Below are 132,866 nucleotides of genomic sequence, written 5' to 3'. Positions count from 1 at the left end.
TTAGGAGAACCACACAAATGCCAGGCAGCCATCCTCCATTTCAGGCAATGGCCGCCTGGCGCTGGGACGACAGAATCGGTTCAGTTTGTGGGCACAGTGCCGTCACATGCGCTACCAAGAAAGCCCCTCGGAGGAGGTCCGCCCTGTTTGTGTTGAGCCCACTGGGGCCTCCTCTGGTTGGCTGCTGCGTCTCTTCACATTGAGGGCCGGGTAAGGATGTGGCTGGCAGCCTGCAGAGGTTGCCGCCGCCAGCAGCACCACTCGAGCAGGGCATCACCTGCTCCAAACAAAGCTCAAAGGATGAGTCTCCAGCGCGGGCACCACCCCAATGCCCCCGTCTCCTGTTCTTTGTATTGGTGTTTCTTGTATTCGCCAGTATGGTGAATTCTGATTACCTGTGCCCTCTTTTTGCCCTGCAGGTGGGAGATGCCATGAGGCAGATGCAGGAAAGGAAGAATGTCGGCAAAGTCCTTTTGGTGCCCGAGGTCAAGAAGGAAGAGAATTAAAGCCAACTGAGTGGTGGTGTGTGGCTGTGGTAATGAAGGTTTCACTGTCGTCCGCTAATCTTTTGGGACCCCCCCCATTTGTTGCCATGTGCTTTACTTGTCCAGGTGCCAATTGTGACTTTTGTGGCAGAGGCACAGCAGGACACCCCACCCCCCCCCCGGGGTCCCTGAAGCTTAGCAGCAAGCTGACTAATCAGATGTGTGCCCGTCTCGTGTTGTGCTGCATGTGGGTACTCCTGTCTTGGCATACCCACCAGTGGAAGCATTTGTCTTGTGGTGGGCAGCTGTTTTCTGTGCACGATGCCCTACCGTGTGTTTACTTGCACTCTGCTTGCCAACTGCAGAACCTTTTGCACTTAATGTTGTGTTGCTGTGGTTGAAGGTCCAAATAGTGTGCCAAATCGGGTGGTGCTTGTGCCCAGCCCATGGAGCCCCTGGTGCATGCCACCATTCCCTCTGCGTCCAAGCTGAACAGGAAGTGCCTTGTTGTAGGGGTAATTCTTGTGCCTTCTGCCACTGTGGCAGTTAAACCACTAAAGCCTTGCCATCTTTGCCAGTCGCAAGCCCTCCTACAGGATGGTTGTGTGGCATGGATTAGGAAGCGCTGGGTGAGGAGTCCGTACCACTTGGGGTGTGAGTGTGTGAGTGAATGTGTGTGCACTAACTGCTGAGGAGGAATGGCAGAAGGGTGGTGCCACCCCAGATCAGACGGGAGATTCCACTTGGCACAGCCAAACCCGAGGGAGCGGGGACTATGCCCTTCACTGCACTGGCAGGACCTTGTGCCCTGGGTGTCAATGGGGCAAATTACAGCCGCTCTTAGTGTTGCAGATTTGTGCTTGTGCCAGTGTTGTGCCAATGCCGTGTATCACGTTTACTTCAACTTGTGCCGCTTTCCTGCCTGATGTTACCATGAGCCTTATGCGTTTTCCAGAATGGATACATAAATAAAAAAATCAATGCAGAATGCGAGTGCTGGTGTCTCCTTACTCACTCGGTGCGGACCACCGGGCCGCAGTGAAGACCAGTGGGACACAACGGTATTAGCAAAAAAGGGATGTTTATTTTAGACTTGGTACAGGTGGGCAGCGCCCGGGGGCTTCTGGTACTTGCACTGGATCCAGACGCGGTACATCTTGAGCTGCTTTCCACGGTTCACCTGGAGTCGCCGGTCCACCACGTTCTGGACCCTCGTCAGACCAGCTTGTGTCAAGAGCCCGTCGAGTTCATCTGAGGAGAGAGCCCGCAATGAGGGCTGGCACTTCCGACGCGTCCGTCTGCGATTCGAGATGAACTCACCTTGAGTGAAAAAGTAGACCCTCGTGCCATCGCCGCGGGCATAGAAGTTCTCAGCCAGACAGCGTCCTGAAATGGGAAGGGGACATGTGCGGGTCAGGGTGGCATGGACGCTTGGCACCAGAATGCTGCTGCTCGCGTCTACTCACCTTTCTTAAAGCGCAGCTGTGCCATGTCGTAGCGGCCGTAGTCCCGCAGCAAAATCAACCCACCGGGCCGCAGCAGCCTGGCCAGTCTGGAGAGAGCAGCAGCCATCCTGCGTTTTGAAGTTTCAAAAATCGGTGAGAAGGCCTGTGCCAGGCACAGTGTGCCAGGCTGTAGGACTTGTACTCACTTGTCAGGGCGCAGTGCGGAGAGGACAAAGATGAGGATGATGACGTCCACGCTCTGCTTTGGCACAGGAAAACTGGAGGCCTCCTCGCACAGGTCGTGGACAAAAGCATGGCAGCGGCTGGCATCGTAGTCCGGATGAGCCTGGAGAAACTGGTATTCTGAGACCAGGGGACAAGTCCCCTGCCCAAGCGGACCCTCGCTTATTGACCCCTCCCTACCTTAAGCAGCTCCACTGCGGTGCTGGAGAAGTCGCAGGCGTAGACGAAGAGTCCGGGGTCACTGCAAGGCAAACGGAGCGGAGATCAGTGCCAGGGTCTGGGCGAGACCACCAAGCGAGGGCCGTGGACTCTGACTGGCTCAAATGTCTCACGGAAGTTCATATGATTTAAATGGCACTTTGGTTAAGAACCTGCTGTGCCACACTGCCAGTCCCACCAGCCCCCCTTGGGAATTGGCAGCTTTGGGAAGAGCCCTTAAATGAAGGAATGCAAGGAGGTGGGTGGGATTGATGGTGCCTTTCACCGCAACTGAAGTTAGCAGGTACCCCCAAAGGGGAAACTTCACAGGTGGCACTTAGACGGCCCAAGGGGTCTCCATGTTCTGGTCCAGAAGCGCCCGACACTGGTGGGCTCATCAACAATCAAACTGAAGTCAAAGACTAAGCAGGTGGCACCGTCCCTTACCAGGACTTTGGGGTCTCCTGTGGGTATCTAAGCCCCCACTTGGGATTTAACAGAAAAGCAGAAACTGCAGCCCCTTCTGGGCTAGAGGGCGCCGTTCACCCACGTGGTCTCCCACCCTCGCTGCGGTGGGCAACTCACTTGTTGGTCTGTAAAATGGGAAGGACGGTGTTTCCAACACCACAGCCGACCTGCGGGAGAAGCGAGCGACACGTTAGAAGAGCCAAGTGGGCCGCGCAGCCCGAACGAGGGACCCTTACTCACTTCGAGGACGCGGTACGTGGCCGAGCAGCCTGGGAATTCGGCGTCTGCTGTCCCGTCCTGAATGGCAGCCCCACCGCGGGGGGGATTCAGCTCTGGGAACTCTGTGAACAGCCAATGGCGGTCCTTGAAAAACCGATTCTCGTGGATCTTATAGAAGTCATCCCAGTAGTCTCTGGCCTTGCTCTCGTACTCCTCTGAAACAAGTCGGACAACCTGTCAGTGGGTGGGGGGGCCTGAGGGGGGGCACGTGGCTCTGTGGGGGGGCTCACCTTGCTTGTCGGCGGTCAGGGGCAGGCTGTTCTCCTGGACCTTCCTCAGGGCGGCTGCTTCCTGTTCTTCTGTCCACTCCACGCTGTCCCTAGGAGAGAAGACAATGGACCATCAGAAATGTGGAACTCGAGTCGCCCCAATGGAGGAATAAAAGGAAAGAAACTGGTGGCTGTGGAGAAACATGGAAAAGTGCAGGGGCAGTGTGGCACCATGAAGGGTTGGCGCTGGTGGGCTGGCACTGTCCCCGCTTCACTTTGGTCTTCATGTTCTGCTCCTCTGCCATCTCCAGCAGGGTCACAGAATTGAGTTTGCCTCTGCTTGTTGAGCAGCGGTAGGGCATACAATGGGCAGCACTGCCTATCAGTGATGTGGACCCCCAAGTACCTGCAGCAGAGTGCCACCTCTATGTCCACTCCCTGAATGGTGGCCCAGGGCCGAGGCTCATTGAGGGGCCGAGTCCCAAAGCTCTGCGCCTGCTTTTAGGGAGGGGCAGCCAAGCTTTCAATACCACGAACCCCCAGAGGCAGTTGGGACCCAACGCACACCTCTGAGTGGATGTAACCCCAGTTGTCACCCTCAACACAGAAGCCCCTTTAGGTTGTGTTCCCTTAACACTTATGATGGTGGGGCCTCACGCGGCTCAAGGTGAAGTTCATGGGAGGCTCATCTCTAACAATGACAAGATGGACAGCCTGGCATCGTGGTACCAGGCACATCAGCAAAGCTGAGATGGCTAACAGCAGTGCAGCAGAGGGCATCATCAGCTCTGCTCTTTCTCCCTGTGGGTCATTCGCACCAAGCAATGAGGAGGCATCAAGATGATCCTCCAGCAAGCAGCTCTGCAGCCTTCTGGACGCCACAGCGAACAGAGGGGCCGTGATCCTTTAATGTGGGCAGTGCCAGCCGTCACATCTCCTACAAGCCTCTGATGGCCCGTGGGATGTGCTGACCCAGTAGCATCACTTCAGGAGAGGCCCACCAGCTAAGCTATGGGGGCCTTCTGGACCCCCGGAGGTAGTAATGGAGCGGAGAATGAGGTCAAAACCGTGTGGTGTGAGGAACAAAGACATGGAGGACCTTCAGCACTGGGGGGTCACAAACTGCAATACGCCTGTAGAGCCCCACTGTGACCCGGGCTGGAACTGCCAAGTCAGAAGGTTTCTTTCTTTTCATAATAAAGTCACATTTACTGATTGATCGATTGAGCCTCCATAATAAGGCAGACTTGCCTCAAATTCCACCTAAATACTGAAGCCCAGCTGGATTTCTAGATCTTCATGTCTGCAGTGTTCCTACTTGGATGTTACTCATCATACGATAATCGCCGAGTTCCGCCTTGCATCTTGGAGATCAGCGACATTTAAAAGTTAAGCTGCTTCTACTGTGAATGATCCGAGACGCCATCGCGGTGACATTTCTCTGCCTACTGGCCACACAGACGGCTGCCAGTCCTGCTTGCTCAACACAAGGGGGTCTCTGCAGGTGACTCCTGGTCCGAGGTGTTCGACAGGGCGGTCTCTGCGCAAGCGCACACACCACCGGCGCGCTGGTTGATGCCAGCTTTGGGGGGCCTTCACGCTGAAGGGGCTGCGATGGACTGGCGCCCTATGCCAGCTGGGACAGGCTCCAGCCCCACCAAGCCCCCACTGACTCTGGCCTGGATTAAGCGGGTTATAAAATGACACGACACCGCCAGCCCTCCACCCGAAGGGACCTCCCGATGGGCGGCCAGCCCGTAATCAGGACATGAAGTGACCGCCCGGCTTGTCTGTTTGATCAAAATGAAAGTTCACTCGTCCCCGTATTGCGCCTTTCAGGAGCTCCATCGGCCTCCTCATTAAACGGCTCCTGCCCTGCCCTGCCGCGGTGGGCGCCGACTTACCAGGCGTTGTGACGGAACACGTGGCTCGGGTCCACCAGAAGCCGATTTCCAAACTGCGGCCGCCGATTTCCTTCGTCTGCATCTCCGGCCGCGTGCGCCGCCATGACGATGGTCGCGTCTCGCGAGAGTTCGTGCGGGAGGAGAGCGGTGACCCGGAAGAGGAAGTGCTGCGGGGCTTCGTGTCGCCTGACTGCGCGTTTCTTTATAGTTTCTTTTTATTTCTTTTAATCACTCAGATATTCTTACACCTTTTGAATACACAGAATAACGAAACTGATAACGATATCCTCTGCTTTTGACAACTTTAGACCGATTTCTAACGTGCCTTTCTTAAGTAAAATCCTAGAAACGGCCGTCATTACGCAGCTCAGTGACCACCTGAACAAACCGGCAGTTCTTGACAAGTTTCAGTCGGGTTTTAAAACAAATCCCAGCACAGAAAGTGCACTCGGTAAAGCAGTCAGTGACTTGCAGGTAAATGCAGGCACGGGCCGGCTATCTGTCTGAGACCTGAGTGCCCATTCGATGCCATCGGTCCCAATATTCTTAGAAATCCCCTCAGTCAGTGGGTGCTGGTGATTATACTGCAAAGACCCCTGATATTCTATATGGTGGTCTCTCCAGGGTCCGCTGCTCTTTTAGATCTCCATGAGGTCCCAACGTGAGCCACCAGAGCTCCGCTGACGACACACAGCTGAGGACCCCGAGTCTCCTGATTCACTGACCCCCAATGTCTCATCTGAATGGATGAGGAGGAATCTTCTCAAACTAAATAAGGAGAAGACAGAAATGTTCGCGATTGGCAGTATAATGGATATAATGAGGGTATTAGAAATCAACTTGGAGCATTAGGATTAAAAGTCAAGACGGAGGTACAGAATTTGGGGGTAACTGTTGACTGGGACCTGAATTTAAAATCACGTTAATCAGATCACTAGGACAGAAATATAGCAAAAGTTAGACCTCATATAACACTGCAAGATGCTTTTGTTTTCAGTCGACTGGATTACTGCAACGCACTCCTCTCAGGACCACCCAAAAAACGATTACAACGAGTGCAGAATGGAGCTGCTAGAATCTGAACGCCAGTCTGAGCGTCACTACACTGGTGACCGGTGCCATTTAGAATTGACTTCAAAGTCCTGCTGATGGTTTAGAGGGTCTTCAGTCATCTGCTCCATCCTGCCTGTCACCTGACACCCCGAAGTCGTCACCTCAGATCTTCAACTGAGGGTCTGCTTAGAATTCCAAGAGATAAACTTAAAAGAAGTGGCGAGGAACATCTGCTGTGATGGACCTCAAATCTGGAATACGAGTTTACTTTAAAGTACTGCTAAAGACCCCGTTATGTTAACACGGCGCTCTCAGAGCTTCACGTTACTGTAACCCTGATGTTCTGTACATGCATTGAGTTCTCATTTCTGTCATAAAGGCTCCGCACTCCGTGTTAACCCCCACCACCTGATCAGGGAAGAAAGAAAGAAAGAAAGAAAGAAAGAAAGAAAGAAAGAAAGAAAGAAAGAAACCCCCTCTTGTGAGAAGGATGACAAGTTGTGGAAGGTCAGAGGTCATTGTGGCCCACCGTCTGATGTAATGGTGGCCTTAGTGGCTCTCTGCTTGAACAGGTGGATGCAATGTGCTTTAAAACACGAAGGACGTCATAGAAGTGGGACTGGTAACAAGTCTGGGGGTCCGACATCCTTCTGCGTCACTTGCCGTAGGACAGGAGCTCCTGCTTTAACTCCTAGTGACGTAGACGTCGTTCTTCAGTCTCTTTGTGATTCTTTATCTGACGTCTTCAGAGTTTTGTGTCCAGGTCTGAAAGTCTTCACTTGGGCCAATGCTAATGAAACCCCTAAATCACAATCCCCCCAATCCACTAACAGCTGTGTGTGTCTGGTGGGCTCACAGAGGAGGACAAACAAACTGGAATGGCCTTCACTCCACTATTGGCACGTAGGCTTGTGTCGCTCAGCTGGTCGAATGCCAGCCCTCCTGGGTCACCGATGTTCTCCACTGTTGTCACTTAAATCTCTTTAAACACCTGGCAGGACCTCCTGGTCAGTGACGCTTTGGGATCAGCATTTCAGTTGGGGAGCCTGCTGCTCTTCTTCTTCCTGCCTTTCTCTGTCCGTTGGCCTTGCCGTCCTGCTCTTTGATTTGAAGTCGACTTCGTCAGGTGGACTCACTTCTCTGAAGTTTGATTTGCTTTTAATAAATTCAATAAAATGTTTAAAAACAGAAAAGTCTCCGACAGATTTGTGGCTGATGTCATAAGAACTCGGATGCGGCTCCTTCTCCCAGCGGAGACCATCGAGGTGGTGAGGAAAACCCGTAGAGCTTACTGGAAAGAGAGACCTACAGCCACCGACGAGTTAAATCAGACAGACATTTTCAGAAAGATGAGTAACTTATGAGACTCGGGTACTGACCCTAACCCTAACCCGTGCCAGCCTCGGATCAACCAGATAAATACTAAAGCAACAATACACCCGAATATTTGAAAATAAAAAATAATAAATGATTTTGTGGCGGTGTTTGCACTTTATATTTTACATAAACAGAAATCAAAGTCTTGTATAATTCAACCCTCTGAGGTCCACTTTGTGTTCGTATCGCTGGCCGTCTTCTTACACAACTGCTGGACATCTCAGCTTCTCAAGATGATTACCAAACCACCCTCCGCGTGGCGTTGGCGTGTTCTCCCCGTGTCTCCTCCCACAGGTTAGGTGCATTGGTGGTCCTAAATTGTCCCTGGTGTGTGTGTGTGTGTGTGCCCTGCGGTGGGCTGGCACCCTGCCCGGGTTTGTTCCTGCCTTGTGCCCTGTGTTGGCTCCAGCAGACCCCCATGTGTTAGGACGATGGCTGGATGGACAATAGAAATAAATAAATAAGTAAAGACAGAAGCCCACGGCACAGTCCTCAGTACGACGTCCAGACTCGTATTCTTATTCTTTGCTAACAATGCCTCGTGGTGACAGTGCCGTCACTCTTTGTTACTCCTTACAGCCTGCAGTGTCACTCGTGTCACAGCTTTTGTGACAGAATCGGTGCGTCTGCCCACTTGTGTTTTTCTGCCCTCGCTGCTCTTTCTCATTGGTGGTATTCACTGGTTTGGTGCCATCTTCATGCCAACCCACTGATCTCACAGAATGTCACTTTGTTGTTCTCCAGTTTGTTGCCCACCCGACATGACAAAGTCCCCGTGCAGACGACTCGGGCTCAGGTGTGCCATGTAGACGGTAATGCACTCTGGACGACTCTTTGAGTGGCAGTGCCACCCGACACGTCTGCTTCAAGGAGTCTCGACAAGTCACTCAGGACGTAACTCGTTGTCTTCTGTTGGGGTTCCTGAAGTCACTCGCATGTCGATCAGTTGACGTCATCAAGTTAAAGCCACAGGCTAACCGAAGTAAGTCAGACTTGAGATGCTCGCGTGAACATCTGAGTGGACTTCTGCTCAATTCGCTGGACACACCGGTGCCTGTTGATGCAGCGCTTTAAGGGTCTCGATGCCGTGACTGCATCCCACCCACCCCTCATGTTTCATTACATGTTGTCAGCTTTACGCTAAAGATGCTCCCGCGTATATTCCCATGTGAGTTGTGATTAGAGGGCAGGAGAACATCTCAGCTGGTGGGCTTCAGCAGGGTCCTCTGCGTCAACTGAGCACGTCGGCGATCACGAAGGACCTGACATCGAGAATGTTTCCCTGTCAAGACGCCCCTCGTGTGTAAGAACTTCATGAATTATAACAGCATGAAGCAGCTTTCACGGGGGTCTCTCCGCCAAATGAACAAGCAAACGAGCAAACCCTCAGGGGGCCGTGTGCCCGTTTACAGAGAGCACCAGCATGGCGGCCATCAGGACTGATTAAGGGGTGACGAAGATCCCCAGGCTGAGTGACGGTCCCTTATTGGCCCAATACGCTCCCCCCATTTACAGATATGAAGATGAGCGTGGCGGTGGGCTGCTGTTAATTAAGGAGACAACGCCGTCTGCCAGCGTGCCCCGCGCCAATGTCATGTGGAGATTGTCCCCAAATGACGGAGGTCTTCTCACTAACCCCGACTGATTTAAGAGTAGGGGCCGGTGGCCCACTGCACGTCCTCGTCATACTCCCGCTGGCCTGCTGTGACGGTGACTGACGCTCTCCTGCATTTGCACGTCACAGTAAGTCCACAGCATGTCTGTAAAAGTGGGGGTCACAGGGGCGACACGGGCAGTGGGCAGTGAGCAGGAGCCCACCCAGTCAGCGAGGCACATGCCATGGGACTGAGTGAGGAAACCTGGGAGGGAAAAACGGCAAAGCAGAGTGGGATGTAAGGCACGCTGACAAGTCAGTAAGCCGAGACCCCAAGTGATCGGACCCTCACAGCCAGCATGCAGAAGAACAAACCCACCATGGAGGTGACGTCTGCCCGCTCACTAGAGCCCCAGACACAGCTGAGAGGGCCACTTTGGGCACAAGCAGCCCCTTTTTTTCTTCCACATTTGGACGTCCCTCTCCTGCTCCTCCGCTGTCCCCGGTGGGCCATCAGTCCTTCTTCTGTCCTGACCCCGGAGACCCCTGGCCTAAAGACGGCCACTGGGGTTCTTCTGGGACATGAAAGACAAGCCGCTGCTTACTCGGGGCCCCCCAGGGCACATTTAGTGGTCTTTGGGTGCCACATGGATGGGTTTGTCCTGCTCAGCCACACCAGGGGTCCAGCGTCACCCCGCTTTGGTTTTAAAGTGAAAAGGTGGGCAAAACCAGGGGATGCCAAGGGGGGAGCAGCATTGCAGTCAGTACCACTGGGGGTTAGCAGAGTTTCTTTTAATAAGGGCACGGGCACGGGTGCAGGGCAAGGGCGATGTCAGGTTTTGTCTGAGAAGTCCCTGACACGGGCACACGGTGGGCAGGTGACCTTTGAAAGAGTTCAGGACTGCAGGTTAGTGTGTGCCCAGTAGACGGAGCTCTAAGATGATTCAGGGGGCATTCCTGGTCCCAGCAGTGGGCACTGGTCAGTTCCCTGTCCATCCAGCCCATCAGTGCGCTGGCCAGTGGGCTGGAGTGTGGTACAGGTGGTACACATGATGGTGCGAACTCCCTGCCCATTTCCTGCTCCTTCGTTTTCTTTTCTCTCACTTTGGGCTGATTGCTTGTTCCTCTGAAGACCTCGAAGAGGACTTGAACCCGAGCGCTGAGGGCCTTCAGGATGATGGCGTAGTCGGCGGGATCCAAAGAGTGGAGAGATGAGTTTGGCTTGTTTATACATTCAGAACGCGTATACATCATGGCTGCCACCCGTTCATGGGACGCGTCCTCAGAAGTTACCGTGACACGTGTACGAGTTGGGATGTGACCTCAGAGTCTCTATTTACGATCAACGTGTGACAAGTTGAAGACCCTACAGGGTCGACGTGTGGCTTCGAGGTTCGATGAGGTGACACCAAACGCAGACACACAAATGCATTCCTGGTGCTTTTATATTCGAGTGTTGCGCATTCCCCAGCGTATGACGCGACACGTTTTAAAAGTCACACATAACGACACGACAACATCAGAACGTGCACCGGTGTATTTGAGCCACAAAGTAAAAAGTGAGGGACACGATGACAACGTTGTGATTAAATTTCAACTCATAACTTGACATTCAAGTAGACCGTCATAAACGTCACCTTAAAACCGAGCCTCTTGTTGATCGCCCAGAACACGTCAGTCACCAGATTTCTACTTGACGTCACTTTCATCATGAAACGCGTTAAAGAGTGTCCGTGACATTTTACAGACAATCGTCACCTTCATTTAAATAAGGAATACTGATTACACATGTGGGGGGTGGCACGGTGCCGGAGCGGTGGCACTGCTGTCTCGCAGGGTGTCACGTCGCTGGTGTTTTCCTGGTGGGTTTCCACAGTGTGCTCAGGTTTCCTTCCAAAGACATGAAGGTTTGTGGATTTGGTGACACTAAAATGACACCAGTGTGTGTCTTGTCATCCGTCCTTTTCAGAGACATCGTAGCTGGGTGTCCTCGGAGTTGAATGGACGTTTCAGGTAATTCACAGCACAGCCAAGCCGAATGGCGTGATGATCTCTGGCACTGCCACGTAGCAGGAGCGTCCGCTGGAGCAGGCGACACGTCGCGTCACGTCGTGTCACATGAAGTGTCCACTCGGCACAAGTCTTCATGTCACGCATTCCCAAGAGAAGGCGGTCAGCCAGCAGAAGCACACGGGTGCAGAACATCCTGGCATCGTGTGGCCAAACACCTCATGACGCCTATGCGAGTGCAGCAGCAGGGGGCACTGTGGGCGAGGACATTTGTCATGGATGTGACTCATCCCAGGGTGACACCATCCCCATCTGCCCCGGGTTTTCCCATCACTGCCCACACAGGGCTCTTCACTGATACTCCATGCACTGCATTCTAAATGAACCACAAGCTGGCACTAGCAGGACATTCCAACATGGCAGCCACCCACCTTCTAGTCACTCACAAGGACAATGCCACGTCTGATTTTTCTGTTTTATTGACACACTTAAGATGGCACTTGTAGACACTAGAAGAACAGTTGCAAGTGTGTAAGACTGGCACCCCACCCCAACATGGCACCTTGGGAATCCGCTGTGCAGGATGCCTTGTACTGGCAAGGGTCTCAGACTGGCACAGGATGTAGACCATGAGTTGGGCATCACTGGCAGTGTAATGTTCCCAAAGTGGCACCTTGAGGAACACCAAAGCAGAAAGTAAAACCTGGCAGGACACAAGCTCCAGTGTCACCAGGGAAAGCTGGCAGGGAAAATGCAGTCATAATGCCAGGCAGTAGTTGGCACACATGTGTTAGTATGAAAGGCGCTATATGGGAAGACCACTTGTGACCAAGCCACCTTGTTTTCCTATTCCTGAGTTGAGGCTGGCCAGGTAGACCCTCACATTGGACATGCAAGATGTTTCGGGGGCTCTGCTGGGGGCCCGTTGTGCCTTTCATAGTAAGCAACATTACAGTGAAATTAAAAAAAACGAAACAACAAGCAGTTCAGTGCACTGGTGGTCCCGACCACTGCTCTCTCCTAAAGTGGCCAGTCGAAAGACACAGGTGGTCCGTGCAGTCCCTTGGTCAGCAGCTGCTGAGTTCAAAGCAAGGGGGTCACATGGCTTCTGGTCCACAGTGCAACCGGTCACTCTGTTGGTCACCATTATTCATTCTGCAGAGGTGAGGGCACCATAAACCGAAACAGGAGGAGCAAAGAGAGGAGTCAGGCCGGGCAGGTCAGAGGTCATCGTATCGAGCAGAGCAGCATGGGACCACCTCGCCACACCCTGTGGTCAGCAAGTCTCGCCTGGGGTGCAGGGCGGTCACTTCCATCTGATGGGCCCGGTCACTGCGCATTGCCACGGTACGTCACATTCGTGAAGGTGGATGTTGCCCCCTTGTACAGCGGGTTGTTGGCCTGTGGGTAGAAGAGCAAGACTTGCAAACTGTCTGGTCAAGCACGGACAGCTATGGAGACACACGTGGAGGTGGACTCACTCACTCGCGCGCACACACACACACACGCACACAGCCACGCTCACAAGCCCTCTCGTTTATATGCTGCACTACCTTTACCGGCCACCAGACGGCAGCAATATCACAGCAGTCGAGCGCTGCGTTCACAGATGGGAATTCCGAGCCTCCTAGCGGGAAAATTCCAAGAAAACGGAGGCACCGAGCGAGTCGTGCCAGTCATGTCCGGGCAGCAGGACATCAGACAAGTCCAGCGGCTCCCTTGGACTTGTACTGCATAACCTGAGCGCCGCACGTTTACTTCTTGGCAGGGTGGGACTGGACGTGTGAGCTCCACGAGGGAGAATGAGCGCGCGTGCGCGTGTGGTGCGCGTGTGCGTGCGCGTGCCGGGTGGGTCACAATTCGTTCCTTCTGCCTTTCACCGTTTTGTTTCTTTTATTTTAAGTGACTATTCACAAAGGTGACAATGGAGAGGCTGCTGCTCTCCAGCATTCGCTGTCATTTGCACCCTGGTCTGCTCAGCTCGCCCGTCTCTGTCCGTATCGGAATGTGACCCCGAGAGCAAAGTCCGGAAAAAAGGAACGAAAAATCGGTTAACACGCATGCTTCTTACTTTATGTCGCACCGGGCAGGGGGGCGTAGCAGTCAAGGCGATCTGAGGCTGTCAAAGTGTCCCCCTGAGCGAGTCACCAGAATGGCACCGCAGGACCAAAGGACACGTCCCCCTGGGGCGGCCTCGCAGAATTAAACCTGAGCAGAGGGGACTGCGTGGGGACCTCACCGATAAAGACGAGCCAGGAAGGGCTTATGGAATCTGAACAAGCGACTTAAGAGGGACCTGGAGGAGCTGTGGGGACATCTTTACAAACGGGTGACAAATGATTAATAAAATAAAAGAATAAGGAGAGGACCAGACTGGGAAACAGATGGGCGATTTCGGGTTCGGCAGGGGGTCCCAGGACTGTTCGGCACGTGCTGTGCTAATGCTGTCCCTGCCTCTGACACTGCAGCAGCCCACCATAAGACCCCCGTCCACCTCCCTGTCCTCCGCCTCCTGTCCACGTGTGCTTAAACCTTATAAAGTAAAACACGTTGGACCTTCGGCCAGTGGAGTGCCGTCGGAGATCTGTGACGTCATCTTCATCGACTTCCACCTACTTCTTCACCGCTGTGCCCGCTGCTTAAATGGACAATCATTATCTGTCACTTGGCCCATGTGGTTTGTAATGATGGCTGAGAAGAAATTCTAGGAAGGACGTCGTTACGCTTCTGATCGAAATGGAGCCATCAGTGACCACTGCGGCACGACAGCAAAAAACGTAAAAACGTCGGGCAGCTCACGCTGCATAATCCACACGTCTAGTCATCCAGTCACAGGAATGAATAATAAAATAATTATAATATAAATATAAATAATAAAAGAGAGCAGCACCCAAACAGGAAGCGCCCTCGGCTGTTATTTTGAAGCCCCGCCTCTCCCCCTCATTCATTGGTCCCGAGTCCTGTCTGCCTTCATTTATCTGACACACACGACGAGACGCCTGGATGAGGCAGCACAGCAACCCGACATTTTTAGGTTTTTTGCTGTCGTCCAGCGCTGCGCTCTGTCACGATGTCCTTCCTCCGCAAAAACACAACTTCACACTTTAGCTCATAAAGAAGTCATGTTTGGGTGGAGTGTCCACCGGTCAGTCGTGACTCGTGCAGAGTCCTAAACGGGCCCTGTGTCCGGGCCACTGAGTTGGCCACCTGCACATGCTGTCCTTGCTGCGGTCCCCTCGCTTGTCACGCTGTCCCTGCTGCGGTCCCCTCGCTTGTCACGCTGTCCCTGCTGCGGTCCCCTCGCTTGTCACGCTGTCCCTGCTGCGGTCCCCTCACTTGTCACGCTTTGCTGTCTGCTATTCCTCAGACTTCTCATAGTCTGCCCCGCCATTTTCTCTTCTCCGCGTGTCTCGCGTTTCTCTTTCATTTGCTTTGCTGCACTGCTGAGGTCATGTCTCTCCGTCGCCGGCTGTCACCTGACAGCATGGCACACAGACTGAGCGGCCATCAGGAATTGTCCTGCTGCCCAGTCCATCCCCAGCGCGCCACGTACCTCTGAGCTCTCACCCCGTCCATGTGCCAGTCAGGGGCACACGTGTCGTTCTCTTTCCTCCTCACACTAACAAGCCAATCATGTTTTGCCAACTGGGCAGCAACTCAACATCAAAGTAACTCCCCAAACAGGGCGATCCTAAGGCCTGCCACCCAGCCCATCAGTGGGCACCTCCCTAGAGCTCACCGTGTCCCATTTGGCGCGTGCCCTCTCCTCCTCAAACTTGGCAAACTCTCTCCGGTCGTGGATTGTGATGAGCAACTTCCAGATGAGCAGAGCGGCTAAGCCAATGAGCAGAACGGCCGCCATCACAGAAAGTAGGACCACCAAGATGTCCGGACCCTGGGGACACTCTGCGTGACAACACAAGTGGACAGTCAGAGACGGCTAGCTGCCACAGCATGCCCCACCGATGGTGCCCAACGCAGGCGACTTACCAGCCTCTCGCACGAGGTAGAGGATGGACTTGCCGCTGGAGTCCTCGTAGTACTGGAACCTCTGGACACAGGCGTCCTCGTCCTTGTAGGTGCAGTTGACGGCGCTGCGGCTGTCCATACCTGTGCACACACAGAGCGGGTCACTCACCCACCACCCTGCTGTACACTCGGCCCCCCAGAGCCCCCCCACTTACTCAGCTCTTCCACCAGCTCGATGTCATCCCGGCAGATGCGCCCACAGGCCACGTCCTCCATCAGTTTGCCCCTCTTGAAGTTTTTGCATTCCACGCAGTCCCTGAAGGGCGAGTGACAGAGCCATGTGGTGACAGACTGGCACAGGTAACCCACCCCCCCCTTCCCCCCGGGTCCCCATTAGCAGTGACACTCACTTCTTGAAGGTGCAGGCGTCTGGGCAGGTGGGGCACTTCTCACAGGTGTCTCCGTACGCCCCGGGCTGCGTGCACTGACATCGGCCGCATTGGCACTGCCCACGCCCACTGCACAGGAGCCCGATGCCAGACATGCAGGTGTCGGTGCGAGTTGAGCAGTTGCAGTAGTCGCCCTTCCAGTCGGCATTGCATAGGCAGTCGCCACAGCTGCACTTGCCGTGACCTGGGGAGGTGCAAGTCAGAGGGGTGAGGGTGGGCACGGTGGGGGCGATGGGGCGGGGGGGTCAGTTGACTTACCTGAGCAGAGCTCGCCCTTGTAGCGCACACATGAGAAGTCATCACACTCGCAGAACTTGCCCCAGATCTTCCCGAAGTCGCTGCCATAGCAGACGCACTGCCCGCAGATGCACTCCCCTCGCCCATTACACATGGGGCTGCCAGCCCGCGGGCTGCATTGGTCCTGCTGGCTCGGGTTGTAGTCGCCCTCCGAGCACTCACAGTGGGGTCCCAGCCGTCCCGCCGGGCACTGGCAGATGCCACACTCGTACGTGCCATTATTGCAGACGGGGCTCTCGACTACGGCCTGGCTCTGGCACTGGCACTCGCACTCGAAATTGACAGTGATGTGCAGGGCATCCTTGAAGCCCACCGGCTTGATGGTGAAGCTTTTGCTTTTGTCCTTAGGGCAGCCCCTGGCCCGGGCCTCCACGCTGAAGGAAACCTGCGGGGCACCGAGACCTTGTGAGCACCCGTCCAGCCCGCCAGGGGGACTGGGAGATGGGGGTGGGGTTCCCGTCCAGGCTGCTCACCACTTACCGTGTCCCCTATGGTCAGGCCCGAGCAGGCCTTCTGGCCGTGGATGACCTCTCCGTTCAGGCAGGTGGCATTGAAGGACAGCGAGAGCTCGTCAGGCAGGTCCAGGATCTCCAGCTCTACCTTGGAGCGAATTTTCTGCAAAGACAAGATGGGCCCATCGCCTTGTGAGATTGTGTGGTCTGATGGGCTGGTGTGCCTAGGAGAGGCAGTCCATGCCCACTCACCGCGTAGGCATCGATGATGAGCTGGATGACATTGTCAGAGTTGCCCGACAGTGTGCCCACTGTTGTTCCTGGGATCAATTCGCTGTAATTCTGTGAGAAAAGGAAAGACGTGTGGATGAGCAGACTGACCGGTGGGTGGACAGCCTGGCATAGCCCCCTGACTGCGGGACCAGGCGCTTACTCACCCGATACAAGTCCACCACTAGGCTGGTCACGGCGAAGATCAGGTTGATGTTATTTTCGGACATCTTCTCCGTCAGTAGGGCCAGTGACGGGTAGTCCTGCCGGACATCAGATGGCTGAGTGAGCTGGGGGCTTGGGTGGCTAAAGCTCCCCCCCATCCCCCCGCACACCCAGCTGTAGATGCCACTCCTGTGCTCTGCCGCTGCAGCCCTCGTGTGCCGACTTGCACTGGCAGGCCTGACTCAGCGGCTCACCATCGCCTCAGGGGGGCTTGAGGTTGGTGGGCGTGTCTTCAGCGCCCCACCCCATCCCCCAGCGCGCAGAGGCTTCAGCTGCTCTGACTGGCGCTGCACACCTGAGCCGACTTTCACACCTGACCTGGTGCCAACTCACCCAAGGCACCCCCAAGTGTAAATCCATACCTGAAACCACCAGAGACCCTCCCAACTGAGCCGGTGCCAGCTCAGTCCACCTCACCCTCAGAGCAGGTCCAGTCCTCCACGCCAGCATGTCCTAGTGTACCCACACATACAAGTCCCCACCTAGGCTAGACCCCTGACACCCAGGCCACCCACCACCCCATCACCTAAAGCACTGCACCCTCAGACCAGTGCATCGCTCACAGCCCGGAGCTGGTCCAGCGTTGGCACACTAGCAGATGGTCACTGCCAGGCCTGATGGCCCATAATGATAGAGACTCATACCAGAGTGGTGGACGCCGAGTAGTTGTTATCTAAACCAATATGGCATTTGCCATCATTGGGCTGCACGATGCCTGCCAGCCTGCCGTCCAGGGCCACGTGAGTCTTGGCATCGGTGGTGAACACCAGGAGGTGGGATGCTTCAGGACGCCAGCCAATCTTTTCCTGAAATTCATTGGAATCCAAGAGTCAGCGAAGCCAGATCTTTGGGAGAACCCGTTTGAAAGGTGCGTTTGAGGACAGCTGGGACCTACGGGTGACACTTACCTTGCACACAGCCGCCTGGATGATGGCATCAAATCCCCCTTCGGGGGCGTCCCTGTTCCTGGAGACCGACTGCTTCTGCACCTCATCATGGAAGAGGTTCACTTGGTCCGTCAGGGTCAGCACGTGTTTGAACCCAAACTGAGGCAGGCAGGTCTCGCCAGTCATAAAGCTGCAGAGAAACACAAAGGCGTCAGGCCGGGCACCGTCGCGGGCAGCTGCCCTAGCCGGACGTACCTGTAGCAGGAGTTCTGGATGACCTGAGGGGGGGACATGAACATGTAGGGGGACATCGGCTTATCCACAAAGGCCCCGAATCCCATGCGCAAATTGGTGGTCAGCTTGCCCATGGAGGAGGCCAATTCATTGGCCAGACTGCGCAGCTTCACCAGGTCATCCTTCATGGAGTAGGAGAGGTCCATCAGGTAGTACAGGTCCACCGGGTAGTCCTCCACCTGCCGCACCTGCACCGTGAACACCTTGGCGTCATCTGTGGAGGAAAACGTTCTGAGATGAGGCCTGGCCCGACCGTGCTCTCCTGCATGGCCTTTCTGCCCGCGGTGGTCCGCTCCTACCTGGCCGCAGGTTGATCTCCAGCCTTTGAGGGTAGATTTGAGTGACCACTCCGCCTGCCCCTGACCCCTTGCTGCTAAGGGGCTTGTTCTCCTGCTGAGTGAAGGTGCTTGTGGGGAACTCAATGGAGTCTGGAGAGCAGCCCTTCTCGAGGAGGTTAGGCTTCAGGTCACAGCGAGAGGAGGTGGTGGTGCCGAAGTCCTGTAGATCAAAGAGGCACTCTCATCTGGGGGTCCCCCACACTCCATTATTATCTCATCTCCCACACACTCCTTGGTCCATGGTGGCCACACTCCCACCCTCGTTCATTTGTGTCTGCTCTGACGTTCTGCCCAGGGTGGTCCAGCGCACTGTGCTGTCACCATCTAGTGATGGACTGTGGAGAACACGAGCCTGGGGGAAGGCTGAGCCGAGGGCCACCTGTGAAGATCTCCTCATGGTAATCAGATGAGCAAAGATGGAAGGCTATAGGACGGGGTGGGGATGTCCACCCTGCGCTAACTTGCTGGCAGAGCCAGCTGGTGACCCTCACTGTGTCTCAGTGACGCCGCTGGAGCAGACGCACTTTTGCTGTTTATGGCCTCCCTGCAGCTCGTTTTTGTATCGAGACCCTCGACAGGTCAGCCTCTGTTTGTGCCACTGACCCACTTGTGGACAAGGCGCCCAATCACCAGCTGGCAGATGCTGCCCTCTGCTGGGACCCCAAACGTGCCTGAGAAACGAGGCGAGTCACGTAAATATTATTGTTGGCAGCTTCTCGATGGAGCTGCGCCTGACGTAAGACAGTTAGGGCGCCGCTGAGCTCCATGTTAGGAGTGCACAGAGAAACAACCCCCCACCCACTCGCCCCCCTCTTACCTGCTGAAAGCACCAGGCGCAGGTGGGGTGCACTGCCAGGCACTGCTTGCATGTGCTCACACCCCGGGACGTGCAGATGTTGCCACCTAAAAGTGAGCAGAGGACACACACTCAGACCACCACAGGACAGTTAAAAGAGAGCAGCTGTGCCAATGTGCAGTCTTCCTGTTGGCTCTTCTGATAAAAGACCACAAGTGACAAGGGTGACAACAGGAAGTGTGCTGTGTGTCCTTATCACGGTGCCACTCCGCTGCTGATTCACCCTGACACAAAACCACTTGTCCCGTTCCCATCTCAGCTACCTACCCGCACCACCCGACTCTCACATGGGCAGTGAGGCATCCATCAGCGGGTGACGTCCTCTGATTCACAGACCTGGCCTGGCATACAGGAAGTGAGCAAGACAAGGCTGGCGGCGCACAAAGTCCAGCTGCTGGACATCACACCGCCTTGGTGGCAGGAAACAAACACCTAGGCATGGTGTGTGTGTGTGGGGGGGGGGGGCAAAGGGACCCTGAAAGAAAACGGAGGCGCCGTCCACACGCCACCCCGAAGTGGCCCTGCGCTGAGGTGCCACTCTCTAGTGTCCACCACACTTCCCGTCTGGCCTTCACCTCTCCCGCCCCGGGCTGAGCTCAGTCTGCTAACTCGGCGCGTGTCCCGACAGGCTGAGTCTGAACGGGGCGCCGCCTCGGGATTAAAGGAGCAGCGAGCCGACGTCTGCCGGAGTCCACGGTCGGATGGACCCTCGACCACCGCTCACTTCGCTACTGGGGGACAAGCAGCGCCTTGCGCCGCGGGGACAGGACACCGCAGAAGGGGACCAAGTGAGGGGCGCGTCGGCAAGGGCAAAAAAAAAAAAAAAAACCGAACGGCGGACACTCACCCTCGGCCAAAGAAACGGCCAGCCAGAGGAGCGCCGCGGTCCAGTGCGACAGTCTCATCGTGTCCGGTCCGTCAGGCAGCTCGAACGAGTCAGGAGTGAGCGAGACGGGACGGGACGGGACGGGACAACTTTAGCGCCGAGGGAGGCTGGGTCAGGGGCGGGGCGAGACAGGGCGGCTCCTCCCGCCGCAAACGCCCCCGCGGTCCAGCAAGCGCATGCGCGCGCCAGCTGGAAGACGAGGAGGTGGCAGGCCAGGTGGCCAGGTGAGGTCAGCGGTCACGCGCACGCGCACAAAGCCAAAGAGACGCACAGATGTGACACGCGGGGCACACCGACACACACACACACGTGGTGTACTCGCACTGAACGAGGCCCTGAGCTGTAGAAACACAGATGTGACATGCATGGGTGACATGGGGGGGGGGGGGGGGCACACACTGATCTGGAGTTGGGGTCCCACCTAAAAAACATGCACACATACACACACACGTGACACACAAAGAAGCTCTGATCTGGGGACACCCACCATGGGACACACACCTACAAGAATGACACACCCACGGGACACACACACATATATATAAAATGACACAAAGCACACACATCCCTGATGACACATCAGTCATGAAGACACTAAGCTGGCCACACACACACACACACACACACGTGTGTGACATGCGCACAAGTGGAACACACATTGGTCTTGAACGTATTAACACACACACACACAGCCATGTCCCTGTGCTGTCACACCTGTCCACATGACACACTCCCATCAAATGTCACCATGTCTGTGACCCATACCCCCCCACCCATTCCTGCGTGGTCACTCCTGTCCCCATGAAGCACACCCACACACACCGTCCTGCTCAAAGTCGCTGACCGATGCCCGCAGGCGAGTCCTGCCTTGTCGGCCCGTTTGCGGTCACCGGTCACTCCGGCCCATCACTCCAGTGGCTCCTTCTCACTGCTTGGCATCGCATGCCATTGCTGGGCTGCTATTTTCTGCTTTGTGGTTGCTAAGTTACCGTCAGAGCCACTCTGGCATTGTGCTGCAGCCCCCCACCCTCCTGCGCCCCTCCGGCTCTAATTTTAAACTTGGCTTCTCCAGCGCACGCCTTCTTCAGCGAGGCGCCTTCACTCAGCTCTAACAAAGGAAGGCCGGGTCCGGAACGAGAGCCGGCGTGGGGGGCCTGGAGAGTCTGTCCAGGGGGTCCAGAGGCAGGGGGCTGGGCAGGACGGATGCCAAAACACACTTAAGCAAGGTGGAGACCCCTGTATGTGGTGCCAAGGAGATTGGCGGCCGGCACTCCTCATCCTAACCCTAACCAGCTAAAGTCCTCATTTTTGGGCCCAAAAGACACGCTGATATGCAGAGCTGGCATGTGGTGGCACTAACATCGGCCACCAGTGCTTTCTGTTGCTAAGAAACTCCTTCCCTGAGGGCGAGGCGGCGCTGACAGGACCCCTCGTTTGATGTCACTCAGATGTGTGGAATCTGAAGGAGAAGGTGGTGAGCGGGGTCGGTGATTTCAAGGGGTCTCATCTGCCATAGTGGGAGTCACTCGTGCCAGTCCTGAGCCCCAGCATCTCCTCAGCACTTGGCAGCTCTGGCCCTCCATACGTGTACCAGATGGGGGACCTTCACTGTGCAAGAGTCTGGGACCCTCCACATTCCCATCATGAACAGAAGCCCCGTATGACTTAACAAAGTGTCCCCAAGTCCCTTACTAAAGGCCCAGAAGGGTCAAGCCAATGTCCATTGTGCACCAAGTGTCCTGCCCAACAGGACTGTTGCCATCTCCAGACATCCTGCCCACCTCACCCTTGTCAGCGGTAAGACCCCCAAGTTAGACAAAGCCCTCACTGATTTTGTAGAAGAGCAGCTCGTGCCTGGTGCCAAGGGTCAAGGAGCAGCGGGCACAGCTGGACACATGGCTGTCGTGCTGACCGTCCCTCCGGACATGGAGGGCACATTTTGGAATCTCCTTCTGCAGCATTGGCTCACAATGCTGTGCCCTGTGTGGTTCAGTACCATCCTCGCCACTCCGTGCCCAGTTCAATGTCCAGCATACCCCCGCTCCACATGGCAGAGGGACCGTGGATTGGCTAAAGAGCCGTGCCTATCACAGATCCGGAGACCGCTCAGCCCACCGAGGTCCTTGGGTCGGCTGTTCTCGGGATGCCGTACGGAGGGTCCTGGACCCTCTCCGCCGGCTTCCCATGTGCCAAAACCGTGCCGACTAGGTGGACCACCGACGGCGTCCCTCCCGGGAAGGACCTTCTGCAGGACGGGCGGGCGCGCGGGGCCGAGCACCGGGGCGACCCTCGCTCTCGTGCCCTCGCCAGAGCCCCCGTGCCGCAGCTGAACCGTAGCCATCAGCCCCCTCATCCTCGGTTTGGATGGCTGCGCCCCGCCTTCCTTCCTCCCTTCCCTCCCCGCAGCTCCCACGCGCCTCTTCTTCGCAGTGTAGCAGCATCAGCGGCGGCGGCAGCTGCCAGGCGCAAATCTTCAGTCCAACGCCGGAGCGGCAGCGGCTCGCCTGCCTTCCTTCCTTCGTCCGAGGGGGCCCACAGCTCCGTGCCCGCCGCCCCTGCAGGAGACCGCCGAGCCCCGCGAGGAGAGCGCGTCCGCAGCGCCTCGCTGCGCCTCACTGCTCCCCCATCTCGCGACGCCCGAAGGTGCGGTGGGATATGCCAGTGCCCGCACCAGTGCCAGCCAGCAGCGCCGTCTTCCCAGACCCACGGCTCGCGGGCTCTCCTCGTCACCCGTCCGCGCCGCCCGAAAGTTTCTCCGCGCTGCGAGGATGAACGCAACTTTCTTCAACCAGTCGTGGCTGGCGCCGGGAGTGTTCGGCGACGGGAGCCGCGAGCTGGCCGGCTCTCTGGTGGACTGCTGCAACGGCACGTCGGCGGTGACCACGAGCGACGGCGTCCCCCCGGTCCTCGTCCCCGACGAGCGCAGCCTCTTCATCACGCGCGTGGTGCAGATCGCGGTGCTCTGCGTCCTGTCGCTCACCGTCCTGTTCGGCATCTTCTTCCTGGGCTGCAACCTGATGATCAAGTCGGAGAGCATGATCAACTTCTTGGTCCGCGAGCGGAGGCCGTCCAAGGACGTGGAGGCGGTCATCATCGGACTGTACTAGCGGTGGAAGTGACCTGCCGCGCTCCTCGGTATTGTCGCATGTTGCATGGCTTTGCGCCGGCGGACCTTGTCGTCTGATGCTTCTCTCAGCATGACCAGTGCCTGTCCACAAGTGACCTCCTCTCCCTCTCACTCGTCCTTTGCACTTTTTCTGAATGCTGCTGCCGCCGCCGCTCCTTCCGTTTTGTAAGAAGAAACTTGAAAGCGTTTTCAGGAGTCGCCCCCCCCCCACGACTTTTCACTCACTTGTGTGGTTTACACGTTTTTGGGAAACTGAAATAAAGCCTTTGGAGTGCCAGCCGTGTCTGTCTGTCTGTCTGTGCGTGGGTGGAGCCGTGGAAGACCACCTGGCAGGCGGCCATTCTTTGGGCATGGAGACTTGCTGGGCTTGTGGTCAAGAAGAGTGGAGAGACGGGGTGCCCATCCCAGATATGGCGCTGGATTATGATGCAAGTGGGGTGTTGAGGGGGGGCAGCGGGTAGCCACCAGATGGACACAGACAGATGTGCGGCCCTGGGGAACCTTCACAGGTTCACTAGGGTTTTCAAACCTGCTCAGTCCAGTTCTTGGGGTCACAGAGGCCTACCCAGACCTGTGCCAGCTGGGACAGTGCAGGCTCCAGCCAGTCGGCCCCTGATATTTTCTGCCTTGTTAATTGGCTCTGATTGGTCGATTTGTTCCTCTCCTCGTTTTGTCCTTTGCTTTGATTCTCCTTTTCTTGCCCCCCCCCCCCCCCCCATTACCTTACATTTTGCAGTGGCCATTTGTCACACAGCTGAGTCCCATTTCAGACCCAAAGGGGCGTAGCAGGCAAGTGACCCCCTGGACAAGGCCAGGCAGTCCATGAGGAGTCACCTTTCAATGTCCTTTGAACTCTTTGGGGGACATTTACAGGACGGGCCTGCGCTGGCGACTGGCATTTCCTTGCCCATGTGCCCTTTGCTCAACTCCATTTGTGCATTCTGGGGTCTGAACTGGCACAGCTCTCTTAATAAAGTGAATTCCAAATGCCAAAGCAGGAGGCCCACAATGAAGACGAGATGCCCCACTGGACACAAACCCTGTGAATGTAATAATATGAAAGGTGCTATATAAACCTACGTCGCGCTCATTCAGAAAGGTGTGCTTGTTTTTACGTTTGTACCAAGTGCCCGTGGGTGGACATTCTTTCGGGGGTCACACAAGATGGCCAGCAGCTCTTGGCAGGTTGGTCACTGTGCCACCACAAATGCCACTCCCTGCTCTTTCCTAACTGATGTCTGTTCATTTTTTACAAATCAAGAGCTTCTGCCACCGTTTGATCTTTGTGCTCTGGTACAGTGCCAGCCATGTAGTGGACGTGCCTTCTGGAGCCTTCAGGTCATGAGATCACTGATATGGGAGGGGGGCATTGGTTGGGGGTTATATAGCGCCCCTCTAGAGCTCAATCTCTCCGATCTGCAGGGGGCGCTATACTCACAAGGATGGGTGGCATATGGGCACACATTAAGGGAGGAGCATGGGCTTTTGAACCTGGCATTGGTGCTGGTGAAGATGGAAGTGCCCACCATAGTGCCATGAGATGGCCAAGGCACATTGTTGTGTCACTTGAGATGAGGTGATGATGAAGGGACACAAAGACCCTCAAATGACCCCTAAGGCCACCTGGGTCTTTAGAGTCAATGAAAAATAGTAAACCCTATAAAAGGCAAAACGGGGCAAGCAGCGAGCGCTGGAGAGGTCTGCCAGTGTCCAGTGAGGTGAGGTTGGCTGAACTGACTTCACTAATTGACTTCATCAGACCTTCATAAACATTCAAACAGCAAATAAAACACTCAGGCAGCGACGGGACGTGCGAGAGAAGACAACGCAGAGAAAAACAGAACCAGTGCAGTGGCAAGAGGGGCATCACGGGATGGTCACTTGGCTCAGCGTGGGCACACGATTTCTGTGCCAGCTTGTCTTCTCGTTTGTATCTGAAGGACGTCAGCAGACCCGCTAACGTTGGCAGATTGCCTGAGGTGGCTTTATGACCATGAAGTTGCTAAGACGGCCTGGCAACCTGTAGGACAAAATGGTGGATGTGACAATGATGGACAGGCAAGTCAAGCGGGACATGAGCCTGCCATGCCCGATGAGTGCCCATGTGAAGGCCAATCCTGGTGACAGGCAACAGGGTCTGCTTGGGGACGCTTCAAATCTGCGAACCCCGTCTGGTGTTCAGTGGGGCCCCGGGTCCAGGGTCTAGTCCAGTTCATATAGCGCCTCATAACTCCACGCCACGTGTGACAAGGTGGGTGGCACAGCCTCCCTAGGCACCTCGAGGCTGCCCTTTTTGTGCCGTCAGTGTGCAATAGTTTTCTGGTTGAGGTGACCCCCAAGTCTCAAGCCCACCTGGAATGATCGCCGGCAGTCAGTGGGTGTGAAGCGACAAGGACGTGAATTATGAATGCACTTGAAAGCGGATGGTGATGTCGCGGTCGCGCAACAAGAAAAGACGACAAAAGAGTCAACAGTGTGGTGCCAATGCGTCACGCGCGTTAGAAAGGGGACCGTGATGGGCAGCGGAAACCGACGACAGACCACCTTCATCCCGAAGCGGACCTTCCAGAGAACTTCGGGGACCTGCTGGAGCGCCGTATTTGTGACCTCCGTGGCTTTAGTGTCACCTAGGCCGCCCCCGCCCCGCGTTCCCAGTCAGATTCCTGCCGTTGACAAGTGACGATTACTCATCGCTGCGGGTGGCTTGTCACCGCGAGGTGCCACCGTCGAGTTGAAGACGAGAATCCTGCGGTCCCCGCTAATTGCTGCAGCAGATGGGCGCAGTTTGACGACCATATGCACCTTGGCTGTCGTGTGGGCGCTACATGGCGTGCGTCTGCTTCTAACGGACAACCGGAGCGCGTGCGCATTTGGGCCCGGAGAGTCGCGGCCAGGCAGGCTCTGCTGAATAGGCGTGGCCTTCAGCCTGCAACCCCGCCCCCCGCCACTCCATGTGGGTCCCATTAGCGCAAACACGCACACGCACACACACACTCACACACACACGCGCGACACCGCGCCCAGAGTCACTTCGGAGATTCCATGAACATGACGACAAACATGCGAAGCAAGAAACTCGAGCCAAACTCCATCTGGCGGTGGTCACTTAGGGGGTCCTGAGCCCCTGCTGTAAAAGTGCGTCTGTCACGAATTCCCATCTCGCAGACCCAACATGCCGTCTTCCCGAGGGGCTCGCTCAACTGAGAAAGGCAGGGGGCAGTTGAGGGGCATCAAACCCCGACGCCCGTGGAGGGCACAACACGAGAGGAAAACCGAAAAGTGGCGCGCCTTTGAGAAAGCGTCGCCTCGGGCTTCGGAAACAAATCAGGAACCCGGCGAAATGAAGCGCCATGCAATTTAATTGAAACAAAAGATGACACGCCAGGCACGAATGTCACATTTCAGGTGCCAGTCCCAGTTGACTGAGTGTGACCCGGAGTCCGATCAGCCCCCCAAGGTGTCTCTAGCAGCGCGACAATGCGGCTCTTGACGAAAATGCCAGACTTGTGGGTGCCGCCGCCATCCGCGCGCCTCAAGCGATTATCTGGCGGGGTTTCCATAGTAACTGGTGCCCCTAGAAGGCACTGAGAAGGAGCAGCTCGCCACCTGCATGCCAGAGAGCGCTGTGCCCTCCGCCCTCGGGCTCTTGCTTCTTCCTCAGGACCCCCGGGTCTGCTGCTCATCTGGGGGGTGGGCTCGGCCCCCGGTGGCTCCACCATCCTGCAGAAGAAGCGCAGCGCAGCCCCGCCAGAAGGTGGCCTGCCGTCCAACTGCCTGTCACCGAGGCTCATTAGCGAAGCGACAGGGAAAAGCGCCGTAATGAGAGCCGCCAGCGGCGCCCCCACCCTCGCCCAGCGCCAGGGGGCACTTTAATTGACGGCAGAGCTGAGCCGCTGAAGCGTGGTGACCGTGGCCGGAGCTCCCGCGGTGCTGACAGCATAGAGACGAGCGGCAGGCGAGTGCCACTCCGGCGCCACTTGAGCATCAACTGAGTAGCAACCAAGCGTTACCTGAACAACAAGTGAGCATCGCCCAGGTGCCCACCTAGCACCAGTTGAGTGCCGACCAGGCACCATCCAACCTCCAATTGAGCGCAGATCTTGTCGATAATGCACGTCCACTTGCCTCACCCTAGTGGCAACACTCCATACCAGTCCATATCAGAACAGGGTGCCACTGCTGACCAGTCAGCACTTAGGCTGGGTACCTTCTGCCGGGCACTCATCATCTGTTGAACACCATGCGGTGCTTGCGCCGGCTGTTCGTGCCCGCTGCATGCTGTCTGTTGTTCATTGCCCACTTTTCAGCACTTTCTGACGATGCCATGTAGCTCACTGCTTTCTGTGCCTGCTACCTGCTATTCAGTGCCCACTTTTCTTCATGAAGCGTTCTTAGCCTCCAGCTTGCTACTTCTCTGCTCAGGGCCACGCCATTTGTACCATTTCATCTCTGTGCTGATGTGGACGGCCACCTTCTCCTTCTCATTAAAGTGGCAGGGTGCCACGCGCTGCTCGCTCGTTTCAGTCTTTCACCAGCCTGCCGTTCGTTTTTCAGTCTTGTGCCAACATTCTCCTTCTCCATTCATCCCAATTCTAAATGTGAAAATCAAAAACTGCATGGCACCACGATTGCTGTTGGCCACACAGCGGAGACCACGTGATCAAGGACAAGTGGCCCGGTGCCAGCCAGATTGCCCGCTCAAGTCGGCCCTGGGGTCTGTCAAATCATCCACAGCTTAAGAGCGGCCGCCCTAATCCGTCCAGCCGCTCCGGCCCTGAGAGTGGACAGCTGCCCTCTGCTCGAGCGCTCCGAACCCTCAACGGACAAGGGGGACCAAGACCCCCGAGGCACGCGCAGAGCCAGTGAACAGGCGCCCCCGTGCGGAGAAGCGCAGCGCAGCCCAGCGATCAGTCCGGCCACTTCCGACTTGAGCGTCCATGGCAACCGCGACCGCGCAGCGACTGTGTTTATAGCAACGCGGCTCTCGGACTGGCAGCGGGCACCATGGCGTTCGGCGGACAGCAAGGCGAGTGGTGGCGGTCCGACGCGGAGGTGAGCGAGTGGTGGTGACTGTCACTGGTTCAAACAGTGGTGGGCTTCCGACTGCGGCCGAGAGGGGACAGTGGGTGGCAATCGGCGTGCTCAGTTCTGCTGTCATTGCAGGTTCCCCAGCAGCCAACGACCATCATACAGCAGTTTCCTCCTGCGATGCCCCCTGCAGTTTACCCTTTCAGACCAGGACAAGTGAAAGAAGGTAGGAGGTCGTGAGACCGGCGGGCAGTGCCACGTCACCCCTCCTTTGGAGGGATTACAGAGTTCATGGGCATAGGAGTGTGAGGTGCCACACAATGACAATGGCTGGAGATCAGTGGTGCCCATCAATGTTACTGCATGCTGCCAATGGGTGTCACTATCTTTACTCTGGGCATTCCTGCCATGCTCATCGGTGCCTGGCTTTAGAGCTCTCTCATTCTGCCAACTGCCTCTGCATATTTTTTGCCCACCTGGGCTGGTGCTGTCCTTTATGCCGTGTTTATTCACGCTTGCCCAGGTTACTCCTCACTGTCACTTTTCTCTTTTCTCTCCAGGCTTAGTTATGGTTTGCTTTGTTGGCACTGCCCATTGCGCTCTTTGTTTTCTGCCCTTCTTCCTGCAGTGGCTCTTTGCTCATTGATACCCACTCAGTGTTGTCCTGGTGTCACTTGCCATCTTCTGCTCTCTTACTCTTCACCCATTGTTTACTGAGTGCCATTGCTCTTTAACAGTGCCCAGCGGTCCTCAGTTTTAGTGCCCACTGTTGCTCATTGTGCACACGCTGTGCCAACTGCTGCTGGCTCTCGATGTCTCAGCGTCTGTTACTCTGTGGGGTTGGGCGCTCACTCACTTGTGCAGGTGACCAGTATCACATGACTGCCAGGGCTGGATGTGGCCGAGTGTCTCTGAACTGGCTACTGCCACTCCGTGCTGATGGCCTTGGTTCTTGCTGCAGGCACTTCTTGGGGGCTCTGCACAGTCCACAAGCCATCGTCTTCCTGGAGTGGCTCACTAGGGCTGCCCGCTCTCTCTAGTTTGCTCACCTACTTTGTGTCCGGTCCTCTGTGAATGATTCCATTGTTCACATCACTCTGCTACTCTTTTGTTTCTCTTTATGTTGCTTTTATGTCACTTTCATGGTCACTGCTGCTGTCACACTTCGTATCAATCTGTGTATTACTGTTAATGTCACTCTGTGTTATTTTTCGGCCACTCCTTATTGTATTATTCTTGGAGTCACTCCTCTTCCTCTCTCTTGGTGAGGCATTGCATGAGGCTGTGTGCCCGCTCATCCGCTGGCACTGCTGTGTCACTCTGGCCCTTTGTCTTGCAGATCTGCTCGAGCTCATGATGCTCCAGAACGCGCAGATGCACCAGCTCATCATGAACAACATGACCATGAGTGCCTTACACTCATTTGGCTACACTGCAGCGCCTCCTGTTGAGGTGGGTGCCAGGAATCGGATGTGGGTGGCATTGCCATGCGTGTAGAATTGGCCAAAGGTGCCATGTTGGGCTGGCACGGCCACTTCATACCCTTGTATGTCACTGACTGGTATGAAAGAAAGGAAGTAAAAGTTTATGAGGGCAGGATGTGCCAGAGGTGAAGTGGGCATGGGGCATAGGGGGCAGGAGGTCTTTGTGACTGGTAGTGTGTGATTCCAGCCCCCTAGGGTTCCTGTGATAATTGAGGAGGAGCCAGAGCCTGTGTACCACCACCACTACCAGCCTGTGCCCTTCCCTGCCTATCCAGCATGGCAGCAGCCCTGGCGACCTGCAAAAACACAACCAGAGGCTGCAGTGCGCCACATGAATCAGGACTCACCCGCTACCACAAACAGAGACAGGTGAGTGCCCGACACAGCAGGTGAAGACAAATTGCACACTTCAGTGCCTGGGTCGCAGCTGGCACAGATGGCTCTTGATCACTCATTGCTTTGTTTTAACTTTTTCCAGGAAGGCTGTGCCTCCTCCACCACCCCCCAGTGCAACAAGGACTGTAGGAGCAGACATCCCACCGGCATCAGGTATGCTGGGCACACATGGCCAACACTGGGCATTGTGTGTGTTCTGATCGGATTTGCTCTTTGATGAGCTATCTGCTCACTAGGAAAGGCACTATATTAGATAAAAGGAGATTTGTCAGGCAGGGGATCGATGAGCTTGGCACAAGTGCCATTGATGCCCCTGACTCCAGTGTTTTTGGGTTCTTACAGAGTATTACGATGTTACCGAGGGGCGACTGTAACTGGATGCCATCTCAGAGACTGCTCGTGAAGGCTTGAGGGACAACGGTGCCAAGTGACCCTGGAGGAACATGCCAGCCGTGACAGTCCTTTACTGGCAGAATCCAATTAGATAGCCTTTGATTTCTTATGGAGCTGGCATCATACCCAAAGGCCATAGTAGTGACATAGTAATAAGGACGCGGCGGTGACAATCCAGAGGCTCCTCGGTTGACTCGGCGACTGTGGCAGCTCGATGGAAGGGCATGGACACTCAGCAGGGTCAGCATGCAGTGCCACTGTGCCAAGGAATTAGTAAGAGGACATATTGGGATAGAGTGTGCCCAAGGACAGGCTTCTCTGCCAGTGACACACTGAAGGGCACAGAATCTCTACATGGCATCTGCTCTCCTTTAAAGCATCGACCGTCCTGCTCTTGCCGAGGTCCGCACTCAATCAGCAGACGTCCACTTCTTCTTCCTGGAATTCCCACCTGGCCATGGGCACAAGGAGATGCCTGTGGGGGTCTTCTTACCTTAATAAACACACAAACCGTACGGCTTTGTCCTGTGTCTATTCATTCCTAAGCCTGGGGGTTTGCCCAGAAGGTGGCACTCTGCTGTGGCGATGAGCTCAGAAATCTGACGTCTCCCAAGCCACAGCTTCGTAGTGCCTGCTGGAGCCAGGCAGACATGACACATGTACCAGCACACATGCAGAACGTCACAGTCCAATGTGCTCGGGGTCACTTTGTCCTCCCAGTGTCTGTGCTATGGAAACAAAATGAGAGCTCAGCGTCCCAAAGCAAACGCCGTAAAGGTCGAGCCCACTGGCACTGAGAGGCTCTCGTGGGCCGACCCCTCCAGTCCAGCAGGGCCACCGTGATGTTAGAATATGTGCCATCTACACTTGTCCAAAGGGAGGGTGCGGCTTGATCCCAAAGTGTGTGGACATCAGGCTTTGGGAGTCCCCAAGAAGGTGACCACGCTGAGCTGCTCCAAATGACACTTCACATCATATTCAGAATGGGGGCATCAGATGGAGCTGTCCAGCGCATCCCTCCTGGCCATTCTTGTGTTGACCTCAGGTTGAGGGGGTCACCTGGCCAGCAGAGGGCTTTAAAGGGCCAATGAGCCATGAAGAATGATGCTGGATGAACCTTGACTGTCCATGTAAAGTCACAATGGAATGACATACGTGGAAGGACATGTGGCTGGACATGTGGACATACAGACCAGGATCTGTTCATCCAAAGGGTGACGTGGACATGCATAGGGTCTCAGCTGAAAGGGGCCGTTAGGTGGCAATGATGGTGATGGCCGCTGATCCCCACCAGACTGTTGATGCAAAGTGCTAAGAGTTCCACATCGTTCACTTCACTTCGGGTGTCGGTCCTTCTCGACATTCTGTCCCCACCTTATATGCCCCCCGTCTTCCTCTGTGTGTCCTTCCTGCAGTCTGAAAGCTCATGAGGGTCTGTCTGGAGTGACTGGCATGTTCTTCAGGTCCACAGATGACTAACGTGAGACTTACCAGATGAGCAAGGTGGCTTTGTGAGAGGTGACTTTGGGCCACAGGCTGTGGTCCTGCTGGTCAGTAATCTGGGGGTCCCTGAGAGAATGCTTGACCAACAAACACACAGGGAGGCCACAAAGCTCAAGTGGACACATTGGCATTGTGGCCCCCAGGTGCTTTGGGTTTGACCCATCATAGCCTGTGGGGACTTTGCAGGTTCTTCATGTGCCCATCAGGCTGTCCTTTCCAAGACATGCAGGCCAGTTTGCTGCCCAATGTGAACAGATGTGCCATGTGATGGACTGGCACTCTAATCCTGGTTTGGGTTCCATTTTGAAACTGGCGTTACAGAGTCGTGCAGATATCTGATGCCACCTCAGGGTCAGCTACACGTTTTACCAAAGACCACAACAGCTTTTCACTTCCAATGAGTCTGCCTGCTTATAAGCAAACATGAACTGGAAATGCGTGTGACTGCATGTGACAGGCGTGTGACTGCGTGGGACAGGTGTGTGACTGCGTGGGACAGGTGTGTGACTGCGTGTGACAGGCGTGTGACTGCGTGTGACAGGTGGCCTGGTCATGGCTGGCCCTGAAGTGGACAGAGCTGGCTGACCGGCCGGCTGTATTCTGATTGGGTTTGACTCGGCCGTGGCTAGTGATCCGCCTGAAGTGTGCGCAGGGGCGTGGCCTCGGAAAGGGGGCGTGTTCTTATGTGGGAGACGGGGTGTGTCTCTGAGCCATTCCTAAATACAAATTTACATAACTGAAGCGAGGCATCTTCACTATGACAGATTGCCCACTCATGAGGGGCTGAGCTGCTGCCCCCAGCGCCAAACTGAACGACAGAGAAGCTCAATGTGCTGATGAGTGCGCCGGGGGATCCGAGGTCACCTGCAGTGGTCTCCATTTATGACAGCAGGAGGACAGCAAGGGGACGACTCGGTCAGATCAAGGAGTTCCTGAGCCCGCAAAGGTGTTGGAGGTAAGAAACACAAGTGTGAAGGTCCTCGCCATGCCAACACCTTGCCAGCAGCGTCTCTAGCGTGTGCCTGATTGGCATCCTCTGTTACACAACAAGCACTGCATGAACGTACGCAGATCTTAACAAGAGATAAGAGGGAGTGCGGACATATCTACAGCGGGGCCGCAGACCCTTCCCATCTGTCACGTCTGGCTGTGAGGCAGCCTTGTGCTAAATTTGTTTCTTCTTTTGTCAAGCATCACACCCCATCATGACGGAGCCAAGTCAGAATTTCAGGAATGTTTGCAAATTCATTAAAGATCCAAAACGTGAAATATGCCATTGACACCACTGAGATGTTTCTACACCTTGTCCAGGGGTCTACCTGTGGTCAACGCAATTGAGTGGCCTAATTAGTAAAGGTGGCACCCACCTGTCTGCCAAAGCTCCACCAGGAGGTCCAAGGTGGTCCGTGGATTATGTCAAGGTGCAGATCTGCAGAAGGCTCCTTCTGGGATGGTGTGGGTTGGCTCCCTGCTCCCTCACTTGACCTGACCCAGATGAGCCGGGTAATAATAATAATAATAATAATAATAATTCATTACATTTATATAGCGCTTTTCTCAGTACTCAAAGCGCTATCCACACAGGGAGGAACCAGTAAGCGAACCCACAACCTTCCACAGTCTCCTTACTGCAAAGCAGCAGCACTACCACTGCGCCACCCGGGTAGGTGAAATCATAAATAATCCAGAAAGTTAAAACCAAATTCAAATAAATATCCAATAAATTCAGCAGGAAACACTTGTTTAAAAACTCATGAGCCCAGGTGCAGCCCCCTAAACTCCACCGGCTCCCCCTGTTCGGATCTTGAAGGAAGCGTGGAGAGATGTCAAGCAGCAGGTGTCCTGACCCTGCTGCCAATCCCCCCTAACCCTAACTCACAATTACAGCAGCCCAGGTAAGCAGAGAGCTGAGGAGACTTCGTGCCAGCAGAGCAGCGGGTCCAGATGGAGTATCACCACGACTGCTGAAGGCCTGTGCGCTGGAGCTAGGGGGTCTTCTACTGCGCATCTTCAACCTGAGCCTGGAACAGGGGAGAGTCCCGAGGCTTTGGAGAACATCTTGTATCACCCCAGTCCCAAAGATATGGTGAGCTGAATGACTTCCGGCCTGTTGCTCTGACGTCACATGTGATGAAGACCATGGAGCGGCTGCTGCTTCACCACCTGAGGCTACAGGTCCGCCACGCCCTCGACCCTCTGCAGTTTGCATACAGGAGAAGGTGGGAGCGGAGGATGCCATCATCTACATGCTACACCGATCCCTCTCCCACTTGGACAAAGGCAGTGGTGCTGTAAAAATTATGTTTCTGGACTTCTCCAGCACCTTCAACACCATCCAACCTCTGCTCCTCAGGGACAAGCTGACAGAGATGGGAGTACACTCATACCTGGTGGTATGGATCGTGGACTATCTTACAGACAGACCTCAGTATGTGCATCTCGGGAACTGCACGTCTGACATTGTGGTCAGCAACACAGGAGCGCCACAGAGGACTGGACTTTCTCCGGTCCTGTTCAGCCATCGGACTTCCAATACAACTCGGTGTCCTGCCACGTGCAAGTTTGCTGACGACACTGCTATCGTGGGCTGCATCAGGAGTGGGCAGGAGGAGGAGTATAGGAACCTCATCAAGGACTTTGTTAGATGGTGCGACTCAAACCACCTACAACTGAACACCAGCAAAACCAAGGAGCTGGTGGTGGATTTTAGGAGGACCAGGCCCCTCATGGACTACATGATCATCATAGGTGACTGTGTGCAGAGGGTGCAGACCTATAAATACCTGGGAGTGCAGCTGGATGATAAACTGGACTGGACTGCCAATACTGATGATCTGTGCAAGAGAGGACAGAGCCGACTAGAAGGCTGGCGTCCTTCAACATCTGCAATAAGATGCTGCAGATGTTCTATCAGACGGTTGTGGTGAGCGCCCTCTTCTACGCGGTGGTGTGCTGGGGAGGCAGCATAAAGAAGAGGGATGCCTCACACCTGGACAAACTGGTGAGGAAGGCAGGCTCTATTGTAGGCACAGAGCTGGACAGTTTGACATCTGTGGCAAAGCGACGGGCGCTGAGCAGACTCCTGTCAATCATGGAGAATCCACTGCATCCACTGAAGAGGATCATCTCCAGACAGAGGAGCAGCTTCAGCAACAGACTGCTGTGACCATCCTGCTCCACTGACAGACTGAGAAGATCGTTCCTCCACCACACTATGCGACTCTTCAGTTCCACCAGGGGGGTAAACGTTAACATTATCAAAGTTATTGACTGTCTGTATACCTGTATTGTTATCAATCTTTAATTTAATATTGTGTATATCAGTATGCTGCTGCTGGAGTATGGGAATTAAAAAGGTATCTATCTATCTATCTATCTATCTATCTATCTATCTATCTATCTATCTATCTATCTATCTATCTATCTATCTATCTATCTATCTATCTATCTATCTATCTATCTATCTATCTATCTATCTATCTATCTTCTCCCATCTTTAATGTCTATCTCTGTTCCTCTTTCTGTCCTCTCTTCATCTTGTGAATCTACCTAACTGGGTGCAGGTGTGACACGCTGCCACCTCCGGGGCACAAATGAGGTACCATCCCTGGAGTGGCACACGTTCACACGCCCTCTCATGTTGGTGTATTCAGGATCCCCCATTTATCACACTTCCATAGTTCTTACATGGAAGAAGTTTGGAACGACCACAACTTTACTTAAAACCGGCCAAAGTCAGCAATTGGCGGAGAAGCGCCTTGGAAAGCAAGATGGTCACGCAGGCCGAGCTGCAAAGAACCCGTGTAGAGAAGGGAGGAACACATGGACGGCCATTTGGAGTTTGCAAAAAGTTACCTTAAGGACTGTCAGAGATCCTCTGGTCTGGTGAAACCAAACCAATGTTAGGGTCAGGTCTGGAGGACACCAGGCACCTCTCATAGCTGTGCCGTTCCAGTAGTGAAGCACTGTTGTCAGCAGCCACAGGGACTGGGAGACTGGAGAGGGCTGAGGGGAAGCTGAATGGGGATCTCCTTGATGAAAGCCTGCTCAGAGTGACCAACGGGTCACAAACCAAAGACAACTCAGGAGACAGCGTAGGGTCAGTTGCCCAGCCAATGCCAAGACTTGAACCCAAGTCTGGAGAGACCTGGCACTGCACCAATGGTGCCCATCCAACCTGGCAGAGGTGGAGAGGATCTGCAGAGAAGAAAATCCACAGATCCAGTTGAGCGAAGCTCGTGGTGTCCGACCCAACAAGACTCCAGGCTGGAATGGCTGACAAAGGGACTTCAACTAGATGTTGCGTGAAGGACCAGGACGCTTTTGTTAGTCGGATATTTCAGTTTTTGTATTTTTAATACATTTGAGCAAATTCCTAAAATCCTGTTTCCACTTTGTCAGTTTGGGAGGTTGTGTTGGTTGATGAGGGAAAGAATGAATTGAAACAATTTTAGCAGAAGGCTGCAACATCCTAAAATGTGTACTACGTGAGGGTCTGAGTCCTTTGTGAAGGCGCTATATACACACACACACACACACACACACACACAGTACTGTATATACAGTACTCAGTAAACCTTCTTTCACGATCAGCACCTCCAAGGCACCCGCCTCGCGTTTCGTCTTGCAGTCCGCGGGCCTTTCTTAGCGCCGAGATTGACGGACGGCTGCGCTAACAAATTAGCCTCCCGCTCGAGCTCCTGGCCACGCCTCCCCGCCCCGCCCCCTGCCGCTCTACCTCTTTCGGATGTCGCTGCCCGTCTTTGTTCCGGTGCGTGAGAAGGCGGCGTCATTGCGATTGGAAAGATGGCGGTGGACGGGCCTGAACAGGTAACGCTGTGCTTCTCGTCGTCCGGTGGTCTCTCGTTGTGACTTTCCTTCCGGTGTTTATCTTTTGGCAGCGGCAGATGAGGCCCTCGGTGCGAGTCGAGCTTGTCGCTGCGGCGCCACTTGTAACGGAAGAGCCTAAACCCTTATTGCCGAGTCACGCTGCCGCTTCGGATACGACCGCCGGCTCCTCGGCTCAGAACTCCTCCCGCCTTGTCAAACAAGGCCGGCACCGGCCCGTGTGTGCTGCTGACACGTCTAACGACTTGCCTTCTGTTGCAGATGGAGCTCGAGGAAGGGAAAGGAGGCTCGGGCCTGCGGCAGTACTACCTGTCCAAGATCGAGGAGCTCCAGGTAGGAAGGAGTATGTGAGCGACCGGTCGGGGGCACTGCGAAGATGGGACTTAGAGGAAGTCTGTTGATTTCTGAGTGTTCGTCCAGTTCGGCAGCTTCTTCAAATCTTTCTGAACTGTTTTTCCTGCCGCCTCAGTGTCTGCCATGCTCTCCGTTTAGTATCATCTGCGAATTTCAAAAGTTTACTAACTACAGCCGTAATCAAAGTCATTACTGGAAGTCGTAAAAAGTAACTGAGGTCCCCAAGACAGACCCTGAGGGACTCCACTGGTGACCTTAGTCCATTCTGCTCTTATCTGCAGAACCAACTTGAGGTCCAGCTTTGTAGGTGACATCTGAACCCTGCAGTTTGTAGTTTCAAAGTTAATTCTTGATAGGTGGTCATTTGTCATTCAGAGGATGGTGGCATGGAATTCAAATAGTCAGTTTTTTTTATACTAACAAAATAAATAATTTTATATTTGGTGTTGGTAGATTTAGGAACAAGTGCATTAGAGGGTCACCTCAGGCTGGACGGTTTGGAGACAGTCAGAGAGTCGAGATTTTATTTTTTTTGTTATTTTGCCTTATGCAATTTCATGTATTAGGAATTTGTTAGTTTTCACATTCCCCTTGGGGTCAGAGCGCAGGGTCAGCCATTGTATGGCGCCCCTGGAGCAATTACAGGTTAAGGGTCTTGCTCAAGGGCCCAGCAGAGTAGGATCTCTTTTGGCAGTGACAGGGATTCGAACCGGCAACCTTCTGGATGCCAGCCCAGATCCTTAGCCTCAGAGCTACCAATCCGCCCTAAATTTGATATTGAGATTTGAGATTGTGTTGGTCTGGATATGTGCAGAGGAGAGATGAGGGGTATACTAAGAGAAGGATGATAAGGATAGAGCTGGCAGGGAAGAGGAGATGAGGAAGGCTGTAGAGGAGGTTTATGGATGTGCTGAGGTGGTGGGCGTGACGGAACAAGATGACAAGGACAGGAAGATGATCTGCTGTGACAACCCCTGTGGCAGCTAAAAGAAGAAGAAAAAGATGGTTTGTTGGTTCAGTACAAGTTGTTCTATCACAGTGCTCTAATATTTGGCAGATGAATACCACAAAAATCAAAGTATGAAAGAAAACCATGAGCCGCAGTATTGTGCACAAGTAGAGGGTTTCTTTAATTCCTTCGATCCACCACATCCTCTGCAGCTCTTGATTCAGCTGCTCTGCCATTAAAGAGCCGTAATTACTGAGGTACAAATTACCCCGTGTCATCGTGTTTATTTTGCATTGCGGGGTTCTGTCACTCGTCAGCCCACAAGAAATGGATGCAAGTAGTGGAGGATGAGTGAAGTCGTTTAGGATTTCATGAAACTCTTTTAAAAGCAAATCTATAGAAGAGCTGTCGTGTGGGGCATTTGACCGTCCCTGGTGGTGGCTTTGGTCACAAGCGCTTCGCATGACGGATGGTAGAGGCATTTGTAGAATGCAGTAGCTGGCGCTGAACTTGCTCCGTTTATACTTCCAAGTCAGTCTCGGTTGAAACTCTTTATGCAGGGTCAGGGCACAATTGGCAAACCTCGGATTATCCTGAATTTAAATTCCCAGACATTGTTGGGTGGGACTCTCTGGACTGATTCTCGTGTCTTTTTTTTTTTTTTTTTCTCCCACCATCTCTGGTTATGTGCTGAAATGTAGAAAGCCTTTGGGGTTTGCGCCCCATCCTCCCTCCCCGCGGTGCTTGGCCCGACTGCGGCTTGCTGGATGTGCTGTTTTAACTTCTGAATATGGTGAATTAGTCCTGAGGGTACGGTAACAGGATATTGAAGATGTTCATTGTTTTTGATTGCATTTGGGCGCCTGAGTACTTGCTGACCTTTTCCAAAAGTCACTGGAGACTCCGAAGCCTACTGAAATTTGGAACAGCTTATGAGATGCCTGTGCTGGCCTTCTGCTCCCAAGTACGTTGGTTTCCCCCTTAATTTGTCCTGGCTGATGGCCTTTCTCGGGTTTACATGGTGATATAACTACATCAGCAGGAACCGAGAATCTTACCTGCTTTAGGTGAAGCTTTTGTTTGGTCTAAAATACAATTGTTATCAGCCCAGCGGTCTCCTTTAGTCAGGCCGTTTGCAAAGGGAGTCAATGTTGTTATCTTTTGGCCTCGTAGGCCACCTTGTGTCACTTGTCCTGTCCTAGTTTGTCAGTTTCTCAGTCGCTCCTTGTTGTTTTTTGTGACCTTCCCAAACACCGATGACACTTTTTTCCAGGCTTCACCTTAAGCTCCAGTTGTTTTCTCGGGGAGTCCCTGGACCCTGTGGACACCTGGGAATGCCTCAGTTAGGGGACAGTGATGTCACCAAGTGTATACTATTTTAAGTAGCCGATACCAAGTACCACTGTAGGCCAGCACTGAATAAAAGAAACAAATAAGAACAGAAAACAAGAAATTCGCATTAATCAAAAGGGTTAATAAAAGCATTGTATTGTGGTTAATTAGTAATTTTTGTAAACATTTGTAAATGTATGGTGACAGCGGTAAATCTGGGTCCGTCTGCTTAGGAGATTGGGTCCCATTGGACCCTCTCGTGGATAGAATGGCTGCTCAGAATGGAGTCCCATGGCTGAGGTGACTAAAGTCTCGCTGCTTTGAATTTGAATTAAAATTCTTCTGTTGTTGCCCTCCTGTTTTGTTTTCACATTTAAAGCCAGTTGGTTTTATGGTGTTGTGTGTGAGCACCAGACACGTGGAACAGGTCAAGAAAACAAGACCAGCAGATGCCCAGAGGGCAAGTAAAACTGGCCTGCCCACCACAGTAATAATAATAAAACTTTGGATGTGCGCTCGTGTCAGTAGGCTTTGTGCCCAGGGGACCAAGTTACCCGACCTCTTCTCTAACATTTCAGTCTTTATTTACTGCTCTGATGCTGATCTTCCTGAGCATAGAATCACTCGTTATGAGATGAGAAGAATTCATAATTAATTGCAGAATTAGGGTATTTGAGGGGCCCTTTACAGCTGGGGTTGCCAGCTCCAGTCCTGGAGGACCACCGTGGCTGCAGGTTTTCATTCTAACCCTCTTCTTCATTAGTGTCCCATTTTTGCTGCTAATTAACGTCTTTTGAACTTGCGTCTCGCTCTTGAAGACTCGGACCCTTTCATTGTTTCTTTCTCCTTAATTAGCAGCCAAACAATAATGAGATACAAAATGAGCCAAAACAACTGGTGACCATCACACAATATCTGAAAATAAAGAAAGACGAGGGTCTCAGGAATGTCGATCTGCTCAGGTCCGCAGTGCTCTTAGAAAATCAACAATTTCAGAAATGTCTGCTAATGCGCCACGAGAGCAGCAACAAGCCAAGGAATTAAAGAACGAGTTTAATTAATGACAGGAATTGGCGCCTCATTAAGCAACTGGTTGGAGTGAAAGTGGTTGAAGTTTGAGACCCTGACTTAGGTGGTCTTCTGTTGGTTCCCTCGCTTCATATTTCATTTCTGTTTGCCTTTTAAGGGAAGAAATGAAGAAATTCAGGGGAACAAATCTTAAAAAAGCAATTCTTCTAAAATGAATTCATAAGAAGTTAATTAGCAGCACAAATGGGACACTCGATTTAAAAAAAAAAAAAGGGTTAGACTGAAAACCTGCAGCCACGGTGGTCCTCCAGGACCGGACGTGGAGACCCCTGCTTTAAAGGGCCTCTTTCTATTGCGCAGTTTGGCTCAAAAACGAATCGTCATCTCATAACGGGCTTAAGTTTCCAGTTTGCTATTTTTCTGTCCAGCCGTTTTAGCTCAGACACACAGCCATCATCCAGATTTTGATGTTTCGGTGTCGGGGGACCCTAAAACTGCGTCAGTCGAAAACTGGAGATTGAAATTTTTGATGAATTTAAAGCTTTTGCTCCTCCCCCATAGACGATTACGGTGGGGGAGGGTGCAAAGCACAAACGGGCGAGTCTGGCGTTTTGATTTACGTGGAAGAGAGCTGACCAATCTGAGCCTGGCATTTTGTGGACGGGGCCTGTAAGATCAAAGGTCAGAGTCTGAACGCAAGTCAAAGAAGGCTGAAACCGAGGCTCCGGTGTTAGGGTGGCCGTTTGCTCGACTTGCACTGGTCTTGGCTTACCCTAGAGATGCTCCACCATCTTGCACTGTTTTTGTAGCTCTGTGGTCAGCGTGTCTCTGGGTTGTGGAAACAGACGGCCTTCTGCTTCTTAACACTTTACCTCTGCCCCTGGGTTTGCAGTAGGACTAAGACCCCATTTTTAAATGGGTGCCTGGGGCCCTGAAGGTATTGATGGGCTGCATCTCCCTTTGGGGTTCACTCTTGAACCCAAGATCTGTGCTGCAGATGTTCAGCACTTGGCACATCAAGCACATTTTGGATTCTTTCTCATTAACACGAGAATACCTGAAGCCTACAAAAAAAAAAATTCGTAAACCCCACCCACCTTATCATCTTTTATTTTGTAAATGTGGTGATCTGCACAAGCAGCCTGCTGTCCCATAATCCCTAGTGACGGAGCTCAAGTCTGTTTATCTGCATGGTGTGAGGTGCCTGGAGCTGTCGAGGCTCAGTAATATCTTGTTATTTGGAAGACAAGCCTGTCATGTGAGCTCTGTGTCTACAACGGTCTATAAATGTACAGTAGGGTGACCAGAAATGCGAGGCTGAAATGCCAAACACGTCACTAAAACATTTCCAGACTGTTGTAGACACGGAGCTCACATAACAGGCTTGTCTTCCAAATAACGAGATATCATTGAGCCTCGACAGCCACAGGCACCTCACACCACGTGGATAAACAGACTTGAGCTGAGCTCCATCACTGGGGATTATGGGACGGCAGGCTGCTTCTGCTGATTGCCACATTTACAAAACAAAAGATGACGATGGTGAGGAGGTGCGAAGAGATTTAAGGTGAGCCAGGATTACAAGTTTTCTCGTAGGCTTCAGGGATTCTAGTGTTAAAGTCGGTAGAGAATGGCCGCCCGCCTTGTGATTTTCCTTTTATTATTCTAGCGACTCATTTTGAGAGGCATCTCAGTTCTTTGCTGCCTTGAAGTGCATGGCCTAAAATGAGGTGTCATGAAAGCACACAATTCAGGGGCCTAGTGTTACATTTGGACTGCATGGAGGACTCGGCCCACTTCAGTCCCTTCTGTTACCACGTGACTGCCTGCTGCTGCCTGTGACACCCACACTCAGTGGTCCCACGGGTGCTGCAGGCCCAGCGTGCCATGGGGTGCTCTGATCAGGCTGTTGAAGTTACTTGATTGGCTAATCCGACTTTCTTTTTTTTCTTCTTCTTCTTTCTTTATCCCTTTATAAACTTAACGCTAATCTCCTGCATAACCAGAGAAGTTCAAGTTTTATGTCCAATATTAGAATTCTACTATAGGTCACATGTGTTAACAACATTTTATGAACAAAATGAAATTCTGTGACCATAAAATACTAAAATAAATAACAATTTCCTTAAAATACACACTTTAACTAATAATATGTCCCCACATATGTATCTGTAATACATGTGACATAAAAGGAAATAAAAAAGTGTGTCTTATAATTACAAGCTGACATTTTTTGTTCTTTCCTGTAATGTATGTGTCTGAAAGAAGGCTTAGTTAAAAAAGTCATCTTCATCATTAACTAACAAAAATAAATATCGATAGAAATATCAGTTCATATTCACACAGTCAGCGCATTGACGATGTTGGCAATTAAACATCAACACCCCACACTTCTTCATTTTAATCATTAATTGCATGACAGCATTTTGCTGTTAAGATGTCTTTATTACATTTATTAAGGTGTGCGTTTTTATTTTCATTTTATTTTTTTTTCTGTGTATCAGTTAGACATTCATAATTCTTGTGTTGGTGTTATGAACATCAGAACCCTCTGGATGAGAGCAGGCCACTCAGCACCTCAAAGCCCACCAGTCCTGTCCACTTCATTCTTCTAAAATGACATCAAGTCGCGTTCTGAAGGCCCCTCAAGTCCTCCTGACCACCACACTACCTGGTCGCTTAGTCCAAGTGTCCGTAGTTCTTTGTGCAAAGAAAAACTTCCTCATGTTTGTGTGACATTCACCCTTCCAGCTGTGTCCCCGTGTTCTTGGTGACCTCATTTTAAAGTCACCGTCTCGATCCACTGGACTAACTCCTCTTGGTCATTTTGCACACTTCACTCCGGTCTCCTCTTCATCACTGTAAAGGCTCAGCTCTTTTAATCTTCACTCCTAACTCATCCCCTGTAGCCCCCCATAATCAGCCTCGTCGCTCTTCTCTGGACCTTCTCTTGTGCTGCTGTGTCTTTATGGAGACCCTCGGTGCCCCCAGGACTCCAGATGAGGCCTCACCAGTGTGTGATAGAGCTGAGCAGACCCTCCTGTGACTTGTACTCCACACATCAAGGCGCTATATAACCTGACACTCTGTGAGCCTTCTTAATGTCTTCTGAACACTGACGGGAAGTCGATATCTTAGAGTCCACTGTGACTCCTAAATCCTTCTCATGAGGTGGTCTCTCGATTTTCAGACCCCCATTGTGTATTCACACCTCACATTTTTACTTCCTATGTGTAATTCTTTACATTTACTGACATTAAATTTCAAATCTGTCCAAGCCTGTCTGCTGTCCAAGTCCTTCTGTGATGATATAATGGATTCCAAATGGTCTGCCAATCCCCCTATCTTGGTATCATCTGCCAACTTCACCAGCTTGTTCCTTCTATTCTTATCGAAGTCATTAATTTATATTAAAAGTAGCAGCGGCCCCTCACTGCCCCCTGCTGGTCAGCACTGATAACACCACCCAATTCTGATGAGGTTCCTCACCCCATCACCGTCTGCTTCAGGTGTCTGAGCCAATTCTGCACCCATCTACACACATCACCCTGAACTGACCCTTCTTTTAGTTTGATGCCCACCCTCTCAGGTGGCACCTCATCAAATCCCTTCTGAAAGTCCACATCAGTAACATCATCTGCTCCACTCTGGTCTTCTCCTCATAAAATTCCAGCCTGTTAGTAACACACGACCCCCTCTGCTGAGCCCACCCTGACTGTCCTCTCCTTGCCAGGTGCTGCTCCATCTTCTCCTTAATAATTCCTTCCATTCATTTTCCTGTGATGTTTCATGTTAAGCTTACTGGCCTGTAGTTGCTCTGATCTGCCCTGTCACCCTTTTTATATAACGGGATGATATTTGACATTTTCCAGTCCTTTGAATGTCTCCAGTGTGCAGTGACTTCCTACAAATATCCATCAGTGGTTTCTATCTGAACTCGCTGGCCTCCTTAAGAACTTGAGGGTCAGTATCATCTGCTCCTGGTGATTTGTTTGATTTCATCTCCGCTGCTCTTCTCTCTCCACAATTTCCAAATCCCTCAGTAGCTCCTTAGTAGTCCCTGTTACTGCTCTGAGATCTCCACTCGCTCACTTGTGAGGACCTCAGAGAAGTAAAAGTTGAGCTCATCCGCTATTTCACTGTCCGTATCTTTTAATCCCCTTTACTATTCCTGATCCTCCTCCTTGACTGTTCTTACTATTTAAAGAATCTCTTGGGGTCGTCTGTGGAGTTTTCCTAAATTTCCTATTAATTCCTAGTGTAGGTCTGTCCCTGTCCTCCATTTCATTTCTAAACCTGTCCCTCTGCTCCTCGACTCTCTTATCCCAGTATCTGCTCATAATCTGCACTACCAAAGTTCAACTTAACAACTTTAGTCTTTACATCCGCACTCTTACAACACACTGAGAATTGTATGACATTGTGGTCACGTGACCCTAGCGGTCCAATCCCCTCGGCACCCTCAGTCCTACCTGATTCTTACTAAATACTCAGTCCTGACAGGCCTCACCCGCGCTGGCGTGATTACTGAAATGATTGTGGATTAGCGTTTGAATGATGTCATTCATATTGTGATTAATTTCTCCTTTCTTATCATAAAGACGATACAAACCTGAAAACGGCGATTGTTCACTGAGCCGCAGTTTCAAATTTGTCTTCTTTTTCTTTCTTTTTAGTTTGTTGATCCCTTTATTTAAGCAGGAAGTCCCATGGAGATCTTAGAAGAGAGATCTGGCCAGGGTGGTGGCCGCCCGGTTCATTCCCTGCTGAGCGACACTTCATCTCCATGTCTCCTTCACTGCGGTCTTTATGATTTCCTCCAATTTGTGGCTAATTGGTGGTCTTTCTGCAGTTGACTCCCATGTCTGTGGTGTGTAATAAGACGACGAAGTTTTCCTCAAATCGGTCAGAGCTGGGGTGGAGCGTAACTGGGACCTCCCAGAACTAAGACTGGGCTGGCCTTTGACCCGAATCGCTTTAGAGACACAAATATGCCAGTGGCCAGTGGTGCCCTAAGCTAAACTGAGCCGTCGTGGGCTTCACATCTGTAGATCAGCAGAAGTTCGTTCACATTCTACTGAGAGTCACGTGGTGTCCGTTTGAATGTGAGGGTCTTGTCTCCTTACGCAGGACCACTTGTCCAATTCCTTGTTCCAGTTTTACTCGGCCCCCGTAATTAGCGGACAGTGGCTCTTGTGGCCCCCAATCGAGTTTTTACGTTTGGGGCGATGACCTCCCAGAATGCACCACCGCACTTGGTGGGCTTTGCTTTAACGTCCCGATTGTTTTAGTGGCTGATCAAACCCGTCGGGTCCCTGTCCAGAATTTGTGAGAGTTGCTGCGGTGCCATCTGCTTACTGCCACCCCACAGACCCTGGTGACGCTGAGCATTGGACTGTCCCCAGTCTTCAGTCCTTTTGTGGCTTTGTCATTCCCTGATTGCCTCCCGGCCGTGTCACCCCTCAGTGGTCCCAGCATGGCCTTCTGATTCCGTGTCACCGTCAGCACGTGGGGGTCTTCGAAGCACACAGTCGGCCCACCCTGGATGTGCTGGGCTTTCATTTTAGTTTGAGATTTTGAACTCCTTTTTTCTTTTCTTTTCTTTTCCTGATTCATTTCTTGACGAGTTCTCATCAGCAGACACCTTCAGCAGACTTGGTGACACATTGGGTGGCAGCAGAGCTTGTTTGTTACCCAAGGTCCCCCTGTACATTTAAAGTGAATGTCACACTCATCACTGCACACCCGACTTGTGCCCCGGCCCAGCCAGATGGAGAGACGCCCACGTGTGCCGTGCCAGCAGTGATGAGAGCCGCGCCACGTTGGGCTGGTGAAGGCTTAGCAGGCTCACGTAACACTTGGTCAGCATGGCCGCGGGACAACCGATGTCATCAGACAAACATCTTGAGGCTTGTGGAGTGGCAGACTGTGGGATTAAAAGAAAAAAAACAAAACAATGCAGTGCCCACCTTTAGCCTAACGGGTGGCAACATGTTTGAAAGGATTTAACAGACTGGGAGTGACGAGAGCGCAGCGCCATCACAGTCACGGACCGTAATTACAAAATGACTAATAAAGCGCAGTCCGCACAGACCTGCACATGCGCAGAAGCGTGGTGCCCACCAGGCCTTCATAGCTGTCTTTGTCAGCCCCTCTGTGACCCCCAAGCTGTGCCCGTTGTGGGGCCATTGCTCCATGCCAGGCAGTTGGGCACCCAGAGCCCTTGTAGCTTTGAGAGAGTTTGCCTTTTGTCACATTTGATTGCTTTTGGTTTTCTCACCCAGCCAGTGCTTTGCCAGTCTGAACGCCATCGTCTTTAGAACTGCAAGTCACCCGTGACAGAGCCCCCCCACTGCCAGGCATCGAGTGTAGTGAAGAAGTGAAGACCCCCAGCCACGCGTCTGCTCAGAATGGCTTGGCACCGCTCAAGGGGGCCAGTGTTTAGTTTGTGGGCGTCACTCTCGGTCACACTCACTCACTCACTCATGTTTTATGTTGTTAATATTTCCCGATGCCAACCGTATCTTAAGTGGCGTTTTCTCCAGAAAATCCCAGTGGGCCCAGTTGACGAGTGCAGATGTTTGAAACTCTCCCTGCCATTTCGAATATCGAAGCCGTTTAGACGTTGGGGTGACACGGGGGGGGGGGGGGGGGGGGGGGTAGTGGGTTTGGTGGCTAGTTTGTTGAGTTTGTGTTTTGCTCAGAGGACCCGCGGTGGGCCCAAAGTCGGGTTTTGCCAGGGGGACCACCCTGCCCTGAAATGGTAAAAGCCATCTTTGTGACATGAGGATTGCGCCCTTTACTTTATGGTGACCCCTGTCGAGGTCCGCTGTCGGTGACGTCTCTGGGACCTTTGAAAAAGTACACCACCTGTATATGGAACGGTGGCATTAGGGGGGCACTGCAGTGACCTCGGCCCCTCATGTCACCCACTGTGCCCCTCATGCTGACCCTCTTGTGTTTCTTTTTAAGTTGACAGTCAATGAAAAAAGTCAGAATCTGCGGCGTCTTCAGGCCCAGCGCAACGAGCTCAACGCTAAAGGTGAGATGACGGTGTGGGCACCAGCCGCCCGCCCGCCTGCCCCTCCCATGATGCTTTGCTCTCACCGCCTCTCTCGTTTCTTGCAGTGCGACTCCTGCGTGAGGAACTCCAGCTGCTTCAAGAGCAGGGCTCCTACGTCGGCGAGGTGGTGAGGGCCATGGACAAGAAGAAGGTGCTGGTGAAGGTAGGCAGGCAGGGGGAGGGAGGGAGGGACCACCATAGCGGGCAGCCTTGTGGATCCCAGCCAATGCTGGCGGCTCGTCTGTCTGTGTTCAGTCATTTGGCGTGTGTGCGGCCCCCGGTGGGTCGGTGACAAGACAAACGCCTGCCATCAGCTGTGTGACTTGCTGGCACGCGTTTGTGGTGCGGGTGGCAGGTCCTCGTACTGGGTTTTGGCCACTTGGCATGTTTGCCATCTGGAGAGCATCTCGGTGCCCAGCCTTGGCACTAAACAGTGGCCCTGCCAAGTCATTCGTGTCACGGCTCGCCGCCACCGCAGGTTTAATTCCATTTAATCCGACTTGAGTCCCAAACAGCACGTTTACGACATCGGTGAGTAGGGACACGCCGGGCGCACAGTGTGCAGGAACGGAGCTGGCATTCAACATGGCGCCCACTGCCAGGTTTGTTGGTGTCTCACGGCTGACCCCCTCGCTTGTCTTTCCAGGTTCATCCCGAGGGGAAGTTTGTGGTGGACGTCGACAAAAACATTGACATCAATGACGTGAGTGCACCCCGAGTACAGCCTGAGCCCCCCCTACCCCCTTGGTGTTTGAGCCAGTGCCCCTCATTGTCTCTGCCCACAGGTAACTCCCAACTGCCGCGTGGCGCTGAGGAACGACAGTTACACACTTCACAAAATCCTCCCTAACAAGGTGGACCCCCTGGTGTCGCTGATGATGGTGGAGAAGGTCCCCGATTCGACCTACGAGATGATTGGCGGGTTGGACAAGCAAATCAAAGAAATCAAGGAGGTCATCGAGCTGCCAGTCAAACACCCAGAGCTGTTTGAGGCTCTGGGCATCGCACAGCCCAAGGTGGGTGCAGTGGGAGCTGGTGGTTGGGTGGCACTTTGTTGCCCGCTCAGATGACTCGAGGCATCCTTTCTTAGGGCGTGCTGCTGTACGGACCGCCTGGAACCGGGAAGACCCTGCTGGCCAGAGCGGTGGCACACCACACAGACTGCACCTTCATCCGCGTGTCGGGGTCCGAGCTGGTGCAGAAGTTCATTGGAGAAGGTGAGGAGTGCCAGCCTGTGCTGCCATCTGAACGCGTGAGGAGGAGGCCAGGGTGGTCTCGTCTCTCTTGACCGCCCGTCTGTTTTGTAGGGGCACGCATGGTGCGGGAGCTGTTTGTGATGGCGCGGGAGCACGCGCCCTCCATCATTTTCATGGATGAGATCGACTCCATCGGCTCGTCCCGCCTGGAGGGGGGCTCGGGTGGCGACAGCGAGGTGCAGAGGACCATGTTGGAGCTGCTCAACCAGCTTGACGGCTTTGAAGCCACCAAGAATATCAAGGTAGGTGGGGGGGGGGGGCATTGACGCTCGGGCTTGGCACGTGAGTCAGTCTCATGGCACCTTTGTCACCCTTTGTCTTTGCAGGTTATCATGGCCACCAACAGGATCGACATCTTGGACTCTGCGCTGCTCCGGCCCGGTCGCATCGACAGGAAGATCGAGTTCCCCCCGCCGAACGAGGAGGTGAGTGTCGGCCGTGGCGCTGCCAGTCGCTGTTTCCACCTCACGGGTGGGTGTCCAGCACTCCTCGCCTTGTGTTTGCTCCGCAGGCCCGCCTGGACATCCTGAAGATCCACTCGCGCAAGATGAACTTGACGAGAGGCATCAACCTGCGCAAGATCGCCGAGCTCATGCCGGGTGCATCGGGCGCCGAAGTGAAGGTGAGGAGGGTGGGCGGGCGGGCCGGAGGGAGGGCCAGGAGGGGGCGCCAGAGCACAAACAGTGCGAGCTGTCGCCTCCTCCTCTTGTCTTGCAGGGCGTGTGCACGGAGGCGGGCATGTATGCGCTGAGGGAGAGGAGGGTGCACGTGACGCAGGAAGACTTCGAGATGGCCGTGGCCAAGGTGAGTGCCCGCCAGCCTCCGAACGCCACTTGTGGCCCGCCTGGCCGCTTCCTCGGATGCCCACACGATTTGTCCTTTTTTTTTTTTGTGTGTGTGTGTGTGTGCAGGTCATGCAGAAGGACAGTGAGAAGAACATGTCCATCAAGAAGCTGTGGAAGTGAGGGGCGCCTGCCCGCACCCCCGGGTTTCCTCCATTCGTGTCTCGTTTCATTTGCTAATAAACGTCTGTGATGTCGGGTCACAACTGTGACGTGTCGTTGTTGTTGCCGCAGCTTCAGCAGTAAGTGAAGCCCACCGTGTGCCAGATGGGTACCTGGCATTGCTGTTGTTTTGAGAGGGCCAGGTCCACAAATGGAGTTGAACTGAACAGTCGGCGCTGGCCAGGAGGTGACAGTTGACGGATGTCCCCTCCGCTGCGGGGCCGTCGGCACTGCCACGTAATGCCAGCAGCAGCCTGTGGCCAGCGGTCCGATTGCGGGTGCATTGTGGGTACTTACATTGTGGGCAGTGATGTCCACTTTTGTCACCCGCTGCCCATCACGGCTTTGGGCTTTCACGTGTATTGTGACCCGAGGCTGGCTCTTTTAATTTGATCTTAACACACTGAAAATCGATGGGTGGTCTGAACTGCCCCCTTTGTGCCACCAGCATGTACATCTGCCATAAAGTGCAGCCTTGCGGACGCCAGAAATCACTCAACGCCCCCTTGTGGTGGGCACAGGAAGTGAACTGGCTCTTTGGGACTGTGCACAGGTGGCTGTTGGCCCAGAGGTCCACTGGTTACGGGTCCGTGTCACTGTGTCACTTGCGGACCAGGGCTGGTCACTGCAGCACCTCTTTGTCTGTGTCTCGGCCCACTAGTCAGCTTTTAGGGGGTCCCGGTGCAAGTCCTCTGAGGTGGGCAGCCATTGTGCCCATCTCTTCTTCAGCTCATGGGTTTGTGGCCAAACATCTGCCGTGGGGGGCACACTGCCCATAGTTTATTTCTGACATAAATAGGGCTGTGGCACAGCATTCCTCGAATGTTTGAATCAAACTGGAAGGGTCACGGAAGGCACGCCAAGGCAGATAGACATTTTATGATGCCACGTCATTTGATTTCTGCCCTGAGGTATTGGACGAGTTGCTCTTCATTCTGTGCCCCCTTCCGTGTGCTGGAGTGCCCGAACCAAGCCCAAGCTACCCACCAGACCCTAAGAGGACCTGAGCCAGTGGTGGTGGCCCGCCATGTCCCCCATGCCCCTGCCTTTACCCCTTTCACTTTATCTTCTGTGCTCAGGGTGCCCACCCAATGGTGATGCCAGCCCTCCCTCCTGCTCGCCAGTTAAATGTTTTTCTTTTCTTTCCATTTTATTACCCAACACCATTTTACAAAGCACGGCCCGGAGGCCACAATGGTAGCGCCATATTGCTAAAGATAGAAAAAGCTGTGCCCATGCCAGAGTGGCACATGGACTTCTAGGACATCAAAAGTAAAGCCCAAGTGCAAATGAGAGAATGGAGACCTCCATCATTGGCAGGATTTTAGGTGAGTCGGATCCCCAGCACCTGCTCCAGTTCTTGCCTGCGTTGCTGGACCTAAAGCAGTAGACATGCGTCAGTGGCGAGAGCCCACGGTGGGCACTGGGCCACCCCCCAAACCCCCCGCCCATCCTCCTTACCTTGGAGAAGATGTACCTTCCAACCGCCTCCTGCGCCCAGGCCGCCTCGTAGAACTCGGTCCTCCTCTCCTCCTCGGCGTTCCCCGTGATGTCCGTCATGAGCTACCACACAAGAGATACACTGGTCACAGAGGGCAGAGGCCCGCGAGTGGCACATGCAGAGATGCACCAAGTGCCAGTTACCTTGAGGTCGTGACACTGAGACTTGAGCCAGTCTTGGATGAACTCCTGGGGGCTGCTGCTGAAGCTCAACATGAAGTCCCTCTGAATCTTCAGCTGGTTGATGGACTCGATGGTCTCGTGGATCTGTGACAAGAGATGAGGTCACTCAGTGAGCGGCGCCACGGGGCTGGCATACGGTGCCCACCCCCAAGACGTACCTTCATTTCGAGGGCCGCGATCTCCTGATCCTTGGTGGTCGATGACAGGAAGCCGCTCATCTGCCCCTTCAGCGGGTCGTCCACCTCGACGTCGATGTCATAGCAGGCCGTCTTCTTTTGGTCATTGGGGTCTACACTGAAAGCAGAGCTCAAGTGAGGGCACCGGGGGGGGCGCAAAGAGAACATCACAAGCCCACCATTCCACAAGAAACAAAAGGCCGAGTGTGTGCGGACCACTCACCTGATCATGTGATTGATGATGATGGGGTCCGGGTGCTGCAGGAGGCTGGCCAGCTTCATGGGAATCTCCGAGAACTTCATCCGTGTGCAGCTAAAAATCTACAAGAGACACGAGAAGCGTGACGGAGCAGCCCACCCGGTGGCCCCACCAACTTGGGGGTCCCCCTCACCTGTCTGAAGTAGCGGTTGCAGTTGATGTACTCCTTCTCGTGGCCGTCCTGCAGCTTGTTGGTCTTGATGTAGAGCCACAGCGCCTGCATGATGCTCGCCCGGGTCTGTGTGTGGACCCCCAGCAGGCGGGCCAGGCGCGGGTCCAGTTTGTACTGAGGGGGCTGCAATGACAGAGCCGAGGGGAAGGTTAAGAGGGGTGGGGGCAACAAACGGCATGGCACTGGGGGCCCCATGATGGACAGTACTTGATTATATGGCGCCTTTCCTGGTCTGAAGGGCACACCCACCTGGTGGTCCAGCATCAGCAGCAGGGTGCACTTAACATTGACGTCCCCGGGTCTCTTCACCTGAAAGCCATCGGTCTCCTGTGTGGTGGGCATGCGATGCCACTAGTGAGCAAAACAAAAGGGAAAAGGGTGCTGAAACTGGCAGTGCCCTGCGCACCTTAAGAAATCACCTGACCAGACAGGGCACCATGTCATTGGGCGGAGGATAACAGGAAGTGACAAAGGGAAAAATAGGTGCCACGGTTGCCATGTGCCACACACACACTGGGCTCATGTGGACCTGCCGGGTAGTGTGTGTGCCACCTTCAGCAGCCAAGGCCTTGTGCCCAGCAGGCCTGGCTGCTCCTCTTCTCCATTTTGGTAGCGCAGCGTGTGCGCCCCCTGGTGACAGGACTGTCCATGGCACAAGTGACGTCGGCTCGTTTACCTCCACCAGGTGGTTGTCGGGCCCGTAGAGGTCCTTGTCCAGCTCGATCACCAGGCTCTTGAAGAAGGACGAGAACTTCCTCTTCTGCTTTCCTGGCTGAGGTAAGCAAACAAACAGAGCAGATTTGTACACGGACCTCCTGGCAGTGCCATGCTGCCCTCGTGCCAGTGTGCCTGGCTGAATGCCACCCTTCAACACTCACATCTTCCAGAAGTTTCCCTTCCACCCGGAGCTCCCAAGATGAGATGCCCTCTGCCTCCTCGCCCTCCGCTTTGCCCGGGGTGTACGTATTCGAGATGTAGATGCGCAGTTTGCGCTTTTGCTGCGGAGGGAAGAAGACCACTGAAGTAAAACTTGAGACCAAGAGCCGAGACCACCCGGGGGGTTACCACCTGCCTCATCTGTTCTTAACCACAAATGGCACCCAAGGATCACATGACTGCAGGAACACAACCAAACGCGGCCCACTCCAGCCCGGGCGGACCCCCGGTGTCTCGGGGCACAGCTGATGTGTCCCACAGATGATCCCCTGTGAACTGAGGACACTTTTCACTAACTTGTTGCCCGCCTGCTGTGTAAATTGTTGAAATGGCAGATGGCACAGCAGGTTCAATTGTAAGCCCAGTTGCCCCGTGTATGCAGCTGGCGAGTTCTTTGTATGCATGTGCTCAGTGTGCCCTGCAACAAAACGGCACGGCCTTGGGGGCCACCTCCTACTTTGTCACCTATCCAGGTGGCACTGGGCACAACCCTCCATAACTGTAGAAAATTCCAAAAAACAAACCCCGAGAAAGGGGTGACGTTTATGTGGGCACCCACGTTACAGAAATGCTGGCCTGGGCCCGTCACTTCAGTGCCCACCTGCTATGCATCCCTTGGCGCCACTACATTCACCCAAGCCGGACAAGCGGAGGGTCTCTGTGCCAGTGGTGGTCTGCGTCGACTTACCGTGATGGGCTTCTTGATGGCCTCCTGGATCTCCATGCGCTTGCGGGCGATGGTCTGGTCCAGTTTGCGCTCGAAGGCCAGCAGGTCCATGTAGGCCTGGGATTCAGGAACCAACTCTCGAATCTGTGGACACAAGGAGCAAATGTCTGGGGGTCTGCAAATGATCTGGCACCACTCGTGCCAATGTCCGGTGGCACTGCCCTTGTTTACCCGCTGGCAGGCCTGGCAAAGGTAGAATGGGAGAACACTGCCCCAATAATGACAAGAGCGGGAGGTGGGCACACAAAGCCTCTGCTGCTCACCTTTTTCCAGGCACTCCAGCTGAGCCTGCAGTGGAGGGGCACAATGGTGGAGATGCCAGCCGGTGCGGCTGCCAGACTCTCGAGTGGACGTGGCCTGTGTGTGTCAGGCTCGGGGGGCACCTTGAGGGGCTCTCATTATTAGTATCCACACGTTTTTCATCCTGATGGCACCCGTCACGTGTGCCGCTGCTCTAAGGTCTCGCCTGGCGATCACTTTATGCTTTGGGGAGCGTCACAGTGTCACAGCAGCCAGGACAGCTGTCACCTCTCACTCGCCCGACTGAGCGGTTTGTTAACGAGTGCTGAAACGACAGAAGCAAACTTCTCATGCCCCAGCTTGAGGGGCTGGCGCTCAGGAGACCACCAGTGCCTGCTGTCGCTTTAAAGCAAGAGGTGACGATGCAGCTGAAGGCTGCCAGGGAGGAACGCGATGACATGTCACAAGAAGCGCTGTGACGTTGTGACGCTGTGTGTGTCGTTACACTGAAGAAAACGAGGAGACAGTCGTCTGCCACTTGTGACGTTTTGGCCGTCGGTCCTCGGCGCTGCCTGATGTCTTTGCTGGTGACGGTGACACACACTTGGTGCGCAATGAAGCACTCGGGGCGAGTAAGTCAAGGGGGTGCTTAGGAGTGTGTGGCGGCCATCTTTGTGCGCAGCCCCTCATTACTGCATCAGGGGGCCCAAGTCATCCCAAGGGTGGGATCTGCATTCGGAAGCTGCGGCTGTGGGCTCTCAACATAGAGTGCCATCATCAGGGTGACAGCTGGGACAACGGGAGCGGGCACAGCAACATGTGGCACACCCTCAAGAAAGAGATGGGCACTGATGAGCTGGCATCACGTAAAGGCCCGGGAAACCACAGAAGACAAGTGCGCTGCACCCTGGTGAAGACCACCCTGGGACGGCGAGATGCCCGTGTCTACCCGACCAGCCCACTTGTGCGATGGGCGTCCGCGATCAACGCGTCCCAGAATGACAAGGGCACAGAGAAGGGAAGGAAAGGCCGCCCGGCAAAGATGGCATCATGGCACGGGCCAAAGCAGGTGGGCCACGACTGGCACCACACTCTCAGCACAGACGAAGGCTGCAAAACTGAGAGGACCAGCGGGCAATGACCCAAAAAGACAACAAGAGCCCAAGTGCCAGCAGTGGGGTCCCAAAAACGGAGTCACTGGCTTGATGTGACTGTCTGTGTACACCGAGTGACAGTTTGGAGGAAGTCCACGATGAAGTGTCAACCTGTGTGAGAGGAGTGGCACGATGGGGGGCGAGGACCAAGAGCAGAGCGGAGCAGAACCTCACATACACACACACACACAGAACGTTACCCGCTGAGGAAGTATTCGGTCTGCCATCTTGCGTCTCTTGAGACTGAAAAGAGAAGAGGAGATGCAGATTGGTGACATGCCATGCATACAAGATTCACACTGGCAGCAGAATCGCAGGGGCACAATGCCAGCCCCCTTACAGGCTCCACTGACAGGACCTGCACTCACCTGGACTGGCCCAATCCCAGCCCCTTTGCAGCAGCTCGCCACCCAAAGGGGCATGGTGGGTACCGGAGGGCCACTCCCACGGGTCACCACGGGACACCTACCCTTTCCGTTGGTTGGCCAGTCCCTGCTGCTGCTGCAGAAACCTCTTGCGGAAAGGATCCATTCCAGACTGCGGGATGCCAGCTCTCATGGGAGGCCCAGCTCCAAAGGAGGGCCCAGGGATTGTGCCCAAACCCATTGGCATGGCACGACTGGGGGACATCCCTGGGCGCTGAAAAGAGACAGACATCACTGGTGAGAAAGGCACACAATAAGAGACGGCCCCCCCCCGGTGCCCGATGGCACCTCCTCAACTTGAGGGCGGCCATCGTGGATGTGGCAGCACTTCGGCCCACCGCCCTGCTGGTGCCCTTCCTCACGTTAGCAGCTCGACTCTCACTCGTTTTATATTCCTGATGAAGGCTTCAGCACCACGGGGGACAACGAGCAGAGTGCAGGAGCGTAAAGTGCCACGCAGCCCTGGGCACCATGCCACCCCACATCTGTGGAGGTCTGCGCTCAAATGCCTCACCCCCAGGACAGCATGTCCCGCCTAGCTCCTCACGATTGAGCAGATGAAGAAAATTCACCCGTGGACATCTTGGCTTCACTGGCGCCTTCAACTGGCTCCTCCCTCCTGTTGTCCAATCACAGCGAGTCGCAGGTCACATGTTCAAGGGACTCGCAACGACGGACGTGAAAGGAAACAAAGCCACTGAAGGGCAGAGTCATTGTGGGCCGTGGAGGCTAAAGAAAACTGGCCAAGCGGACCCCCAGCAGCCCACCCAGAGCTGAATGACAGATGGTCCCTGATTCCTATCTGCTGTGGCTCTGAACTGGGACCCCTCAATTGCAACGGCCACTTAAGGTCACTGTGCTCCACTCGGCTGGTGGTCCGTCTTGACGTTACCTGGAATCTCTTCATTCATTCGTCTCATCTGAACTCAAACTGAGACCCCTGACGGAGGGCACCGGGGCTCTCAGAATGTCACGATCGACGTCCACCACCTGTACAGCCCATGTGCTCTGGCCGTCTCCATCCCACCCCACGTACCCCGTGGAGACCCTCTAACTAAAGTCACCAACACCGCTCGTGTCTGCATTAAGAGGACATCAAGGTCTCCTTTGACGGCTCTGATTGACATTTGGGGCTCCTATTGCCATCCCTCACGTCCTCCTGGCAGGTGCGTGAAGCCCACCTTCACACTCTCATCCCACGATGCCAGCATACATGGCGGCTCAGCCAGGCGTCTTCCAAGTTCCTCACCTCAGCCGGCCGTGTTTATGGCGTGTGAATGGGTACGTGTAGGCTGGCAGTGCCACTCACGCTTGAGGTGCTCCAAGTGCACGTGGGTGGGCTAAGATTTGGTGCCTGATGCCCCCCCTGACCTTGAACCCATTTCTACCCCACGCCACCGACTCCCAGCTGGCACATTCAGGGGGCCACACGCTGCCAGAGCTGTTGACCCCTATAAACCCCCTCAAGTCCCTTCTGGCCGGTCAGCAGCAAAAACACCACAAGACACCAAAGTTATCATGAAGTCCAATTTTATAGGAAAAGTCAATGGAAAAAAAACAAAGCAAAGCAAACCAGGGCAGGAAAGCAAAGGTGCCATGGCAGGAGCTCCGTGCCCAGAAACCCGTGACGGAGAGCGCGAGGCTGGCGGCCGCTCGAGTCCTCCTCTATGGTTTGATTCTCCGGCGTGTCGGCCCGCTCCGCATGGCGAGCTCACCAACTCGAGCCCAAAACGCGGAAGTCGACGGCGGCGGCCGCCACTTTCAGCCCCGTGCCCATCCAAAGCTGCTGCGCTGCCAGTCTGCCCTGCGGGAGGAAGCAGGAGGCCAAGTAGCCAGCCGGCCAGCCAACGAACCGACCAGCCGACGAAGGCGCTATAGAAAATGCCCACAACACACCAGTGCGCGCCCGCTCCCTAGCGGAGGGTAACCCCGAACGCGGAAGTGCGGAGCTTCGCCCGCCTTTACGACTCGAAGCCCCCCGTTTACCTGCTGAAAGGGGGAGGGCGAGGCGGGCCCCACGGCTCGGAATGCCGGACTTTGCTGCACGCTGGGGGGCACTCGGAGACCCCCGGGCACCGCGCTCATCGGGTACCCTCCCCTGGACGCCATCCGACTGCTGTTGCTGCTGCTGCTTCTGTGACGCCGAGCGAGCGAGCGAGCGCGTGCGCGCGCACGTAGTGCCGAAGCTGCCCAGGCTTTTCCTTCCCGCCCTCTGACGAGCGCGCGCACTTCTTGCGCAACAGGAGAGGGAAGAAAAAGAAAAAAAAAAAAGACGCCCGCGGAAGGGCTGCGCGCGCGCGCACGGTGGGCACGAGCGGACTGACCACCGGACCAGCACCGGCCTCTTCGTCTGTGCAGGGTGCACGTGGATGGTGGCGGGTTCGGTCAACAAACGAGACGGACCTGAAAAGTCGGACACGACGGCAGCCCAGCGTGCGCCGCCCCGACCTCATCATAGAAAAGTGTCCAAAGGAGGGACATGCAAGAGCGCCCCCTGCCGCTGCGGCGGGCGACACTTCGAGAGGACGGCATCGGAGCCATCCGGTGTCCACGAACGGGTGAGTCTCTCCCAGAGTGGGTCACAGTGCAAAGTGCCAGTCTCTTCCTTCGGCGTCTGCCAGCCTGGCACCATCAGCAGGCGATTTCCTCCAAAGTACCCAGCGTGGTCTGCAGTGGAACGCTGACTGTGTGGCTGATGGTCTCCGAGTGGTTTGGCAGGGGGTCACAAGGGCCCTGAAGTAACAAGAGAAAGATGTACAACATTACGCCGGCGCTGGCATCAGAGCACTGGGCCCAGACGGGCACACTCCTTACCACGTTCTCGTCCCGGTTGGCCTCCTCCTCCTCCTTATTCAGGAAGTCCAGCAAGCGCTCCTTCAGCACCTGGCAAGGAGACACAAGCACAACCAATGAAGAGACAGCAGGGTGAGCGGGAGACGACTGGCTGGGCGCCTGGCACAGAACCGCTGCACTGACCTCGTACATGTAGTCAAAGAGCTCCAGGATGGTCAGGATGCTGGCACCCACAAACAGGCCCATCTGCCCACCGATGTCACCTGTAAGATACACAGGCCACACTCATGATGGGCACGCCAAGAAACACTAAAAACACCCAGAACAGTTTCTGCTTGGGCACTCCTGCTGTGGCAGTGCCAGGCCGACCATGTGTGAAACAGAGCAAAGGAGCACAAAGCAGATGGGCACCACCTAGTGGCCGAAGAGTGCATTACAGCCCATTTAGAACTTCAGGTTCATGCCAGCCGAGTGCCACTGGAATACACAAACATATGGCAAAACTGGGGGGCATGCAGCAACTGACCACATCAGACCATGCCAACACAGGCCGATGCCACGTGAAGGGAGAGAGCACTGGCAGCGTGGTCGAGAGCAGAGGCGTAATAAACAGATGCCGGCAGAGGGCACAACTTACCAAGCAGGCCTGCCACCTCGTAGGCCTTCTTCTGCTCGATGGTTTCGTAGTTGAGGGCCTCAAAGAAAACGTCCAGGACCAGGATGTTGTCACTATGTGGGCAGAGACAACGCCCAGGGTGAGCATAACAAGCAAAACCAGGAACTCTTCTGCTATAGCGCCTTTCAGGCGTGGCCCGGTACTCACGTGATGTACTTCTCCGACTTGTTGAACTTCTTCTCCAGGTACCTGGCCGAGGTCTTGCTGGGGATCTTCACCATGGACAGCTCCTTGTTGTACCTGGTCAGGTTGCACGGGGTCCTGCACACGCAGTAGTTGCCATCCTTCTCTGCCAGCATGACTGACAACAGACAAGGCAGAGGTGCCAGTGAGCTTGGCACTGCCTGCCACCCCCCCCCAATTCACTAACACAATAAGGCCCGGCGAGGCGCTGATTTTAATTCCCAGAATCCTGCTGCTCCCCTTCATACGACGAGCCGCCGAGACGTGAGCGGAAAGTTTAGGCAGAACGATCATTACAGATGCAACCATGGAAACGGGCAGACGTTCACTTGATGCTTGGCGCGGCAGAGTCAGTCAGCCAGCAGCTGGCAGCCTCGCCTATCAGCCAGCTTTAGGCAACACGAGTGGGGGCAAAGTCGCAGAGTAAAGTGGGCAGGGATGAAGGTGGGAGACCAGCGGCTACCACTGAGGTGGGGCCACGGCGTGCAGCAGCTGGCGCCAGAATGTCACATAAAAGGAGGGCACCGGCGACTGGCCATTGGTCCGAGCCCCTCTAGTGGGGACCACCAGACGGCTGCGAGCGCGTCACTCCAGCAGGACGGCGGAGGACGCCCAGGGAAGGGCATTCAGGATGGAAACCGTGAAGCCCCCCCCCCCCCCCCCCTTGTTAACCAGACCTTAATTGGGTCACTCGTGGCATGTCGCACGAAGCCCCCCACAGCGCCACACTCACCCAGAGTCGGCTCGGCGCACTCCTTGTACTGCTCTGGGGTGCAGAAGTCAGCATTTCCTGTGGGCGAGAGAGACGTGCAATGAGACCCCAGTGCCTTGGGCAGGAGATACCTGGCAAAGAGCCCATAAGCAGGATGTGGCACCAACCTGGCATGTGCACCATCCTGCAGTTGCAGTTCTCAACGAGGTATCGGGTTTCACAGTCGATCCTGCAGGCTGTGATGCTGTAGACGCTGAAGAAGTCAGAGTCCGACGTTGCCAACTGGCAGTCACCCCATGGCGGGGGCAGATAGGTGAGCTGTGGGGAGACCAAGGCAGGGTCAGACTCGATGTATGGCAGTGAGTGCCATCACGCAAGGGCAAGGAATCGGACCAAGGACACAGATACACGCCAAGCAATCAGCATTGGCACAGCAGGCAGGTGCGGGTGAATCGACCCCCACGGCCCAGAGACAACACGGGCAGCTGCCCCAGCCTCGACTGGCATACGCACCCTTTGCTCCTGTGTGGACACAAATGTCTGAAAGCCCGGGGCGACCCCAAAGCCCAGCTCATGCACAAAGGGGGGCTCCGCCTGGCTGTGAATCTGCACCCTGACGCCCGCTTCAAACGTCGTGTCTTCTGCAGACGAGGAAAGAAAGACAAGCAGAGGATTCAGCAAGGGACACTCGGGCCACTGAAAGGACATCTGACATGCACACTGTGACCCACAATGCTTCACTGCTCCGCTGCATGCCCTCAGTGGGCGTCCCTTTGTGTTCTCCTGGTGGTGACACTGGGAATGGGAGTGGCATTGAGCTTCTGGACGTGGCCATCCACGCCACTGTGCCCACCCCTCCAGTTAAGAAAGCCACACGTGATGAGCCCCCGATTCAGTGCCTCAGTACAAGGACCCCCCAAAAGTACATGCGGTGAGAGCTGACAGAAGGGGCGCACGTGTGGGTGTCTGTGCCCATGTGACCTGCAGACAGATGGCACGTTTTACACTCTGGGCCCGACAGCAGAGCCCGCGCCAGACCGCTAGTGAGGCAGAGGACCGGGCGGCTGCACACTCTGCCACGGCCGTGTCTCGTCCTCCTCCATCATCCCTGGCACATTAATAACCAGAGAAGCGTGGCACTGAGGCGACACACACATGCAGACCCCAAGCCGTTACGCTCAGCTGACTGAGGGGCTCAACACCCACCCGCCTGACACCAGGCCAGCACCTGGACAGGAGGCACGGCGGTCACCTGAAGCTCGGGGACGGGGACTTGGACATAGTCTGTGTGGTCAAACCCGACCCTGGCACCCACTGCCCGCCCCTGCCACTTACCAGTCTCCCCCCACACTGGGAGGTACTCATCCTGCTGAATGTCCAGCATGATCTCCAGGCCGTTGCCTGTGCCACCCTTCACCGTCGTGTGGAGAGCCTGGCCATCTTGGCCCGAGTTGAAGACATAGCACTTGCCGTATCTTGTGAACACCTGGAGGGGACACACAGGCAGAGTGGTCAGTGCCAGGGAGGCCAAGGGGCATGCTGAGCACTGAATGAGATGACCAGACCGACAGGCTTCTGGCGCACAACAGGTGCCACTCCAATGCCAAGCCTCTGCTGTGCATGGCCAGCGGCCCCCCACAGGACTCGCTCTCCAATCACGTTGGGTGCAGATGGCACAGAGTCCCAAGGCACTTCATTCAGGGCACAAACAAACAAAGCCTAGAAGCCACCTGACGTCAGCAACAAAAGCAATGGGGCTGCCAAGGACTTTGATGGGTGAACACAGAAGACGACAAAAAGAGGACAAAGTGCCCACACCCGCCAGTGCCAAGAGAAGCCAGCTGGCCTACATAATGTCACGACCTGGACTGGCAGCAGCTCAAATGCACCTGGGCACCCAACCTCAAGCCAACACTCTCAGCCACACTGAGTGGCACGCTGCCTAGTGACTGACTGGTAAGCCAACACATCGTAACTTGGACTCAGGTACAAAGACAGAGGTGCCCCCTGCAGCCCATTCTGCCAGTGAAGCTGAAGCGAGCGCCAGTAATGGGCACTCCAAATAACATAGATGTAGAGCAGAGAATCATGAAGGCCCCAAGGAGATGAGGACAGCGGTGATGTCTGCCATGGCCCCTCAACTTGCTGACAGGGTGAGTGGCACAGCATGCCAGGACGAGCTAGGGCCTTAGAATGCAGTCACCTGCTCCTCAGTCTACCTGTGAAAGGCGCTATAACAACCCTGGGTGAGGTACCAATGGCGTACAATTCAACTTCAGCACCGTGCCCATGCCATACACAGGCATCTCTGAATTTCCGCCATGGCACAACATGACACTAAGAAGAAGTCAAAAGAAATTCAGCTCTGTCGGTGCCATCTTACAGTGCCCAGGAGTGACATCCAGCAGCTGCCATGGCCAGTCGGGCACACAGGGCCTGCCAATGTATGTCTGCAGGTGGAGCAAGGAGCACACTGTACAAGATCTCAAGACCACAGCAGTAGGTGGGCTGAAGGTGACCCCCACTAGAAATGTCAAATCAAATCAAAGGCCCTCGGGTGGTCTTAAGCCAAGTCAAGTCACCTTTATGTAAAACAGCAGACGCTGCCCAAAGTGCCAGTGGCTGGCATGAATACAAGAATATGGTGAATAAAACCACCAAAACGTGGCACCAACTTCCAAACTGCAACAATGAACTCCTGCAAACAGCCCCTCGCCCCGCCGCTCGCCTCACTGCCCCTCACCATGCCCCTCGCCACGCCACTCCCCCTGGTTTTGGCTTGCACCAATTTGGCTGTTCCCATGTTCATCCATCCCACATATGGACCCCTCGGCCTGCCGTTCTGGGTGCCCATTGCCCTTGGCATTCTGACTCTGACTTGCCGCTTTTCATGTTTTGCCTTTCGTTTGTTATTATTATGAGGGTCAGGGCCGGGGGGCTTTGGCAGCTCCCCTCTCCCATAGCCTGTCTTTGAGTTTAGGACTGGGCATACTTTGGGGTCTTTGTGGGGCCCGGTGGGTCTGATATGTGGCAGGTGTGACAGTCATTGAGAGTTTGACTGCACTGGCACTCAGACCACAGGGCAGATGTGGCTGCTGGCTGAAAGGTGCCAGTGTGCCCAGTACCACATCCACCCTGATGTCCAGTTTTGTGAGCAGGTGGTGGGTGGGTGTCTGGGGCTCAATCCCCCCGGTCTGACCTGACCTCGTCACCCATCAGTTAGATGGACTGTCAGCAAGTGGCAGATGCTGGCATCAATGCTGACTGTCGTCTGGGTGAGCCTGTGAGGTTCAAATCCTGACTGAGGGCTCAGCTGGCAGTGGATGCACTGCCCACAAGGACTGGGCACTCACCCTTGGCTTTTCTTGTAGCTGTAAAGTTTCACTCTACTGAGGAGTTTGTAAGGTGGCATTGTGGCCCTGGGTGCAAACTCGCCGGTGTGTCGTCATCGTCCCACATCTCTACGTGGCAACTCTGAACTGGCACACAGCCCATGCTGGGCTTCTGCCTTGTGCCAGTGCTGCCGGGGCTGGCTGTGGTGGCCCCAAGTTGGTTAGTGGCTTTCACTGAGCTCCCTCATCATTAGTTTGAGAGTGAAACGGGTGGCATATTGCTGCCATCCAAGGGTGGACTTTCAATGCAGGCCGTGTCACTTTCCTGTAAGTAATGCCCACCAGGAAGGCAAGCAGACTGGCAATTCTAAAATGAACACCAAAGCTCTGCAATGGCCTGGCATCACCCTAACCCACCCTGTGCCCAGTGCTGCCATGACAGGTCCTGTACACCGCAGCACACAAGGGGAACAAAAGAATGAAGGAATGGCTGTGGATTGGCAAATGCTGCTGCTGCTGCTCAAAGGCGCCATGTAAGGAACATTAGGACTGGCCAGGTGATCATACCATCTGGCGTGGGCACACATTCTGAACAGTTTAACAGCTGAGCACACCCCACTGGCACAGAGCACCACATGTGCATGTGCACCAATTGTGGCAAAGCTGGCATCAAGGCCGTGTTCTCCAGTATTCAACCATCAATTCATAAGTGCCCACTGCTCCAGTGTGGCTTGACTGGCATCTCGTGAAATGCAGCACCAGATGAAGGGCAGGGAGAGTTTGGAGGAGTTGGACTCTGAATGTCTGCCAACAGGGATGTTGACGTGGCGTCCCCTTTAACTCTGTAACACGCGACACGCCCAGTCAGTCACCAACGGAGGGCACAGCTCTGAGCTGGCAGTTGCCCACTATGAGACCTCCACAGGTCTCACTCTTTGTTCTTGCCGAATGGGCATTGCTGGGTTGTTTTCATTTGTGGAGCCTCACAGCAGACCCCACTGATGCCAGCCTGAAGGATTCGGGCTCGTCACATCGGCTTTACGTCTCTTGTGGACTTTTCTCCTTCTAAATGCCAGGCGTCCTCTCACGTTTCGGCTTTTGTTTCAGTTGAGACGCTCGACTTGCCTTGCCACTGTCAGCTTTAGAGCTGACTGACCAAGTCCCTGCCCACCGGCCTGTGCCACCCAAGTTCGCACTCACCCCTCACGCTGTCCCGGCTCCTCGTGACAGGACACGGCAGGCGGTGACTAAAGCCTTGAGCACCACCTCGCTGTCCCCAACCTGTAAGTCACGGCGGGTCGCCAGCCATTCTTCACCCGTCTCTGCACTCTCAATAACTGGCCTGGCAGTCCTCGTGGGCACCTGCCTTGGGAGACCCCAGGCACACACAAGAGAAGGCTACCCAGGGGGCCTCAGCTGACACAGTGGCCCACACATTCACTGCCCACTGGCACCCCACCCTTCCCACAGGAAAATGAATCCAACGGCGCCCTCTGCAGGTGGGCAGGCAGCCCACTATAACCCCCTGAACTGAGAAGGGGACGCCATCCAACTTCGATAAGTGCAGACAAATACACAAAGTGACATGCGAGTGACAGTGGCAGCGGGCCTCCTTCAAAATGGCATCTTAGCACCCACACAGCACCCCAAACAGAAAGCCAACAATACGGTGGGCAACAGGGCATCTGACAAAATGGCGAGCGTAATGTGCGCGGCCCCAGGCAGGTGGGCTGACTGAGCAACGCTGAGCAAAACAGAAGGGAAGACACCAAGGGACTGGACAGACTGGCAGGAAAGGGGCAGAACAGCAATAGGCACGGGGAGGCAAGGCCACCAGGAGCTCAGAGAGGCTGCCAGCTGGTAGGATGGGTCATGAGAAAGCAGGCACTGAGCAGAGACTTGGTCACCACTGGCCAAGGCAACAGGGCAGCCATAACGAAGTGCAGGAGCGTTGAAACGCCCGGGATGCCCGGGCAGAGATGACTGCCCCAGTTAGACGAGGCCCACGTCTCTTGCCTTCTTTTCTGTCACACCTACAGGGTCACCGTCACTGCCCAGCAGAGACCCCAGAAACGGAAGGAGCAGTTCACACAGTGAGTGTGGCACTGGGTGACCGGTCACTGAATGGGCACCATGCCAGTTTTCACGGAGAACAGTCAGGCACTGCCAGCTGGTCCTGTGAAGCACAAGGATGGCCACCGAGAACTTCAAGACGCTCACATGGGCAGATCCTTAGAAACGAAACTGTCTCGCCGTGGGGTGGTTGGGGGTTTAGGGGGAGGATTGACAGTCTGTTAGGCGGAACGAGTGCCAGTGCCACCGTCCTGTCCTTGACTGTGCGTGTCTGTGGACGAGTGGACACACAGAACTAATTGAAGCAGGCAGGCACACCAATAGTGAGGGGGTTGCCCACCCCAACCTGGCCAAAGATGTGGGCCCCCGAGTCACGGAGGAGAGCTCTGTGGCCGTCTCCGATCATCGCTATTAGCCCGACGCACTACGTGGTCTCCTCGCGTTTGTCACACGTCTCATCTTCTACACAGCTACGTCACCCATAATGCCCACTCACCTTCCTCGGTGGTCCGTGGCGTAGCAAACCGATAAAATCCAAACAACTAACATCAACACTTAGAAACGGCACAGAGAGAGAAGAAGCCTGAGGCCATCGGACTGGTGACATGGAGGCAACCAGTCAGTGACCGTGACGTCCCTAATGGCTGGCGACGACCAACACTAGTGGCCTCATCATCGTCCTTCACAAGAAATGACATGGAGACAAAGCAGGCAACGGTCCTGGCACAGGTGGGCACTCTATCGTCAATCTCAAAGTAAGACCTCCATGTCCACATTAGGTGGGCCGCAGAGCCCAGGGCAGGGTCAAGGGGGGCGGAGTCACCCCTGGGTGGGATGCCAGCCCATCACAAAAGCAAAGGCCCAGCTGGCACATCTCAAACTCTAAAATGGAGACAGAGGAGCCGCACTTGTAGGGTGGGGAGCACTGAGCCCCCTCATTAATGCCACGCCTGGAAGTGCTAGGTGAGACATCGAGTTGCAGCTTCTCTTCCACCCACGGGCTTGAGGCACTGTCCCCAATCGTCACTCGATGAGCTGGAAAACGCGCCAAGGCACACGAGCGCACACATCCAGTGCTCAGGATATTCCTGGAACTGCCAGCCTGAGGCCATCAGACATCTGGCAGTGGCACTGTCTGCGTCCCTGGGAGGGCACTCGGTGGGCTGAAGTCATCTCCAGCCTCCTGCAGACTTCAGCAAAGACCTCCGCGGGACGGCGAAAAGCCCAAAGAGGGCAATTTAAACGAGCCCCTCTGCAGGGCGGCCACGGCGGGGAGGACGTGCCATTTTGGATGCCCAGCTCAGTGAGCACTTAAACCCGCAGACGAGGTGATAATCACACAAAACGGTAAAGTGGCACGTGACCAATGCCAGGAGCAGCACACAAGAGGGCACCCCACCTCTGGAAGGACCCTGTCAAGGTGCCAGTGGACAGATGAGCAGAGCACAACAGGTCCACCTGTGGCACCTGACAGTACAAAATGCCAAGGAGGACACACAACCTGTGGTCCCGTCAGCCCCCCTGGCCCCCTGCTGCTGCTTCAGAGCCGACATGACAGGGCTGCTGTGGTGGCCTCGGAGAGCCACAGAGGGCCACCAGAACTGAAGCACGAGGTCACTTACCAGCTGTATGGCCCATTCGCACTGCCCACCCCCTGCCCCCCGTCTCACTACAGAAATCGATGAACAGTTTGTCGCATTCGCTTCACAGGGGGCCGCAGCCGATTCCACAGGTGCGGGTCCGAGGAGCCGCTCTGTGGCACATGAGGCAGGGCAACCGGTGATCCTAGCGACTACACCACACCAAGCAGGCCTGGCGAGACGGGCAGCCTCGGAATGCCAAAGGTTGAGTACGCTGAGCCGCACACGGGACCCCCAAAACAACCGGCCAATGGCTGAGCCACAGCCAGTTACACCAAAAAGCACAAAGTGACATCACGCCAGCCACAGTCGCACTACCCCGGGGGTCCGGTAAGACTAGGAGTTCACACACTACTAAAGGGCGAGACCCCAGCAATGGGGTCAGCACAGAGACCAGCCAGGCCATTACAGAGGAAAACGCCACAATGCCAGCCCCCCAACCCAGAAAGCCAAGACGCAAACTCACGGAGGAGAAGTTGTGAGGGCCGCACGCCTCGCCCCGGTATTTACAGGAGAGCAGCATGTCGTCCAGCTGGTGGCCCAGTCGGTCCAGGAACTCCAAACTGGTGCCCTCGAAGTTCCGGGGGGGCAGAAAGAGCCTGAAATCCGAGAGCCTCTCGAACCACTGCTGCCGCTCGTCGTACAGCAGCTCCAGCACGATGGGCCGGGCGGTCCTGTTGGCCAGCAGCAGCCCCAGCCAGTGGCCGGCGAAGTACAAGTCGCTCTTGGTCATCTTGGAGAAGCGCACCGGGTTGTTGTTGCAGATGGTGACGGCGGGGAAGGCCAGCTCTTTGGCCCACTCCATGTGGAACTTGGTGTGAGTGGGGAAGGAGAGCAGATACAAGAAGCGGTTGGAGGACCAGGAGAGCAGGCAGCCCAGAGAGGTGCAGAACGCCAGGAGCCACAGCGCCCGGTGCTGGAACGACGAGTTCCTCGAGTACACGTACCGAAGCCCGTGGATGCGCGTCCGGGCGATCAGGGCGACCGTCAGGGCTCTCCCGCGCCTCTCCCTTCGCCGGGACGGCGGCCTACCGGTGGCTCCGTTCCCCTGCGAGCCCTCCAACGCCATGGCCGTCCAGAGCGTCACCCCAGCGCAGGAAAGGGCATCTCCACAGGCGGACTGCAGAGCCCACATCCAGCCGCGAGGAGCTCCAGCGCCGATCGTCCGAGAGCCACAAGTGCGCCCGCCCGGCGAAAGGGAACCTCGGACGACAAGCGACGGGGGCTCCCAGGCGGCGACCCCATGCGACACAGCCCCGCGAAGGACAGACAAGACGCGGCAGGCAGCACGAATCAGCGGCTCTCCCGCCTAGCCGTTCAGCGACAGCACCGCTCCATCCCGCTCCCGCGCCCGCGCTGCGGCTCTCCGCCGGACTGGAGGGGACGCGGGCACGTGCGCGCGCCCGGGCGTGGCCCGTCCCTGCAAGAGACAGCTGTCTGCGCGCCGTCCACCAACCGGAGTGGAGGGGCGGGGTAAGGAGAGGGCGAGAGGGAAGGGCTATGCAAATGAGAAGACCAGCGCGGGGATGACAAAGAAATGGACAGACAGCCGGGGGAAGGAGGAGGAGGGGGGGGGGGGGGGGGGGGGTAGTAGTTGGGGGCGAAGGGGAGAGGATAGGAGAGAGGGGTGCAGCGGGATGTCAACAGAAGAACGGACGAGGGGCACCTAAAGAGGAGGAGTACCAGTGTAATGGGCCGGGGCAGAGCACGGGCACCAACCGGAGGGCAGCACGTTGAGTCATTAGCAAGTGGCGATCGGCTCTGCGTTTTTCCTACCAGTCACCACGGGCATTACGTGCGCAGGCTTCTCTAAGTGGCGATTAGAGCTGGCATTGACGGGAAGAGAATCCCCGTCACCGGGCACGGCCGGCTCACTGAGATCCTTCTCACTCGTTAACTTATTTATTTACGGTGCCAATCAAGCCGACGCAGCGACGGATGCGCCTCTGCCTGTCAAATCCAATCTTCCCGGTCCCTAAAGCGCGGCTGTGCACTTTGCAGCTGCTTGGCCGCGTTGCCATGGTAACAGAGGGAGCACACTGGGCCTGGACAGGCGGCGCGGAGGAAGGGGGCTTGAATGGCGCCGGCCTCCACTGAAGCGGCCATCTGAGCGCCCCCCAGTGCCCAGTGATGTCCCGGCTGGCCGCAGAAGTGGGCATCGGACGACGTGAGCCCCGTGTCCTTCGCAGGTGCCGCGCTGGCCAGAATTCGGCCGTTTAAGCTGCGTTACCTGGTCCCCACTGCACAACCCACAAAATGGCCCTTCTCTGTATGCGTGGCACAAGTGGAATACCAAGCACTATGTGCCACCGGGGGTCACAGCACATCCAGGGAGCTGCAGGACGCGACAAACGACCTGGAATGTGAATTGGGTGCGAGGAGCGGGAAAAGGAGGGGCCAGGGAGGGGAGGCGGGGTCTCAGCAACAAAAGATCAGGGCAAGGGCTGAAAGGAGCAGTCTGTCACAGACACCTGGGGGCACCGAGTCTCGGACTCTGGCAAACCTGGCTGGTGAGCCCACCTTTGCTCTTTGGTTTCGTATGAGACACGGGCGCCTCCATCTCCACTCGCTGCGGAATGTTCTCTCTTCATTCCAAGACTGGCATCGAGGAGCTCAGCAGTCAGAAGCATTTGGGTCACCGGGAAGAAGGATGATGAGCATCAGGGTGGCACTGGCAGGCCCGTGTGCCCCCAAGTCACACACATGGATGCGAAGTGCCGAGATTCGACTCGGCTCAAAGGCAAACACCAAAATAGAAAGCGGCATCGCCTGTCACTCGGAGGTGTCATCTTAAATCTGCTGCTCTCCGTGCTGCCGAGCGGAATCAGCTTTCTGGAAACACAAGGCTCTGCAGCTTTACTCAAGCGCCATGCCACCTGTTCTCATAATTCGGTGCCCGCTGGTGTCCGGGTGTCATTAGCCTTTCTGGAGTTGAGAGCCAACCGTCCGTAGGCCACACACTGACGGCCATTGCCTGCTGCTGTCTTTACTTGAGCTATGAGAAAATGAAAGGCACCATCTACACTCGTAGGCACTGCCAGCCAATACAGAGAGGTTGCAGCCTGCCATTTGCTCTGCTCTCATTCCACAAACCTTGTGGCCCATGGGCAACTGGCAGGCGTAGTGCCCACACCCAGACACCAACAGGCACTCTGCTGCTCAACCCCCCCAAATCCACAGGCTGCCATATTGGCATTCTGGGCTCACTGCTCCTTCTCCATGTGCCGCAGGAAATGAATTCATGCAACGCTGCCCTGACATGATTGTCATCTGTTAGAAGTGACAGGCAGAGGAGACTTCTGGGAAGACGGCCTGTAGCATGACGGCTGCCCATCTCTGCCAGCCCTGAGACACAGTGGTACTGTCCTCCTCTTGGCAGTCTGCAGTGTTACTCATGCCAGTCTGTGTTCTAGAAGGTGACCTGGACATGGGGTCAATGCAGGCATAGTCTGGATGCCCTGGCATTTAGGGAAGATGTGGCAGCAGCCAGACAGGCAAATGCCATGTCTAAAATGCCCCACACATTCCATTTCCAGAGCCTGGTGACTTGGTAACTGCAAAGGCGCTTTAGTGGCACAAAACTGCTGAAACATTCAGGACAAGCAGGCAAAGTGACGCGCCTACCTACCCCATGTCAGCAGGTGACAAACGTGGTATACACATCTGCCAATCAGTCTGAGCCGCCCTGACTCCACCTTTCACCTGTCTGGTGCCCTGCTTTGGGGGGGTTGGTGCTTTTTTAATAGTGACACTCCAGTAAAGGCACAAGGGGCAACTCAGACACGTGGGTACACCAGCTGCCAAGAGGCGTTCAGCAACAAGTAGGCGCCAAGGCCAGGTGCCAGTATTGGACCTTACAGTCACTGTGGCTGAGTGGGTACAGCTTCTACTATGGCATCCTTGCCACAACAGACGGCAGAGGCAGAACATGCCATTGGCGGTTAGGCAGAAGAATTAGAGAATACAGTGCTCAGGGCAAGTGCCAACTCACTCTGCTCACTGCTGATGGAAGCTGGCATCAACATCTTCGATAGCAAAGCACACTGGGCACAGGCAGATGGGACAGGAATGTGGAAGGGTGCAGCGTGCCAACACCTTGAGCATCTTGGGGACATGCATTTGGTGGTCCAAAGCAGAGCAGCAGGGGAGACCATGCCAGAGCAGCCAAGGTCATTGGCAAAATGGAGCCCTTGAACCAAATTAGGAAGGAGAGGAGAGAAACACACCGCATGGTGCCAGGGCAGGGATGGCATAAACACATTAATGCCCAGTGAGACCTGCAGAGGACAGCGGCCACCACACACAAGGGACAAGCACAGCAGTGAGTGCCGCGTCGGAACGCATGAGGTGGCACCGAGCGGCAGCAATGTCACTGAGCCTGCCTGCCGCTGGACTGCGCCACCTCAAACGTCTTCTGAGCATCCGGTGCTATGGAAATGGTTACCATGGTGACCAGAGGGTCAGGTGAGCTCCACGGCGGTCCCATCTCCATCACAAAGCCTGAAAAGGGGAGGGGGCGGGGAGAGTGGAGGCGGTGACCCAGGGGACATCGTGGTGGGCCGCTTCTATCCAGAGCTCACTGCCCAGTTAGCTGCCACTTCAGAAATCAAACAAGCGCAGACCACCAGGACACACTACAGCCTAAAAAGGGACAGAGAGTACCCAAATGCCAGCTTAGCATTGTGATCACACTGCCGTGGGCCAAGCAGACCCTCTCTGTCCCATCACCCGTGCCAAGCACTGGGGAGGGGAGAGGCATTGCCTCATTGCCAGGCTGAACAGAACGCACTCATCCCCGTCAACTCTAAAGTCCTGCAGCCACACAAGTGCCCCCTGCTGGAAGGGGCTGAAATGACACCTGGGCCTGGGTGCCAGTTGCAGCGTAAGCATCGCCATAGAAGGTCCTTGGCTACTTTTGGGTTTGCCACCTGCTCACCATTATGGAGACGTCACTTAGGGTTGGGCCCTCCACCCGAGTACTGCAATGCAGGTGCCCACCATGTATGGGCGGTGCTTCCACATAAGTTCCACATGAAATGGGGGTGGAGCCTGGGACTCCAATTACCGGGCACCTTATGGGCACAGCCTCTGCATGCATCCTGTATTTGGACTGGATGGCTAGGGCGGGGGAGGAGTCTCCCCTTAGTGTACCATAGCCGCTCAAAGGCTGGCAGCTCCTCGGTGGGCACTCAGAACTGGCACTGGGAATGCGCCCATGAGGCGTGGAGCTCCACCAGATTCACCTCTGCTTGAACCTGTGGCTGCAGCGCCCACTCATGGCCCAAGGAGGTGAGCCCACCTTCTGTCGGCAGCCAACCACACTGAGCTGTGGCCTTCAGTCCCCATGCTGGCACAGTCACTGTCTTCTCCATTTCTGCCAGTGCCCAATTCAAATTGCTTTAAAATTTCAGCAGGCACATGAAATATTCACAACTGGCAGCGCCAGGCGACTTGTCAGGAAAGAGGGGAGTGGGGGAGGGGCAGCACACTGCAGATGCCCATGATGCCAGTTTGGGGTGCCTCATCCTTTGTTTGACGGTCAGAGGGGAGGGAGATGCCATGCCTGGACAGCCACCTTGTCATTTATTCTGATCTGCCAACCCTCATAAAGGCACCTATCACACACGATCTTCATCAAGATGGCATTGAAATCACACGCATGGCAGCAGATATTTTAAGCGGCACCACCTTTTCTTCTTGCTCCTCACTTTACCTCTGCTAGAAAAGGCCCTTTTAACATCGGTGGACAAGTTAATGCGGGGCAGTGGCAGCCTTGGCAGTAGGGGCTGCAGTCAGCACCGCCACCAGCACAGTTCCGTGCCCATGCCAGGGGTAACCGGCCGTTTGCTGGCGTGTTCCAATTTTCAATTGAAGGTCTTTCCCCGTGCGCTCGGCGCCCACAGGTTTAGAGCCGCCATTTCTTGTTGTACCACGTGCAGGTGCAAACGAGCCTGGTGGGTCTCATTAATATTCATGAGCTGTCCCGGCTGTATGCAAAACAGGCCGACGGGAATTCTGGGAACGTGAGGCACACCACTGAGCAGGGTCACGGCTCACTCAAGGGGCTGCCGAAGAGTTTGTGCACTGGAGCCTTGGGACGTGAAGATGAAGGCGTCTGAAAAGTAACTTGATTAACAATCAGCCAGGCCCCCCACCTAATGATCAGGGGTCTCAGTTGGTGACACAATAACAGCTCAAAGGGTTTTAAAAAGGCCATGGGAGACGGAGGGCTCAGGGCCACGCAACCCTCCACCACCGCCAACTGGCACAAACAAAAAGACCACACCACCCGAAGGTACAGGCACCTGTGAGACCCCGATTTGAATCGTTCACGTTGTCTGTTTTCATGGCAAGCCCAGTGGGCATTTTATGAATGGTCCAGTTTGGTGAAGGTGCCACGTATGACGGGCCGACCTGTAATGTGCACACGCTGCTGCATAAGAGGCGCTAAATTCAAAGTGGACTACTTAAAGACACTAACACAAGGCAAAGAATTAGTGCAAAGTGGCATGAGGGCACCGAACGGGAGGTAGCAGGCACGAGCAAACAAGTGGCTATGCTGAGCTGGAAAGACGAAGGCCCAATAGCACCTGGCACCAAACTCCTGGCACTCCAGACAAGCAATGGCACAGTCTACTAGGGGCACAGAGCTATCACTGCCTTGGCAGCCGTCTGGGATTCACAGCGGGCAGCAAGGAGAGCATTGCCTGTGACACTCCAGTCTGCCTTTAAGCCTTTCATGTGGCACCGCCCTGGCAGATGGGTCAGAACTCATCACCCAGCGCTGTAGTTTCTAGAGCCTTGCAGTCATCTCCATTGGGGCAGCCCCTTGAGGAGGGCAAAGACTGGCATTGCAGATGGCAGCCGCGATCATACCTGCCGAGGAGGGCCGTTGTCATGGAAACCGCACATCTGCTCATGCAGTACGAGTGAGAGAAGCTGCCCGAGATGACATGAAGATGGACCCCACTCAGGCACCCAGAAAAGGCCCTTCAGGCAGGTGAGTGTGGGCACGAGGGCAACCAATGGGCAAAGGTGCAACAAAGGGTGACCAGGTGTCCACCTTACGGCACAGCTACTGCCACCAATGTCACAAATCCTCAGGAGGAGAGTAAATGCCACCCACGTCAGCGTGCCTCCACTCGCACAAAAGTCTATGCCCACCACAGCAACCTCTTGTCTGGCTATGCCACATGGCAGACCCGCACACCACACAGACTGACACTTTAAGCAGCCTTAGCTGGCGCCGAGCGTTTCAAGTGCCAGGCTTACAAAGTCAGTGGGGCAAAGCATCTTCAGAGGCAGAGAAGGAGCAAAACTATGGGCAGCAGAATGTGTGCCAGCAAAGCCATCAACCTTCTGTTCCTGCTCAACGGGCATCAGCTATGGCAATGCTAGACTGGCACAGAGACCTCAGACCACCTGTGGCAATCGGAGAAAAACCAGGAGACCCAGACTGAGGGAGGAGTAATGGGCACACAACTCTGCAAAGCAATGACAGTGGGCACCCAAGTCCTTCCTCAACAGGGGGACAACAGCATCAAGGCAGCCATTACAGCAGGGGTAAGAATGGCGCCCCCCACACTCACGCCCGTGTGAATTGTAAAACAAGAGCAAATGACCCAAGGGTCGCCCGCCGACTCACGGTTCTGAAGTCCCGCGGGCCGCACTCCTGCCCACGGAATCGGCAGGACAGCAGCATCTCCCGGAGGTCGTGGCCCACGCGATCGATGAACTCCCGCATGCTGAACTGGTGCGGCTTGTAGTTGGTGAAGTTGGCCTTCTCCCGGAGGACCGCCAGGACCTCTGCTTCCACCAGGTGGGGCTCCGGGATCTGGGCGTTGACGTCCAGCAGCGCCAGCAGCTCGCCCGCGTGGTACAGGTCATTGCGGGTCAGCTTGGAGAAGCGAAACCCATTCAGGTTGCAGATGGTGACGGCCGGGAAGACCAGGCTGCCAGAGACCACCTCGGCCACCTTGGTGACGTGTGGGTACGACAGGAAGTAGGCCAGGCGTTCGGCGCTCTCCACCAGAAGCAGGCCCAGCAAGGCCAGGAAGGCCAGCGTCCAGAGGAGGCGGCGCACTGTCAGAGGACCGTAGGCGAAGATGTGCCGCAGGCCGTGCAGCGTGGAGCCGTCGGCAAAGACCTGGATGGCAGGGGCCCGCGGGCTGCCCTCACCGGGGCTCTCCTCCTCCTCCATAAAGCCAGAGAGACGAGGCGGCGTGCTCAGATGCCAGCCGCCACCGTGTGTCCCCGCTGTCCGGAGAAGCGGCCCCCAGACGTGTGCGTACGGCCAGCTGAAGACATGGGGACAGGAGGTGACAGCAAGCGAGACACAAGCCGGCTGCTCTGCCACACGTGCCTCGTACAGTCCAGACAGGCGGGCAGGCAGGCAGAGCGGACGCGGTAGAGGCTGTCTTGTGCAGAGCGCCGTGTGTGAGAGTGCGCGTGTGTGTGTGTGAGAGGCGCGGGAGGGGGGGTGGGGGGGGCTTGGAGTGAGCGAGCAGGCGAGCCAGCAAGCGCAAACGGTGGGAGGAGGGGCACATGGCCCAAAGAGGCCTTCAGAAAACGCAGCAGCGAGAGGCCCACAGTGGTGGTCCGCATCCCGGGGGCGAGAAACGATGACGACCAATCGGGGGTCTACAGCACGACTCACAGTGGCCAGGAGGACAACAAAAACAGGGACCACCGGGACCTTCACCTTCTTGTTGACAGACCACCAAAAACAACTGAAACGATCGGCAGTGACGGCCAGGCCCGGGGGGGCAGCAGTACAGAAACCAACACACACCTGCCTGCCAGCCAGTACCACTCAACATTCGGCCTTGCCCTCGCTCTCCGAGGATGCCCACGTGCCTTTGACCCTCCACTTACACAGATGAGCAGAAGGACCCCCCCGCTCACTCCTCACCCTTGGTGCCCTCCAGGGTCAGCCCACAGCTTGACCCCGAGCGCTGCTGCCCAGTCCTTGCCCTTGGGCTCCAAGATGAACACCACAAGACAGCAGCGGGCAGCGAGAGCCGTTTACTCGATCCTGTCAATCATCCACAATCTTTACAAATGAAAGTCCCACTCAAGATGGCCGTCCAGCCACTCTAGCACTGGAAGGTCATCGACTCCTCGGGCAACTGTCCCAACAGGCCGTCCAGGTCATCTGTCAAGAGAGGACAACTCAAGTCATCGACGGGCCAGACTCTCAGCAGGCGGCGGGCGGCTGCGCTCTGAGCTCTACTCACCCGACTCCCAGTCACTCCAGCGGGTGGACGAGCCCTCTGCTGGCATCTGCAGAGGGGTCAAGGAGGGGCACCCGACGCTGGCAGAGCTACACGGCTCCGATTCCCAATTGCTCTGCTCACACATTACAAATCACAAGCAGAAAATGAATGCCACACATTGGCATGTGACCAGCGGCTGGGGTTAAGACACAAGATGGCTACCTACCCGAGGATTCTGGGACTGCTGACTGGAAACCCAACAAGTGCCATCAGCAGAGTAGATTTTGAGCAAGTTGTTGGCAGTTATGTTCAAGTAATGACTTCGATGAGATGGCGAAAACACTCCAACCTGGAAGAAAAGCGGGCATGAGCATACAGGTCTATTCTATGCTATACTACAGTGATGCCAGCCTACTCACCTGTTTCAGAAGCAGGACCGTGCCCACCTTCAGCTCTGCTTGCCTATCCTCCAGAAGCTGTCTGTGGATGGTGCCTAGCATCTCACCTGTAGCAGGAGTGAAAGGGCACCAGGGTTAGCCACTGTGCACATTGCACCCTGGCAGCAGCACGACTACTGTGTTCTGCCTACCTGTGGGGTCACTGAAGACCGCTTTGGCGTCGCCACTCGTGTGGCTCAGAGATTTCACTGCGACGGCCATGCAGGGGACTTTGTTCTTGGGCAACTGTTTCAAAGCAGCCTACAAGAAAACAAGAGGGCGAGTGAGGATGGGCACAGTGCCCCACAGAGAAGCCAACCTCAAATTAAGTGAGCAAACCTTCCGGAGAACCATGACGACACTGTAGGTGTGCAGAAAGCAGGGTGAGCTTCCCTCCTCTGCACCAAGGTCCTCCTTCATAGCCGTCCACGCTGCCGTGTGGAGAGAACCGCCGTCTACGGGGTGAAGGTGAGTGGTCTCCTGCCAAAGAGGGAAAGGGACAGCTGGGCAAAAACCGACAAGGACACGCAGGACATGAGAGGCAGCTGAAAGTGGCATTTTGACTGATTGTGTGCCATCGCAGGGTGAGCTGGGGGCTTCAGCATCGGTGCAGACATCACGCCACCATGGGCAATGGCCAATTAGGCTTCTCCAGAAACTTGTGGGTGGCAGCACCTGGCACACTCGACTCTCCAGCACGCGCCAAGGTGGACACTTCTTACCTGCGGTGGCAGCTTTGCCCGGGCACCATGGACAGGAGTGTGAGGAGTGCAGACGAGAACCTCATCCAGATTTCTGCCAGTAAGCTAAAAGACAAGAGCATTGCAGAAGAGGAGACAAGTGGCACAAATGAGACCCTTAAGACCAGCTGTGACGAGAACGCCCACTCAAAAAGGCGGACCACCAGTCAAGTCCTCCCTCCCGGCCCATCTTCTAACACTGTGTGAAAGCTGCCCTCAAGTTGCCAACTGCGTGCCCATGTGCTGACTTTAAAGTCAGGGCGGCCCCCCACTTGAGTCAGGTCTTCCCTGGACCTCCTCCTGTGCTGCTCTGTGCATTTCGTACTCCAGATGCGGCCCACCCTGGACTGACCAGGGCGCCATGTAACCCAACACCCTTTATGATTCCAAATCTGCACCCCGTGCCCACTCACCTGTCTGGGCAGCATACCCGCTGGTCCAGGGAAATGCCTTGTATTGGCCCGTGTGGCGCTCCACACTGAAGGAGGTGGTGTCCTGCTGGTGGCTGTCACCAGCTGCACTAAGTGATTGGTGACAACAGGTGAGGCAGTGGGTGTGCATGGTGCCATCATACTGGAGTCACGGGTGGGTGGCGGAGGGCAGTGTTCTAAGAGCTGGGAGCTGTGCCAAGGTGGGGGCCTTCCTGGTCTGTCCTGGACGGCACTGGTGGCAGTTTTGACTGAAATGTGTTGGCTTAAGAGTGGGCTGCACTGTGGCACTGCCAACATATGCAGACTTGGGAGCGGTGTGGCCTCAGAGTTCAAGTTGGTGACACGCGGCTTTTTGGCAGCAGCTTGGCAGGTGACGGCGTCTGCTCGATGGCGTATGCTTTTAAAGGCGAGGGCAGCAGGCGCCTCATTCTCCTTTGCCCGGGCACTGCGCTGGCAGTCAGCGGGCAGCATCATTCCTTGCACTTCTTGAGTTTGGCGAGGTGTGCAGCGTGTCGTCTGGCGGAGCAGCTGGATGGCCGGCCTTGGTGGCTCACGTTCACTTTCGACTTCCACCACGGCAGACAGGAAGGCCTGAGGAGGAGGAGGAGAAGACAAGCAGCGTTAGTGAAGCGGCAGAGCCCTCCCTGGTGCGGCCCCCCGGCGGCTCTCATGTCCCACCTTGGCCCCCCCCCACACATCATAACGAGAGCCAGAGGGGGCCCGGCAGGCAAAGCGCAGCTCAAAGCGGAGGCCATTGGCACTGATCATCATCATCAGTTCATTGAATGTCATGACGTTGACGCGCTCTCTGCTCTAATCTGTCAGACACACCTGAGAATCTGAGAACGCATCCGAGAATATTGGGGTCCCAGTAGTGTGACTGGCACACGCCAGCGAGGACTGCGCCATTCATTGGTGGGGACGCGTATGACATGCCACCAGTTAGAAAAAAAAAATCCAACTGACAGCAGCACACACCGAACATGACGCGGTCCTGCAGATGGTGGGTGCCAGCGTACCAAACGCCCCGCCCACATTTAACACGCACGATGGCAGCACAGAACGACAGATTTAAAACCTGAAGCCCAGGGCTGCCAATCCACACACACGGATGCCATCACAGACCTGGGCGGAAGGGCGAGCGAAGGTTCAGCTCCAGCAGCGGAGGAATCCAAGGGCTTCGGAATAAAAGATGACGCCCCACTGGACCCCTGGGCAGCAGCAAAGCCCCACAGATACTTCAGGAGGGTCCGAGGACTCGCTAGTGGGCCACACGACCCACTGGGGCGAAACCACTTCATGACAACATGGCCAAAAGTATGTGGACTGCCCTCCAAATGACCAGCTCCACTGGCAGCGAAACGGGTGACTTTAAACTGTCATCGGGTGTCCCCTTGGCCACAAGTCACCCATGATTGTGAAGTGCGAGGGTTGAGGAGCAACAGCAGCTCAGCCATGGAGTGGAAGGCCACACAAAGTCAGGCTGAAAAAGGTGGTGGCATCACTCACCACCGAGTGCCCAATGCCTCTGGAGGTAACATCAGCAGTGCCACGAAATGGGTCAACACGGCACGCAATGCCAAGTGTCAGCAGGATTGGCATACATAAGGCACGCTGGGGGACACTTCACTATTCAGCCATCTGAAGGAGGTGCCAACTTCTGGAGCACAAGACTTGCTGCAGAGAGAAAGAATAACGCCAGGGCTTCTGTTCCAGTTTGACTGTGCCCTGCTGCCCTAAGGCAAGGAGGAGCTCAAGTGGTCCGCACAGACCCCGACCTCACCCCTTTGAATGCCAACTCTCGGCCAGGTTGTAATGGGTGTGTGTGTCACTGGGAGTTTGCACCTTCCCCAGTCCTGCTATTGGTGGAAAGGCTGAATCTGTAAGGCCGGCCAATGGCTCAAGGGGAGGGAAGCACCTGGTGGGGAGGAGCCAACGATATGTAAATGGAAGGCGGGAAAAAGGAGCGAGGGGCAGATGCCATATAAGGAAAAGGGGAGGAGATTGGTAAGCGTCAGGTGAACCCGGGTTCAATTCAGGGCGAATTATGATGAAGACATTGGGGTGGACCTGACGGGCCAGCACCAGGGACAGCTGGGCACATCACCCCCACCACATTTTTCTTTTCCTTGTTGTCATATTTATGTGGTCGAGTGTCTTGTGCTGTGATTTGTGGGGTGGGCAGCGCCGCAGCGTGATGGTCTGTATATGGGGGTACTGTGGGGGTGAACTACAAGTTGAATTGGTCGCCCGCGCCCCGAGTATCTCTCTTTTGTTCTTTGCTGCCACTCTAGGATGGCAGCACATATTATAATCATGCCAGCTTGAGGAGTGGCACAAAGTCTTAACCTGACCTCTCAAAAGCTCGTCTGGCTTAATGGGCACAAAGCCCACCGCCACACCGGCTTCTTACAGAAAGAGAAGAGAGGAGGCGGCTATTGGGTGACTTTAGTGTTTGGAACGAGACGTCCACCAGGCCCCTAGAGGTGTAGACAACCGTGAGCCCCCCCCCAACAATGGGTAATGTCAGACCGGAGCCCTGCTGAGTGTGAAACACCCCAAAATGAGTCGGGGGGGCTCAGTGATTAGGTGCCCCTCACTTCTCAGCATGAATACAAAAGAGCAAAACTGACAGAATTAAGGGGTAGGAGCCCCCCCAAGTACTGGCAGCAGGGGGCGCGGCCGTTTGATGTGAGGGCGCATTTGGAATTTCACATTTTGGGCGGACGATGATGAGCCTGTCATTATTTACGTTGGCATGCAGTGACGTCAGAGACCATCGACACAATAAAACAAACCGACAGAACATCAAATAAAGTGACGGCGGAATGTCGCCCATTTACGAAACGCGGGCTGTTTAATTCAGACTTCGCTCATCTCTTCTGAAGTTGGGTGGCACAGCAGTGCCTGCTGATCAGCGCTGCCCCTTAGCAGGGTCTCCTCATCTTTGTGCTTTTCTGCTGCCCTCCAGTTTCCCTCCCACGTTGATTCAAGGGTTCGCATCCAGACTTTTTCCTGCATTGTGCCCGGTGCTGCCAGGACTGGCTTTTGCTCCCTGAATTGGGGTAAGTGGGTGACTATCATTGGCATTTGCTCTCAGATCGACATGAAAAGAAAGAGGGCATTTCTGAGAGACCACGAGTTGTGGCATCAGAGGGGACACTGTGACCAGCAGAGTCCTCCTGTGTCTGCGAATGGCTCTCACCTGGGGGGCACAGCCGAGTGGCGTGACAGTCACCCTTCGGCTCCTTTGTGATTTCACTTTAATGGCCGTCATATTTGACAAACAGACAGCCACAATCGTAAAGAGGAGCGAAACTCCGCACACAATCCAAGACAAGACCCCCAAATGTGCCATTGATTTCCAGACAAACTTAGGCGAGGTCCTTCTAAAGTTCATGTGTGCACAGCGAAGAGCCAAAGGGGTCCAGTGCCACAGCAACAGGACGGGGCATCCATGGCACAAACACAAGCAAAAAAAAAAATGAGGGGCACGACAGGCAGGGAAGTCATAAAGGTGACAACAAGATGGAGAACTAATGACGTGCCAACATCACAAAGGAGCGACTACACTGGAGGGGGGCACTGGCAGTGCCACGCTGGCAACTCTAAGGCCCACTGTCACGCAGTGCTGCACCAGGACACGCATGACTGGCTTACAACAGCAAAGGAAACCACAGACTGAGGGGTCACCACAGGCTGTGTCACTGAGGAGAGTCAAGTGACAAGTGCCCAGTTCTTACCTAGCACACACACAGCAGCCCAGCGCGCTCCTTGCACAGGTGACTACTGGCATCTGCGACACTACAAGTGATGACAACGTCACTTTATGAACCTTACAGCCACCACAAGGGGTCTCTCAACAGTAAAGAAAGCGTTCCGAGTCATAAATGTGCACAGAAAACTGGGAATGGGGGGACCTCTGTGTGTCACCCACTCAGGCAGACCACCACGGTGTTCCACACGACACCTAAACACCTCGCAAACACGGCACGGTGACACGGCAGGCACTGCAGCTGTTCTGGGATCCATGAAATGCTGGGATGGCATCGGCCTTCAGAACTCATTTATTATCCTCCTCTGTTACAGACCCCCAGACGCCCCTCTTGTACCCTCGCTGACACCTTTGTTTCTCCGGCCACCTCTGGACGTGAAGTCCATTTTAAATTTGCGGCGCGTTTTCTCTGTCAGTCAAGCATGCCAAGTGGTGCCAATTTAATGTAAGAAAACTGAAGCACGAAAGCGTGTGTGTGTGCGAGCGAGTGTGTGCGCAAGTCTGTATGTGCCTGTGCGAGTGTGTGCGTGCGTGTCACACCAGCAAAGAGACGCTCCTGAAATCAGCTGTCTGTCAGCCTTATGGATTGAGGACATTGACAGATGGCGACGTCACCGGTGGTCACCCTCTGGTCTGCTCGTCGGCCATGACAACCAAGGCACAAACCTTCATTCATTCATTTGAAATTGTCTTTTAAAACTTGAAGGATTCACTCTTACCACACGTGCCACTTGCAAGTGGAGCACCTTGGCACAGCGTGTACAATTCAAAGGGGCCATCATCATGTGTGCCACCGCGGCCTGGCGACAAGGCCAAGGGGCTGCTCTTCTAGTGACCCGCTTAACAAAGGAGGTCTCGTATGACAAACGGACAGAGAGGAGCACAACTCAAACACTCCACGATGCCAACAGAAACCGCGTCGCCAGCCCAGGGAGGGGCACTTTCAGAAAACACTGTAGGCAGCCTAACCAAAGGGTTCTTCTCCCAAATTCAGCCTCACAAAAGCTGCAATTAAAGACCAAAGAGATGTTTCTACTGTGGTGTGCACCGCCATCTGAATCCTGCCACCTGCCCACGTCCTCCACGCGGTCTGCCCAGCTGTGACCAGCATCTCGCAGGACCACTTGGCACTTCTCTTTCAAAGTGCAGCGTCATGCAGATGTGGACTGATGGCCAAATGATAAAGAGCCCACCTACAGTACAGCCGAGACACGAGAAGGGCCACCGGGTCCACGGGTTGGTCTCACCTCATCTTCAAAGTCCTCTTCGACGTTAAACAACGCCGGTCCCTTGTCAGCCTGCAAAAAAAGAGACGAGAGGATTAAAGTGAAATGTCAGCTGCTGGCACAAGTGAAGCACGACGGGGCAACAAAAGGGCAGCTGGCAGGCATGGCAGCGTTACATCAAGCCCACGACCAACGGCAGTGCGCCCGTCACCAGCACGAAGGAGGCCATCAGAAGCACCAGCTGAATCCACGGGTACACCAGACAAGGTGTGACTGGGAAGGACCAAAGGCGGCAGGCAGAAAACAGAAAAATGGAGCAGGAGGAGTGACAGGACAGCGAGGACCCCCAGAGCCCAGGCGAGACAGGCCGATATGAGGGTCTCCTCCGGCCCGCCCCGGGTCTCAAGTCAGCCTCCCTCCAGCCCGCCATTGCCTTTTTCCCTTTGCATTTCTGCCTACATTTTCCGTTTCGTTTCGCCCTCATTGAAGGCGGCCGCTCGCTACCTCCAGGACTGCCACTGCGCGTTACGGTCTGCTCGAGCAGCCGACGCTTCTCACTGAGCGGTCCCTCCGTCGTGCCTGTCATGGGGCAGTAAAACGGGTAGGACGCAGGCTGGACACGCCGAGGCCTCACGTTCTCCCGGTCCATTCCACGTTCTAAAGGCCGCTCCCCGCTATCGCTCGGTTATAAATGTCCGTCTCCGTTAATAAGATTCGTAGGCAAAAAAAAAACAACGCACTCTTACCATTGCACTCCGAGGCACTCCAGCAGCGTCCTTCTCACTTCGAGCAATACAAACAGCCCGCGCCACGCAGCGTCATGACGTGACAGGCGTGATCTACGGAGCTGCGTTACGTAAGGGGCGGGGCTCGCGGGTCGGCTGCCGTGGTGACGCGTGGGTGGGGGCGTGGCCACAGTGCACAGCGCTCGGCGCTTCGAAGTTGGTGATTTTGAGCTTAAGGGTTTGACTTTACGGTTGTGCCACTTTACCGCAATACACTGGTGGGACAGCGTGGCAGTCTCAAGCAGGTGGCATCCTGTGCGGGGCACCAGACGGGACACTCGCACATTCCAACCCCACCCACAGACCAGGGGGCAGCTCAAGCACCTACCTGTATGATTTCGTCCGTCCTCTTGGACTCGGCCTGAAAGTCTGTTTCAGTTCAAGCCTTCCGGCCAAGTCTAACGTCGCCTTTATTTTCCAGGATATAGCGCCATTTACAGACACACGAGAAACACAAAGTGACTGGCGCCACACAGCAGCGCAGGAGGTGCCCACCTATGCAGCGAGGCGCTATACAAGTGTCCTCCTCCGGCTGGCTGAGCCCAGTTCAGGCCCAGACGTCCCATCCAGGTGGTGATTTTTCCTCGTTTTGCAGTTTGTAGTTCTGTCGCCTGCCACTAGAGGTTGCTGTATTCCCTTTTCCAGTACTCGGTGTGTCTGTGACTTTGGACCCGAGTTCAGCTCATTGGCGTGACTGAGGCCTTCAGCATGGGGCCCAGTGCCAACGGAGGTGAGCCTGCCTTACAGTGCGGTGCCCACTAGGGTGTGGCGGGCATTCCTGATGGGCTCTCTGACATGTCTCAACAAAAGCTTCAGGAGCTCAGTGGCTCAACGCCCATCCTCACTGCGAACATTATAGTGCCAGTTAAGAGGCCCTGGGCAGAAGCACCTCAAGATGGCCTCGGGTACTGTCCGTCGTCAGATGTCTGATTTGTTGGTGCCAGCGCCAATGTGAATGCGCCATTCAGATCCTGGCATTAGCCATCGTCTGTGTGGAGTTGCTTGTTCTCTCTCTGCCCACACAGCTCCTCCAGTTTCCTCCAGCCTTCCAAAGATGCCCAGTTCAGGCCAGTCACTGATGTACTGGTGCCCTGCCTTATGCCCAGTGCCAGCAGGATAGGCTCCAGTCCCGGCGGCAATGAACTTGATTGAGCTGATTCAGCGTCTTCCATTCATGCCCATCTCTGTTCTGATTGCGGTGCCCCCAGGAGCCAGAAAAATAAAACGTAGTGGGAGGAGAAGCACAGGGAGTGAGAAATACGGGCAGCACATGGCAGGAGCGCCAGCAGCACCGCGGGGTCACCCACCGCAAATTCAGTGCAGAGCCCGAGGTCGAGGTGCCAGCCACATCTACAGCCAGCTCCCTGATTATGAGGAGGTGATGGCCTGCACTGGCTGTTCCTGGCCACCAGAGGGCGGCCTCTTGTCCTGCGTTTGCTAATAATAGCCGGCTGTGCCGTGTGACCGGGCAGCTGTGCCCGCCAATCTCACCCGCTCACTGCGCCGTGCAAATGTCCAGAGAGACCTTCGTCTTCACGTCCGCCACGCTGCGCTCCCTGAGGCTTCAGCAGGAGCTGCTCGACTGGGATCAGGAGCGCAGGGCCTTGGCGAGGCGGCACCGTGCCTGGAAGAGGGGCATCCGTGACAGCCAGAGGAGTGACCCCCCGCCTCAGCCTGAGCCCCAGTACTGCCGAGACGCCGCGGTGCACAATGCCCTCTTCACAGGGGACCTGCTGAAGATAAAGTCCATCTTTAGGGACCGAGCCATGGTGAATGTTATCGTGGAGGTGGCCAGCGACGAGCTGGTGTGGTCATCAGAGCTGGGTAGGTACGGGCCTATACCCCCCGCTGGTGGTCTCCCTCCTCTCGCTCTACCTGGACTCTGTTTCTGGGTGTCGTGCTACTGCTGCCGCCTCATATTTCACAGACCCCAGTCCTGTCTTGAGGGGTGGCATGGTGTCCTGGGGTTAAATAGCAGCTGATTGCTGTCTGTGCCCGTGACAGACGGGCACCCCGGGCAGGGCCTCTTCTGGCCCAGCGGCTCCCTGTGCCGAGCGAGTCCGGAAATGGATGGACGGGCGGACAGACAGGGGGATCACCCCGCCTCACTCTTCTCTCTGGTGACCCCACTCTGTCACACCCATCACCGTGCCCCCCCTTTGCTCTTCCCTCCATGTCCTGCTGCTCTCACTGCCATCTCCTCCTCCGCAGGCCTCTGGACACTGTCCCCTAAAGCGAAGCAGACGTCGGCCCTCCGCATCACAGCGGGCAGAGGCTACACGGCCTGCACCAAGCAGCTCCTGACAGAGGGGGCAAATGTGAGTGCCAGTCCCGGGGGGCAGTGTGCCCTGCACGACGCCACTGCCGGAGGCCACGCCGACTGCGTCCAGCTGCTGCTCACCTATGGTGCAGACCCCGATGTGCTCTCCGACGACGGCCGGGCTCCCTTACACCTCTGCAGCACCCTGGAGACCTACCAGTAAGAGTGTGTGTGTGTGGGGGGGGGTGGGGGCACCAGAACAGCAGGGTGGGCACTCCTTTAGTGTGAAAGGCGCCATATAAATTCACTGCATCATGTGCTCTGGTGGTCCGCAGCTCCATAATTCTCTCTCTAGTCCTCTTGTAGGACCCCTGGGCCTGGACAAGCCATCTGGGCACCCAAAGCCACCCACCTGGGTTTTGAGACATTTTTTGGTTTTACCTGCACAGCCCACCGGTCACCAAGAGTGGGATGTCATCATCCAGTTCTTGGGCCGTGTGGCAGCGGTCACCACGCTTGGCCCCTCACAACTGGACAGGTCACCTGAAGGGAGACAGCGACGTGGTTTTCTATATAGCACCTTTCACACTCTGTGCCTGCCTCTCTTTCTGCAGGTGTGCCCGGCTGCTTCTGGAGCATGGCGCAAAGGTCAATGTGCCCACCAAAGACACCCAGGCCACACCCTTGCACGTGGCGGCCACCCATGGCCTGGAAGAGCACGTCAAGCTGTACCTGCACTGTGGCGCCAACGTGTCCATCCGCAACCGAGAAGGAGAAACGCCACTCAACGTCGCCTGTGCCTCGGCCGAGAAGTCGGACGATAGCGGCCGCTACTATCGGGTGGTCCGCAAGCTCCTGGAAAATGGGGCAGATGCCAAGGTGGCGGGCAGGAAGAAGCATAGCCCCCTGCACAACGCCTGTGCCAACTGCAACTTCAGGATTGTTGAGCTGCTCCTGGCGTACGGCGCTCCGGTCAACGACACCAACTACGCTGGGCACACTCCACTAGACTGTGCGCTGCAGACGCTAGACGATTATGCCACCTGCTGGCCGGAGGGCATCGTGCGGACCCTGCTCAATCACGGAGCCTTTCCTCCACGGCCCCAGGTCCACACATCACCCCCGGTGTCTCTGAATGGTCTCCAGGGGGCAGCAGTGTGCTACTAGTGGTGACGCCCGTGGCACCCTGCTCGCCCAACTGCTGACCATGGGGACAGAACAGCAAGGCGCTATATAAACTTCGCTCTAACTTGTACCCTCTCATCATCCACAGGCACTCAGGCTGTGTGTCTGCTCGCCGGCCACTATGGAGGTCGTACTCAACTGCTACCAGAGCGTGCCCAACGTCGAGTCCTGGATGGACCTAGTGCCCGCACCCCTGTGGCAGGTAAGAGGAGCTAGATGGGGGTCTTTACAGGACAGGGGGGCAGTGTGGCCACAGTGACAGCAAGGAGAGGGCTTCATTCGGGAGTGGGGACTGGACCTGCACTAGAGCTGTGCCACCTCGCCAGTCTGTGCCCAGGGGCTCATCTTTTCATGCCTGCACTTTGTCCATTTGCAGGAACACCACACGTTCTACAGCTCCGTTCTGCGGATGGTCGTTCAACCTCGGCGCCTGCAGCACCTGGCACGCTGTGCTCTGCGCCATCACCTGGGATCTCTGTGCCATCACACTCTACCCCGCCTGGGACTGCCACCCTCCCTTTTGAACTTTGTGCTGCTGAAGAACGAGGGCCGCATCGAGTGAGGGAAGCCCCCCTGGACAGACAGCTGGGAGGGAAGGCAAAATATGACAGAGAGCTACTGCACCTGCCTGGCATTCACTCGTCTGACCAGTAAACTCCTCCAATAAATTGATGAACCCACCAGTTTGTCCGTAGCCTGCTTAAAACGAGGGCACACGCCAGCCCCCCAGAAACACCTAGATCCTGTCCAGGGTTGGCTCCTGCTTTGCCCCCAGTGCTGTGGAGTTAGGGGTTAGGATGCTGCCCCCTGGGACCCTGACCTGGATTAAGAGGCTTTGAGGCTGCAACTTTACACACAAACTCCCCCCAGGCTGACCAGAGTGTCCATCGGGGGTGACAGCACTGCCCACCAATGTCACTTGATGTTTGGAGTTTCGTCGGCACGTCAAGGTCCTGATATTTGATGTTACGTTTGAAAGGCCAAGGGGCCGATTCTGCTGAGCCCCCCACAAATGCCCACTTTGAGGACCTCCTGGCCGTTGCTGCGCTAACAATGGGAATTGAAGAGGAGGAGTCGGGAAGAGCGAGCGCCGCAGCCTCAGCCCTGTGCTGGCAACGCGAACAGCAGGGGGCGCTGCTGGTGGGGAGGCACGGGCACCATTTGACTAAGAGGCTCACCGGGGGGGGGTCTGTGGACCACCCTCTGCGGCGAGACGAGGAAAAAAAATCACAAAGCGTCATGAGCTCCACAAGTGGACGAGGTTTGTGTTTTATTAAAGGAAAACAAAAGAAAATGAATAATAATAATAATAATATTAATAATAATAATAATAATGAAGGAACAAACGGGAATGAAAATGGCAGGCGACCTTCGCACACGGCCACAGGACCCCTGATGCGTCCGTCCACCATCACCTGACTTGGGCGTGGAGGGCTGACATCAAGTGAGCATTGGGGGGATCGGGGTGGGGGGGGGTATGTCGTATCTTAATTACATTTATTCACCAAAGCCCACCTTCCCTCCAAGGACAGATGCAATGCCCACTTTGTTTTTATCTCTCAAGGTTCAAAACTTCTTGCTGTTGTGGGTGGACGTCAGCCAATGAGAGTGAAGACAGCAGGACATGGCACAAGCGCCAAGCCTGGATGAGTGGCAGGCGTACACTGAAGAAGCCCCCCAACTCATAATCACCACTCAGGGACGGTCAGTGGTAGCTGATGAGTGAAGATGCCAGCTGCCGTTTATTTATTGTGACACAGTGACGTTTCAGTAGGCACAAAGCTTAAGTAAGCAGCGTCACTGGTGGGCCTCCAAGAACAAACTAAGCTGGCATTGACACGTCAGGTGAAATTAAACACACAATCGAAATGGCATTTGTCAGGATCCCCACCCTGGCACCTCTGCCAGATGAAACTCTTCGTGAAGTGCTTTAACGTGGTGGGCTACGGAGCTTTACAGCACAAGCGGGTTTAAGAATCAGTGCCATGCAGCTCTGTAAAGTACCCAGTGGGCTGTCATGCCCAGTCTGTGCCCAAGAACCCCAGTCGCGGTCAGCTCCTATTTCCGTTCAGGCACCCGACCACCCTGCAGCTTTGGTCTTCATCTACCAAGCCTGTGTGTGTGTCGCTTCTCTCGTCCACAACTGGAGAGACTGCAGCTGGCCGGGGGGGCTCTGCCTCGAGTTGCTAAGCCCCCCACCCCCTCTGGGTTACCGACACTGGCTTGCTCTCAGTAATGCAGGACACTGCGGCCGCCTACCCGGGCCTACCTACTCTCTCTTCTGTTTCCTCTTCCGGTGTCCTGTTGGTGGTGGCCATCTACCCAAAGCACCATGATGTTCCAACAATGATGGATGGATTAAAAGCCAGAAGTCTGTATAACCATCAGCATCAAGTGACTCCGTGAGAACCCGAACTACAAAGAGGACTATGTCATTTATGTTAGGTAGAATGCCCAGAGGGGACTGGGTGGTCTCGTGGCCTGGAACCCCTACAGATTTTATTTTTTTCTCCAGCTTTCTGGAGTTTTTTTTTTTTTGTTTTTTCTGTCCCCCCTGGCCATCGGACCTTATGCCTTTTCTATGTTAACTAATGTTGTCTTATTTTAATTTTGTATTTTGTCTTTTATTTTTCTTTTCTTCATTATGTAAAGCACTTTGAGCTACTTTTTCTATGAAAATGTGCTATAGAAATAAATGTTGTTGTTGTGACAAGTGACCCTGCTGGGTCCGCACGATCGATTCCTAACAGGAACCTAACGACGTGCCCACAGTAACTCAGCGGTGCCCGCAGCCCCAAGCTGAGGCCGTGAATGTGCCACCCGAGCCTCCCTTCTCCCGCTTTTACCGCCCGACGCCTCCCAAGGCACAAGTCAAAGCGCGCGCGCGCGCGCACGCCGCTCAAGTCGTCGCCTTCGAATTAAAGAGGCGGGTGGCTCGCGAACTCCGGTGACGCCCCGCCCACGTGACGCTCGGGCTGCGCACGCGCGCCTTGATGACGTAGTGGCGCCATGGACGTCTAAGGTAAGCGGGGCTGCGGGCCGTTCCTGGAAGATGGGCCGAACCGGGAAGCAGGTAAAGCGCGCCCGGCGACGGTCACCGTGATGGTGACCGTGACCGTGATGAGCGCGCCGGGGCGGGTCGGAGCAGAACGCAGCTCTGCGAGCCGCCTTCGTAACGCCGCTGTCGTTGTGTTTGCACAGATGTGATGGAGCGGGCCATTATGACATTCGTCGAGGGGGTCGGAGATGAGGTGACCATCGCCGGAGGGGTGCTGCTTCTGGGCCTGGCGCTGGTGCTGGCCTGGTTTTCCACCTACGTTGCCGAGCGCGGAGAGCACCTGCTAGGAGACGGCCCCCACTCCTCCTTGGTGGGCACGGACATGTACGTGGGGGGTGCCCTCCCGGCTGAGCTGGTCGAGGCTCAGGCTAACGCCCCGAGCCTGGCGGACAAGCCGGAGGACGAGGAGGTCAGTGGCAGCCCCGAACAGACCCCGAGCGAGGGCACCTCCGAGGCCAGCGCCGTGGACCAGCTCTTTGACATCCAGGGGCTGCGGAAAAGCGGAGCTTTGGATGGTCACTTGCAGCCCACTGCCAGTCACCCACCTACGGAGAGCGGCTCGTTCAGAATTCGGCTCAAGTTCCTGAATGACACCGAAGAAGTGGCGGCCGTGAAGCCCGAGGACACCATCGGCCTGCTCAAGAGGTACATTTTGATTTATTGAGGGGGTGTGCTCTCCGTCGCTTTGTGTGCCACTCGGACCGGTGCCCTCTAGGGTCCCGGGAGTGAACCTGTTGGTGCCAGTCTTTAACACCCGCCTTTATTGTTTCTCCCCACCCAGCAAGCACTTCTCTGGACAAGAGCAGAAGATAAAGTTCATCTACCAGGGTCAGCTGCTGCAGGACCACTCACGGACTCTGCTGTCACTCAACATCACCGAGAACTGTGTCATTCACTGCCACCTGTCTCAGCGCCCACTCGAGTCTGCCTCCGAACTGCCCGCCCTGACGGACCAGGGGGCTCCCGGCACCAATGTGGGCAACTTAATGATCCCCATGTTCATAGTCATGCTGGCAGTCGTTTGGTATTTCCGCATCAACTATCGGCAGTTCTTCACGGCCCCCGCCACGGTCTCCTTGGTCGGTGTGACCGTCTTCTTCAGCTTCCTCATCTTTGGAATGTATGGACGATAGAGAAGGGAGGCGAGGGGGTGTGGGCACGGTGGGGCTCGAGGCGCCAGCACAAGCATGCTCTGCTCTGCTCGCTTGCTCCTTGGCACACTTTCTCTTTGGGCGGGGGGGGGGGGGGGTTTGTGTTCGCCAGCCAGCCCGCCCGCCTTCATGCTGTTCTTTATTTATTCCAAATAAACAAAGCGATCAAACCTCTCTCTGTGCCCGGGCCCAGCAGCCTCTTCGTCACGCGCCCCCCCCCCCCCCCTAAGAAGGCAGGGCCCACCGTGAGTCTACGTTGTTTATTTACATGGAGGCCGCTACAGTCCACTACAGAAACAGGACTTTACACTGGAAATGCTTACATAAGAAAAGAAACAGCCGCCCAGACCCGTCCCCCCCAATTCAAGTCTGAAAGCAGCCCCCCCCCCCCGCCAAAACACGACTCGATGCCCTCGACACCTTGGGGTAATCTGCCCCCCCCCTCCCCCTTAGTGACACTAGCAGCACGCGGGCGTAAAGTGCAACGGTTCATCAGCACGCTGCCTCAGACCAGCAGTCCTCCCAAAAATATAAAACAAAATCCAATTCACAAAGAAGCAACAACAATTCAAGCTTCACAAGAAAGGAACACGAACCCCCCAGTATACAGTACCCCCCCACCCCAGGCAGTGTCCCTTCAGCCCCTGCAGCATGTCACATGGCGTATCCACCAGTCTTAGTGTTCACTTGGGCAGCACCTGGCCAGCAGGGGCCGCTCACACACACGCACCAGTAGCCTCCCCACTGGAAACCAGTCTGAGGAAGGAATCTGCCGGCCGGCCACACACGAGCCTTCAAGACAACAGGGTGTGACGGACGAAGAACAAACGAACGAAAGAAAGGAGGAGGGCAGCTTGGCCCAGCTGCTCCCCTCGCCCTTCAGTTGATGTCATCGTAGATGCTGGGGTTTGGTGCAGCTGGCGGCTTGGGCTTCTTCTTCTTGCTCGACGACGAGCTTGGCACCCCCGGCTGCGGGGCACTGCCCAGGCCCATGTGTGGCTTCTTCTTTTTGGTTTTCTTGGACTCTGAATTGTTGGTGCCTGAAAAGAAACAAAACACGGCAGGATCAGGTGGCGCAGCGGCTTGGGTGCCCACGGGACCCCCCCAATCGATCTCCTACTTTTCTTCCCCCCCCACAGCCACTTACTTGCTTTGGAGGAAGCAGAGTCAGAAGGTGAAATGTCGGAGGAACCGTCCCACTGAAGCCGGCTCAAGGGGGCCTGACCCTCTGGGGGCTCATAAGCATCGTTCTCTCCGCTGCCTTCTGCGTCAGGAAGGGTGCTGGGAAGGGTGGACAAAGAGGGGGTAGAGCTTAAGGGGGCAAAACAAACGGGACTGGCCCACCCAAAACTCCCCCAGTGCAAGCTATTAATAGAGAAGAAGAGCAGCCAACTCGGTCACACAGTGCCCTCTAACCCAGACCAACACCCTAACGCAGTCTGGCAATGCCCACGAGTTACGGTAAACGGGCTTGTTGGCGTACACAGACTTACACCCCCCCCACCACGGTTTGTCAGTCTGACCTCACCACTCGACTCAAGCCAATTGGCCAAAATGTTCTCCCAACACCAATCCTCCTGCGACATTAAAATTACACACAGGGCAGACATGGCCAGGTGCCACCCTGTGCTGCAACCGGTGGGTCTGAAGCAGAGGCAAGCTACCCGACATCAAGTACTGGGGTAGGATGGCCACCAGTGGTGGACGTCCTGGCCAAGACCAGGATTGCCACAAACTGCCATCTGTGGTGGCGCAGGAAAGCTGTGGAGATGCACGGCCCCCTCCTTACCGTGGGCACATCTTCTTGCCGTGGTCCGAGAGGACGCCGCATTGCTGTGAAGAGGGAGACACGAGTCAGATGCCAGCCTGCCCGCTAGCTCTACCGTCGGCGGCCTCACGCACACACTCACCGTAGTCAGCAGGGAGCGCAGCTCCTCGGGGCCCAGGGTTTCATAGTTGATTCCCGAGTTGTATGCATACTGGGGGAGACAAAATAAAGACCACCGAGTTCAGAGTGGTGAAGAGGTTGACAGTGCTGCAGGATGTGGCGCTCACACCAGTACTGCCTACCTTGTAGGGCTCCGTGTTGCCAGCACTCAGCTCTCCTGCAAGAGACACCTGGCATCAGCATCTAATAGGCAAGCGTGCCAACGCAAGCTGTGACCGCACTCGCCACACTTACCATTTTTGTGTTTAATCGACTTTGACCTTCGCGGAGAATTTGGATTCTGGAAGAGAAGCAGACGCTGATGGTCATTTCTAACAAAGACTCACAGCAAGGCACAAAGCCAATGACACGCGGTGGGCGCCCCCTAGGGGGGAGATGGCACAAGTACCTTATCAGACTTCCTCTTCTTGGCTACAAAAGGAAAAAAGAGGCAGACTGTTAGAGGGCTACAAAGAAAGGGGAGCAAACGCGCCTGTGCCACTCTGGCCAGCGCTCACCTTTCTTTTCTGAGCCATATGACCAGTCATTGTCATTGATGTCATCGTTGTCCTCCTGGTCACTCTCCGATTTGTTCATGTTGTTACTGCTGGCGATTCTGTTGGCAGAGGCGCAGGAGGAGTAGACAATGAAACACTGCAAGTTAAAGCCCACCACGCCACACGGAAGCACAGCTTTCATACCTGTGACGTGCCAGGCAGACAAGTCCTGGCGTTTTAGGTGAGGCTCCAAACTCCGTGTGTGGTGGGCACCGCAGGCTGGTGCTACCAACTTGGTAGAAAACAAACAAAACAGCCTTGGGGCCGAGCTGGAAGGCCAAAGCCACTCACCTGCGGTTGGCAATCCGGCTGCTGTTTCTTCCCATGCCCAGACACTTCTCTAGGTGAGGGGCAAAGCGCGAGGCAGCAATGCTCCGGTTACAGTTGGGACAAACGCACTCTTTATTCTTCCACTGATTGTACACTTGGCCAAAAATATCCACACCAGGCTGGTCCACAATTTCTAAAAGAGAAACAAAGGCAAGTCAAGCGAGTTGGCAAATGAATGGAGAAGCCCACCTGGCAGCCACCGAGGGCACAGCTGAAGCCACCGGCCTCCTTCTCCTCCTCTGCCAGGCAAACCTGTGTGTGTAACAATTAAACTGCTTTATTAAATAACAAAAGGCAGAGGAGGCCAACGTGGGAGCAAAGGGGGACGAGGGGGTCCAACCGGCCACTTGGGACAGACGGGCACAGGTCACTTCTCAAGACAATGTCCAAAATCTCCTGCCCTTCCTCACTCTCAGGCAGCAGAAGTGGCGTTGTGTGCTACCCACTCGCATATTCTGCACTCGCTTTGCCTCGTCCAGTGGGCTCTGCACCAACTGCTCCTCCCGACTGCCTCATGCAGCGCCATCCTGCCCACCAACCGCAGCCCTTCTGCCCAGAGGTACTAAAAGTGGGCACCATTTCTCAGAGGGTCCTCCCAAGCTGTGGCAAGCGTCCCATGTCAACATGGGGCGGCCCGGGCTCTAGAGGGTCTCCTCTCCCCCTGCACCTATACTGCCCCCCTAAACTGGACATGTCACCCTGCCAGCTCCAGCTATGCTACACCTTGTCCCATGTCCTAATATTTTAACATTTTATTAGCATGAGGCAGCACCCGCTCAGTAAAGTGTGTGTAATGTGGTACAACGGTAAGTTGGCGTGTTTAGATCACATGGCGCTCTGCTCGCCAGATATGACCCACGGTACGCCCCCCTTTGTGCGTCTCGTTGCCCGTCTTCATTGCACCTGCCAGCCCTGTTGGGGACGCTGGACGCACACCACAGAGTTTACCATCTTACACAGGCTGCTTGCTTTTTATTCAGCAGACATTCCTGCCCTCCTGTAGATGCGGGGCGACATTACGCCTGGGGCAGGGCACCACACTGATGGACATCTTGCTGCCTTTTATTTTTCTTTAATTTAAATTCAACGAGTTGAAATCTAAATCACTAAAGTTTGCAATGCAGCACCTATTGGAATGCATTCTGGCATTTGTCACTCCAACAGATGGCACATCTCTAAATCATTACTACCACATAATTGTGACACACCATCTGTTAGAATGACAAACGCAATCCGCGTGTCTGCACTCGCGTCACAGGATTCTGGTAAGCGTACAGTCAAAGTAAAAAGTATGGGAACCCCTAGGAATTCTCGATATTTACGTCTACTTCCCTTATAAAACTGGGTCGTATCTTCATGTCCGTCCAAATAATGAACTAACACCGTCTCCTAGAACTAAAGAGACACAGATTTTCAGAGAACGTTTGACTAAAATGAATAAATCATTCAAACTGTGAGACTGAAGGTTGGTAAAAGAACGTGAACCTTGAGCCAACGACTTTGTAAAACACGCACTGCAGTCCATTTAATGAGACGAGTTTAGAGGTGCGGCCTTGAAGGACTTCGATGGATCCCAAACACTCTAAAGTTAGAGTTTGGGCTTTGGACAAGAAGCGCATCCAGATGGGAATCACGCCTCGCACTGAAGAGCTACGATCGAGAACTGGAAAGGGTTAAAGAGTCATCTCAAAGACTGGAGACATTCATCAGTCAGCTGTTAGGCAGAGTTACCACAATCCCAAATTGTCTCCATTTACAGACATCTTGCCTAAGTGGGCGTCCTGCCAAGATGACCCCAAGAGCACAATCCACAGTCAGCAATGAGGTCAAGTAGAAGAAGCCTAGAGTGACAGCTAAGGACTTGAAGAAGTCATTAGAACATCTCTGTTCACGAGTCAACTCTATGCAAAACATTCAACAAGAAAGGAGTCCATGGCAGGACACCAAGAAGGAAGCCACTGCTCTGAAAAAAGAACACTTGGACACTCCACAACGGTACTGGGAGTGAAGAGACCAAAACTGAACTGTTTGGGAGGAACAAGCAGAACTTCACTTGGCATGAAAAGGGCACAGCATATCGACATCAGAACATCACCCCTGCAGTAAAGTATGTTGGAGGGAAGATCAGGATTTGGGCCTGGACAGCTTGCCATCGAGGGGGAACATGAATTCACAAGGTGAGGGTGTCTGTCCGTCAACTTAGGCTTAGGAGAGGCTGGGTGATGCAACAGGACAAGGAGCCCAAACATCACAATGGCTTCATTTGGAGAGGTCCAGTCAGAGCCCAGACCTCAATCCTATTGAAGAGAGCCACACACAGAAGACAACCAAAGAACATGGAAGAGTCGAGGCAGTTCTGCAGGGTAGAATGGGCTCCAGTCTCCACCCCTGATGAGCAGGTCTGACCTGCACTTACAGAAAGCGCCTGCCAAAGGAAGGTCAACAAACCACCTGTTAAACCCCAAGGGTCACTTACTTTTTCCACTACCACTGTGAACTGGGAATGCGTTTGTAAAATAAAGACACGGAGGAGTAGAATTTCTTGTGTCAGTGGCTTAAGCTCATTGTGTAGATCAGGACCTGGGACTTCACTTTTTAGGACCAATTCATGCAGTAACCCACATCATTCCAAAGGGTTCACATACTTTTTACTTTGACCGTACATCATCAACACACCAGAGACCACCCAGGTCCAGGCACTTACCGAAGTCCTTCATGCTCTCGGGGTCAGTTTCATCCAAGAAGAAGTAGCCGCACTTCACAGCTCGATGAACGTCAAAGCAGAGCCCCAGACAAGCGTCTTCGATAAGATCATTGAAGATCTCGTGTGCGATGGCCTGCACAAGGAACAGGTGCAAAATTAGAAATCAGTACAAGGACAAGACCCTGCCAAGTGCAAACTCTAGGGTGGGCTTGGGGGTAAAAGACAGCCGAACTTTCTCCCGATGTATTCTGCGTGCCAAGAGATAACACGATTCTACAATAGTCAGCACCAGCATCTTCTGCATGGCGAGCTCACGTGCAGGCAGGACTTGGTCAATGCAGTAATGCCGACCGGTGCCAGCGTTGGACTGCCACGCTGGGTGACAAGGGGCCTGCCTCCAGGGGCCTGTGTGAAGCCGAGGAAGGCCAAATTCAGCACATCAGCTTCATCTACTGGACCCCCGTGAAGAATGGTGGGCTCACTGGGAACACAGTTGTGTCTTTTGTTGTGACAATAGAAGAACACGGTGAACACTTGGCCAAGCTTCAGAAGCGGGCAAATAAACGCTGGAAAGTGCAAAGTGCTCCACGTGGGCAAAACGCAGGAGACACTGAGCTACAGGAAATGACCTCTTCGAGGCATGTTGGGCTTGATGTTGGCAAGATGTTCTCACTGAGCAGAAGCAACTAAAAACAAGTGTCAGGGCACCGGGGGCCGACATTACACACTGGCGAGACCACCTCTGGTCACCACGTCACAGCAGAGCAGCACTTGAAGCTGGGCAGAGGAGGGCGAGCACCCCAGGACTTCCAGACACGCCATACTGTGACAGACTGAGCATGAAGTCTGCTTGGGAGACGGCATGGGGACCTCATCCAGGTCTTCATAGACAATTCATACTGGCGACTGGCATACTTGAGGACATCGGTGGAAACGAATGGGAAGTGCGTTTAGGACCCACGTCTTTATGCCAAGAGTTATGGGAATGTGAAACAAACTACCGAGACACGGACTTGAAGATGACGCCTCGAGAACCTTAAAGGCAGCTCTGGGTGGGTCACCGGGCCAGCATAGCTAAACCAACAAGCCTGAAGGGTCTCTCATTTGGCACACTTCTTATGTGCCCCAATCCACTCACCATCACTTCTGTCACATGTCACCTTAAAGACTCCATCAGGACCTTAAGGGTCACGGCTGCCCCTCACTGTGGGGCACTGCATGGTGTGGTTGGCCAGTCTGGAGGACGCAGATGTGTGCAAATCCACCAAGTACACCAAAAAGGCGGTGCCGTTCTTACCTCTTGCTTGCTATCGGGGCCAGACAGAGTCATGTCCTCCATTTTCATTTGCAAACACTATAGCAGTCCGATTGCTTTGCACATATTCGAGATGATGCTGACAGTAGACACTAGAAGAAGGAAGCAGGACAGTCAGTGACGAGCCGGAGGTGCGGGTGACCTGCGAGGCGGCGAAGGAGCTGCCCGCGGAGCCCTGCGCCCAGCTCGAGGGGAAGTCAAAAAGAAACGCGAAGGAGGAGAACAACAACAACCGCAGTAGCAGCTCAACCCCCGGGCTCGCGTGAGGCTCCCAACGGGGTGTGAGTGGGGGTGGGGGCGCCCTGCAAACCAAGGCGGCGGCGGCGGCGGACCAGACTACGTGCCCTACAGCCCCACGGCCGGCAGCCTGCGCTCCAGGGAAAAGTGGCCGAGCACGGAGGGGCCTGTCTGTGCCGGGGCTTCCGTGGAGGCCGGCGCCGCGCTGACGCTCACTCACCCCGCCTGCGAAGCGGCCGACTCCGGCAGCTCCTTCCCTCTCATAAAGCCGTCGGCGCCTCGTCCGGTGCCATCGCCGAGCTCAGACAACACCTCCCACCCGGGAATGCGTGCGAGCCGCGGGCCGCGCTCACGCATGAGCCGCCATGTTAGCGAGTGGGCAGCGCCGAGGGGAGATTCAGGACGGGGGGCACCAAGCGCTGCGCTGTCTGGGCCAAAGCGAGCGTCGGCAGCGGGGGGAGAAAGAAAAAAAAACACACAAAACAAAAATCGGGCAACGCCGCCGTCCGTCAACAAAACCAATTTCTGCGGCCCTGCGCAACCGAAAGTGCTAGGCCTCTTGCGCCACTCTTCCCGTTTGACGCCACGGCTGGCCAATCGCGATGGCTGGTATTCGGCGGGGCCCAATGAGAGGCGTCAGGAGGCGGAGCTTAATACTCCGACCGCGCCGCACAGCCGCGCTTTAAACAACTACACGCCTGAAGGCTCGCGAAGAAAAAAGCGAGCAGAACAAAACTCGCGATGAGGGAGCGCCCCCGCTGCCAGGAGCTCCGAGATTTCACCGACGTGCCAGCCCCCCCCCCCACAAAGATGCGGTCCCACGGTCCCGGGATGGGCTCGGCCACCGGCCGGACGTAACGGGTGCACGTGCCCGCCGCAACGCGCGGATTCTCGACACAAAGAACCACGTGCGGGGGGAGGGGGCGCGCGCGCGCCAATCGGCCTCTGTGCACGGCGCTATATGCGAGCGAACCCGAGTCACGCGCTGGGCTTCTGGTAAACCTGTGCTTTTCTGTCCGGGGGCCGCCTGCCAGCCTGGTAGATACCAAGTTTAGGGCTCCATTTTTTAAGTGGTGCGGACGGAAATGGCTGTGCCAGCTGCTTTCCACACACCACCTGAGCATTTCTCCTTCTCATTTGTTCATGCCAGCCGAGTCCAGAGCGGGTGGCACAATGGTTTGTACTCCTTCGTCACAGGTTGTTTCAGATCCCGCTGCCGTCCATCTAACATCCCCTAAAGTTGACTGGCCGCTTTAAAATTGCCCCAGTCTGTCAGTTTGTGCGTGAGTGGGTCTGAGTGCGATGGACTGGCACCCCACCCAGAGTGGGTTAGCCCAGGTGAGCCCAACCCTGAATTAGAGGAAGAGGGTTTGAGAATATTGCTCTTATTTGGCAGAAATCTTGTAAGAAGATGAAGTAGCATAGCACCATGGTGCCATCAGATGAGCCCAAGTACCAGGACTGGACACTTGAATATTTCTCTGTCTGTGCAGCGCAGGAATCGCAGGTGCATGGCGACAGCTCTAAAGGGGGCTCGCTTTCCTAGTCTGTCCATCCACCATCTTCCTATCTGTCCTGTGCAGGCCTGGGCACAGGGCAGCTGGAATGACACATGGATAAGGGGGCACCAGACCGCCCCAGGGTGATCACACACATACCAGGGAACAATCTTCAGACGTGGGCAGTGCTTGGCACTTGAACCTTACTGTGCTGCCCAGGTTCATAGTCAGTGGTGTGGTGACTCATCTTCCTGTGTCAAATCACGTCCTTGAGGAAGTTGTGTCAAGCCAACACCCCAGGGGTCACCGGTTCTCGAGTCCATCCTAACCCCGTGGGGTGGTGAGGTGCATGAGAGTGCAGTCCATCACCACGGCTGCCCTGAAGAGTGCCAGGTGACCCAATGGTGCCCAGCTGGCCTGTACTTTAGTATGCATCAAAGCCTGGGGAGAACCACAGAAGATGGCAGCTGCAGTGCCAGGTCACGTGTACCCACCACAAGCCAGTCAGGCTTAGAGAGGAGCCTTTGAATGTGCCAGCTCCTCCGGGACCAGTAGTCACCCCCCCACCCACATGTGGGGAACAAAAAAGAAAGTTGCACATGCCCAGTTGATCTTTTATAACAAAAGTTTTATTTCCCAAATTGGAAGAATTTGAAATAAAGAACGACGGCTATAAAACATTTGACTTTCTGAAATCAGCAATACAAATTTGCAAAGCCTTTTTGCTTATGGTTTCTACAAAAACAAAGTGAAATATCTGAAAGAAAAATCCAAATTCTGGACCCCCCCCCCCCACCCCGTAACAAGTTCTTTCATTAGTGCCAAAATGCACTCAAGGTGGTCTCTTACAGCACCGCGCCCCGGGCCCCCCCATCCCACCAGCAATACTGTAAGACTTCAAAATAAAACATCCAAATGTAAACCAAAGCCACTTGTTACAAAGAGCGCTATATACACATAGCAGACCACAGCGTCCGTGTTCTTGGGGGGGTCTTCAACCAAGCCATTAATAGTATTCACAGGTGGGGGAGCAGAAAAAAAACATCCAAACTGAAACGGCGTGCCCCCCACCTCCTGAGGCTCGGTCAAGCTGGCTTGGCTGAAACGCCAGTTAGGACGGGTGCCGTGCCTTGCTGTGCGGTGCCAGGGTGGTCCTCCCCGGTCCGTCCGCCCGTCAGTAAATACTGTTCAGCTACGTCATGATAGTGAGAGGTGCGCGGCCCCTCAGGGTCCAGTCCAGGGCCACTGCAGTCCGACTGAGTCGCGCCAGGTCAGTCAGCGATGGGTCAATGGCGCGCGCACACAAACCCCCCACCACCCCCCCCGGCCTGCCTTCAAACAAAACGTTAAAAGAAAATAAAAGCAACGTAAAAGTGGTTAAGAATGTATAAAAGAAAAGGGCGTACAGAGCCACAGGAGCCTCCCTCTGGCAGGACTTTACAACCCGCTGGAAGTCGGGCATGTGCCAGGCGGAGAGGAGAGTGTGCTGAAGAGTGCAGCGCTCCTCTAGGACCCGTCAACGCGCGCACACACACACACACACACACGCATACCCAACCGCTGCCAGGGTCACCAGAGGAGGACAGCCTGGGGTTACACAGGGCCTGCAACAACAGTGGCGATGCCAACTCATGCCATTGTGCAGGCTGGGGCTGGCAGGGTCAGGGCCGCCCTTCAGTCCGACTCCGACTCCGAGCTCTCCTCCGAGCTGGAGGAGCTGCTGTTGCTGGATTCCGACTCGTTCTCCTTGTCCTCTTCCTCCTCTTCCTCCTTCTACAAAACAGAATGAGGCCGTGTGAGTGCCAGGCGAGCAGTTTGCCAGCTCGACTCTGTGACAGACAGGAAGGAGTACAGTGGACCCCTCATGTTACTTAACAAGACCACAAGGAAACCACGCTAAGGGTGGACTTGGCACGAGTGGCAGAAAGTGAATGAAGCACACACATACACACACACACACGGAGGGGCTTTTGGGACCAGCAAGGTCAATGAAACTGGCGACCCTCATGGCTCCACTCTAACTGGCGCGGTTTTGCACACAACCTGTACCTCTTCATCCTCCTCGTCGTCGTCATCATCACTTCCTTCACTGGAAGACTCTTCTTCTGAAGACTCCTTCTCCTCTTCCTCCTCATCATCATCATCCTCCTCCTCGTCGTCTTCGTCATCCTCCGACTCCTATCAGTAAAATTCCATCAGTTCCTGAGCCGCTGTCACCACGACCCCCCCCCCCCCACAAAAGGACCACCTACTTACCGACTTCTTGGAGCCGCTGGCCTTCACCTTGGCGGTGGGACCTCCGGGCTTTGACGTCGTTTTCCTTTTCTGTGAACGAAAGGCACCTTTGGTTTAACCTTCAGACCCAACTTGACTGGACGGGTGGGCTCGGCTGGGAGCTAAGCTGAGGAGCGACAGCCCTGTGCTCTCGTTTCTCCAAATCCTTGCATTCTAAATGTCAATCCCCCCCCACAGAGGAGTGGCAGCAGTGTGCCAGCGTACTTACACTTGACGTGTACTCCTTATAGGCTGTTCTGTCGGTGGAGGACAAGGACTGCGAGAGAGACAAGCAGATAAATAAGACGTCACAACGGCTCCAAAGCACAGGCCCCCCGGTGACAGGTGGGCAGCAGAGACGCGAGTTCCAAACAGAGAGACCCCCCCCCCAACACGCACCTTGAGCCAGTGCTCCAGCTGCACCTTGTACTGCTTCTGCTTCTCCTCTGCAATCTTCTTGTAGCGGTCCTTTTGAGCCTGCGTCAGCTTGTGCCAGCGGCCGCCTATCTCCACCATGCGCTCCTTCAGCGGTAAGTGATTGAGCTCCCCGCTGGACAGCAGCTCCTGGGAGAACTTCTGGTATCCGTTCCTGAAAAGAGACGACATGTTTGTGAGTTGGCGCCCTGGGCCTCGCCAGCTCACGTCACACACCCACCACCACAGTGGCACTCACATGGGAGGCTTCTTGGGCTCCCCTTCGAATTTCATCTTTTTGCCCGAGGGAGGCGGGGCTCGCATCTCGCTGAGCTCTCTCTGCAACACACGGACAGACATGTCAGACCCCGGCATCTCCAGGCTTAGTCTGTGTGGAGACACCTGGCAAGGGCGGCTGCCTACCTCGTATCTCTTCTGGTCCTCGGCAGCTTTCTTGATCCACATCATCTTCTCCTTCTTCTCCATCGTGTTCCAGGTGGCCTCCATGGCTTTGAGGGCTTTGGCCCGGTCGTTCTGTAACGGGAGGCGACCGAGTCAGCAGCTTTTACTTCATCACCATGTGGATGCCAGCTAGTGGCACTCCGGAGAGGTTACGGGGGACGTGCCCTGCCTCTCGTGATGGGAAATCCAAACTCACAAATGCAGACGAAGGGCTCTCTAAATTATACTGACGCCTCCAGCTCCGTGTTTAATGGGGGACGCCCCACAAACTAAAGTGGTCTTTGGAGCGCCCAGATTAGAAGAGAAACCCCACTGCTGCCCCGATGGACCCTGAACCCTGGCAGGGCACAACGCCACAAGCACCAGACACTTCGCTAGTCTCCTCTTCGCCCAACTCATCATCAGGGGCCCCCCTCCTTGCTTGGGGGGTCTTGCGTGGGCTGCAATTACTTTGGAGATCAGAAGAGAGTTTAGCTTCAGGGCACCCACGAGCCTGACAGGCCTTAAAGAGGACTTCGCTTAAACTGCCACCACTCTGGTGCCATGTGCTGCCCTGCCCGGCTACTCTCCTTAGCCTGTCGGTCAGGCCGTGCCAGCCCGTGGGCATAACGCAGCTTGTGAGGCTCAAGGACTGGGCGTCTGAGCAGCGGTGGAGACCACCACCATAAGCGGACCCATCTCCTCTTCTTGTCACTCCGTACACCTCTGACTACAAATGTGACAGCAGGCCTTGTCACTCGTAGGAGCTGCTCATTGACTTCCACCACAGAGAAGAGCCACTCTGTCTGATCACTAGTCAAGGAGAGGATGTAGCGGGGGTCCGCTCCTACAAGTACTTGGGGGTCCACGCACGGGCACAGCAGGCTCTCTCCGTGCTCCTGTGACGTGGGGACTCACATCCTCCACATCTTCTCGACTCCGTGATGACCGGCGTGGTGTGCTGGGCCAGTGACTTTGTCACTTCAAGAGGGGCCTCCAAAGCAACAGGCCCAGTTAGGAAATGAAGAGAAGCGCAGCACATCCAGGGGGGCACACCAACGCCATGGTGGGCGATACGCCTGCATGACGTCTGGCTCGGCGGCCACAGTCACAGTGAGACGTTTAGATAGTGTGGAGTGCTGGGTGAAGGCTTTGGACTCGAGACCCCGAGCCCACTGTGGGACCCCTGACCTGCCTGTAAACATCCTTGTGCCCACTCCGGTGTACATTTGTGTGTCCGTTTACGTATTTACTGAGCTTCGGTAAAATGCCAAACTTCCCACTGGTGACAGATACAGTTGTGCCCGTCCCATCTGCATGTGGCCTTCCAGGGACCCGGAGGTCGTCGCTCTTCTGCACTGTGAGGAGCATCCTGGACAATGCCTGGGTTACCTGCTGGCTACCACCTTAGGGGAACAGGTAACCTCTCCCTGCCCTCCTGGCACACCCTAAACTGTCAGTGAGGCTTATCCCCTCTCGCTCCTATGGCCATTTCTGGCAATGCCAATCAAAGTGTCTTTGAACTAACATAAAAAAAAAAAGAGCAGACCCCCTAACTCCCACCCGCTGGCTGGCTGGCTGGCCAGTGCAGTTACTCACCCGGTAGCGGGCCAGGTAATCGCCAATGACACTCTGCTGCCAGATCTCCTCGGCCGTCTTGGGGGACTCGGGTAGACTGCTGCGCTCCTTCTCGGACTCGGCCTTCACCACCGCCTCCAGGCGCTTGTACTTCTCCTGCAGAAGAGCAACTCGGAGCGTCAGCCCACCGAGCTCCACGGGACTACAGCGGACCGCCCACCCAACATCCTACCTTCTTTTTATCCGAGAGTTCGTTCCACATCCGCGCCAGCAGGCGGGTCAACTCGTTCTCCGACAGATCGGGACGTTCCTCCTGAAGCTTTTTGCGTTTCTCCTCCGAGAAGATGAACATGGCAGAGATGGGCCGCTTGGGCTTGCCAGAGCTCCCCTGCTAGGGCAAACGGGAAACACAAGAACAAAGTCAAAACCCAGGGCGGTGGGAGAGTTGGCACAGCGGCCCCCTGCCCACGGTCTTCATCCTGACATGTGGCCGACACTTGCTCCGACTGCATGAGGGGTTTGGAATGGATGGACACGGCAACAGTCAAGTCACAATGAACCCTGGCACCACGCCTCCTCCTTAGACCCCTTCAGAGGTCGGGGGCTCACCAGAAGCAGTTCAGAGTGACCAGACTCCCAGCGCCCCCCCCCCGGTGATGGAGGTCTACAGTACCTTGGAGTTGGAGTTGCTCTTGGATGAGGGGCTGCTGGTGACTTTCTTGCTGTAGCCCTGCATCTTCTCCTCCTCCAGCACGCGCTGCTGCTCCTTTTCTGGCAGAGACTGCAAGGGCAGGTCAGGAAGAGGGGCAGTTAGAGCCTGAAATGGGCAGGGTGGGCCGTGCAGGTGGGCAGACAAGGATGGACAAGGACTTACACACAGGTAGCGGTTCAGCTCCACTTCATACTCCTTCTTTCTCTGCAGAGACGGGCGAGATAAAAGTCAGAAGACGTGGACGGGCGCGAGCGGGGTGCTCACCCGCTCCTGTAGCCATGGAATTGCCTGGCGGTGCCATAGTGCCAAGGGGTTGACTCACTGTGTCTTTTATGGGAGACTTTTAATGTCATCTGGGGCCACCAGAGATTGGCACTGACCCCCTAACTTACCTTCACTCCAAATGTACAGCGATTTGGACTTCTTCACAACCTGAGACAACTCCACGCGGCCATAAGCTGCCACTACATATTCTAGAGCGCCAGCTGGCAGACCCCCCGGCCTCCTTACCTGCTCACAGCGCTTCTGGTAAACGTCCTTCTGCTTCTGGGACAGCAGCTTCCACTGTTTACTGCACATCATCATCCGCTCGGTGCTCGGGACATCCTTCATGTTGGACATGAGCTCTGCGCAGTACATGGAGTAGCAGTTCCTGAGGGCAGAAGACAAACCAATGCTACAGTAGCCGGCCCTGCCAACCGCACCGCCACTGCTCTGCCCAGGACTCGGACTTACGGAGGTGGCCTGGTGGGTCGGCCCGCAAATTTGTCCTTCAGCTGCCGCTCTGCTTTGGTGAGGGTGGACTTGCTGATCACCTCCTGAGAGATGTTCAGCTCAGGGTGCTGGTGAACGTAGACCCGCATGAGCTCCTGTGGGCACAGCAGAACAGTGGCACGTGAGTCAGGCCCTAACCACTCGGAGCAGGTCCTCTCAGGATGCACACCCACCTCGTACTGCTTCTGCTGCTCCAGGGACTTGTTGATCCACTTGAGCCGCTTCTTGTCAGACAGCTGCGTCCACTGCTTGGTCAAATTCTCTTTAATCTCTTTTGTTGTCGCCTAAAGGGGACGTTAAACCGTTAAGCCACCGCGTGTGTGCCAACGAGACACCGAGACATGCCCACTTACGTCTGGGTAATTCTTCAGGTAGGCCTTCTTCTCGTGGTTGTACCACAGCTGCTGAGGGGTTTTTGGTTTGTCCGGGACGTCCGAGCGCTTGAGGTTCTCCATCAGGTCCGGGTGCTCTCTCCTGAAATGAAGCCAAAGTGACAGAAAACGTCACAAGGACGAATGTGCCATGTCACGTGAAACTCGATCTCCAAAAGCCGGACAAGGGGATGACGTCAGTTTAAGCGGACTGCCTGGGGGGTCTGCCACAGGCCGGGGACGTAGGTGACGGGCGAGCTTCAGGATGGGGTGCTGTGTCTGTGCCCGAGTGCGGACCTCCAGGAAATCTGGAGGAGGGGGCACAGTCACAAAACATCGCCCAGTACCGCGGAGGGTCAAAGATGGCCAAAGTAAAAACAAAAAAAAACCCAAACTGTGACAACATGCAATACGAACAAATCGCGTCACTACGATGGGACACGTGTGACGCCGGAGAGAAGCCCCTCTGTGTGTCAGCATTAAAGTGTGACGGACCAATCATGAAACACCGAGGCCGATTGGAGGTGCAAGGCAGCTCACTGTCACACGTCGGTAGGCGTCACTGAGGCCGACGTCACACGTCGATAGGCATCACAGAGGCTGATGTCACACGTCGATAGGCGTCACCGAGGCCGATGTCACACGTCGATAGGCGTCACCGAGGCCGAACAATAGGCCGATAGAACGACTTAACGTCACGGATGTGCGAGTGAAAACTTTGAAGGCGAGTGACTTCAGTTTGAGGTGACACTCTGGATCAGCGATTGGCCTTCCCCTGTCACATGGGGGCGGAGCCGAACCCAAATACGGTATTCAGATAAGCGCAAATAGCGGATTTCTACGAATGTTTATTTCGTACGAATGTTTTGCCGTTTACTTGTGTTTGGAAAAAATAAATCAAATGGGCGCCGTCTGCGTCCCCCTGCACCCCCCCAATGACATGAGCACGCGGTGAAGCTTCGCTTTTAGGGAAACGTCACACTTCGCCAGGCCACTTTAGATTTTTCCCCACTGGACGTGTAACATGTGACGTGAATTCTGAGGTCACGTCCCCTCCGTGCGGGTTCACGGTCACCATTTGTGTCACACAGGTGGTCAGAGAGCGGCCAGTTTATCAGCATATCTGGTCATGCGTGTCTGCTGCTGGGTGGGACTCAAAGTGTTTAAATGACAAAGTCCTCACCTCATTGTATTTTCCTCAAGAAGTTCACTGTGATATCCCAATATAAAAAGTGACAACTCCAGGGTCATTTACTGTCACTCCTTCAAAAGTGAGATGGTGACCTGAGCTTTGGGTGGGTCCTGGGGAGGTGTGACCCCGCACAGCACTGGGTGCCCACCCTTCTTGACACCAAATGACAAAGCCCCCCCCAAAGGACACTTTGGGTCGTCTGGTCAAGTCTCACTTTTTAGGAGCGGGTACAAAATAAAGGCAGGTAACCAAAAGTGCCAGCTTCAAAAGACTTAGGGTTATGGACCCCAACTACTAATCTCAAGAGGAGCCCCCCGCATGACACAAAGTGCCTTTACTGTGACGTCGTGCCAGGAGTGCCCTTTGTATATAAGTGCCCAGCGGGCGATGTCCTCCTCACCCACTGCATGCCATTCTGGATGGCGGGGGGCTGCAGCTTATCTGAGCAGAATCATGCGGCCTGCATTGTAAAGTGCAGTGCTGCCTAAACCTCGCCACTGTGCCCGGCGATGCCCAAACACTTCACACACGCCTGCCTGTACTTCTCAAAGGGGCAGAACCCCACTCGCCTGGCACTGCCTTCACACTTGCTGCTTTGGGGGGATTCTGAAATGAGTGACCCCATTACCTCGTGAGAAACCTCCGGCACCTGCCATGCTCTCCGTGTCCACTTTAGAGAGAAACTGACAGAAAATCCGTTTGCTGTGCCACCTGCCAGTGCCCACTCTTTTTGGTTTCACCTATAAAACGAGTTTTGAAGTTTTCGGGTAGGGGGGCAGGATCGACAGAGGTAGGTGGTCTTTAAACATGAAGCACATCAGAGGTGTGCCAGTGGCACGCAAAGAAATAAGAATGTGCTGTGCCAACATATGAATGCCAATCACTATACCAGAACATGGACCCACCCAAGGTGCCAGGGCAGGCAGGCTCTAGGGTCCTGTAAGCTTGCAATGAGCTCGGCCATTTAAGAAAATGGGGTCACACGCATGCCACAAGCAGGACTTTGGGGGTCTGTCCTTGTCATCAGTCGCCCAAGAAGTGTTTGTGGTTTGGTGGTCTGGGACAGAACATCAGGGTGGGCCTGAAGGGGGCCGCGTTCACAGACCTCGTGGATCCTAAACGGGAGTCCGCCAGACTACGTGTAGGGGGGTCCTCAGATATGTGCACGGCAGGACCACCAGGGAGACGCTGCCCAGATTGGAGGTCTCCGCCATCTTTATGAAATCCCACCCCGCTGACGTAATGGGGATGAAAACGTTTTGGAGAAACGGTTTCTTCCAACATACCACTGCACACTTCTGATGTGCCAATGAAGCAAACAGGATGGCATCACACGCTGGGCGAGTTCACATCAATAGGAGGTGGGCATGGCAGGGTGGTCCGCGCGGCGAGCGTAAAGCACATCTGAGCCCTCAGCTAGACACAAAAAGACAACCCGACGTACCTCAGGGTGACCACCCAGGCCCAGCAGATGCCAGTTAGACGGCGGGCAGCCCGATGGGTTTCCAGCGGCCGTACCTGAACTTGTCCATGCTGCGCTCGTACTCTTCTTTCTCCCTCTGAAAGTCTTCAATGTACTTCATCTGTGGAGAACGAAGCCCACTTTAAGTGACACAGAGCCCCCCACGTACCCAGCAAGCAAGGAGAGGGGCCAGGAGAAGGTGGGCACTACAGACCCCATGGGGAGCTCTACAATAACAAAGGACGTTCACCAGCTGGCACCAGATAGGCGGGCAGTCCTGTGAGGCCCCCCTGCCTGGGGTGCCCGCACCTAAAAGTGCTCACCTTCTTCTTTTCCGGCAGCTCCTTGTACTTCTTGGACAGGATCTTGGTGAGGTCAAGGCTGCTCATCTCGGGGTGCAGCTTGGCATACTTGGCTCTCTTCTCCGTGAAGAAACGGAAGTACGGAGTCAGCGGCTTTTTGGGGAAGTCAGGATGTTGCTGCGTTGGGAAAAATGACAAGGGGTGAGTAGAAGAGCCAGTCGGCGGGCAGCGCCACCTCCCCCAGCACCCGCTGCCCAGGGCCTCGCGTACTAACCTTTAACTTCTTGCCCTTGTAAGGATTCTGGACTTGGTCTTCAGCGTCCACAATCAGCTCTGTTAGCGTGCGGAACTTACGGATCTACAAGGAGGAGGAGGAGGAGATGAAGAAGAAGAAGAACAGACTCAAAATGGCAGCTGAAGTTCAACCTGCTGGGAGCCTCACCTTGTTTGAGATCTGAAGCCACTTCTGCCTGCACATGTCCCCTGTGTGGTGGTTGAAGGCCACCTTGTCCCAGTTGAGGTGCGACTCCGACGTCTTGAACTTGCTCACGTCATTCGGCGGGATGTTCAGCTTCATGTTCTCCAGGAGATGCAGCAGGTCCTCCTTCGGCCAGGCGTCTAAAGCATCACAAAATGGGGGTAAGAAGAACTGGGCCACGAGTGGAAAAGCCCGCGGGCCGCGCGGCTCACTTACCCTGCTCTTTGGCCAGCACGTCCCTGGCCGGGGGCTCCGCTGCTCCGTTCATGTCTGCCCTTCTGGTGGCGCGTCCAACACCTACGAGAAGACAAATGTCACACGCGGCACGAGAACGTCACACGGCGCGGCGGACATGGTCGGCACACGGAGCCGTGTGTGCCAGCCGCGTGCACACCGCCACCTGGTCGAACCCCGTCCCACCGCCCCAGCCCGCCATGTGCCCACTCCCTCGGGTCGCCGAGCTAACGGCGGGGGCGGAGGGGCTCTCGAAATGGCCGCTCCCTCCCCTCTCGTCATTCTGTGGCGGACAACGAGACGAGGAAGGAGGGAAGCTCGAGGGGAGAAAGGGGGGGAGAGAGACGCGAGGCTCGGCAAAAAAAAGCGCCAGAAAAGCCCGTCGTGCGGCGGCCACCGTGTCGCCCCTCTCGCGGCGGTCACCTTCAACATGGCAGCGCGCTCTTCCCGCTCCCATCGCCTCGCCTCGTCGCACGCTCTCTCCATTGCAGGCGCTGCCGCTCTAAAATGGCCCCGGCGCGGCGCAGCGCTGCCTGCGTTGCTGCTCCGACTTCGTGTTTTCCTTCTCTCCGGATGACCGGAGCTCGCGGCGGGTCGAAGGCGGCGGCGGCGCTGCTGTCCTTACCTGTTACGCGCCGGCGGCGCTTCGGGGAGATCGGGGCTGTCAAGCGGTTATGGCGGTCAAGGACGAGCGCACGGACCCTCGAAAACAGTCCGATAAACGAAAATGGAAAGAAAGGAAACGAGAAAGAGACGAGTCCATGCGGCGAGCTCCGCCGCGCTCACGTCCCGCACAACAGATGGGAGGCGAGGCGAGGCGCACTCTGGGGCACAGCGTAGCGTGGCGTGGCGCAGCGCAGCCGACAGCGCGAGACACACAAGGGCTCAGGCATGGCGGGCGGGCGGCCGCGGAGCAGGCATGGCGCCCTCCTCCCTCCTTCCTTCCCTCGCTCGCTCCCTCCCCCAGCTGCGCCGCCAGCGTAGCCGAAGCACGCAACACACTCGACTCACCGCAGCGCGAAGGCCGACGGGGCGAAGCGAAAGGAAAGCTAAGCTAAGCCAAAGCCCAGCCGCTCTCCGCTTCGCTCGCTTTCAGCAACTGCTATCGCTGCTACTGCTGCCTTCCTCCCGTTGTCGGGTGCCCGACCGCGTGCTCGCTCGCTCACTCGTCCAGCGCCGAACGCCACTCACTCAGTCCTCACTCACCGGCGGCTTTGTTCTCTCGTCGTCCGTGCGGAGGGTGCGCGTCTAGCAGTGGCAGCGGTAGAAGGGGAGGCGTGCTAAGCTGAGCTGATCCGGTAGGTGCGTGCGCGGCTCGCTCTTCTGCTCGGGAAGGGCTGGCTTGAATGTTAGCCAGGTCTGCAGTAGTAGTAGCAGTGGCGGCGGCGGCGGCTGGCCCTCGGCATCGAACCTCCAGTCCCCGCAGAGAGAGACGGAGACTTCCCCCGCCTCCATCCCTCACTCTCTTTCCGTCTCGTCTTCCAATCAGTCCAGCGCGGCGCCGTAGCGGCAGCAGCCACGGCCACAGCCCTCTCCCGGGCGTCACGGACCGGCTCGGCTCGCGGCTCGGGTGGGTTTGTTGCTTTAGTGTTTTCATTTTTTTTAGCACAATGCGCTTTTTTTTTTTTTTGTATTTTTATGTTGGATTTTGTATTTCTTTGTCTTTTTCCCTTTTTTTTTTTTTAATTGGTCGCTGTTGTGATTCTCTTTATTTCTGTTCCCCCTTTTTTGTTTTTTTATACACATTTGTCCCGGTGACTCCTGCGGGTTTGCGATCGCGTCGCCCCGCTGATACGAGGAATCTCCCGCAGTTGTCGCCACAAGTTGCCCCGAAAGTTTGCGGCTCCGGGTAGCTCGGCTCGGCCGCTTCATTTTTCTTTCCACATTTCGCCACATTTTCACTTCATTTCTTCCAACTCCACCTTTCTTGTTTGTGGGCGTCGCCTGCCTTGTCCAATGGGGTGTCCGCGATCTGCTGACAAGTGACGGCGGGGAGGCGAGTCTCGCAGGGGGGAGCCGGCTGTGCGGCTGCGGGTGCAAACCTTCTCCGCGGTCGGGTGAGGCTCTCGAGTTCTTCTTCCTCCTCCTCCTCCTCCTCCTCTCAATAAACACGATGCCAGCCGCTCAGCGTGCCCTCCTTGTGTCTGCCTGCTCTTTCTGCAGGTCTCCCAGGGTGGCAGCGATAGTTCTGGTACCATCAGGACGGGCACCAGCCCTGCCACCCTGAACTGGACTGAGGCGGATTGAGGAAGCGGATGGCCTGTTTTGTGACAAAACAACAGAAGCTCGTCCGTTGACATGCTGCACCCTTACGTGATCTCCGTTGTGCCATCTCTCAGCGCACTGGTGCCTTTGTCACCCGGTGACACCTTGAGGTCCCCCTGTGTGTGGATCTTCCTTTGGAGGTCCTCGTAATGCCAGGCTGGTGTTTGTGTGGCGTCGCCCCCACTGGCCTCTTAGGACCTTCTCAAGCAGCTGAGCGAGGGGAGAACTGGGTGACCCCAGAGTCGTGCGGCCATTATAGTCACAACACGGGGACACGTGACCTCTCTGTGCGTAGACCTGCCTGACCAGTCACATTACTGGCCCTGGGATGTGAGTGCCGGGTCACTGCCCGCGATGCCATGCGCTGGGTGTATAGGTGGAATCGGCTCAGTTGGCACTGCCAAGAAGTGCTGGACAAATGAAATGGGGCATTCGTGACTCCAAAAGTAGCCCTTCTGAGGGGCACCTGCCCTCAACAACTGCCACCTAGGAGTGAAATGTGGCATTAATAGCACCGAGGTGGACGCAGCAGACTAACGGCGCCTCTCACTGGCAGTGGGCTCTTTTCGTTGGCACCCTCTGTCTTTCTGTGAAGCCAGTCATTAGCTGGCGATGATGAAGCTAGGGGGGCACTAACTTTCTCCCAGCACGCCCGGAGGTCGATGTGAAGCACTCACTAACGTCCAGCCAGCGGAGCAGGCAAAGTCCACTCGGGCAGCGAACAGGCCATCCCTTGAACCTGCGGGCTACTGAGGTGTGCCAGCGTGCCACCGCCTGGCAGCTGGTCCTCCTGAATCCGTCTCGCTGACGATGGGACCGGATTGGAGGGAAAACACGAGAGTGACCGAAACACGAAAAGGCCTTGGGGACGAATTAACAACGTCAGTTATGGTGCGGGCAAGACGTGGGCCTTGCTGCACCCCTGTGACCATGGCACAGCTAGATGCTCACTTGTGCCCTCTACCCGTCCCGCCCCCTGCCAGTGTCTCTTCCCAGCTGGTCCTGTACGGGCAGACCCCAAAGCCCACCTCATTGTCCTCTGTAGCAGGATTTCCAGTGTCACCTTGTGTGCCACAGGGGACCCCACTTAGGACTCTCTGGAATGCCTGCGGTCCTCAGGGTGGTCTGCACTGTCCCTAGAGGTGGTGGGTGGCTTTGTGTGTGGCACCGTGAGTCTTGCTCACTTTTGAAATGTGGCACTTTGGCTCTTTTTAAGCAGATCTTGAGCTGTGACCAGCAGGTGGCACCGCAGGGGGTGAATTTAAGAGGCTGCTGGGCACACAGCGAGCATGAAGGCCAAGAGTCCTGAGATGAAAAACTTAACTTGAGGACCACTGGGGTGAAGAAGAACAGGGGGAGCTGGGAGGCATCCAGGAGTGCCAGGGAAGGTGAAGCGGGTAGAGGTGGCGAGGCCAGCCGGGTGACAGGCCATGACACCAGAGAGTGACAGGTGGCCACTGAAGACCACATGGGTGTCCTGGCTGATGTGGCAGAGGCGCTATATAATTAAAATGACTGCTCTTATTCTACAGGTGGACTTGGTGACATGCTGTCATCGCCACTTGTGTGCCCCCTGGCACCTCATCTGGCTTTGACCTGGGTGCTCCTCAGCTGTTTTATGGTCGGCCTGATGAATTCTGAGTGTGACTATCTGTCACTCAGTCTGTCCTTGATGTCACCTGAGTAAACAAGCCCAGGGACAGAAATCCTCAACTGGTGCCACTTTCAGAGCCAGGGGTAGAGTCTGGCATGCTGAGCTGTTGGGGCATCCAGCTCAGAATTAAAAAAAGAAAGCCCACCCATCTTTATGCACAATCCCGTGTCAAGTGTCAGACCAAAGGGTACAATGGGGCGCCTCAGTCACTCTCTTCATTTCTCTCCAGCCACCTCACCCGATGGCTAGGGGTGCTCAGCTGACAGGTGTGCCCTCCATTGGTCACCAGCTCGCCACCACCACCCTTCGGCCCTTCTTCTCCCTGAATGCTCAACCGGGGCACCGTCCTCTCACTGCCCACGGGACCCCCTCCACCAGCTCATCCGCCAGATGTCTGCTCTCTCGGTCCTCCAGTGGGTGCTTTGTACTTTGTGGGTGCAGGTGCCATGGTGACGACCCGCGGGGCATCCATGAGGAGACCGGCTGGAGTGAGCGCGTCCACACATGAGTGCGTGGTCAGCCGACTCCCCCGTCAAACAGCATGGCATTGCCACCCCCACCAAGCCGGAGGGCGCCATTTTCACATCTGCTCCCCACACAGAGGCCAGAAGTCACATGCTGGCACCCTGTGCTCCAGTTCTGTCTGCGTCATGGGGGCAGCCTGTTTGGGCAACATTGAGAATAGGATGGGGTGCCAGCCCATTTCTGGGCACATTCTGTCCCTCCCGCTGCACCAGTTCAGTAATGCCAGGCTGTCTTTTGAATCTGAGAAGGTCCGTCAACACGAGGAGGCCACTTGGTCCATCTGGAATTTGAGGGCACAGGTAGCACCAATCAAGCACCACGCCACCCTCCTGGCACCAATAAAGATGTCAGTGCTGACACGGCCAGCCTCAACTCCAAGACTTCAGCCAGAAGGGGGCACCAGTATGCCACACAACACGCCTGGTCAAGCCCTAGAGTGTGGTGGGTGTCTGAGGCCAAACAGATGTGCCCATGGAGCGTGAAGGTATGCAGACACACGGTGACAAAGGCTCAGGTGACACGCGGTGACAAAGGTGTCAAGTTCCCTTTTGTTCATTCACATCGGATTATGGTGCTTTCCTGCTCACGCACACAGCCCTATGACAACGGCGGGTGTGCAGAGTTGGCATCGACAGATTTAAGCTGACGCGGAATGTGAAACCCAAAGGTCCACACGTTTAGACCAAACCAGCCAGGTTCACTGGCAAGCCTGGCACACATTGGTGTGAGCGTTGGCTTACTATCGAGGTTTAGGCTGGTGAGCGCCCCCTGATGCTGGTTCAGCTGACTTGTAGAAACCCAATCCTCTGAGAACACAAAGCGTGTGCCAATGAGCCCAGGGCGGGTGGCATTGGAGCTTTTTAGGAGTGTTGAAGACTGTGCCAGGCAGCCTTTTGTTCCTTGGTGCCTCTCTCTTTGGATTCTTCACTCTTACAGCTCTTCAGACTTGGCACTGCCATCTTCTCGATCCATTTCAAGAGTGGACCCTTTAAATGCCCCTTAAATGTTTTGCCCACCCACTGGCCTTCATGCCTCAGTCCTCTGGCCGCCTCTCGCTGACTGCCCACTTGTCCATCACTTAACCTCTGACTGCCTAGTGGGCTGTGGCTTACAGGGCACATGGCGGTCAGGTGGCTCCCCACTGGCACACAGATGCCATCAAACCATGCAGGCTGGCATATTGGCTCCATGAGACCCAGGGCAGCACATCTGATGTGGTTAGCCACGACATTGTAACTGTCCAAAACATGGGGCACCCTGGCTGGCACTGCTGTGCCTACGCGACAGGCCAGTTTGTGCCCATCTTGGCAACAGCAGGTTCAGCATAGTGCCAGTCTCCTCCATATTTTCTTGTTCTTGCTTAGGGCACTCAGATATCTCAGTCAGTGGCTTTTTTGGCATGAAAACTGTGGTGGGCCACCCCAGAATTGCCCACTTTACCAAGAGCCGACCCCCCGTCTTTTACTAACGGCCAGCGAGACATGCAAGTCCAATCAAGCAGTGCGGTTCTGGTGCCCGGTCTGACTCAACTGGCATCAAGTCATTGTGTTGCCCTCATCACCTGACCAAACTCAGCCACCCACTGCCCAGCCCGTCAAGTGTACCATTGAGTGACTTTGAGGTGACAAAGGACAAGACACAATGACGTGAGCAGACCACCCAGATGACACAGACAGCACGACCCAACTACGAGACTTCAGTCAGAATAGACTGGCAAACAACTAAAAATGCCATCTGCACCTGGCCAGGACTCTGTGCCTCTTTAAGACTGCCAGGCGGGTACACATGGGGCTTCATTGGTGGCTTTAGTGCCATCCTCTTGAGTACTGGCTGACGATTACAATGCCACTCAGCCCTGCGCCTCCCATGTCTTTTGCCACCTTTCTGAGTCCCTCGGTGGTTTGCCCTGCCCAGCCTGATCTGGGGACACCTGAAGAGGAGCTGCACAAAAGGGTGGCATGGTGGCTGTCACCTGTAGTCCTGTGGCAGACCTTGACAGTCCAAGGACACTGTAGGGCCAACAGTGCCAGGACCTGGCACCAGATGATGCCACAGACTGCAGAAAGCATGAAGTCGCAACATGGACCGGGGTGGCTAAGAGGACGAAGGTAAGAAGTGACGTGACTGGCAGACCTAGAGGGCTGTGCCACTGGTGCCAGGTGGGCTCCCTCATTAAACTAAGCTGCCTGTGACGCCATGTGAGGGTCCAAGCCGTGAGCCCCCGCCATTTCTGACTCCCCCCTCCCCTCATTAATTCTCGACTTTGCTGTGCGCGGACGTCCATGCTGCCACATTCTGTGACTTCTGTATCGTCACCTGAGCGAGGCCCTTCACCTGCAGTGTGACGTGAACGTGTGGCAGCCTGCCGAGCAGGTCCTCCAAGTTACAGGCAGCACTCGAGGTTGGTGGCAGGAGTGACACTGCAGCCTCCGTCAAGCGCCTCCTGCTGTCCCACCCGCTGCACAGCTGCGCTCGGGTCCTAATTGGGGTCCTGAGGTGGCTCGTCGTGGGGTGGGTGTTCCTACTGACTGACGATTAGTTTCAGTTTTCTGTGTTGTCACGCTGACGTTTCGTTTCTCACAGGTGCTGCCATTTTAGGTGCCTTTCACGTCGGTGGCCATTTTGTTGGGACTGCAGGAAGTGATGTCGTGTGATGTCATCACTTGGCCTGCACGTGAGATGGCGGGGCACTGCCCGCGAATTCTTCAGAGGTCAGGGCTATGACACACTGAGCCGCAGATGGCAGGGTCTGTGGCGCCTCCTCTGTTCAGCATCTTCTGTTTCAGCGTTGGGTTTCTTTTTCATCCCGTGCCATCCCTTTGCTCCTCCCTGTGCTTTACTCTTCCCTTCTGAACACTGCTGAAAGGCACTATATTACCCATCCGGTACCCAGGGCAGGATTGCCAGGCACTGGACCCTAACCGAGCAATTCCACCTATGGAGTCCTGAGTGCGGTTCTGGTCACCACGCCACAAGAAATGGGACTGAGGGACAGTTAAGCTTGGGGGGGGTTGGTGACTTGTGACATCTGGGAGGCCATCGATTCCACTTGTTCTTCTGTTGTTTGGAGCACAGGCGGGCAAAGTGACCCGCCCAGGGCATTGGAGCCCACAGCCTCAGGGTCTGAAGCCCAAAGTCTTACTGACTACGCCACACGTGCGCTGATAAAAGAGGGGCCATGAAAAGAGAGAGGGGCCAATAGTGAGAAGCTGCAGGAGAACGAGGTGGTGGTCCCGGCCAACGCACACCACACTCAACGTGAATGCCACCAAGCCCTTCGTCCCCAACGTCCGTGACGGCTTTCTCGCACAAGGGGGCCTCCGTCACAGGAACAACCAGACTCACGGGGGGCACCTTTGGAAGCTGGTGAAGCAGAAGAGTCACAGGGACAGAAAAGGAGGCAGGACCAGGAGGTGACCCCCACAGAAGACAAGGGACCTGGGAGAGGAGGTCTGAGCACCCAGCAGATGCTCCATGCGGGGGACGCTGATGCCGGAAAATCAAGGACGGGAACCCTGGGAAAATAAGAAAGGGGACACCAGAGAAGGAAAGGCACGGGGACCGCCAGCAGACAGACAGATGACAAATGGCCCAAGTGGTCTCGTCTCAGCTGGCACATCTCTTGTGTTCTGTCTGCTGGGGTTGTGTGGCACAATGGGCACCACACACTCTCCATGGCCAGCCCAGTGTTTTCGCCTCCCCTCTCACCTTAGCGGTGAGTTTGGCCGATCCTGGTAAACGTCACCTGGAGTCACACATGGGCCGATGGGCCCCCTGGTTGAATCCCACCAACAGATCCGGTTTCCTGGGTTCAAATGTGGCCTCTCATGCTCGTTCTGGCAGGTGATTGGTGGCCAGGCCCGCTGACGGGGCAGGTGCTTTGGTCCCTCAGTGCCATGATGTGGGTCTGAGGGGGTCCGTGCCTCGGGTCACCTCATTAAGCCCCTTCCCCACACCACCAGTGGGTGGCCTAAGCTCCTCCCACTCCCACCTCCAGCTCCCCTTCCCCCTTTAATAATCTCAAAAGAACAAAAAGGTCAAACCAAATTTAATGGGCATGAAGAAGAAACTGGAAAACACACCAAAACTCCACAGCACGGCGGCACTTGACGGGGCAGGGGGTGGCGCTCCTCTCGAAAGGCACTATATAAAGAGCGAGAGGAGCGCCGGCGGACTGGCCATCGTGTCCAGCTGACGTCCGGTCACAACGAAGGGCAGAGCTGAGCGAACACAACACACCTGCGGCCGGCGAATCGAGAAAGCAAACTGGCTTGCGCCACACGGGGTCTGGGCGACCCTCACACTGGCATCTGGATCTCGTCGTACACGTCCTGGCCTTCCTTCTCATCGAAGTGGACTTTGGCGTCATCGGCATCCAGCTGTAAGGCAATGCCAACATTACAGAGTGGCGCTTGGGTTGGCAGAAGTAGCCCACCTGCCTGTGCAGAGGGAGGTACTGAGCATTGGCACACACACACACACGTGCTCAAAGCAGGGCACTTACACATTTGAGCTCCCTGTCGCTGAAGATGCACGGGAGCAGGAAGCGGCGCAGAGGGATGGTGAGGATGAGGAAGAAGGGCAGTGCCAGGGACGCCGGACTGGACTTGACGGCCCACAGAATGGCGAGGCACAGGACCTGAATGATGGTGAACACGTGCATGCGCCAGGTCTTCACCTGAAAGAGAGGCGAGAGTGAGTGGGTGGGAGCCAGTGGGCCCAGCTGGCAGTGGCAGCTCGGGTGAGGGCGCCGAGTCTTACCCAGTGAACGTAGGCCTCCTCCGGGTGGTATTTGTGGGGCACCAGCAGGAGCAGAATGCGGTCGAAGAGCTGGATGCCATTGAGTGAGGTGACCCCCATATACAAGAAGATGCCAAAGAGCACGGCCAGCGGGATGAGCTTCAGGATGGGCTCCATGAAGATGGAGAGGCCTAGCGGAAATAGCACAGCCATGTCATTTGGTGCCAAGCACCACCAGGTCCTGCCCGCCTCTGGTCATCGGCACGCTGCTTACCCACGAGGATGGCCACCAGCAGCCCACTGATCCGCTGCTCCAGGACCTTTACAATCTCCGGCTTGGCCCCCTTACTCATGACAGTCAGCGCGTTGGCATGGGTGACGGAACGCACGGTGGCTGCGCTCAGCCACGGCAGGCCAAACAGGGCACCGATGCCTCCCATGCCCACCACCAGGAGCAGGTCTAAGTGGAAGCCGGAACCCTTAACCATCTTCCTCTCTGGCTTGCTGACGATGAGCCTGTGGAAGACATGAGAAGAGGGTCAGATCACAGCCCAGTTCTCCCAACCTACTGCCAACTTGCCACAGATTTCCTCATCTCTTCATTCCCCAGCCCTCAGGACTCAGAGGGCACCAATCCATTCAACCTTTCATATTCAAAAGCCACTTTATCGAGTCACAGGAGGATGGGTAGCTGGCAGCCGTTTGGGCATCATCAGACCCTGGATGGGATGCCAGGTCAAAGAAGGGCAGGCACACTCCGTTAAGAGTTACCAGTTAACGCAATCCATGTGGCTCCAGGAGGAACAACATTAACAACAACAACATTGGGCATCCGCAGAGCGCCACCTGGCCCCACGTACCTTGATGGAAGACTGCGGTTGGCACACAGATGGCAGCCGTCTTTTGTCTGCTTTGAGCAGAAGGTGAGCCACTTGGATGTCACCTTCACAAGCCCCACGTGAGGTCCCAGTAGCCCAGTCTGCCCCATAACTGCCTGCTGGCTCCCCAGGTCATTCGTCCCCTAGCCCTTGCCATGCCACCCCACCCAAGGACTCACGTTGTGATTTGAGACTCGAGGAAGATAAGGATGAACACCAGCAGGGCTGGCACGATGGAAGCAAACATCATCCAGATTGGGAAGTCACCAGTGGCCCCCATGGGGTCGATGAACCACGTCCTGTTTTCGGGGTTGGACACCGAGAAGCCACTGGGGACGCTGAGTTTCTGTAAGGACAGAGAGTTTCGTCATCGGTCACCCCAAACCTGGACGGCCGGCCAGCTGCTTGTCATCACCAGGTGCCCTTACCTGAGTGTAGGTGTCTCTGATTGAGAAGTCCACCCCAACCATGATGAGGATAGAGATGGGGACGCCAAAGTCACCAATGATCCGCCGGATCTGCAGCAGACAGTGGCAGTGAGCATTGGTGGGCAGAAGGGGGGCAGTGGGGGGGGGGAGGGTCTAGGGGGGAAGCTTACCTTGCCAGGCAGGTATCGGCCGTTCTTGAACTTCCGGAGGAAGAAAGCGATGAAGAAAGTGCCGGCCATAAGGACAAGGGACAGCAGGGCAGTGTTGGGCAGCGGGTCGCTCTCCTCCTCAGATGAAGTGGCATTCAGAATGGTGTTATTGTAGGTGGCACGGAGGGGATGAGCCATGAAAATCTGCAAGGCGAGCAGAGACACGACGTGGTAAAGGACAGCCTTGGGCGTCCCCAGAGCGCCACCTGGCCCCACATACCTTGATGAGCTTGGAGAACGTCTCGTAGATGAAGATGAGTGAGATGAGGAAGGAGAAGATCTCCTGGGTAAAGCGGGAGATGAAGCGCACCATGAAGCTGCCCTCAAAAGCCACCACCAGCAGGACGATGATGATGAGCCAGAAGCCAATCCAGACGCGGCCCACGATGTACTCCAGCTGATTGCCTTTGCAGAACTGCAGAGACAAGGGGAGACCGGTGAGCGTGACGCCTCCCTACGCAGGCCCACCCCCCCTCCAGCGGGACGCACCGAGTAGAAGGCCTCCTCGAACACCAGCAGCGGGCCCGAGAAGCCGATGACCAGCAGGGGCTGAGCCCCCAGCAGGCTGAAGAACACCCCCTGGATAGCAGTGGACACCAGCAACTCCGAGACCCCGATCATCTTCTCCGTCTTCTCCCCTGTCCAAGCAGCCACCCATTAGTCCTGGTCACCCAGACCACCTACCGTCGTCCTTGTCTGTCACACAAGAGGACACTCACCTAGCAGCCCCCCGAAGGTGATGGCGGGCGACAGGGCTGCGAAGTAGATGAAGATGACCGCGGCCAGGGCCTGCGGGTTGAGGGCATCTGTGATGTCGCTCAGGTAGTGGGGGTAGCGGCGCCGGACATCTCTGGCCAGACCACCAAACAGGCAGCCCGTTCTCTTCAGGGGGTCTTCTTCTTCGGCCTTTTCCACAAATTCCTCTGCAAGAGATGAGAAATTGGGGAATCGGCGACTTGAAGGGCAAGCCGAAAGGGGGAGCACTGCAGAATGGGTGAAGTGGACAACAGAAGGACCACCGCCTACCTTTGTGCACTTTGGCCTCGGGAAGCCGGTAGCGACTCTTCAGGAGCCTCCTCTGGAAGCCCACCAAGGACTGCAGCATCTCCTGGTCTCCGATCTCGCAGGGTGGGATTACGATGCTGCAGTTCATGAACTCGGCCACAGCTTTGGTCAGATCTTCACGACTGTCTGCCAGGTAGGCCGCCGAGCTGAACTCCTGGGGGGCAACGACAAGGAGACGGGGGCTCAGAGGGGTCTGAGGATGGCTAGGGGAAGAGCATTGGAGTGGGGGGGGCAGCCCAGCAGTTGGGGGGACATTAGAGAAGCGGGAGGGGTTGGTGTCTGGTAGGGCTTGTGGGGGTGTCTAATTGAAATGGAGCTGTGTTGGGGGTCCAGATTCAGGGAGGGGGGCTGAATGAACTGCACTTAATCGATTAAAGGGGGGCTGCTCCAGGGGTCTTAGTAAAATGTTTGGAAGGGGGGCTGGTATAGGGGTCCAATCAGAGAAGTGGGTGCGAAGATCCAATGGTGTTTAATTACAGGGGGCCGGTGAGGAGGGTCCCATTACTGGGGGCTGCTGCCACTGTCCTACTGAAGTGGTTCCCCTAACTGCTTTGCTCACCCGGTCTGCCATCAGGGTGGCGATGGCTCGCCCGATCTCGTGGTATTCCGTGTTGGGAATCTTCGGCCCCAGCAGGATGAAGACGAAGCGCACCGGGTGGCTGACCTCCAGGACGGAGTGCATGTCTGCTGGCTGTTTGAGGCGCACAAATCCCATGGTGGGCTTCTCGAGGAAGTCAACGGGGCCTGAAATGACAGAAATGAGACCCCAGCGTGATCGAGGAGGGTCCTGCCCTGCGGCCAGCGTCATCAAGGAAACGGCCGTCCACTCACCCACGAGCACCAACGTGGCGTCCACTTGCTCCTGTCTGTCCCCCTGCAATGACACACAACGTTAGCAGACTGAGGTGACGAGGTGGGCCGAGCGGACGGCAGCGGGTCAGACTCGCCTCTCCAGTGACGGCCAGGGTCTCCATCTCGATGTGGTGCTGCTCCACCAGGGGCGTGGACGTCTCTTGGGCCTCGCCTCCTGGCGACTCGAGCGGGCCGGAGCTGCAGTGAGGACAGACGAGAGGTCAGACGGGCTTTCTCAGCGGGTGTCCCACACGGGCGTGCTGGCACTGGCCTTACCTATGCCGAAGCAGTAGGGTCCTCAGGAGCTCCTCACGATGCTCCTCCTTCACCTGGTTGCTGCTCACCATGCTGTCCACCACCTCCTTGGCCACTCCGGCGAGACTGGTCTCTGCCACGTCGAGGAGGACGACTCCTGGCAAGGCAAGCGGATGGTGAGCAGGCTGCTGAGGTTTAGTGGCAGCCGACCGAGATGCTGCCGACGGGGTCACGGCCACTCACCGTTGCTCATGGACCTGCGCAGCTCCAGCAGGCTGGTGAAGGTCAGGTAGGACACGTGCTGCTTGCCCCAGTGCTGCCCGGCCACGCTGAAGTCCTCCTCGTGCTGCAGCCAGCGGGCCGACTCCTGCCAGTAGAGCTCCTCCTTCCGGCCATCCATCGTCAGCTCGTGAAGCTCCACGTATGGCTGGGGGGGGGGGCACAGCAGGGCACACGTTACGACGACCCTCCCACACCCCTCCCGCCGCGGCGTGCGACTCTACCCACCTGGTGACTTCCTCGGTCCCGAGAGCTGTCCGGGTCAGGACGTCTACCTGTGAAGGCGTGGCAGACAGTCAAAGAGTGACATCGTGTGGAGACCCCCGCGCCCAGACCAGATCGGAAAGGTGACCCCTGGCGGAAGGTCTCCACAGTGGACGCTTGGCAGGTTGGGCTCGGCCTCCTCCGATGTGCCCCTGGCATGTGCCCATCGCCACCCAGTCGGCCCGAGTCCCAGACCTACCTGAGGCGCCTGGTCTGCCCGGATGCGTCCCTTTGACTCCTTGAGTGCAGCCAATTTATTTGGAGTGGTTTGTGTTTATTAAACACGCGTGACGCTCGGCCTGCGCTGTTGACAGTAAACGAGGCGGAGCGGCGAGGTCAGGCAAGGAGCCCACGTCCCGCCGCCGGGTGTGAAGGACGCCCTTACCTTCAATGCCCAAGTAGCTCTCCCTGTCTGGGGAGTCGGGGTCCATCTTCCTCCTTTTCTCAAGATCGTAGGCTCCATGGTGCCCTGGCTGCAACCTGCCATTGGAAAGAGGTGGGCATCACAACAAGGCCAAAGGGCACAGAGCAAAAACCTCATGAGCTGCTTGAACTGGGTGGGGCCAAGGACCCCCTGCATTCTCTCACCCTTTGGGGTCCAACTTTCGGAAGGGCGACTCCTCCTCCTCCTGCAGGGAATCTTCTAGACTCTGTGGGCAGAGAGACATGGCTGAGGAGGTGGCATCCCCAGTGTCTGGCACACATGCTGCCAGGTGGGCATGCTTCAAGGACCAATGGACCCTTTGACCTGCTCAGGTGGTGAACACTAAGGGAGGCTGAGCTGGAGTTCATATGGCGCCTTTCATAAGGGGCCCATATATGTAGCTTGTTTGGGTGGTCATAGCGGACCCTGCTAGTGAGCCCCTTATGACCGTCCTTCCTTTCTTTTATATAGCGGGCACTGTCACGGAGCCCTTTATGAGGGTCCCTTCTTTTTTACTTAACATTAAGCTTAACCAGCAGATCAGAGCAGACCCCGGGCGGGGCACAGTGCCCACCTGGGCTCCCCTGCCCTCCAGCGTTACCTGTGCATCAGGTCGGTGCCTCTTCATCGCCCCCTCGAGATCTGTGGGAGAGATGATGATTGAGGAAAGACCAGCACCTGAGGGGCTCTCGCCATCGTCTCGGGCACTGCCCAGCCGGGCGGCCACCCACTCCCTCCGCTACTCACATTCCAAGTCGCCATCCTCATCGTTTACGCTAGGGGGCTTCTCGTCGAGCAAAGACTCTCGGAAGTTCGGCCCATTCAGGGTTTCGTTGAAAGTCTCATCATCCATCAGGCCCGGCGAGCCGAGCTCACCCTGCGGCACAAAAATGACAAACAGCTCGAGGTGAGCCGCCTGCCAGGCCGCCAGTCCTCGTCAGACCCCCCTATCCCGAGTCAGCTGGGGGGCCATGGCCAAGTGGGGGTCAGAAGGACACGTGGCAGCATGCTGTCTGAGGTCCTTCTGTCCAGCCACTTGTCACCCATGTGTCCCCACTCCTGTGCATTTTGCTACTTGGTTGACGGGTGGGCCTCACGCCCGTCCACTCATCTATTGGCCACTCTGTCTGGTACCCATTCGGTCATCTTGTGAATGACTGAGTGAGTGGACCACTGGACTACCATTGGCTAAGCATCTGGACACGCCTCCTGTCATCCAGCTTGACTCCACCCACTCACAGCTCCACCTGAGGAGACATCACGCTAAACACACCGAGGGTCTGTGGCTTGGACCACCAGGTGCTGTGACAAAGCCAAGTGGACTTCAACACGTTCTGCTAAAGGGTCACAGAGCCGAAGTTTGGCCTGTCATCTCAGACAATCTGAACGGGCACTGGGGACCACCCACCATGCTGACTGCGTCTACTTGCTGTCATTGTCAGAGAAGGCAGAATGAGGAGGATGTCATCTGAAAAATGGCAGTCTGGGACAATGTGGAGCCATCTGAAGGTCTGAGCCCAGCCACCATCTGCCATTGAGCCCACCGAGGTACATGCACTACAGTCCAGAGGGGCACCTGTCAGCACATTGTGTGACTTCAAAGACAAAGTGACAGGACAGAGGCCATCAGGTGCCCCTCTTCTTTCACAACTTCACAGATCGAGATGGTGTGTGGCGTTTTTTAGTGGCTGGGCATAGTGACAATTGGCACAAGTGTCCATCCTGGCCAAACCTTAACATCCGTCTGCCTGTCTCTCCCTGTATGGCTACCATGTCACGGGTCACCTACCCCGGGGGATGACATTTGTCCGTTGTGACTCTTCAAGGCGTGCAGTCGCTTGCGAGCTGAGGCGTCTCACAACAGCCTGGCACTGCTGGCACTCTGACGCATAACCTGAGGGAAAGACAGATGGACAGTAGAATCAGACCTTTGACCACCCACTTATACCCAGACCATCGGATTAGTGGACTCCCAGCATACTGACCTCAGGAAGCCAATGTGGGCCATTCAAGCAATGGCATAGTCTGGCCTGTGGGGGGCACCAAAGTATTAGACAATAACAGCCCTGGGGGCACTCCACCATGCCACCTGCTGTGCCACCCACCTTAGACTATCTGTTACATTAAGATGGTGAACAACAAGCTGCTTGGGTGCCCATTTGTCACACATTTCATAAAGCAAAGCGTGTGCAAGCACATTCTTGGGGTCCCTATAGTGGAAGATGATGTCCACCATGTCACCACTACCTGGCACAAGTGACACAGTCAGCCTTTAACTACGTCGGTCAGTGTGAGCTCGGGCGTGGCGCTATATAGGCATTCACTAAATGAAGTGGTACTGAGGGTCGCGCTGCTTAGAAACCACCAGGACAGGGCAGGAGGGCGTGACGTGAAAATGACCGAGGTGGGTGACGGTGGGGCTGAAACTTGTGGGGCACGTCGAGCGACCTTCGTCCTTCTAATATCTACCCCCGTTTGCTTCACTTCATTCGCACGTTCTAAACGTGGGGTACGTCGGGACGACCAGGAACTGACAGGGGAGACACCCAGAGCCCACGGGTGGACAAAGCTTCGGGTTCAACCTCAAATGTGACACCTGCACCGGATCGGTTTGTTACTGAGTGCGCGTGCGCATGGCTGTAGGCAGGTGTTGGGGGTCCGTGTGCGCGTGCACGTGTTTGGACGCGCTTCGCCAGCCTTCCGCTCTCCTGCGCGCAGCCGCCACGGGGATCTCGACTTACATATTATGGGGGGGGGGGGGGAGTCTGGAGACGTCCTATTGGAGTTCGGCTCAGCGTGCTTCGGGTCGGGTCGCTGGCTTCGGGTGACTGAGACTCAAGAAGAGCGGCGACCTGTCCAGGACCGGAGGCCGCCATTATGACACTTTTATTCGGGAAATCCTGCTGAGCAGATGCGCTGAGGTGGCGGGCGACAATAAACGAGAACTTTTAGGAAGATCTCAGCAGGAAGATCCTCGGGGTTTGTGCGTCAGGACGGCTTTTACTGCTTGTAGGAACGAGACCCGACATCACAAAGAAACGAATAAAATGGAGACGTGAACGCCAACATCACGTCACAGTAAACGAAAAGTGACAGCCGCTGAGACGAGAGGCCATTTGAACCTGCGACCGGAGAGCCACCAGCCTGGTGGGCGTCACGGAGCCTTTTGCCAGTGGTGGAGAGTAACGCTCGTCCCTGAGCGCGTCCCCCGTGTCCCACCTTTACTGGGGGGGGGGTGTCTTTCAGTGTCCCCCGTCCCTGCGCAGATGTCTCCGTTTTGCACACGGTTCGCAGTCACGTCTGTAAAGCAGATCGCGACAGAGAAGGCGACAGGACTCGCTCGGCGGGAGAGAACAAACCACAGCGGACACTCAGAAGACCACTGGCGGGATCTCTGTACGCCCCGACATGACCGCCAGGGGTCCAAAGTGTCCGGCGAGCCATTCAGCGAAGCGTGCAGGGCCCCCCGTAGGAGGGCGCAGCACCTTTGGGGTCTTTTAGAGTTTTTTTTTTTTGAATTGATAAACAGAAAGCGCGGTACGTTGAAGTGTGATAAGAAGACCGTACCGTTAATGGCGGAGCGTACTCGGTGAACGACATTTTAAAAAAGGCGCATTCAGGGGGCCCTGACCGACGTCACGAGTCAACTGACGGAGTTTTTAAAAATCAGCACCCCCAAAATGTCCCCCAGCGGTGAAGGATAATAATAACATGAATAATACACATATGGGTTTGGGCAGCACCCTCTGCTTCTGTAATGGCGCTTTACCAATGACCCCCGCTTCTGTGGTGGGCTCTTTGCACTTGACGCCCCTTCTTTGGGCTTTGAAGAAACAAACACAAAAAATCCGCAGCGTCGGGTGGGCGACCGGGTAGAATACGAGCAGATCAAGAAGAGCCGCCGGAGGCCGCGCCGCTACGTGCAGCGAGAGGCCATTAAAGTCCAAAATAACTCTGGGGGTCCGTCTGCCGCCTTCAAACTCTCAAGGACCCCTCTGGCACCTCAGTGCGTCCCGTGCGCAGTTTGCATGTTCTCCCCGTGCGCAGCTCGGTGTCAGGATCGGCGAAGCTAAACCTGCCCGCCCTACTCTGTGAGTGTGTGAGTGAGTGTGCCCACCTGGGGTGGGCTGCCGTCCTGTCCAGGGGCTGGGGAGCTGCTGATCCCCCCAGTGAAGTCTCCAAAGGGACAGACGAGTCAGGCCAGCTGCCCTTTCGAGCTCGGGTTCAAATTCAAATGAGACGTCTGTTGAGCGGAGTCCCCCTCTGCCACTCTGTCTGCCCACACGTATTTTTAGGCTTTAGGGTTTTGTTTTTAGCTCATGGCGCTCAGCTGCCTGGCATAGACTTTCATTTCTTTGCCCCTTTGGCACGTCGGGAGGACTTGCTCAAGGAGCCAACATGACACTGAAAGGTGGGCACTCGGGGGCACGTTCTCCTAAAACAGGGGCATTGGCTCCAGATGTGTGCCAGGCTTACCCCCACACTATCCTGCACTCACTGTGGCCCTCGCCATGCCAAAGTGCCCGCCCTTGCCCGGTGATACCCACGGCTGATACCTGAGTGGTGGTGTCTCCCGATGTGCTCCTGGCGGCTCCCCGGCTCGCTCTCCCGTGCCAGGTGTCCTGTAGCACTGAGGTCTTGCGCCCCAAACGCCTGAGTCATTGCCCGCGTCGCTAATCAGCCCCCTGCATGTGAGATTAGGGACACAAACAGAGTTATCAGCGCGGGACACCTTGAGGTGCAGGGATATCCCAGACCCACCCACCGGCCTGCGTGTCTCACAGTGACGAAGGTTGGCACGGGGCAGGGGTTCCCTCAAGGTGAGGGGCTTCCAACACCCTGGGGTTCCCTGGCCTCCTCCTTGTGACATGAGCTGAGTGCCCGATGGTCCCTCTCAGGTTGGCACGCTGAGGCCCCTGGCACTGGAGGCTTCAGGGGTGTTGCTATGGCTTTATGAGGGGAACAGACACATCCACTTTATCCACTAGTGCCTTTCTCATCACTAAATACCAGTGGGTGTGCCCTGACATTGGCACTGGGTGGGCATTTGGAAACCACTTGAGGGGAGCAGACAGTGAGAACCAAAGAAAAAGAAGCTCACTTGAAAAACATCTGTGGCGGGGCGGAGGGCAGGAGCAGCAGCCGAGTCTGACAGCCCACAACCTGCTGCAGCAGATGGAGGGGCCAGCAGGGGGCGTCCCAGGACACTCGGGGTGCACCTCACCAACAGGAGCTGAAAAGAGAAAGACAGATGGGCCGTTTAGTGGCATTACCACAATATAGTGCCTTGCACACAGGCGTGCGGGAGGGCAGAGGCGGCCCAGAAGAAAACACAAGTGTGGCTGCTACCAACTGCCAGACTCAAAGGTGGGGAGACCCCTGGCACCCTCTGAGATGTGCTGTGCCATGCAGGGTGGCGTCCTCTGCTGCCAGCACCTTGCCACCTCTGCCCGCTCTGATGGGTGCTTTCTGCTCATCCAGTCATCCATTTCCAGCCTGCCTGTGCTTGCTTTTGGTCAGTTCTTCCCTCATGTGAAAGGTGCTATATAGAAGTAAGGGCATGGCATGTTATGGGCCACTGGACTCCCATCACATGTGCTTTGCATGGAGTGTTGTTTGGGGTAATGCCTACTGTTAAAGGCGCTATAGAAACTGAAGACTGGTCTGAAGCTGCCATGGCATCATGTGAAAGGCGCTTTATAAAATAAGGGCAGGCTGACTGTCAGGGCCAGATGGCAGCGTGTGAAGCATCTGCTGACTTCTTTATGCTAGTGATGCTCGCTGTGAAGGGCACCATATCAGATCCAGCCTGGCATTACGTAAGACTGGCGCTAAATTAAATATGGCCAGGCTGAATATTTAGAGCTGTGCTGGGCACATTCCTGCTGTGAATTTTAAAAAGATCTGAGCAGGTGGCGCCAATGGCAGGCTGGCGCAGGACTTTTGAACTCTGTCCTCTGTCCTGCCCGTTGAGCTGCTTCTCTTATCTTGGGTGACAGTACAGCCAGTGCGGTCCCACCCAGCCGACAGCAGCAGGGAGCACTGATGAGGGTGCCTGGGATGTTTGGCCCCTCGAGGGTCTCAGCCATTTGTTGCTCTCACCTCTGGGGGTGTCACATCAATTTCAGTCAAAGAGATCACCCAGCAGTGCCCTCACCCTCTTGTGCCAGTTGCCCATCCAGTGGGTGAAAATCCTTCTGGCTGTGCCAGTCTAAATGCAGGCAATTCAAATAAGAGAGAGAGAGATGTGCAATGTGGCCAGAGGGGGCGCTGTGCTGTGCCAGAGCTGGCTGTCACCCATCAGGCCTGTCTTGATCTGCGTGCCTTCTTGTGTCCCCATTGTGGCTATGGTGCCAGTCCTTGTCACATCATGCTGCCCACATGCTGACACTGAAGTGCGCCTAACCTGCGAACCACATGGGCAGCAACTGAGATCTGCGAGCAGCATGGCAGCTCTGGGTGGCACGGCCCATTCTGTGTTGCCATTGCTTTCAGGGGCACAAGAGTAGCAAGAGCATGATGGAGAGAGAGAGAGACGGGCACTTTGATACCTTGATTTGACAAAATGTTGATTGGCTTCCACATGTGATCATCTGAAGGGGGCACATTATCTGACTGCACAAGGGGTCCTGGAGCCCCCCACTGCTAGTCATGCCCAAGATTAACAAAGACTAAAAGAATCCCCCAAAACTGTGAGTCCTTGTGAGCTGGCAAACAGGCCTTCTGGTCATCTGCCTGGCTGGATGGTGCTGGAGGGTTGGGTACCCCAGGGGGCACATGCAAGATGCAACCAGAGCTGACTGGCACACACGTGACCAAACACTCCACTCGAATCATGAAGGATCTGGAATAAGCCTGGGGTGCCCATTCAGTCCTGGGCCACACTTGATGAACATGACGGACCCCCATGGGGTGGCGCCACCTAGGACACATAGTGATGGGAATGCTTGGGCACTTGTCACCTGCACAGCACCATGGACCACTGGGTCATGTGACAAGGAGCTGGTCAGCCATGAACGTTCATTGATATCTACAAAATGAGACTTTGGTGGGCATCAAAAGACCAGTAGTGCAAGTGATGATGATGATGGGGACACCGAGGAGTGTTCACAAGGACCACCTGATTAGAAGGAGATTCTGAACCTCAGCGTGAAGACCCACCAGAGGGGGTCATAAAGATCGGCAGCATATCCACCACTGACCACCCTGGACGTGACGTCCCACTGTCCCCAGCATGGCTGTCATTAGACCAGCAGCACAGCAGAGGATGCCAGAGAACTCACCACTTTGAATCGCATGCTTTGGTGCCAGCTGCCCTCCTGCCCACAGCTTCAGATTCTCGTCCTGCCGTTTCCCTCTACAGCCCCAGTAGGGCCGCCAGACTCGGTGGTCCACTCACCTTTAATATGCTGAGACGTCCCAATTCGGCCCCCCAGCATTCAGACTTGCGACCTTGAGAGATGCTGATGCCCACCGTCAAGCACACGCCTCGTGCCACGAGGTAATCTCCATGTGAGGTCCACGTCTGCTGACCGCACTGACTCTTCAGTTTGTGGTTTCACACTTCTGCTCAGCTCACCTTTGACGGTGGACTTACAAAAATTCTGGGACGGCAGCCTGACATCCCTGAAGCGTCTGAGGTGGTTGCGCCTTCTTCATCCGGTGGGTCGATGTCGTCCGACCACATCAGGTCCTCTGTGAGGTCCACCCTCTCCAGTGGAGTGATTATGAGGAGCTGATTTGTCCACAGGTGAGACCACCAGACGGTCCACTTCATCCAGGCTCATTGCTGTGGGAGATCAGGCCCACCACAGCTGTGTTGTCAGCAGACTTGACCGTGAGGTGCAGCCCCTGTGATGAGGGTGCGGCCCACCGAGCCTGGTGGCTTTATGGTGTTAAACTGCCGTGGATACACAGCATTGGCACATCATGCCCTCTGCTGGTGTCCAGGTGGGCCAGTACTGTGTGGAGGGTCTCTGGGTCTCCTCTGTGAACCGTCCTGGACCCTGTCCTTTGGTAGTGAGGAGCACAGGGAGGCATCAATGTGGCCTTTCAGGCAGTTTGGAGGGGACGTCTCAGGTGCGGGGGCAACATCAACGCCTCTCTGTAGAGCCCAAGGAGCTCAGAGCGCGTTACAAGACAACAAAAAGAAAGAGAGAAGGTGAGAACGTGAAAGATGGAAAACGGGAAAGTCAGGGGAGAGAAACGACAAAGTGAAAGTCCACTTGGGGGGGAGAAAAAACAAAAATAAACGCAGGGGTTCAAGGGGGGCCAAAGACCACTGGGCATTCTACCTAACACGAGTGTGATTGTGGATAGGATTTGATGGACGGCTGAGACCCCCACCTTCATTCCATCACCTCAAGGGGATTTGCATGGGACGACGGTGAATCTTAAGAGAGACTGAACACGGGTTCAAAGCACCTGCCGCTGCCCTGCTGTCCACTTTCAGGAGACGTCCCCCCTATGATGACAAAGTCAGTGCCATCTCCTCACTGCGGCGGGCCTGGCATGGCGAGAAGACGCTGTTAAAATGTTAGGTTAGATCACAAGGATGAATGAAGGGGAGTAACACACCAGCGTGACCCCATCTGTGTGCCCTTCTGGTCACCCCCCGCTACAAAAGAGGAACGCAGCCTGGCACTGAAGGACACGGCCGACTGTCACAGGCCCACACGGTGACACCTGATCAGTACGAGCAGCGGGGGGACCTCGTCCTGGTCTTTAATGTCCTCAATGGCACCCACAGAGACGATCCAGCAGGACCTTGTCATCGAAATGGCGAGTGGAGGACAGCGGTGGCAATGAAGGAGCTGGGGGGGGGACTCT

At 55.6% G+C, this 132,866-nt stretch overlaps 14 protein-coding genes across 21 annotated transcripts in view; 6 read left to right on the top strand and 8 right to left on the bottom strand.

Annotated features, from left to right (window-relative positions):
• The window catches only part of vat1 (vesicle amine transport 1), an 8,582-nt gene extending 7,104 nt beyond the window's left edge, over positions 1–1,478 (top strand). The window contains exon 6 of the mRNA XM_028820018.2: positions 420–1,478. Within this exon, the coding sequence (XP_028675851.1) occupies positions 420–506 (87 nt within the window). The 3' untranslated portion in view covers positions 507–1,478. The remainder of the gene's footprint in view (positions 1–419) is intronic.
• A 69-nt stretch (positions 1,479–1,547) lies between these two features.
• Positions 1,548–5,386, bottom strand: mettl2a (methyltransferase 2A, methylcytidine). The gene is made up of 9 exons (XM_028820020.2): positions 5,232–5,386; positions 3,349–3,437; positions 3,080–3,273; positions 2,957–3,006; positions 2,354–2,414; positions 2,137–2,276; positions 1,952–2,058; positions 1,806–1,871; positions 1,548–1,736 (listed from the first exon to the last, which is right to left on the bottom strand). The coding sequence occupies exons 1-9, from the start codon at positions 5,333–5,335 to the stop codon at positions 1,573–1,575; spliced, it is 975 nt and encodes a 324-aa protein (XP_028675853.1). The 5' UTR covers positions 5,336–5,386; the 3' UTR covers positions 1,548–1,572.
• Positions 5,387–12,369: 6,983 nt separating this feature from the next.
• On the bottom strand, positions 12,370–20,285 carry itgb3a (integrin beta 3a). Its single transcript, XM_028819978.2, has 15 exons — positions 20,150–20,285; positions 19,264–19,349; positions 18,408–18,606; positions 18,070–18,322; positions 17,836–18,004; positions 17,572–17,733; positions 16,870–16,965; positions 16,685–16,774; positions 16,461–16,595; positions 15,942–16,365; positions 15,645–15,867; positions 15,450–15,550; positions 15,256–15,375; positions 15,005–15,171; positions 12,370–12,666 (listed from the first exon to the last, which is right to left on the bottom strand). The coding sequence occupies exons 1-15, from the start codon at positions 20,205–20,207 to the stop codon at positions 12,595–12,597; spliced, it is 2,355 nt and encodes a 784-aa protein (XP_028675811.2). The 5' UTR covers positions 20,208–20,285; the 3' UTR covers positions 12,370–12,594.
• Positions 20,286–22,476: 2,191 nt separating this feature from the next.
• rprml (reprimo-like) lies at positions 22,477–23,541 on the top strand. The gene has a single exon (XM_028819980.2). It carries the CDS (start codon positions 22,957–22,959, stop codon positions 23,293–23,295), a length of 339 nt encoding a protein of 112 aa, XP_028675813.2. The 5' UTR covers positions 22,477–22,956; the 3' UTR covers positions 23,296–23,541.
• Positions 23,542–28,255: 4,714 nt separating this feature from the next.
• Positions 28,256–31,130, top strand: LOC114665419 (proline-rich protein 29-like). The gene is made up of 6 exons (XM_028819979.2): positions 28,256–28,367; positions 28,479–28,569; positions 29,683–29,795; positions 30,015–30,196; positions 30,306–30,376; positions 30,566–31,130. Exons 1-6 carry the CDS (start codon positions 28,320–28,322, stop codon positions 30,595–30,597), a joined length of 537 nt encoding a protein of 178 aa, XP_028675812.2. The 5' UTR covers positions 28,256–28,319; the 3' UTR covers positions 30,598–31,130.
• A 5,715-nt stretch (positions 31,131–36,845) lies between these two features.
• On the top strand, positions 36,846–49,998 carry psmc5 (proteasome 26S subunit, ATPase 5). 2 transcript variants are annotated; one of them, XM_028819477.2, is made up of 12 exons: positions 36,846–36,949; positions 37,229–37,300; positions 47,604–47,673; positions 47,760–47,857; positions 48,341–48,397; positions 48,480–48,710; positions 48,785–48,911; positions 49,002–49,192; positions 49,277–49,375; positions 49,462–49,572; positions 49,668–49,754; positions 49,862–49,998. In XM_028819477.2, the coding sequence occupies exons 1-12, from the start codon at positions 36,926–36,928 to the stop codon at positions 49,913–49,915; spliced, it is 1,221 nt and encodes a 406-aa protein (XP_028675310.1). In that variant the 5' UTR covers positions 36,846–36,925; the 3' UTR covers positions 49,916–49,998. The 2 variants fall into 2 exon arrangements, with proteins under 2 accessions (XP_028675310.1, XP_051774981.1); XM_051919021.1 differs by lacking the exon at positions 48,341–48,397.
• A 1,087-nt stretch (positions 49,999–51,085) lies between these two features.
• On the bottom strand, positions 51,086–57,896 carry smarcd2 (SWI/SNF related, matrix associated, actin dependent regulator of chromatin, subfamily d, member 2). 2 transcript variants are annotated; one of them, XM_028819473.2, is made up of 13 exons: positions 57,713–57,896; positions 55,771–55,940; positions 55,502–55,544; positions 53,869–53,991; positions 53,123–53,242; positions 52,921–53,016; positions 52,494–52,595; positions 52,206–52,367; positions 52,037–52,134; positions 51,796–51,931; positions 51,599–51,721; positions 51,416–51,517; positions 51,086–51,332 (listed from the first exon to the last, which is right to left on the bottom strand). In XM_028819473.2, exons 1-13 carry the CDS (start codon positions 57,833–57,835, stop codon positions 51,279–51,281), a joined length of 1,452 nt encoding a protein of 483 aa, XP_028675306.1. In that variant the 5' UTR covers positions 57,836–57,896; the 3' UTR covers positions 51,086–51,278. The 2 variants fall into 2 exon arrangements, with proteins under 2 accessions (XP_028675306.1, XP_028675307.1); XM_028819474.2 differs by lacking the exon at positions 52,921–53,016.
• Positions 57,897–57,955: 59 nt separating this feature from the next.
• On the bottom strand, positions 57,956–75,568 carry asic2 (acid-sensing (proton-gated) ion channel 2). Of its 2 annotated transcripts, none has more exons than XM_028819472.2 (10): positions 74,781–75,568; positions 61,426–61,576; positions 60,604–60,731; positions 60,258–60,408; positions 60,112–60,168; positions 59,343–59,496; positions 59,157–59,248; positions 58,703–58,782; positions 58,541–58,609; positions 57,956–58,459 (listed from the first exon to the last, which is right to left on the bottom strand). In XM_028819472.2, the coding sequence occupies exons 1-10, from the start codon at positions 75,333–75,335 to the stop codon at positions 58,358–58,360; spliced, it is 1,539 nt and encodes a 512-aa protein (XP_028675305.1). In that variant the 5' UTR covers positions 75,336–75,568; the 3' UTR covers positions 57,956–58,357. The 2 variants fall into 2 exon arrangements, with proteins under 2 accessions (XP_028675305.1, XP_028675304.1); XM_028819471.2 differs by lacking the exon at positions 74,781–75,568 and adding an exon at positions 67,602–68,518.
• Positions 75,569–76,124: 556 nt separating this feature from the next.
• On the bottom strand, positions 76,125–83,796 carry hrob (homologous recombination factor with OB-fold). Of its 2 annotated transcripts, XM_028819475.2 has the most exons (10): positions 83,706–83,796; positions 82,981–83,031; positions 77,941–78,549; positions 77,510–77,593; positions 77,127–77,267; positions 76,940–77,048; positions 76,770–76,855; positions 76,577–76,699; positions 76,372–76,483; positions 76,125–76,289 (listed from the first exon to the last, which is right to left on the bottom strand). In XM_028819475.2, exons 1-10 carry the CDS (start codon positions 83,706–83,708, stop codon positions 76,231–76,233), a joined length of 1,377 nt encoding a protein of 458 aa, XP_028675308.1. In that variant the 5' UTR covers positions 83,709–83,796; the 3' UTR covers positions 76,125–76,230. The 2 variants fall into 2 exon arrangements, with proteins under 2 accessions (XP_028675308.1, XP_051774980.1); XM_051919020.1 differs by lacking the exon at positions 77,127–77,267.
• A 1,418-nt stretch (positions 83,797–85,214) lies between these two features.
• Positions 85,215–87,875, top strand: asb16 (ankyrin repeat and SOCS box containing 16). Its single transcript, XM_028818431.2, has 5 exons — positions 85,215–85,568; positions 85,956–86,223; positions 86,619–87,111; positions 87,278–87,391; positions 87,566–87,875. Exons 1-5 carry the CDS (start codon positions 85,256–85,258, stop codon positions 87,749–87,751), a joined length of 1,374 nt encoding a protein of 457 aa, XP_028674264.1. The 5' UTR covers positions 85,215–85,255; the 3' UTR covers positions 87,752–87,875.
• A 2,233-nt stretch (positions 87,876–90,108) lies between these two features.
• On the top strand, positions 90,109–91,572 carry tmub2 (transmembrane and ubiquitin-like domain containing 2). 2 transcript variants are annotated; one of them, XM_028818434.2, is made up of 3 exons: positions 90,109–90,211; positions 90,391–90,892; positions 91,029–91,572. In XM_028818434.2, exons 2-3 carry the CDS (start codon positions 90,396–90,398, stop codon positions 91,378–91,380), a joined length of 849 nt encoding a protein of 282 aa, XP_028674267.1. In that variant the 5' UTR covers positions 90,109–90,211; positions 90,391–90,395; the 3' UTR covers positions 91,381–91,572. The 2 variants fall into 2 exon arrangements, with proteins under 2 accessions (XP_028674267.1, XP_028674268.1); XM_028818435.2 differs by having other exon boundaries at positions 90,164–90,262.
• Positions 91,573–91,643: 71 nt separating this feature from the next.
• Positions 91,644–99,359, bottom strand: atxn7l3a (ataxin 7 like 3a). Its single transcript, XM_028818432.2, has 12 exons — positions 98,689–99,359; positions 98,214–98,323; positions 96,917–97,049; positions 94,174–94,345; positions 93,844–93,941; positions 93,735–93,757; positions 93,581–93,626; positions 93,469–93,503; positions 93,309–93,377; positions 93,188–93,231; positions 92,546–92,679; positions 91,644–92,438 (listed from the first exon to the last, which is right to left on the bottom strand). Exons 2-12 carry the CDS (start codon positions 98,259–98,261, stop codon positions 92,278–92,280), a joined length of 963 nt encoding a protein of 320 aa, XP_028674265.1. The 5' UTR covers positions 98,262–98,323; positions 98,689–99,359; the 3' UTR covers positions 91,644–92,277.
• A 1,215-nt stretch (positions 99,360–100,574) lies between these two features.
• On the bottom strand, positions 100,575–110,262 carry ubtf (upstream binding transcription factor). 2 transcript variants are annotated; one of them, XM_051936264.1, is made up of 20 exons: positions 110,182–110,262; positions 109,930–110,105; positions 109,762–109,845; positions 109,509–109,664; positions 109,242–109,306; positions 106,514–106,634; positions 106,334–106,444; positions 106,122–106,255; positions 105,897–106,038; positions 105,549–105,590; positions 105,348–105,455; positions 104,907–105,062; positions 104,696–104,830; positions 103,079–103,189; positions 102,915–102,994; positions 102,641–102,830; positions 102,471–102,518; positions 102,224–102,292; positions 102,011–102,145; positions 100,575–101,737 (listed from the first exon to the last, which is right to left on the bottom strand). In XM_051936264.1, exons 1-20 carry the CDS (start codon positions 110,231–110,233, stop codon positions 101,642–101,644), a joined length of 2,211 nt encoding a protein of 736 aa, XP_051792224.1. In that variant the 5' UTR covers positions 110,234–110,262; the 3' UTR covers positions 100,575–101,641. The 2 variants fall into 2 exon arrangements, with proteins under 2 accessions (XP_051792224.1, XP_051792225.1); XM_051936265.1 differs by having other exon boundaries at positions 100,575–101,740; positions 102,017–102,145.
• Positions 110,263–118,674: 8,412 nt separating this feature from the next.
• On the bottom strand, positions 118,675–128,741 carry LOC114665354 (band 3 anion transport protein-like). 2 transcript variants are annotated; one of them, XM_028819878.2, is made up of 23 exons: positions 128,594–128,741; positions 125,827–125,931; positions 124,785–124,914; positions 124,639–124,679; positions 124,202–124,263; positions 123,999–124,093; positions 123,578–123,624; positions 123,314–123,497; positions 123,092–123,227; positions 122,911–123,013; positions 122,795–122,837; positions 122,523–122,707; positions 121,925–122,117; positions 121,618–121,821; positions 121,388–121,536; positions 121,119–121,313; positions 120,860–121,042; positions 120,690–120,779; positions 120,441–120,607; positions 119,658–119,899; positions 119,405–119,574; positions 119,148–119,321; positions 118,675–119,022 (listed from the first exon to the last, which is right to left on the bottom strand). In XM_028819878.2, the coding sequence occupies exons 2-23, from the start codon at positions 125,839–125,841 to the stop codon at positions 118,942–118,944; spliced, it is 2,889 nt and encodes a 962-aa protein (XP_028675711.2). In that variant the 5' UTR covers positions 125,842–125,931; positions 128,594–128,741; the 3' UTR covers positions 118,675–118,941. The 2 variants fall into 2 exon arrangements, with proteins under 2 accessions (XP_028675711.2, XP_028675712.1); XM_028819879.2 differs by lacking the exons at positions 124,639–124,679; positions 124,785–124,914 and having other exon boundaries at positions 128,594–128,740.
• Positions 128,742–132,866: the final 4,125 nt, after the last annotated feature.

This window comes from Erpetoichthys calabaricus, chromosome 14 (assembly GCF_900747795.2).
Source record: "Erpetoichthys calabaricus chromosome 14, fErpCal1.3, whole genome shotgun sequence".
In the NCBI taxonomy this organism is placed as follows: domain Eukaryota; kingdom Metazoa; phylum Chordata; class Cladistia; order Polypteriformes; family Polypteridae; genus Erpetoichthys; species Erpetoichthys calabaricus.
This window is presented reverse-complemented; position numbering and strand designations above follow the sequence as displayed.

What these genes read in the sequence shown, in the direction of transcription:
- smarcd2 (XM_028819473.2), bottom strand. Translation starts at nt 57,835, where the DNA reads ATGGCGTCCAGGGGAGGGTACCCGATGAGCGCGGTGCCCGGGGGTCTC. An exon ending in ACCGAATACTTCCTCAGCGG is followed by an intron (nt 53,992 to 55,501) that starts GTAACGTTCTGT and finishes TTGTGTCCACAG; the next exon opens with ATTCGAGAGTTGGTTCCTGA. An exon ending in CTCAGTGTCACGACCTCAAG is followed by an intron (nt 51,518 to 51,598) that starts GTAACTGGCACT and finishes CTTGTGTGGTAG; the next exon opens with CTCATGACGGACATCACGGG.
- ubtf (XM_051936264.1), bottom strand. Translation starts at nt 110,233, where the DNA reads ATGAACGGAGCAGCGGAGCCCCCGGCCAGGGACGTGCTGGCCAAAGAG. An exon ending in AGGACCAGAAGAGATACGAG is followed by an intron (nt 102,995 to 103,078) that starts GTAGGCAGCCGC and finishes CGTGTGTTGCAG; the next exon opens with AGAGAGCTCAGCGAGATGCG. An exon ending in ATAAGGAGTACACGTCAAGT is followed by an intron (nt 102,293 to 102,470) that starts GTAAGTACGCTG and finishes TTTCGTTCACAG; the next exon opens with AAAAGGAAAACGACGTCAAA.
- LOC114665419 (XM_028819979.2), top strand. Translation starts at nt 28,320, where the DNA reads ATGGCGTTCGGCGGACAGCAAGGCGAGTGGTGGCGGTCCGACGCGGAG. An exon ending in CTGCAGCGCCTCCTGTTGAG is followed by an intron (nt 29,796 to 30,014) that starts GTGGGTGCCAGG and finishes GTGTGATTCCAG; the next exon opens with CCCCCTAGGGTTCCTGTGAT. An exon ending in AGACATCCCACCGGCATCAG is followed by an intron (nt 30,377 to 30,565) that starts GTATGCTGGGCA and finishes GGGTTCTTACAG; the next exon opens with AGTATTACGATGTTACCGAG.
- psmc5 (XM_028819477.2), top strand. Translation starts at nt 36,926, where the DNA reads ATGGCGGTGGACGGGCCTGAACAG. An exon ending in CGGTGGACGGGCCTGAACAG is followed by an intron (nt 36,950 to 37,228) that starts GTAACGCTGTGC and finishes CTTCTGTTGCAG; the next exon opens with ATGGAGCTCGAGGAAGGGAA. An exon ending in TCCCCCCGCCGAACGAGGAG is followed by an intron (nt 49,376 to 49,461) that starts GTGAGTGTCGGC and finishes TTTGCTCCGCAG; the next exon opens with GCCCGCCTGGACATCCTGAA.
- mettl2a (XM_028820020.2), bottom strand. Translation starts at nt 5,335, where the DNA reads ATGGCGGCGCACGCGGCCGGAGATGCAGACGAAGGAAATCGGCGGCCG. An exon ending in ACAGCTGCGCTTTAAGAAAG is followed by an intron (nt 1,872 to 1,951) that starts GTGAGTAGACGC and finishes TTCCCATTTCAG; the next exon opens with GACGCTGTCTGGCTGAGAAC. An exon ending in GGTCTACTTTTTCACTCAAG is followed by an intron (nt 1,737 to 1,805) that starts GTGAGTTCATCT and finishes CTCTCTCCTCAG; the next exon opens with ATGAACTCGACGGGCTCTTG.
- hrob (XM_028819475.2), bottom strand. An exon ending in TCGTCATGGTTCTCCGGAAG is followed by an intron (nt 77,049 to 77,126) that starts GTTTGCTCACTT and finishes GTTTTCTTGTAG; the next exon opens with GCTGCTTTGAAACAGTTGCC. An exon ending in AGCAGTCCCAGAATCCTCGG is followed by an intron (nt 76,484 to 76,576) that starts GTAGGTAGCCAT and finishes ATGTGTGAGCAG; the next exon opens with AGCAATTGGGAATCGGAGCC.
- tmub2 (XM_028818434.2), top strand. Translation starts at nt 90,396, where the DNA reads ATGGAGCGGGCCATTATGACATTCGTCGAGGGGGTCGGAGATGAGGTG. An exon ending in ACCATCGGCCTGCTCAAGAG is followed by an intron (nt 90,893 to 91,028) that starts GTACATTTTGAT and finishes CTCCCCACCCAG; the next exon opens with CAAGCACTTCTCTGGACAAG.
- LOC114665354 (XM_028819878.2), bottom strand. An exon ending in CCCTGGCCGTCACTGGAGAG is followed by an intron (nt 122,838 to 122,910) that starts GCGAGTCTGACC and finishes GTGTCATTGCAG; the next exon opens with GGGGACAGACAGGAGCAAGT. An exon ending in CGAGGCCAAAGTGCACAAAG is followed by an intron (nt 121,822 to 121,924) that starts GTAGGCGGTGGT and finishes CATCTCTTGCAG; the next exon opens with AGGAATTTGTGGAAAAGGCC.
- itgb3a (XM_028819978.2), bottom strand. Translation starts at nt 20,207, where the DNA reads ATGAGACTGTCGCACTGGACCGCGGCGCTCCTCTGGCTGGCCGTTTCT. An exon ending in GGCCGTTTCTTTGGCCGAGG is followed by an intron (nt 19,350 to 20,149) that starts GTGAGTGTCCGC and finishes GCTCACTTTTAG; the next exon opens with GTGGCAACATCTGCACGTCC. An exon ending in GGAGATCAACCTGCGGCCAG is followed by an intron (nt 18,323 to 18,407) that starts GTAGGAGCGGAC and finishes TTTCCTCCACAG; the next exon opens with ATGACGCCAAGGTGTTCACG.
- atxn7l3a (XM_028818432.2), bottom strand. Translation starts at nt 98,261, where the DNA reads ATGAAAATGGAGGACATGACTCTGTCTGGCCCCGATAGCAAGCAAGAG. An exon ending in GCAACACGGAGCCCTACAAG is followed by an intron (nt 93,378 to 93,468) that starts GTAGGCAGTACT and finishes TGTCTCCCCCAG; the next exon opens with TATGCATACAACTCGGGAAT. An exon ending in TGCGCTCCCTGCTGACTACG is followed by an intron (nt 93,232 to 93,308) that starts GTGAGTGTGTGC and finishes CCCTCTTCACAG; the next exon opens with CAATGCGGCGTCCTCTCGGA.
- asb16 (XM_028818431.2), top strand. Translation starts at nt 85,256, where the DNA reads ATGTCCAGAGAGACCTTCGTCTTCACGTCCGCCACGCTGCGCTCCCTG. An exon ending in CCTTTCCTCCACGGCCCCAG is followed by an intron (nt 87,112 to 87,277) that starts GTCCACACATCA and finishes CATCATCCACAG; the next exon opens with GCACTCAGGCTGTGTGTCTG. An exon ending in TGCCCGCACCCCTGTGGCAG is followed by an intron (nt 87,392 to 87,565) that starts GTAAGAGGAGCT and finishes GTCCATTTGCAG; the next exon opens with GAACACCACACGTTCTACAG.
- asic2 (XM_028819471.2), bottom strand. Translation starts at nt 68,270, where the DNA reads ATGTGGGCTCTGCAGTCCGCCTGTGGAGATGCCCTTTCCTGCGCTGGG. An exon ending in GCCCTCACAACTTCTCCTCC is followed by an intron (nt 61,577 to 67,601) that starts GTGAGTTTGCGT and finishes TGTCCCCTCCAG; the next exon opens with GTGTTCACAAGATACGGCAA. An exon ending in CCAACCGGGACGAGAACGTG is followed by an intron (nt 58,460 to 58,540) that starts GTAAGGAGTGTG and finishes TTGTTACTTCAG; the next exon opens with GGCCCTTGTGACCCCCTGCC.
- rprml (XM_028819980.2), top strand. Translation starts at nt 22,957, where the DNA reads ATGAACGCAACTTTCTTCAACCAGTCGTGGCTGGCGCCGGGAGTGTTC.